The sequence below is a fragment of the Alosa pseudoharengus genome, unplaced genomic scaffold (assembly GCF_046254945.1).
Source record: "Alosa pseudoharengus isolate Yale_2024_CS ecotype anadromous, Long Island Sound unplaced genomic scaffold, YU_APseudo_1.1 YU_APseudo_1.1_scf_9, whole genome shotgun sequence".
Classification (NCBI taxonomy): domain Eukaryota; kingdom Metazoa; phylum Chordata; class Actinopteri; order Clupeiformes; family Clupeidae; genus Alosa; species Alosa pseudoharengus.
In genome coordinates, this window is record NW_027468881.1 from 10,170,967 (window position 1) to 10,314,499 (window position 143,533).

Consider the following 143,533-nt stretch of genomic DNA (forward strand, 5'->3'; position numbering starts at 1 on the left):
CACCTCACTGTGTTCACTGTGTGCTGAGTGTGTTTAACTAATTCACGGATTGGGATAAATGCAGAGACCAAATTTCCCTCACGGGATCAAAAGAGTATATATACTATACTTATACTGTCGTCTTATGGATACATGCAAGGATGCAAGGGCAGTATTTATAATACATGTATTTAAAATATGTATTTCAAATACAAAATGGTGTTTTGTCATTTGTATTTTATTGGGTTGAAGAAAATGGCTGTATATTTTGTATCAAAATATATGTGTATTTTTGTAGCTTAAAAATACTGCCAAATATTTTTGGTAAAACCAATACTTTTGGTGATGTAATTTGCCCAGACTTGGTCAGAATCAGACTGATCAGAATATTGAGATTCAGGAGATTTGATCCAAGATGAGTAACGTGTAGGTTGCTCACCAAGGGCGTAGGTTTTGTCTCAGTTTTGGTAGGGACACTTATTTTTTGGTAGAACTTTGGTAGAACTTTAGAACAACTTTGACTGTGATCAGGGATGGGCAAAAATACATCAACATGTATTTTAAAATAAAATATAAAATACCATAGTTTTAAGTGTAGGCCTATCAAAATAAACTACAAAATACAGTAGCCACACCATGTATCAAAATACTGGCTCATTGGAGGTAACATGATTTCTCTAAGAGTTTACCATCTGGTGCGACTGGATTCCTGCTCCTGATAGTCCCTGGACACTTTTAGCTCTTGTCTAAGCTCCATGTACACACTGTCTGTTCTACGGAGGGTTTCATTAGGGCAGTGAGTATCAGATTCTCTGTCATGGCTTTGTATGTCAACATTGACGCATGTCCACCCCACTCTAAATCAAGTCGTCTATGAATTATAATTACTTAGACTAGATGCTTTCCCAGGTGCTCAGTGCACGAGGTATAATGTGATAGCTTTCTCTGGTAAACTAGAGTCTGGTCTGACTGAGAACTCTTGTAAAGTGAGTCATGTCCTTTAAAGGAAACTTTTATTTTATTGTTAATAACAAGCCTTAATATCACCTTTGTATTATTCACATCAATGCTGATTATAAAGGCCTCAAGTAGGCTATATACACAGCAGTCTTAGAACTTACTACAGACTAGTTCAAACCCCTGGAATGGTGTTGTGTCAGTCTCTAGAGCGTGTGAAGGGTCTATGAACTGTTGCATAATATATATATATATATATATATATATATATATATATAAATTAACTTCCATGCCAAGACTGTTTTTGTTACTATGCTGACCTCTACTATCTCACAAGTCACATGGAGTTGGCAGCACTATCACAGTATGATCTTTTGATCTTCACAACTTGGCATCAAGTAATAATTACAAATAGGCTCAGTAAGGGTACTATAACTTCCTGTCCTTTCACTTTCAATCCATGCTATTACATTGTGTGCTGTTTTTTACACCAGGACACACCAATGTTTTACATCTGTACATAACAAAAATGTGTTGTACCCATCTGCAAGGTTTAGTAGAGCTTACCTAACCATTTTTATATAACATTGCCACCTTATTATCCTTTATCAAACACTAGATCTGAAATCATAAAACAAAATTACTTTCTGTTGCATGCTATTAGGCCTACAGTTTGTCTCAGGTGGACCACGAAAAGTTGGAAAATGGACTCCTGTCATAAATTCTCACTTGATCCTTGACAAAAGCAGTTCTTCAGGTAAACAAGTTATGGATGTGGTATAGCCCAGCTATCGCTGCTCAATGCTCCCAGATAGGCTATCTCTGTCATCTGCGTCTCAAATTCCCTTCCACCCACTTGACAAGCCCCCACTCCCAATAGGCTGCTCTGTACCTACTCAAATCATGTGACACCTCTCTAGATGCCTCTTCAGTGCATTGTCATGGTGTCACATTCAGACCTGACCAACTGGCTGTTCTGCCTCCTTTTTTTTTTTTAATATCCCTGTCATTCAAAACATGCTATGTCTATTTTAGAGACAGTAGCATGCTTTACTGGTGCTAATTTAAACAACATTCAATGGACTAAAGGAAATAAATATAAGCTACTTTGGTTGACTTAACACTTTAATTTTAATACATTTTCATAAAAAATCTTTTATTTTATTTTGTTTTCTAGGTAATGTCAGTGCAAATGTAATTAGGTTATTGCTATTTGATTTAGGCCTATCTTTACTCACTCAAAACAGCAAAATGGTAATTGTATTGATATTACCTGAAATACACAATTAATGAATTAATGTTTTTAAAATTGGAGATTATAATTGTGTAACCAAACTCTTCAAATACTATTCATGCACACAAGCTTTCTATTTGCTTCCCAGTAGTTTCACAGAAAGTGAGTGCTGGTCCACAGTGCTCATTTGGAAATTAATAGGCTGAACTTCAATCTGAATAGCACAGTTAAAGTGCACAACTGGGAGTCAAAATGGGATACACATGTAGTTTCAGCTGAAAATGTCTCAAGCAAAATAATTGCATATGACTGAGGCTATTAATATCTGTTTTTTTTAAGGCCTAAATATATTTAGGCATATTTTTGATGGCTTTAGGATGACAATTTTGTCCAAAGCAACTTACAATGACATAAAAACACATTATATTAAAGGGACACCAGGCAACGTTTCGTGTTAATTAATCATCATCGTAAGTCGGTATATGGTTAAATGACTCATTACGGGGTGAATGAAGGCTCTCTCGCCCGCCCCTACTGCCTGTAGGAAGAATATCCCACTTGCAAGTTCGGTGTATCCTACCCGCCGACCGAAGCAGGATCAGTTTACAGCACAGAGGCAGGCTAACGAAACGCTAGAGATTGTTGCAAACGTGTGTATAATGGCAGAGCCTGCGAAGAATTAAGCAGCGAAAACCCTTGACAGAAGACGCAAAGAAAAGGAAAAGAGCTTCAGACCGAGCGAGGGGGAGTTTCGTAGAGAAAAAGCATCAGGCTTGCCTGGTGTCCCTTTAACATCGATATAACATAGCCTAGGCCTACATTTATAAATTCCATGTAATCGGGATTGCATGCTATTGTCTGTATGGCCCATTAGACCAGGCTTATTCCATTGTTTGACCAATGTTTGCATTTGCCAATTATCAAGTTAAATTATAAATGTTTTATTTTATTGGTTTGCAGCATGAAGAAAACAGGATATTTTCGTAGCTTGCTGCCTATGCTATTTCAAATGCTGTTGATTGCTCGCTGGTACACAGAAACCTACGTCATGGACAACACCCCTGGCCAACCTCCCTGACGTCAATTTATTCATGAGCTTCAGCTCGTTTATCGATTCTGCGCAAGCTTGCGATCTGAGCAGATCAAGCCGGGTTGGAAAAGAGCAGCCTGGCTGTCAACTCGGCCTGAGAGACAAAAAATAGCATAATTTTCCTGTGCATATTTTGTCGCAAATTATAATGAAGATCTGAAAATGGCACAGAGGGACACATTTTTACATCTCTTTGCTGGGGGGTAAGTTAACTTCTTGTAGAAATGTATTTTCAACTTATCTTCGATGTAAGAGTAGGGTAAGTTAAGATAGCGTAGCCTACATTGTCACTTAGCGGTCTAACTTTCCGAACTAAACTAAAACCTAGTTCTAGATTTTCAACTGACGTTTAGCTGCTAGTTTGTTCACCGAGGCTCCAGCTCCTCGATGAGCTACAATGTGTAGACTTGACAACAATTTACAAGTAACGTGAACGTTTTGTTGGCTCTAGCTGCTTTTAGTTTTAAGTCTGTGTCTCGTCACCACTTTTCACAGTAGCAGCAAGATGCCGGTGACATTGAAATCGCAAAGTTATCCAGCTCTGCATTGTTTAATTTGGGGGGTAGCATCTAGCAAATATTGCGAACATCTAACACGAGGTTCTTAGTCTTGCGCGTGTTTTTACAAAAGTATGGATCAACTAACATCCCTTTGCAATTACCAATGCAATCTTAATTGTAGACAAATGTCTAAGTCCCTCTTCTATAATTAGCGCTATCCTGGCCAGGTTATTCAAGGACGTTAACGTAATTGCTATGCATTAGCAGGTTAGCTAGCATTAGCTGTAATGAATGCTAACGTAACGTCTGAACTAATTTCAGTGTCAAAACGTTAAGTTAATTCTTGCAGTGTAGTACACCACAACATTGCCCAATCCAATTTACTTATTTTACTGTTGTAGTTATGTCCCTTGCGGTAATGTAGTTGTGTCAGACGTAACGTTTACGTTAACGTTGCATACTTTCAGCTTGCCAAGCTAGGCAGGCCAATGTCAGTGTTAACGTTAACGTTAAATTAAATGTCAGGGTATTTAGGTGGCTAGTTGTAGTTACATAATTACCGTCTGTTGAGCTTATAATGGGAACGTTACCGCTGATGTTTATCTGTTTATACGTTGATTCATTGCAGTAACATCCATTATTATATGCTTCCCATGTTGCCATTACATAACATTGTAACGTTGTCGGAGCCTTGGTTAGCTAACACTATATGCTAGTAAAACTACAGTAGCAGCTAACTACTTCGTGTAAATTATTTTCAACAATTTGAAAATAATGTTATCATGTTCTGGCAAAATTACATGTGTCAAGATATCAGTGACAATTTGTGGCTTGCCACATAGCTTGTGGAATCGGTAACGGTACATCCTCAACCAGCGACCATTTTGTTCTAGACGGCCGCAATGACATGAAGATTCACGTGACGGCTTACGTAAACATCTGCTACACACGGTTGATAAATGGATATTAAGGATCTTTGACTTAAGCTTGCCACATAGGTTTTTTTAAATGAATATTGTTGTTATTATTTCAGATGTTAACCGGTTATATCTTTCTTATACTTAGACTACCCAATGCAACAATGTATTATGGCTGCATTCTCCTCCTTGCATACTTGCACCCCCCACACCCCCATCCCCCAAAATTAATATTTTGAGAATAAGGGTTGGAATCTCTGTAGGTTCACAACAGGACAAGCACGGGTTTCCCGTTTACCAACAAAACTAGATGCGCGCGCAGCCGTGAGGCAGAAGACGCTTGGTGGCCGTCCACAACGTTATAAACTTAAAGTCGGCTGCTGTAAGCTACAATCGGATTTTTTTGTATACCCTATGCAAACTTTGCCGTTCATTTGCATTATTAATATAACATTGTCATTTTTGGCGAAGACATGCATTCCGTTAGGGATATTGAACATATTTAACATTCTCTCAACCATCGTGATTTCGAATTGGTGCAGTTTTCAGCACAAAAACACATTTTATTCTTTTGCATTGCTCTATGCTGTTCTATGGTGCTTTCTGCCTCTTGGTTGCGCACGCATGTTTTCGTGACATTGCATAGAAATCCATGTATGTGCAGTGGGAAGGTTAGGTCATCTTTGATAGGGATGTTCAAGGTCACTTGCTGGCATATTTAAGGTCTGTAAATGGTATTTTGAATTCGGAATGAAGGGATTCGTTGGTCTAAACTTAATACTTTTGCTGAGGTATACATGATTTCTGTATAATTCTGTCAGAGTTTTCATAATTTATTATTAAGGACTGGATCTCTTGAGGTTATTTGGTGGTTGCCCTGCCCAAGTCTTGGCATAGGTTTAGTCCAGCTGTCTTTTGTCCTGTTCGTTTTTCATTTTCCATTTTTCATTTTTAACATCATATTGCTAAAGATGTCTGAGGATTTTTGCCATCAATTTTGCCATTAATGAATGCAGCTAGGCTAGTGTGACTGGTTTACAGTTTTCCTGTTTTAGCAGGATTGCTTCATCTTGTGCTGGACAATTGCTGAGGTCATGCAAGTCACTTGGCATGAATGCTGCAGCACAACGTCTTCCCATGAGTATTTGGCAGTGGTTCATCCTCATTTCCCTAACCACCTGAATCGGCATTTGCTATCCTTATTCACTCTTTCTGCATAACAGGTGGTTGTTGTGCAACCACTCCCTTGTCTGTTTCACACAGTCACCTAGTCTATGGACTACATGGGGACAGATCTTGTGAAACTGGGCAGTTAGTTGGTATAAAACATTTTTTTTGAAGCATGTACAAATGAGGAAGTCATTCTAGATGGAGAGTTCTGCTTGACTCTGTATTAGGATTGCCCTTCAGGTTGAATATTCAGCCAATTATGTTAAGCACCTCTCAGCCTGATTTGGGCTGCGACTTCATCCTCTGCTGGCATCACTGTTAGTGTATGCTGAGCTCAAAAATGTCATGTGTTCAGACACTGGGTTTGAAGGTGTTGTTGTTTTTTTTTGTCCAAAAAATGAATGAACTGCCTGGTACTTTGAATTACAAAATAGACCATGCTGTTTGTTTTCCTTTGGAAATTGGCTAAGCTGTTGTCTGTAAATCTCATTGATCTTTGTCTGTGTACGTCAGCTCTTGGACATTTGTAACACCACAGTTTACTCTCCTTGACATCTGTGATGCAACATTGCAGGTGAAAAGCTACTGAGCTGCCTAGGCCATGCATTAAACCACGTCAGTTTAATTGTCCTTAAACCATGTGGTTCTCGAAAAGGATTCAGTATTTCATGGAAATGGTTGTATCTGTTCTGATAGCAGCATAAACCGGTAGGCCAATTTGTTGTGTCAACACTGGTAGGCATGTTTTGTTATTGTTAAATAACAGGCCTTATTTATTGTTTTAATGCAGTGAGTGCATTTCAATTCTTGTCACAAACACCTCAGCCAGTGGCTGATCAAAAGAGTTGGCCTATTGATTCTGATAACATCAGGATTACTTACTACTGTTTACTAATGGATCCTGTGAATGCATAGCCATGGTGAGATCCTTTCCATCCATATCAGTGGGACATTTGATTTTGATTATCATAGATCATGTCCACAAAGCCATTAAGCCCAAATGTTTCATGCTAGTAGTATCACAATAGGCTAGAAGCATATCTAACACTAAGTATTGGCAGTAAATTGTATTGATTTTTTTGTGCAGGTGTGGCGGTACTGTTGGTGCCATCGTCACCTGCCCCTTGGAGGTGCTGAAGACGCGGCTGCAGTCCTCGGGCCTGTCGCTCAGGCCTGTCTTCCAAGTGCAGCTGGGTACAGTCAATGGAACAGGCGTCCTCCGGCCAGGTGCAGTCACGCCGAGCCTGCTACAGGTCTTACGGTAAGTACATGCAATGAGTGAGGGGAAGATGTAGTGGCGTTGCAGACTTGGCACAGTGCTTGAAAGGCTGAAGTCCTTATTATGTCTCTGAGTGCTGTTTACATCGCTAAACTTTGTTTTGCATCGGAGGTGTCTGATTCCAACTGCTTCCAAAGTCCATTTTAGATGCCATAGTGAATTGGAGCCAAAATAACATTACATTGATACCTGTAGTTGAAGCTGTGTTTCAAAATTTTGTTTAAGAAAGTGTATCAACATGGTTGTCCAATATCCAGGGTAGCATTAATCTCTTGCATTAAAAAGCAGAGATTAAGCCCTCCCTTTGGCAGTAAGAACCCCCTACACACACACACACACGTACAAGTGCATGGTGCAGGGAGACAGCTGACGCTTACAGAGATGTTCCCTCTCCCGTGGGAGACTGCGACAATGTTACATAAAGCCCCAGTAACGCTGCCGGAGGAACAAGGTTAGGGCCCCTGTCAGTGGAGGGTGCCTATTTTGGGCAGCACGCGGCTGAAGCACGCGATCAAGCAGATCAGTGCAAGGCGGATCATGTGAAGAAGGAAACTGCCGCCAGTGCCGCCCTCGCTACTCTCTGTGCTCTGATGTGACTCCTGCAGCAGCCTGGCACAGTGTCAGTTTTCGCCTGGGCCAGGCCAGAACAGGATGTCCCTGTGCTAACGTCTGCGCCCAAGGCAGTAGAATGAGATGAGTCCTGTATGTTGTGAAGATTTTTTTTTTCCCCCTTTGTGTTTTTTGTCAGTGGGAGGCTGAGAATGGCTGGTTCTGTGCACTTAAAGGTGAACTAAGCGATGTCATACCTTTTTAAGGCTAAAACATTTTTTGTCACTTACAGCAAACATCATCTCACCATCCGCTAGCTGCCTGTGTCCTGAATACACTGTAAACAATGCAATCTCTGTGGACAACCCAGGCTCCAAAAACGGCCACAAAACAACTTGGGCAAACGTTGCCCATAAAAACATAACAAACTGTTCCAGCAAATCACCGACGAGATGCGTGTTTATGAGAGTTTCGATTGCACGGGAGGGAGGGGGAGGAAGGAATGAGCTAGCTTTCTGTTTTGTTTGAACATCAACAGAAGTGATGTTACCCAGCATCGCTTAGAGCGCCTTTAATGTGTAAATGTTTTTGTCTCGAGTAGTCTGTCCCAGTGAGCCATTAGCCAATTCACTTCCTGTTTACACATCTCCACCTTGGTTATTTTGGACAGCTTTACTTATTGTAGAAGAGTATAACCTCTTTTTGTTGGTGCATCCAACTGTTTTAATTGCATAATTGGCCACTAGAGCCAGCTAGATGTTACCAGTGCATGGTTACTTTATCACTGACAGTAGTTAACATGCTGCCCAATGCATCCAACTGTCTCGTTAAAATGCTACGATTGTTTCCTATTGTCACTTCAAGCGGGCACATTTTGAATGTGTGGGAGATGATTGGCCTAAAGCTAAAATCTGCGTCACAGCTTTTGCTGTTTTGCAGACACCTTAGCATAACCACAAATGGGGTGCTTCGGTTACTTGGTATGCTTGACACATGTCATACCTCATCTCTGAAGTGTCAACTACAGTTTTCTTAGTCACTTGTTATTGTCTATTATTAATTGGTTAGGATATAGTGTTCTATTATGAGTAGGCTACCTCACAGTTGGATATTAAAAATAACATGTCCTGTGTCTAACAGGAAAATACTACACTAAATCAAATCCTTGGAGAGGTGTTTTTTCATAGTGTTTAATGGAGCGTCTCTCTCTCTCTCTCTCTCTCTCTCGCTCTCTCTCTCTCTCTCTCTCTCTCTCCCTCTCCCTCTCCCTCTCCCTCTCCCTCTCCCTCTCTCTCTCTCTCTCTCTCTCTCTCTCTCTCTCTCTCTCTCTCTCTCTCTCTCTCTCTCTCTCTCTCTCTCTCTCTCTCTCTCTCTCTCTCTCTCTCTCTCTCTCTCTCTCTCTCTCTCTCTCTCTCTCTCTCTCTCTCTCTCTCTCTCTCTCTCTCTCTCTCTCTCTCTCTCTCTCTCTCTCTCTCTCTCTCCTCTCTCTCTCTGCCTGCAGTAAGTGGAATGAAGGGCACTCCTGATGGGTAATAATTACAGGCTTGGCTGCGAGTAGCAGTCCAGAGAGCAGAGAGTTCATGGACTCAGTCCTCGGGCAGAGCAACTGGTTTCGTCCTGTCCGAAATAGCAGGCTGAGCGCTGGATGTTTGGGCCTGGGGGGGGGGGGGGGGGGGATCACCAGCAAGAAAGCAAAAAAGGACCTCAGCAGTTGGGAGAGTTGTCGCTGAACACAGGGAAAACTTACAGTAAAAAGGAAATGACGGCCTGTGGTTTCTAGTGGAACGGCAGAAGAGTGATGTTCCACAGGGAGGAAATGCTGGCACAGCCCTGTCAGTAGGGAATCTGTCTGATGGTTTGTGTGTCTGTGTTTTCCTGTGTTTAGGTCAATTCTTGAAAAAGAGGGACCAAGATCACTCTTCAGGGGACTAGGTCCAAACCTCGTTGGAGTTGCACCTTCAAGGTAACTACAAACACTCCTATTTATATGTGCTTTAAAAATATGAACCACATTTGACATATTCATGAAATGTGTACAGGCTATAAGTATCTTGTTGGCACTTGTCCTTTTGTTCTTTGGGGTCTTTTGAAATGGAATACCCAAGATAGTTGTTGGGAAAACCACGGCCCCATGATGTACTATGAACACCCATAGTGTGACTGCTCCACTATGTCAAACACGCCACGTGAGCAATAGGCACATTGCAAAAGCAGCCTGAGGAAACACACTGATGTCATATGGGTGACTTCCTACTTGAGAACACGGACCTACAAGTTCACCAACCACCCCCACCAAAACACTGTCAAAGAACAGTCATATTTTGTGAACCATTGAACTTCAGATTAGATAAAAATTGACAAGGCACAGTTGAGACTTTAACCCGGTCTCCTTTCAGAACACTTCAAATAACAATAAAGGAAGTTCCATGAAAAGAAAATGTTTGCCTTCTCGATCACAGTCACTGGTCAGCATGAGCCCTTCCAGTCGTTCAAGCAAACAGCCATTTCAGCAGAGTGGAATGAGGAAACGACCACAGCTGTGTCAGAGCAGAGCAGCAGTGTGGAGCTGCACTGTAACAAGGGCTCTTTTTGTGGCTGGTGCTTTTTTTTGGCCGTTTTATTGCTGTGTCCTTCAGCTTCCACGGCTGTTCAGAGAGACTGCATGGGCATATCTAGATCCAGCTGCTTATTCAGCTCATTCTGGTGATGGAACACCAGAAGGCTGTTCCAGAAGCACATCAAAAGGAGGGCAGCAGTGTGGAACAGACAGCTCTGGACACTGTATCCCTTGACCACAAGGACAATTGTGTAAACATGGCCGTGATTCAGAAAACGAACTAAACCCCCTAAATTGAATTAAACGGCCGAAGGCAAGGCAATGACCAACTGGTGTCTGGTTTTGGACGTCTCTTATTTGTCGTTATATCTTCTCTTTGTGGTTTATTTTCAGAGCTGTGTATTTTGCCGCCTATTCCAAGTCAAAAGAGACTTTCAATGGCATTTTTGTGCCTAACAGTGGAGTTGTACATATGTCCTCAGCAGGATTCGCAGGTGAGCGGCAACGTTGTGAATTATCTTGACCTTTTCTGTTTCCATCTCTAAACCTACATTTATAGCCAAAAATCACAAAAGCATTCAATTGTCCTCTTATTCTCTTCCCTCCCAAAACAGCTTTCATCACAAACACCCTGATGAACCCTCTTTGGATGGTCAAGACACGAATGCAGCTGGAGAAAAAGTAAGTAGACACCCATTGTGACATTCTCATTCAGACGTATACCTGAGCCTTTTCCTAGGAAGGAATCTTGTCTTCCCTCACTGCCGAAGCACTTGTCATGTTACAGTAAGTCAAGTCAAGTCAAGTTTATTTATATAGCGCATTTCATACACAGAGGTCATTCAATGTGCTTTACATATACAAAACCAAACAATAATAACAAATAAAAGCATAGAAGGGCAATATAGTCAAAGAATAGGTAAAAGGTAAAGATCATAATAAAAAGGAAACATAAAACAAGATAAAATCATTTAAAAATAAAGAATAATTAGTAAGCAAAACAAAGGCAAAAGTAGTAAAAAAAAGTAATAAAAGACAAAGTAGAATAATTATCAAGGCAGATTCAGAATTTGTTACTCGGCACAGTTAGCAGAAAGCATCTGAGAACAGTTTGGTCTTAAGTCTAGATTTAAAACTGGCTACAGTTGGGGCCTTTTTGATGTCATCCGAAAGTTGGTTCCACAGCTGAGCCGCATAGCAGCTAAAAGCTGCTTCACCATGTTTAGTTCTAACTGTAGGTTTTACTAGCAGGTTTTTCACCTGGGACCTGAGAGGACGAGAAGGTGTGTACTGCTGAAGCATGTCTGACAAGTATTTAGGTCCTGCTCCATTTACTGATTTATAAACAAGCAATAGTGCTTGTGTCATGTTACAGTAAGGGAAGAGAAAGCAAATATTTATCAACTGTTCCCTCTGGCTTCACACCTAAGTCTGTGCCTACGTGCAGATTAACCTCAACCCCTTCTAACCTCAACCAGTGTAACCCTACCCTTTGACGACGCCTGGCTTGTGCTAAACCTATTAGGACTGTCCCTCTCTTATACAACTTGCATCATCATTAGCATGTGATGAGTGCCGTTGCTATATAAATACCCACCTTGAAGCTGTCAAGAGCCTTGCCGGGCAATCTATATTTATTCAGCAAAGTGTAGAGGTCGTTAGGCCTGCATATCTGTGTTCAAATATATGGCTTCCTGTATAGTACCCTCCCTCTGTGTTCTAGAATAACCCCTCCACTAGCCATAAGCAGTAAAGGTATGACTAGAGGTTGGTTTAAACTTAATTTCCGAAAGAGGGCATGTCCGAACAAGTTTGACGCTGTTAAATAAAAAAATGTAGTGAAATTGTTCTTATTAAAACATTGCTGCCCTTTCCCCACAGAGCAAAAGGAGAGAGGAAGATGAACGCGCTGCAGTGCGCGCGCTACGTTTATCACACTGAGGGGGTGCGCGGCTTCTACCGGGGCCTGACGGCATCATACGCCGGCATCTCCGAGACCATGATCTGCTTCCTCATCTACGAGTCCCTGAAGAAGCACATGGCTGAGCAACGCATGACCGTTGCCAAGACCGAGGCCAACAAGGGAGTGTCGGACTTCCTGGGCCTCATGGCGGCAGCAGCCTTCGCCAAGGGCTGTGCCTCCTGCATAGCATATCCACACGGTACGCTTATGGTCTCAGGCCAAATGTCAACTCTGCTCCACTAGGATTCGTGCTCAACATGTTTAGTCAGCAGTGCTCCTGTCATTTCCTGTGGTCTTTTGGTTTTTTGAGTCTAGACTGTCCCATGGAGAAATTACCTGATGAAAGCACCACTCATTTGCACTCCATGGGTTTGGATGGAACTGTGTGTTAAATGAATAAATGTAAATTGACTTAAAAGACTGCAGCAGGAAATAGACTGCAGCAGGATATTCTCCAACATATTCAAATTCAGGTGTACTGCTTATAAAAGCAGATAATATATCAGTGAAATAAAACCAGCTTTAGTCACTGCCCATTTTAGAAAACAAAACTATTTTATGGTTTACTTTTTATGTTTTCCACCAAAAGATTCAACGATTATCCCTTTTTTTCTCCCCTGCCCTGCTCACAGAGGTCATCCGAACAAGACTACGTGAAGAGGGCAGCAAGTACAGGTACTTTTTCCAGACTGCACGTCTGGTGGCGGTGGAGGAGGGTTACGCTGCCTTTTACAGAGGACTCATTCCACAGCTCATCCGACAGATCCCCAACACGGCCATTACGCTGTCCACTTACGAGCTCATTGTCTACCTGCTAAAGGAGTCGTCCAACTGAGGGCCAATCTCCCATCCTACCCCTGCCCTTAACACCCCATGCCCCCAACCCCCTTTTCCCCACGGCCCCGGACCAGACAAGGGGAACAAGCCAGACACTGTAGACGTTGCAGATGAGGTGGCCTGAATGTACATCCTGTTGTAACAGGCTTTCTTTCTTTGCTTGCGTGGGATGTAGGCTTGAGTGGCTTCCCAAAGACTTTTACAGCCTTCTTTTTTTTGTATCATTATATTTTATTTTAATGGATGCATACGATCAGATGTTACTGGTGAGAGACTTTTGCATCTAGAAGGACTTTGCGAGAAATTAAGTTTGTAAAGACTGAATATGGTACATCAGAGTGTGAATGCTCCATGTGGATAATAAACTACTACATAGTTGTACAGAAAAAGAGGTAATAGGTTATCTGAAAATATGGAACTTTTAAGTTAACTAAATTATTGTTATATCATTATTGTTACCAGTTGCTGTCTCTTATTTCTGTCTCTGTTTGTCGTTCTATCAGTGGTAATGTCTGAGAATGTTTTGACCACTTTACCTGTGGACCTTTAGAATAGGATGCTTAAATAAGGGTCTCACTCTGCTTGCTATCAGACATGTACACACTCACCACATCATGTTGGAGTTGGTGGCTCCTACATAGATCAAGAGTTCAGCTAAACGATTAACTGGTTTCATTTCCTATAAGTTAATCAAGGTCATTTGTATATTTTGTTTGTGAGCAGCATCAATAGTTATTTTACAGAAAAAATCATATTTAACCAGTGGTTGAATAAAAACACATTGGTCAAACTTTCTTTTTTATTGCATTCGTGACCTGAGCTCTTGGCACCTGTGTTAACTTTTAATGTCCCCAGCCATCCTGCTCACAGCTCCATAATGAAGCCATTAGGGATTAACCGTGCAGTGTGGGGAGATTGGTGTGGTGGTGTACAGAGGAGGGTTTTATAGTTTACATATTGGCAGCAAACAGCCATAGTAAATAAGAACACAATGTTCCAACAACTAGTTACTCTTCCCTTGAATGCAACACAGATTCAACAACATTCGATGTATGGAATGCGGTTCATTCTGATGGGTTGCAAACGTTTTGCTTACATGTTTGCACTCTGTGCGGAGACCTGATATAACCTCAGGTTTGTCTTGAGTGTTTCAGTGCTAATCTTCCAAGCTGATTAAAACTCTCTTGTGCTCCACTCTAACAGCTATGCTGTGCTACTAGTGTCCTGATTCCGCAGGAGGTGATGAGCCTAATGCCTCTGTGTCTGGAAAGTTTCACCGTGACACAATGGAACACTGTCCACCGTGACACAAGTCCCTGTGTAGCAGAAACAGTTCAGGGAAAGGAAAATCGCAAAGAATCATGTGCAGCTGTGTGTGTCCACAATTACCCAGAGAAAAACTGGCAATGAAGACATAGATTTACATTAACATTTACTCATTTAGCTGACGCTTTTGTCCTAAGCGTCAAACAAAAAAGTGGAGATCAAGGTACAGTGTGAATAGGCGACAATATAACTACCTTGCAAGAAATAGAATGACTGTTCAGAGTTGAGTTTAGTTACAAGGGATGTAAATAAGGGATAGACAGGATAGAGGTGATGGTAAGTGTAAGTTCAGTGTTTTAGGTTGTTAGTGGTGATAGGAAAGGTAGAACTGTGTTTTCAAGCAGTTTTTGAAAATAAAGACATCCCTCAATCACACGTAGATGTGCAATGTAAAAACATCCAGAAACTGTTTCTAATTTTTTTGTTTTTAAGTTGAAAGTTGTGAACAATATAACTGTAGCAGTACATCTTAACACATGTAATGCCATTAGTACAAGATGAGCAAAGTGGGTTGGCAGGATCTGTTTTAGTTATATGCCAACCCATGCTTTAGATCTTGTTCTAATTAGGAGTACTTTCCAATTGATGTGCCTGATTCATTCTCATTAGTAGGTCAAGCTACTGGAGTCTTGACCAGGTATGAAGTCACACAGCCCTACACCTGTTTCTCAACACTAGATGGTACTGCAGTGATTGATGGTAAAAATTAGTTGTTTTTTTACAGTAGATCATATTTTTTTTTACCTCACTCTCATTTCACCTCAACAAATGTGGGTTGGCATCAACAGCCTGGAGGTTATACATGTGTAAGTATGCAGATTCCATTGCCTGTACAAAAATTAATGAAGTGAAATACAATGCTTGTCAATAAGCTCAATAACTTTACTCCACAGAAAAGCAGAGATTAAGAGAGGTTGGCTAAAGGTTTGGAATTGGTTACTCGCAGAATGTCCATTTTAAAACATAAGAGAGGGAGAGGGGAGGAGACTTGGCAGAGAATTTTTTTTTCTTTTCTCTCAAATTATCTGTTTTATCATTGGCTATTAACATGCAAACCAACCTACCTTACACATTATAACAAAAACAGCCTTATTGCAGTGGTGTGAGCACCTCACAGGTCAATCCATTTCCATTTAAAATGAGGCCAAAAACCAGACTCTCAAATCCCTTTTGTTATTGTGTCATCTGTCGGGGAGATTACCTTTGGTTCAGGAACATCCAGTGATCTATCTGTATTGTATCTTACTCTCAGCTTCAAAGAGATGGAGATCACTTTGCTTGTCAGATTGTGACTACAGGAAACTGTCACATTTAAGAAACATAATCTGTTATGCCAATAAGTTTATTTGCATCATAATGTACAACACACGTGTAAAGGCTTGTGTTTTTTTTTTTGCTTTCACCTTTAATATTCTGTCCTGCTTACTATGAATAATGCACTTTAATTGCACATTAACTACAATTATTCATAACACCACACTAGCAGTTAATGTTGTGAATGATATCAGCATTCCTGAGATGAGACATACATCACTTTCATCCATTTGTCTATTAAAAAACAGTACACACACACAACTATCCTGGATATTACACCGATGTAAAAAACTGTAGGCTTTACACGACACATTGATATGCTTGATTCAAAGTACTGAGAAACATTTTTTTGTCTACATGTCTACAATCATCAATCTTTTGGCCAGGTGGCTCTGTACTTACAAGTATATTACATCTATAAATGCACACTGATTCAGTGGCGTTTTTTGTTTTAAATTTGATGTTGAGTGGCAGTCTCATAAATCATCTGTCAAAGCAACTTCAGGCTACAAGTGAATGTTTGTGTAAAGTAATCTTAGGTTCAAGAAGAAGTACTGTAGGTACTAAGAGTACACCAGTATGGGGATAACTAAAGTCAAAACACCCAGATAAATAACAATGCATTTGTATCAACATTGGCCAAAGGTCAGTGGTTTGACCATCAAGAATGAGATTTAATTACCTGAGAAACAAAAAAGTCAGACATGTACCAGTACCTCAAATCCAAATGAAACAGCACTAAGGCGTTAGAAACAAACATCCAAACACAATACATTTCAGATCTGTGGTGGATGAATTTCAACCCGGAATTCTATTCTAAGCAGGTGTCTTCTGCCTCCACAGAAATGACCCGTGTGTGACCTCTACTGGGCAGAGGGACTGGCCCCAGGCTCTGGCTGATCCTCTACTTCTCTCTGTGGTTTGACAGAACTCTTACTGATTGACAGGAGGTCTCTTAGTTCCTTATTCTCAATCTGGTAGACAAAAGAAATCATAAAAGGGAAACTGTTACATTATGGCTCCTGCAATGAGTTAGCACTTGGCTTAGCCATTTTGGCACATAGGTGCCTCCATGACTTCGCATTTACCACAAGCAACTTAATATATGTAGATTTGATTTTTGATTTACTTTGAGAATACTACTAGACAAATGTTTTACCTCGAGCTGTGCGAGTCTTTCTTGCACAGAGCAGTAGTGCTGGTCATCCACATGGACAGCTTTTCTCATCACTTGGCCCATCTCGCATATCCGCTCCAGCTGGCCTTGCACCTCCTGAAGTTAAAATTATAATTACATGATTGAACTGATCGAAGTACCGTAATTTCCCACCCTGATTTTGCAAAATTTTGTCAGCTTAATACACAGGGGTGGGCTATACATGGGAATGTGTTTATTTTCTTTATTCTTCTTTATGATTTAATCTGATTCTAATTCATTGGGCTATTAGGCACTGTGGTTAATACACAGGTGCGGTTATGACATGGTTGAACTGAATTGGTTAAACAAGATGGAAGGAGCACAGACGGACCTTAGCATGGTGCTCATGAAGACTTAACACAGGTTTTGTATCAAGTTTTTTCTTCCCCATCATCAGTTGAAGCATTTGTTTGCGATATCGACCCATGATAAGTTCCAGTGCATACTGGTGTTCCTCCAAAGAAAGCCAAAGCTCTGTTGGAAATAGAGAGAAAAGCAAAAAAAAAGTTGCTGTAAAGAATAACCAGGAAACCAGGTACAGGAAAGAAAACACCCATGAAGATTTCCCAGCTTTCACACAAGGCTATGGCTGTACAATCAATCAAATTAATCGATTAACCAAATTAATTTTAATCAATTTTGAAAATGAATGATAGTTCCAGAATCACTGATAATCGTGATCTTGAACAAAATAATCATTACAATGATTTTTGCCATAATTAGGCAGCCCTACACAAGGCTACTGGTTAGTACAGGAACATGCTGGTTAATGAGAGAATTCGTAGAAAAACCGCAGCACACAAGCACAGTTCAGAAATAACCAGAACATTCTACCACAAAAAAGACATAAGCAGGATGCAAGAATCACATCGTACCTCTATTCTCCTGCTGCAGCTCTTTGATTTGAGTGTTTTCCTGAGCGAGAAGTACGTGTGGCTTGTATCTTGACAACTCCTGCAACTCGGAAGTCTCCTCTATGTACTGAAACAAGACCAAGACCACCAGTTCTGTACTCGTGCATTATCATCTGATAGCCAGTTGCAACCAAAATACCCATGACTGACACCAGTGTCATTTGCAACCTACTATCAATAGAAGTAGATTACACACAGTCTTTGTAAGCAAGAGTGGTGTGAAAATGGCAAGCTAGCGCTGCTTTGTTTACCTTCACCAGATACGAAAAGTGGTTTTCAAGCGTCAAAAAACAATACATCTATGCCATTAAAATAATACAACTATACCAAATAAATAATACAACTATGCCATTACATCATTACAGTTTTTTTCAGTCGCTAACAAGCGTTTGTCTAACCAGTTGACACATTTTCAAAACTCTAAACACAATTAGCACAGCATCGGTCTTTTGTGGCCATACCATTCACACATTTCATGTCGTTTTCACCCAATATGCAGTAAGTGAACACATTTCCACAATGCTTACATTTTCTTAACAAACAAGCTATACTTCCCAACAAAACTATGGATTGTTTTAGTAGTATTTACGAATGTTAACACACAACATCCCACAATGGCAAACACAATATTCCAAACCGTAGATACAGTATAAAAACCTCTGCTTCTGCTACCAAATGTTTTTTTATCCCAGGTGCATTTTATCCCAGGTGCAATACTTTTTCTGTTCTATCGTACTGTAAACAGTATTTCTACTGTACCTCCTGTAGTAAACAGTAAAGGGGAAAAAATGATTTGTTTTTCACTGGAATGCTTTTGAATGTGAACATTACATGTGGACATACAGTTCCCAACCAAGAAATTTAGTGTAAAAACGGTGGATTGCATGTTTTGCATGCAAATACCTGTAAAACTGAAACATAAAAGTCTATGCAGTTTTTGTAATGTCAACAATAGCCAGTATTTTGAAACCTGGTGTACTTTGATTGACTGCATGTACCTTGTGAAGTGAAAACAAGTGTTATTCTATGACAGAATAATTTCATTTTGTGTCTGATTTCCAGTGTTTTGGTAAAGTTAGTGTGTCCAGAGAAAGATGTGTTAGTATATGTTTAACAAAACGTGTTTTTGAGAAGAAAATTATCCATTTGGCCAATTGTGTTTTGTAGGTGTGAGTCTGTGTTAAGAGTTTAGAAAAAGTATCTGAAGTATGGTTAAGCGCTTGTTAGCGATTGAAAAAAACTGTAATACCATTCCTGATTGAAAGACAGAAGAGGTGTAAAAACAAATTCCTGATTGCTGAAAAAATCAAGATTTACAAGGCACCCTAGCATTTTTTCTAACAGCTTAAACATATATTAATGCAACTGACATTGATATATAATGTTTGACATGAGTTTAATGTAACCTTTGTGTCATAAATTAGGAATAATTTCATAAATAGCATGCTATGAGGATGAGTATTTAGTTGAGAATTGGTCTCTTTTGAAAATGTGACATAGGGAGTTGAGACTCTTCTTGCAGAAATATACAGTTGAAACCAGAAGTTTACATCTTTAGCATACACATGCTAAAGTTGACTAAAAAGAGGATTTTTGTCCATATTATTTATTTATGCTGGTCTCTAGACCTTATTCTTGCACTGTTGCACTAATGTTGGACTACTTTTTGCACCTTCACCATGACACTCACTCTCTTGAGCACCTTGCCATGCACACATAACTAAAGGACTATGGTTAGACTACTTTTTGCACCTTCACCATGGCACTCACTCCCTTGAGCACCTTACCAGTCCCGGCCCTGTCACTACAAGCGTCTTATGCTTGATCACCCTCAAGCACATTGGACTTTTTAAATTTAATTTATATAGTGTATTTAGTATTTAGTTTTGTTCGTTTTCTTATCTTCTACTGTCTTTATTGTACAGTGGAGTTTAGTTATATGTTTATACTTATACTTATGTTTACCATTTCTGCTGTAAGTGCATGTTGTGTGTGATGTCTGTATGCTACTGAGACCCTTGAATTTCCCCTTGGGGATCAATAAAGTATCTATCTATCTATCTATCTATCTATCTATCTAATAAAAAATCATCCTTGGGAAATTGATCTTAATGCCTTAATTAAAACAATGAGGAAAATCCAACCTTTAAGGACACAATTTCTTTGTGAATGAATAATGTATCCCAAATAAATGAATGTTCTTCCTTAAAATACAGGTGCTCATAAGTATACCCCTATGTTAAATTCCCATAGAGGCAGGCAGATTTTTTTTATTTTTAAAGGCCAGTTATTTCATGGATCCAGAATACTACGCATCCTGATAAAGTTCCCTTGGCCTTTGAAATTAAAATAGCCCCACATCATCACATACCCTTCACCTTATCTCACGATTGGCATGGGGTACTTTCCATAACAGCATCTCACAATGCAAATCAAACCAGCTAATAGGCTAACTGAAATAAAACCATGCCAATCTCTAGGTATGATGAAGGGTCACCATACAATCAAAGTGGCACAATTGAATGACAATTTTGGGAATTTTGACATATATTTTGATATATATTTGTATTTATATATTTTTTTTACCAGACATATTTGAAGTATTAATGTAGCCTATTGTTATTTCATATTATTTGCACCTGTATAAATTAATTTCTGCACATTTAATTTGATGCAGACTAAATAAATAAATAAATAAAATACATACATACATACATACATATATTTACCCGATAAAGCACTCTAGAAATGCTAACGCTATGAAAACTGTTGTAGCCTACTCTATGGGACTTATAGGATTTCAAGGAATAGGCTACCCCCATCTTTTACTGTCAACCCCCACCGGTTGGTGTGTACAAGAACATGAGAATCGTAGCTCATGCTTTGAATACTGCAGTTAGTTACAGAAAACCCCAGACCCGTTGTAAAAATGACTGTGAGAAGGAAGCGTTTACCTTATCTGGGAGTGTGTTACTGACTTCCTTCATGCTATGGACCCTTTGGCTAAGTGCTCCCGACTGCTCGATTAAACTCTCCGCCGCTGTGTCATGATCTTTCAGCCGCTCCAGTAGGGTACGAGCATCACCAAGTACCTTTTCTAATGTGCAGGCCATTTCTCTAATAACAAAGAAACCCTCTGGTGTAATTCGTTAACTATAAACTAAACGGATGTTAGCTAAACAACATTAGCATAGTTAACAATGACAACATAACAACTTTGTCAGTATGTTAGCCTGCCTAAATAACAAATATTCGATATGTAGCGATAACTGTTATCTGAAACAACTCGAAGAGCTGCTTTCTCAAGATTACATATTTTACATCCAAACTTGTTTTAAGGATTGTTTATTTGAAGAGAGCTGTCCAAGCTGACTTGCCTCCGCTACTTTATTTTGACGTCAAGGCGCATTCTGTTAACGCAACTTCCGACTTGCTCTTGACATGGTCCATTCAACAGACGGCTTTATAAACTCGATGCCTAGGAATGCAAAAATATACATATTCCCATTAAAATGCAAAGAGGCACTTTATTTTAGCAGCTATGATGGTTCATACTGAATATCCATATTTATTCTGTGTTTTCCTCATAATATATTCTACTAATACACTGTATATCTATATTATTATATTGTTACTGCTACTACATTGCACATATCTGTACATGTTGTTCATACATTGTTCATATCACATAGCCATATTTATTATTAACTGCTAATACACTGCACATATTTATATCTAATTTGTATTACTCTAAACCACCTTCTGTAAAACAACTACATATTACTGTCTACACTGCACTATATTTCTTGTCCTGCCTATGCACCACCTGTCTATACTTTGTAATTTGTATATCACATTGTACTTTTATGCTTTCTTGCACTTCTGGTTAGACGCAAACTGCATTTCGTTGGCTAATGGCACCTTACACCAAAAAAACGTTGACAAGATTTGGGAAAGATTCTTGAAAGATTGTAGCCTAGTCTTGTAACTAATGCCCCATATTCAAGCTTTACTCAAAATACTCTTTCAAGAATCTTTCCCCAAGCTTGTCAAAGTTGTTTGGTGTAAGGAGGCCATTACTTGAACTCTGCACAATGGCAATGAAGTTGAATCTAATCTAATTTAATCTAATTATATTGTAGACCTAACAATATCACCAGCAGTTTGTCAATGGGTCACCATGACAGACCATTTTATTTATAGACTTTGTTTTAGCTGTGGCAATTGTATGTCAGTCAATGGCCAGATTCAGTGCAATCAAAATTCAACCCACTGGGGAAAGATTGAGATTTTGCCAGGGCAGCCTGCCTTCAGGAGTTCCTCCACGCCTTCAGTGTCGCTCCCGCGCAGTTTTCTGTAACCACGCCCACCTATTGGACAAAACAACATGGAAGGCTGATGATAAAGTAACTTAACGTAACTATCCGCATGCAGTAGAGAAACGTTTCAAAGAATAAAAGTAAGTCGACTTCAAATATATAACAACAAACAAGCAAACACACACTTTTTTCCCACGTGGAGCACGTGAGTGCAATGCTTTGTATCTGACCACGAAACTGAGGTGTTTGGTGTGGACTGCCCCACTTGTTCTTAGCTAATTCAGGCTAAGTTAGCTAGCCGGGTAATGGTACTAATGTTATAATCCGAGATCATACAAATTTTTCATACTTCAATATTTTGTCGATTTCGTTGTTTAATTGTTATATTTTACATTCCCACAGCACAGTCATACATTTAAGTATCTAAACAGCTTAACGTGCACATAATGTCTGATTAGCTGTTAGCTGTTTGAGGAAGCTAACTCACTGGTCTCTGCTAGATGATATGTGTTGTTCAGGCTATGTTAGCCAGCTAAATCGGATACCATCCTGAACATGCAAGAGCAGATCAGTAGTGTCGATACGCTTTGGCCCCTGTCTGCCTTGTGGTCTTAGTTTAATTAACACTTTAAGAATAATTCATGACGTTGGTTCCAAAAGCGGGTCAAAATGCCGTAGTCTACAGATGCAGATACAGAAATAGGCCGCGGAATAGGCGAAAACCAGATTAATGTTCTTTTAATAGTATAGTATATATACTTTTTTGATCCCGTGAGGGAAATTTGGTCTCTGCATTTAACCCAATCGGTGAATTAGTGAAACACAAACAGCACACAGTGAACACAGTGAGGTAAAGCACACACTAATCCCAGCTCGGTGAGCTGCCTGCTTCAACGGCGGCGCTCGGGGAGCAGTGAGGGGTTAGGTGCCTTGCTCAAGGGCACTTCAGCCGCGGCCCACTGGTCCAGAGTGCTAAACAGTGGGCCACGGCTGCCCATATTATTATTATTATTATTATTATTAATAAAATAAATAAAGAAATAAAAAAACAACAGGTGATAAAAAAAATATAAAGGATGTAAACTTTGAATCGATTTGCCCTGTAAGTTCTTTTACATTTTTGCCCACCTCTTGCATGCATGCACATGACATTCAAGTTCATAATACGAAGTTTGATTGCATTAAAACATGAGCTTGAGTATTTACGTATATATCTTTGACTGTGTTATAGAAATAAAGCAAACCATGATCTTGATCAAATCAGGCTAGGTATGAATAAATCAACAAATGTCATAGTCTTGAATAATAGCTAAATTCCTCTGAGTTTATGGATTAGTAGATGGCTGTGGGTAATTTCAATTGTGTAGGCTTTCCTGTTGACAGTCTGAAATGGGAGAGTGAGAGAGATCTAGCATTCAAGCTTTATTTTTGCTTTCATTATTGTTTTAGTGTGTAGGTGACAAGTATCAGAATCAAGTATTAAGGCAGTTGAATGACACTTTATATTGCTAGGGTTGTTCTGCATGCATGTTGCATTAATTATTGCTTGGTGAAGAGCATAGCCTGTGTGTGCCATGGGAGAAATTGTGTAAGACTGATTGGGTCTGATCATTTGGCCAAGAATGCATTTCTGCTGTTTCATCTAATGCCTGTTATTAATATGAAATTATAGAATTCAAATAATCTCTAAAAATAACACAAACTCTGCTTAAAGGTGCTCTAAGCGATGCCACACGCTTTTTAGGCTAACATATTTTATGTCACTTACTGCAAACATCACCTAACCAACCGCTAGCAGTCTGTGCCCTGAATATACTGTAAAAAAAGCGATCTCTGTGGACAGCCCAGGCTCCAAAAACGGCAACAAAAACAACCTGGGCAAACCTAGTCCATAAAAACATAACAAACCGTTCCAGCAAATCACAGACGAGATGCGCGTTTAGGACAGTTTCAATTGCACGGGAGCAGCGAGGGAGGGAGGGGAAGGAAGTAGCGAGCTAGCTCTCTGTTTTGTTTGAAAGTCAACAGAAGTGACTTTACCCAGCATCACTTAGAACACCTTTAACAAATCCACACCACCGGGATAAATCTTTGAAATGCATTATCTCCTGTATTGCATTATGTTTGCAGATAGAGCCTTTTGCTGCAAATATTTATTTTTGCTGCAATTTTACTTTGGTCTAGGCTAAAGGGAATCACATTTTGTAAACATTGTTGTGTTGTTGTTACCATGTTTTAACTTTGTGTGCAAAGAAGTTGTAAATGTCACTTATTTAATCAGAGTTGCACAGCGTTACCAGAGTTTATTATCTCCTTGTTCTCTTCCCTCAGACAGAACTTGCTAGTTCTTACAGTTCTAATGACAGCTGTGTGAAAGGTATGCATATGATTGGTCAAAACCTCTTTCATACAAACAGTACGCACAAACATGCATTCACCTGATGTGTTGTTGTAAAGGAATTTACTGTAACTTTGTGGCAGCCTAGAATATGTGGATTTCTTTCTTTGTCTATAGCTTTCAGACTTGAACATGGAGGACGGTCAGGACGGGCCGAGTACAGAACGCACTAAGACCTGGGGTTTTCGGCGCACCACTATCGCCCGTCGGGAGTTCCTGGAAGAGGTTGGAGACCTTATGGAAGACTCCAAACCAGTGCCCTGTCGCCGTGGTGCTCGCCAGCCAAGGGGCAGGGGCAGGGGCCGGGCCAAGCAAGCCACTGAGACCACCCCAACACCGACGAGTAAGCGGGGCAGGGGGAGCAGGAAGAGTTCCCCTAATGCCTCTCTCGCGTCTGTCAGCGCTGAGACCACTACCGAGGCAAACAGTGAGGTTGCAGGCTTACATGCATCAGAAATGTCTGAAGCTGGAGCTGTAAAGACCGTGCCTCCTGAGAACCACCCTTTGAGTGAGGGGACAACAGACAGTGAGGAGATAAGTCTGCATGAGTACGCAGAGAGGCTTAAAAGACGCAAGCTGCTGGAGGACAAAAAGACTGCTGCTAAGGCAGAAGCAGAAGCAAAATCCAAAGCAAATGGTGCAAAAATGATAGAGGTTATACAGATTGAGACGTCAACAGAGGAGGAGGAGGAAGTAGCCATTAGACAAACAGGTAAGCCGTCAGCAAGGTCTTTGGTCAGTGCTGGATCGTTACACCCTGTCTGTTCAAACAACGAAGATGGTATGCTGGTCAAAAGGAGCCAGAAACCAGCCAGAGGTGTGCACAAATCTGCTTCCAAGTTTCCAGACACCGAGGATGAGGAGGGAGAGAGGAAGGAGAATGAAACGGAGGGACAAGGATCACCAGAAGAATGTGAGAGTGAGGACACTGACCCAGATGCTGTGTATTGCATCTGTCGACAGAAACATAACAAAAGGTATGTATGTACCTAACTTTTGAACCAATGATCTTCTGTGTTGGTTATGTATCAAGAATGTCACTCACTTCCAATATAATTGTCTGCCTACCATTATGATCATGCGATGGAAAAAAAGAACAAACTCTAGCTCAACTAATATATGGTACTAACAATAGCAAAGGCTGCAGTGTTTTGTAGTGCCTTTATCATTACACTATGAAGAAAAGATGGACTGGGAAGAGAGGCTATGAAGCCACAACCTGTTGTTGTCACTCAGTAAGGGTGACAGAAAACCAAAATAGTTGAAGGGTAAGCACAAATCAGGGCCTGTTTTAGAAGGCCTTTAACCTAGGGTCAGAGTTCAGGAAAATAGAAAGGAGGCCTAAGTATTACCTGTTTTGGTTATAGGCTCTAGATTGGAGTAAGACATGGGTGGACAATCCAAATTCTAAAATAATTTCACAAGAACTGGTAAAGTTTACATATGGGATCTACTGTATATAGGCAGTGACGCAACAAGTCAGGGTTGTTGCTTCATGAACCAATTTTCAGTCCGGATTGCAATAAAGCTACAAATCTTCAGTATTTCTCGCCTCATCAAGTTGTTCTGAGTTTGAATCAGTTAATTAGGTTTTTCAGTTTGCAAAGTAACACTCTTAAATGTTTAGTCTCTGTATCCACTGTGATCCTTTTGCCTCATTCATGAACTCATGGTGTGCGTTTAGGTTTATGATCTGCTGTGATCGCTGTGAAGAGTGGTTTCATGGTGACTGTGTTGGCATCTCGGAGAAGCGTGGGCGGCTCATGGAGATGAACAGGGAGGACTACATCTGCCCAACCTGTAGCCCCTGCGCAAGTCCTGTACCTGTCCAGACAGTGCAGACTGCCCTCTCTGCTACTGGGATGAGTTCTTCCTCTGAGAGTCTCATGTCATCTGCTTGTGAAGATAGACCCAGTGAAGATAAAGGCATCAAGGGAAAAATTAGAAAAGCTAGCAGCGAAGGAACAAAGAAGAAAATTAAATTATTCCATCCGGTAAAACTGTTACTATTCTCTTGGTGTTTCTTTTACAAATCACACCTGCTAGAGGTAAATGTGGGTAGTGAAATGTGAGAAAAGGGGAAACAAAATTGTTATGTCTTTCCTCAGTATCATGTTATGTTCTTAAAAACAGTGGTTGGAAATCATTTTTGAATGAATGTTTTTTCCATGGGTTAGATAATAACTAGATAAGTTTCCTAACAGGGAGTGACGAGTGCTGTTGTGGAGGAGGAACAGGTTCTCCCAAAATGCATTGGGCCAGGCTGCATTAAGAGTGCTCTACCTGACTCTGTGTACTGCGGCCATGAATGCATCCTCCGACATGCTGCGGTAACCATGAAGTCTCTTTCTGAGCAAAAAACACCCAAGCAGGAGCCTCTACCACCACAGGCTCACCCCACACCAAAAGCACTCAGTAAACCAACCATTCTCTCAGCACTAAAGGTAATCTATAGTCCTGTTGTTTAGGGTGACTGGGGTTACATCTTGTTTGTTAATTTTAGGAATATGATTAGCTTGTAGGTGGTTGCTTTTCTGAACCACTCTTTCAGTTATGACATGAAATGGACCACACGTTGTGGCTTTTGTGTTGATGACTGTCCATGCTTGCCTCCAGGCGCAGATGAAGCCTCTTCTCGGGAAGGTGGCCAGGAAGAGGTCATCTGGAGGACAGCAAAGAGAGGGGGAGGATCATGGTGCAGTTAAGGAGAAAGAGGCTGCTGTGCTGCCCAGCACCCAAACTGAGGCAGTGAGGGCACAGCAGGCTTCTGCCATAGACTCGTCAGTTTTTTACAAGTCCAGTACGTATCGCCAAATGGTTCCCAAACCACACACTTACAGATGCTTTCTGTCCGAATCACTTACATTTTATTTGACAGCTCTTAACTACATTTGTTTGATTTCATATGACAAATTCATTAAGTAGACACACAGCACTTAGAATTTACAACAAAGGTAAATGGCCTTCACATTTCTGGCAAGTAAGGTTATATATGAAAATATGCATCCACCCATAACAAAACACTGCATATAACCGAAGACAAAAACAGGTAAGTACTCCTCTGGCAGGCTACCTATTATACATTTTAACTCCTCAGGTAAGTATTTATTAAAGCTTGATAACGGACTGTCTTGTCAAGTACTCAGATACACAAACCACCAGCCTTGGCTTTGTGGCAATAAAATTATGTACATTTTGAATATGAAAAGGTCATCTATCCTCTGTTTGAAGCAGTGGATTGAGGGCATCTTTTATTTCTGTCATGCAGATTTTTACTAATATGAATGTGCATGATCAAATATGGCACATTATCATGGCTTTGAACTTTTGGTAAAAGGACACATTTGCCTCATATATATTTTATAAGGTTTGTTTGCTTTCAAATGTGATACACGTTTATCTTTCAAAATTCATAACAATAGGAGTTAAGAGTTACAAGTTTATCTTTCAGAATTCATGCCAATAAGTGATTATGAGTTAGTTCAACAACTGGCAAAATAGGAGCTGGCAAAACCCCTACAATATCAGTTCTGCATAGGCTAGCTATCTCCACACTCACACTTCCAAAGTGACAGCCATCTCTGTCAACCAGTTATTTTGTGCATTACACGTTAATGGGATGATATCCTAATGGGACAAATTTAGACTTAAGTGTCTTCTGACAGAATTTTACTGGATTCTGTCAAAACTGCAACATCAAAAGTTGCAATGAATGCCATCAATAATTATATGATTGGTTTGTTGACTTGCTCTCACAGATATATTGTGCCATATAATCGACATGACTATCCCATAAGTGCATAGTCAATTCATATGACGATATGAAATTAATAATAAAATATTAGTAGATAAAATCACAAAAATGCAACTACTTAACGCAGTTCCAAAATAACATTGAACTCTGACAATGTAACTAGCACATGCAAAAATTCTGGGTTCAATGTCAAAGTCTCACTAACTAACATGGAAAATGCAAAGTGGTAAGTCATTCCAAAACAAATGTCTGTAAAAACAGTACTTTAAGTCTGGCTATTCCACACTGAAGAAAGCTCAACCTGTGGTGCCTTAGGTGATAAAGTTCTTTGCCGTCACCTCGTCTTTTATTTTGACACATGTACACCCTCTTGTGCATCAGCCCTTGCATGATTTCTTCAACTGACAGTACTGTTCAGACAGAAGTCAGGAACATTTCAGAATCTGGAATCCTTTTGAAATGCTGACATTTAGAAGCTCATTGTAGAATAATTTCTATGTGATGTAATACTTTTGAAATTAGTCCACCACTATCATCTGTCTAGTATTTTATACATCAGCTATGATATACCACTGCCTCATTAGATACCATAGAGTAGGAATGTAAAAGAAATGTGGTCTTGAAACTTTAGGAACCTTTTACTAATGATGTTTTGGCACATCGGACAATGTAGCAGCTCAGTGCTATAATGCTCAATATTGAGCACAGTCAATACATCGGCATACCCATCACCAGAATCTAAGACTCGACTTTAGATATCAAAATAGGTCACATCTGATGAGGTGTGTGTGTTTTGTTTGTTTGTTTGTTTTGGGGGTCCTGGGTGCAGAAAACTAAGAAGTAGACTCCCAACCCTACCTCTGATTGGGTCTGACCCCAATCCTGGCTTACACCAAACCGATTCTCAATTGATAAGGTCTGGACACTCTGAAACTGAAATTGCACATTATGCTCATACTGTATACCTAAGTGGTGCCAACTGTCCTGTCCTATAAAGCCAGCCCCATTTTTAGCCTTTATCTGAAAAGATAGTGTAGAAATGTCAGGAAATGAGAGGGTTGGGAAATGAGTTTGGTAAATGACCTCGGGCTCAAACCTGGGTCCCTGTGCGTACTGATCGTGGTAGAGATGCCGACTCTACCCCTGTGCTACGACTCCCCTATTCTCACCTTTTTTACCTTTTTTACCTTTTACCTGTTTGCATCCCTGGTTACGGTTTTTAAGGTAACTGGCATCAAGTCTGCAGCTATCAGTATTTCTTTCCCTAGTTTTCCTTGCACACAATTTTGTCTGTACACTATGGAATGGTGTGTAATTCAATACCACACTGTCCCATGTGTGTCTCGGCCGTAACACAACTTTGGTCCGCATCTGATCATCTTTCAAGTTTGTTTTGCACTGAAACCTCAGTTTTCCCACACTGTGGACAACTGGACTTCATGCAGTTTGCCTCAAAGTTGATTCTCTTCCCCCAGTTGCATTGTGGATCTACACAAAATATCCTCATGATTTGATATAAATAGAATTTTGAGGGGAAATAACTGCAAAAAAATTGTAAAATGTAGGTAGTTTCACAAGAGCACATAGCAGTTGTGAGCACACATTTCACAACAGAGGGGGAAAAAAGTTTTTGTGGGGGGTAAATCAATCTGTTTTTGTATGGATGAACAGCAAAGCAGAAAAAGACAAACCCTTATCTGTGTCAGACATGGCAAGCAGTAATTGTGACTGACATGTGGAGGTACACTTACCTGACAACAGCTGACTGTGAAGAGAGGAATTTGCTGTCAATGTGGATGAAAATCCATTTCACCTTGCCCCTTATTTACATTATCCACACACCACTATTGTCAATAGTAGGCTATTTCAAAAACATCACTGACACTGAGTTGGATCGACTTCCGCTACATGGACATCATGTTTGGAAACCCAGTCGAGGCCTGGAACATTGCCTGATACAAAAGAGCTAACCTGTTGGACCCTTATGAAAAGAAAAGAAAAGGAATACTCTCAAGAATTACATACATATGCCATAAAGAAAATGGAGAAGCAAAATTGACTTAAAAGGGTTAGGGTTAGTTGTAGGTGTGAAGTATCAGGTTGACTGATACCATAAAGTGGAAGTGCCCACAAAACCCCCACAGGATCAAACAAGTGAGTGACTATGCACACAACTGATTTTCCCTGAAATGAACAGTCATTGTCAGTGGAGCCTGGCCTGCACGTGTGGAATGTCACCAGATGTCAGTGTGTCTCATGAGGACACCTTGGACAGTGATTTCTTCAGAAAGATGAGATGGTTTCCAAACAATTCATGCCAGAGAGAGAGCTTGTGCTTAGAATTCCATACACATGCCCCCCTCCACACACACACACACAAACAAGATGTATGTGTACACGCACTCACTTTGAGGAACTTTTTTGTGTTTTGTTAAACCAACATGCACCAGCACTGGTGTTACATTCATTGTTTTAATTACTTCTCCACAACTGCGGGAATGCCACTTCACAGATACAATTAAAGGGCCGCACAGAATTATTATTCGTGATTGCCACCTAGTGTCCAATGCTGGAACAACCAATTTTAGGAATGTGGAAATTTATAACATTTGCCAGCCAGGCTTATGTTCACTAATGGGTAAAGCACATATCAAATAGGTCATTTTTAGGTTACCTTTTTTGCATGTTATAGTCAGCAAATTCAGATGTGATCCCCATGTAAAACTTAACACATTTGTTGAATTATGTTAGTTTTTTTTTTTTTTTTTAATTTTGAAGATAGTCAGCAATATCATAGTTTACTCGTCATCACATTTTTGTATTGATTTTTACAGAAGTACTACCAAGCAAACATGCTTAATCCAAGCACATAGATGTGTACACGGCGGTTATTTTCTTATTTTGAAATCTCATGACACTTGGAGAAGTCCAAGGGTTGGTGAAAAGTAGACAGACAAGAATCTTTGTAAATACTGTGGCATGCCAGAATACCTGAATACCTGTGGGATTTAAATAGCTTTGCTCCCTGTTTCTATAGTCTGGTAACAGGCACTGGATCAACAAAATGTCACTATATAGCCATAACTAACATATTCAGAAACCTACCCATAAATCCCTTTCTGAGATGCATATCAAATGGTGACAGCAAACTATACACTTCTGTGCATTCATAATTTGTACTGTCTAATCTTCAGTATTTCTTTTCACTCTTGAACGCATCTATCTACTGTCTCTTGAATCAGCAAAATCTGGTGACAACACTTTACTGCGTATTTGGCTGCATAGTTAGATCAGTGAGAGCAGGGATGGATTACTGCACGGGCCCAAGGGGTCAGGGGGCCCTGAAGCCCAAGCCTTTGCATGGAATCATTGCCTCAATATCAACAAATCAGGATGTAGGCTATGAATCTAATTGGATTAAAGTATTGGCCATCCCCAAAATCCACCAGAATACAGGAAATCACATCATACAAATAAAAAAAAATTCTGCACATTTCGTTTGTTAATATGAGTGCTGTTCCTTAAAATTAAGAAATTAACTGTGAAGGCAGAGGTCATCTAGTAGCGAGCTAGCGCTCGGTTTTGTTTGAACGTCAACAGAAGTGACGTTACCCCGCCATCGCTGATACAACCCTTAAGCTTTAAGTGAATACTTTTGGAAGTATCGGTCTTGTAACAGGGTTTAAATGCAGTTGTTTACTCAATTTGAGAGAATATACAAGTCCATGTTCAATACTAAGCCCGTCGGGGTAGTCACTGCTTGTGTACAAAGCCGCATCAACCGTCCTCGGTCTGTCATTAAATAAATCCTGCCCCATTTTTAGCCTTATTTTCTCCCATTTTTTCATGAGCTGAAGCAAAATGTCAGCTTTCATATGTATACAAAAGGCTTATTTCTCAGTATTTTACATAAATGTCTTTAAATCTGTATTTGTCAGTGGCTGACATAATCCATCCACCCAACGTGTGTGACATCAAAAGATGCTGATGAAAAATCATGTGATTATTACACAGAAGTGCCTTGGCCCGGTCATGTGCGGTTTTATGACACAATGCAATGCCACACATGTCACACGTTTGGGGGGTGCGGGGCATGCAATTAGCATGCTGACTGCAGGAATGTCCACCTGGGCTGCTAGCTGTGAACAGAATGTAAAGGTGAAGTGCTCACTAATACGAATCTTCAGAAATGTAAGTGAAATAAGCCTTTTGGGTGTATGGAAGAAGTCCTTAATCGTTTATTTCAACTCATGAAAAATGGGAGCAGAAAATAATATGTTGCCTTAATATTTCTGTTGAGCAACATGTTTGGACAGGTACTTCTGATACAAAATTTAACTTTTTCCAATTTATTTTTTATTCATTAATGAATGCATTAATTACTTTTAAATATCACAAAGCAGTAAATCTGAATTTGGTGTTTTGTGGTGCCATGAGGTTTCCTTTTATTTTGTTTTCCAACAGATAAAAAAACAGCTCAGAATGTAGACAGTAAAACAGAAAGAGATGACCTTGGGAGATCCAAATCACCCTCAGAGGTGACGGTCAAACCAGGACACACCGCATCTCCACCTGCAAACCGGACCATACAGGCAGATTTCAATCTGCTGCCTCTGAATTCCAAACCAACAGTACAGTTGGCTTCAGACTCTGACTTGACCACGTCCAGACAACAACCTACGGCTGCACATAGCATCAGCAAGTCTCTACTGCCCAAAAATTCACCTGAACAGTCACCTCCCTCCACATCCTCCTCCCCTACATCTGTCCCAGTCACAGCATCCGGATCTCAGCAGGAACCTCAGGTCCCCCAAATGCCGTCAGAGCAAAAGCTGAAGCCTAACATCCAGATCAGGCTAAATATCCGCCGCTCCCTCACTGAGATTCTCTGGAAAAGGTAAGAGAACTCTGAAAACATATAAGATGCCCTATTCTTCACCTACCTATCTTTCAATGTTTCTATGACTCCTTAACATGGAAATAAAAAAACAATAACATCAGAGAAGAAATGTTGCCAACACATTCATACCGTTACATATGCATATACACTAGACAAGGTAATTTAAAGTTTGGAAAGTGCTTCATAGTTACTGAATGCATTTGATTCCATGACCTGGTTTGTTAATCAAACCCAATGAACATTGCAGCAATCATTAGAATCGTGTTACAATTTAACCTCCTTTATATTACTTTTATCAGGGTAAATGACAGTGATGATTTAGCATTGTCAGAAAGTGAAGTTGGGAATTTGGCCGTGAACATTGAGAAGGCGATATACAACATGTACCTTTCAACTGATGGTAAATACAAGAACAAGTACAGGTTGATCATGTTCAACCTGAAAGATCCCAAAAATAAGGTCAGTTTAGTACTGCTTTTGTTTATATTTTGTTTATGCTAAACAGTGAACTGTGTTGTATTATGTATGTAACTGGACCATAACAGGGAATGTAATATTTCAAAATGTATATTGTAGAATTCTAATGGTTGTTTAGGTGTAGACAAAGCGTTTCATTATCACTGATAAGACATTTATTTTAATTTTCAGGTGCTGTTCTATCAGGTGATCAAAGGAGAAATCTCACCATCAAAGCTAACCAGACTAAGTCAAGATGAGTTACAGGCCAGGGAACCATCATCTCCAAACGTCAGTGTACCGCCTGAGGTAAATTGCCATCCTTAGAGGAAAAAGTTTGTTTGGCTAGTGATGGCCTTGCCTTTGATTGCGATCTCTCACCATTTATTGCTAGGCTCACCAGAGCAGTCCTGAGATGAGGCAGATAAAGCAAGATGTGAAAGAGGAGTCGCCCCCTAGTGGTGTAACAGAGAAAACCACACAATTGTCTTCTGTAGCAGCATGCAAGTCAGAGGACTCACCACTGCCCTCCACACCCTCTGTGAGTGTATCTCTCTCTCTCTTTCTCTCTTATTCCTACTCTTTTGATCCAGTTACACTGTAAACACTGTGTATGTTTTCAGCAGTATTCTGGAATCAAGCTAAATCAACCAACCAAAATGCCGTCAGTTCCAGACTTCATCAGCAGTATGCTGAAGGATACAACATCAGAGCACAAAACCCATCTCTTTGATCTGAAGTGCAGGATATGCACAGGTAAGAAAATTACCCAAAAATCAAGAATACTCTAAATATTGCTGATTTTACAAACAACACACCTCTTCCATGTTTTTTATTGGCCATGTATAGGTCAGATATCAGCTGATGATATTGATGAGCCTGGAGCTAAGAGGCTGAAGAAATCTGAACCAGAGGAGAAGCAGGAGACATCACACAAGGAGAGGCCTCCTAAGATGAGCCGTGGCACAGAGAGAAGGACAGCACCCATCGTGCCACGTGTCAAATCGCCAGTTATGGAATCTCCAGCGTCCCCTGTGCCAGAGGACATTCCAGACGCTGGGGAGGAGTCGTCAGACTTCACCCCCATTGTTATACCTGAGGTGTCCATTGTGTCCATCACCAGACAGGATCCGCGCACTGCTGGATTCCGTCCTGCTGTTAAACCCAGCGTACACCAACCACCGATCGCTCCATCCCCACCCACCACACCTGTAATCAGTGCGCCCAAACCAGTCAAACCACCACTTCCTCCACCGCCACCTGTTGTCCCGAAATCTATCCTGATGAAACCCACTGGATCATCTGTCAGATTGTACTCTACCTCCCGGACACCCACAAGGTGTTTGCTCTCACACTGTCTTCATAACAAAAAAAATCTAAAAGTGTATAATTGCCAATTTACTGTATGGTCCCTTTGACTCTGTATACTTGCAAACAATGTTTATGATCTTCCTTGTTTACGTTTTTTAATCAGCGTGGTGTCTTCTCAACCTCCTCCGGACAAGGACACACGTCATTTTCTACTAAAGCAGGAGACTATATGGAAAGGATTTCTGAACATGCAAACAGTTGCTAAATTTGTCACAAAGGGTTACCTGGTTTCAGGATCCTCAAAATACCTGAATGAGGTTAGGCCACAATTCATTATTTCATTTGTTGATTTCGTTCATTTGAAGGTTTCTCTTTTTCTCACATAGAAAATTCAACATATACTGATATGGATAAATTGAAATTGATTAATACAATTTAGATTAATGAGATTACACAATATAGTTTTTACATTTTATGTCAGTATGTGTCTCTGTAGAAAGTATACATTATCAACAAAATGTCATGTCATTTAGGACATACCCGACACTATTCACATCGGGGGTCGGATATTGCCTCAAACAGTGTGGGAGTATGTGGAGAGAGTAAAGGCATCTCCCTCTAAAGTAAGTGCACCAATTTTTGCTCTCTAGCTGTTTTCATCAACACTTTCTGAACACTGTTGTAATACATTCTCTTCCCTTAATTTCAGGATTTGTGTTTGATCCGTTTCCAACCAGCGACGGATGAGGAGGAAGTGGCATATGTGTCTCTTTTTTCGTATTTCAACAGTCGCAGGCGTTTTGGTGTGGTTTCCAACCACTGCACGTACATCAAGGACTTCTACCTCATTCCTCTTGGAGCTCATGAATCTGTCCCCTCACTACTTCTGCCACTTGAGGGACCAGGTAGACACTGAATCTCCCAATTTAGGCTTTCAACCTTGTTATTGGTTTTCACTGTAATTGACAGAAGCTGTATTTAGTAACAGGCACATTTTTAAATTGCTGTTTCATTTTGTCTTTCACAGGTTTTGAGCAGAAGCGTCCAAATCTGCTGCTTGGCCTGGCTGTATGTCAGAAACCAAAGCCACCTGAGGCTTTGAAAGAAGAGGCTAATGAAACGAGAGTTAAAACACTGATTGCTTCAGAATCGTCTGATGGTGGTTTTCCTACTGCAAAATCAGCCATCACTAGTGCGAAACCGAATGACTGGCAACCCTATGATCCGGAGATCCCAATTAGCACAACGCCCCCTGGATCTCCAGACTCCTCCTCCTCAGGTTCTGTGTCATCTCCGTCTGATTTAGCCCATACTGTCCTGTCCATCATTAAAGCACCTACTGCTGCCAGTTCTAAACCAATAAGTAACTCAGATCCCTCTGTATCAGCTGACAAAAATCCCTTGCAAACCATTCTTAAAACTTTGTTTGGAAGGAAGGAGGAACCTTCTGCCAATGCAATGGACTCACCTAAACAAAGCTCCTCAGTAGACATCAAATCCCCAGCCCCAAATACTGCAGAGGTTGATCTGATTGTTCAAAAGTATGGACATATTTCCACAGATACACCAATAGAGAATATTGAGATAAGCAAAGATGATGATAGACCATATGATCCAGAAGAAGAGTATGAGCCAGAAGTTGAGTATGATCCAGAAGTTGAGTATGGGATGTTAAATCAGACCAGCACAATCCCAATGATGAAGAAGATAGATAATGATGATGATCGACCTTATGACCCAGAGGAGTATGATCCAGCAATGGGTTATGATAACCCCATAAGTCCAGTCAAAACATTTGAAGATAAAACTGTAGCACAGCAGCCCACAATCGAGGATGATGTTGCCTATGACCCAGAGGACAGCACTTTCTTTGAAGAGATGCAAGCTGACCTCGCTGGAAATTCAGTTGGAGCCAGTGGCACAGTAGTATCTGAACAGCAGAGAATGCTGCTGGAATTGAACAAGCAGATTGAGGAGCAAAAACGTCAGCTTGAGGAACAAGAAGAAGAATTGTCTCGGCAAAGAGCAGCAGCAGGGATGTCAATGGCTCACTTTTCTGTCTCAGATGCTTTACTTTCTCCTCCTAGAACTTCCTATCTGTCAAACTGTGATTTGTTACAACTTGCAGAAAAGCAGACCATAGATACTGTTGATAGGCCAGTTATTAATCAGAGGAGGGACCCACGGCAGAAAAGAGAATCTAGGTGTGTAGATAATAAGCCAGTGGAGAGTGAGCATGGTAGCAAAAATACCCCTTTAGGATCATCAAAGTCAGAAGACATTCAACCAGAGAAGCACCCATTAACGACTGATATACAGACAGCTAAACAAGGGACTCCAGTATCTACTGAGAACAAAACAAGCACAGAGAAAACAAAAACAAAAATGTCATCTACTGAGAAAGTAGATGAAATAGTTAGAGCTGGCAAACGTGGTGTTAAAGAGTTTACAAAGACAGATACACATACAAAAGCAAATAGTCTTAAAACAGAGACACGAGAGCAATCTGGTGATGCTCCTCGTCATTCACATAGGTCTGGCTGTAAATCACGCCGAAAATCCCCAAGAGATAGTAAAGATGTGTCACCAAGGAAAAGGCAACGTTCAAGTGATAGTCATGAAGTCAAGCCCTCCCAACCATCACCAGTCAGTATCAAACAAAGTGAAAATGACAAGCATCATGACCAAGAACAGTTTGAGCACAGAGGTTCGAACATTTCATTGAGTAAACAAACAAGTAGAGGGCAACCGAGATGGGAAGGACGAAGAGAATTTGGGACAATTTCAGACGTGGCACAAAGAGGTGCCAGCTTTTCTGCTCCAGAGGATAAGTTCAAGGAACGAGGTTCCGGTCAAAACACAAGACCAAGAGGACCCCCTTCAAGACAGTTCAGTGACCCCGATTGTCAAACACAGCACACTTTCGATAGACCATTTCACTCAAACCAGTATGATGGACCTCATCCACCAATGTATCACCCAGGACCAAGAGGACCATTTGGACAACCCCCTCAAGGACTGTTTGAAAACAGAGGCCCCAGACCTCCAGGATCTGGACCACCAGGGCCTCCTATCAGGCAGTTTAATGTCAGCCATGGTCCCAGGATGCCGAATGTTGATGCTCCATGGAGATCAAACAATAACAGCGACTTTAATGATTGTCACTCTTTTCATGATGATGACAAACCTGCTCCCCCACACATGTTCAGAGAAAATCATGGAGACTTTTCTTTCGGTGGTGCCCCCACTGAGCAACCTGAAATGCATAGGGGCGGAGATTTAGAATGGGGCAAGCAGAGAACACATTTTACTCCAAACAGATTTGACCAGCAGCATGGACGTAATACTCCAGAAAGGGTTGGGCCAGGGTTTTGCGGATCAGGCCCTAGTGACAACTACAGAAACAGAGAAATTATCAAGAATAGGAGTGCTTCTTTCCCTGGTCCCCCAGATATGTCTTTAGATCCAAGAGCACCTTTGCATCGTTTTCCAAAATCAGGTTCACCTCAACACAAACAAACCTTCGAAGAGCAAAGTCCTCATCATTTTGATCACCACAGCCCAAGAGACTGCCCCCCGTTTCCCAGACCAAGAGATCCCGCTTCAGGACCATTTTTAGGGAATAAAGGCCAACCAAGCTTGTGCTCGGACAAGCCAGATCGTCAGTCTGATGCACTGCCTCGACGACACTCTGGCCCTTTGCTACCGACCCCTCCAGGGGGTCCCACCGGACCATTTAATCCCACAATGCAACATCCTCCTCAAAGCCTAGAAAACCCTTGGCCACCACAAAACCCACCTGGAAGAACAGGTTTTGACAGAGAGACTTCTGGATCAGATAATGCAAAAAATCCCAGAGAGAATAAGGACCCCTCACCCTACCACTCACATGAAAACGCCAGAGATCGGTCAGAAGAGAGGAGGATGTCTGATGGCAGCTTGCCTAGACAGAGAGACAGGAGGCTGTGGCCTAGGGAGCAAGGCTGGAAAAGGTCTCTCTCTAGAGGGAGAGGGGTTGATAAGGGTAAAGGAGGAGAGTCAGGAGAGAGTGATGGTGAAACAAGGAGGCTAAAGGGTGGACAAGATCGAGATTACGCCAAGAGAGCGAGAATAAGAAACAGGCACCAGGACCGTGAAAGAGATTCTCACAGTAGTAGTCAAGAGGACAGGAACCAATCTTGTCATGAGAGAACAGGAAGGAGAGGACAAAACGATGGGGGGTTTAAAGGCTTTGGTAGAAAAGGGAGCAGAGGTAGAGAAAGAAATAGATAAAGATCTTGAGTTACAAAGACAGATCATGGGAGAAGCCAAGATATAACAAGAGCATTGTAGAAGTTAATGCTGTTTTGTCATACATTTAAATATCAGTTGATACCTCTTGAGTTCTTCACCTCTTGTGTACACATTTTATAACATTGATTCTTTAAAGATGCCTGTTTTGTGTCAGACAAGTTGCAATAATAATGCATTTGTGAAAAGAAATTAGCAGCACCAAACTATTGTGCAGTGAACAATATGCAAGATTAAAAATGAAACTGTTGCATACAGAATCAATGTACCTTTTATGTTGACCATTTATGTGTAATTTGCAGACTACTTTTGTTCTGTTCTTCATCTTTATAGTCAATTTTCAAACTAAGAAAAAGTACATGTTTTATTTGTACTTTCTATGAGGAAGTGTTATAAACCATACTGGTTTAATTTGGTTTGTTTAAAAGTGTTTTGTCTATTGGATATACTGTAGTTCATGTGGTTCATGAAAATAGTTTTATAGGGAGCCAAAACATTACTAGCTTTGAACATTATGCTTTACTTTGTGTCCTCTAGAAATCAGAGAACTCATTGCTGAAAAATAAAACATTTAATAAATGATTAATGGTCTTTCTCCACTGTCTTCTTATCTAGGCCGTTATTATTCCGCATACACTTACCTGAAGATGAAAAAAAAATAATAATATTTCTGACTGAAATTACACAATTAATATTAATTTGCCTGATAACATGGTGAACTCAAACTGATCTGCACATCCGTACATCTGTTTTCTTGCATTGTTTTCCAAATATGGTATCAAACTTGTAACTTTTTACTGCAAGATCCGGAACTCTGAAAGCAACATTCACGTCATCACCTCAATAAAGTTACTCCTTTCGCCTCAGCAAGAAGTGACAGTTGGGTTATTTTCATCAGATGGTATAATACTGACAAACACCTTGATTTTTTTTGCTGTTCGTGAATTTAATCACCTTGATTTATTTATTCCGTCCAAAAGTGTCTGCCAGGTAAGGCTTTCATGTAGGCATCACCGATTGGTTCTCAAGTGTCATTTTAATTTCTGTTTACAAACAGAGCCATCTTTGCTAAATTTAACTGAGGGGATTTGCAAAATGTGTTGCTGCTGGTCGTCATAGCTTTACCATTTGCTAATAATAGCTAGCTTGCTAACCATTAGTACAGTTGTATGTAAATTCTGGTTGTCCTGGTGTTTATACGGCTGTTTTTGTGTAAGTTAGTTAAATTAACGTTACAATGCATGTACGTATAGATTGGTTGATGTATTTAATGTTATTCAATAAGTAAGAATTCTCATAAGTCTGGTGACAAAACTCCAACTTGATGCTCGTGTTGACTCGACCTCAGCTGCTGGTTTTCCACTGAGGTTAGCTTTTGCGCGAGGCTCTTTGTGGAGCGGGAAAATTAATTTGAAGAGATAACGTTAATGTTTAACTTGCTCAGGTAGCAAGGGTCATAGAACAAAGATCAATTAGGACTATCGAAAAATGAAAAGTCTGTCAAAAACAGACTTGAGAGGATTGGTGACTAACTTAGATTGGGTAGTGCTAACATTCACTTATCTAAGTTGACGTTAACTGAAGTAGCTGCTATCTGCTAACAGTAATGTTAACCAGCTAAGATAACGTCAAGCTTTGGTTAACCTTAGATACTACTGTCCAAGTAAGTTATTTAACTTTGACGTTAATCTTATATCAGGGATAGCATTAATGTACTGTTAGCTGGCTAATGTTGACATTTTCATCTCTAATGATTAGCTAATGTTAATTTCACGTAAGTCAATGTCAAGATTCACAGATCCCTCAAGATCAAATCCCCCAGTTGCTACTAAAGTCGTTGATTGCAGCCTAACGTTAACGTTAGATTACAGTTAGCTAAATTAATGTCAGAAATGGGAACTGTCAGGTCAGGATCCCAATAATCCTAAATTAGTGTACTTAACTTTAGACCTGCAACGTTAACCAGTTGACCAATCGAAGTATTGTAACTAAAGCATTGTTCATATTTTTACAGGCTAGCTTTGATCAGTGGTTATGACGGACATATCTTGTCTTTCTCAAATTGACTTACGTTTTTCTATTGCCCCCCTTCGCAGAATGACCACATCTGTGGCTTGCAAAGCACTTCATGTATCACCTAGTGGCCAGTACTCCTCTGACCCTGTCAGTGTCATTGTCAGCCAAAATGGATGTGTTTCCAATGAGCAAGGCCAGGTTTTGAGCTCTGAATTCAGCCTCTTGGAAATGACAGAAGTGGAGTATACACACCTTCAGCACATCATTCAGTCTCACATAGAAGCACAAGCAGCTGAGCAGGAGGCATCTGGTGAGATCAGGACGAATTCAGCCATTTATAGTGAGGGCAGGGCTTCCAGTCATCATCACAGCGAGACTGATTACACAGCCAACTCTCCATCATCCAGCCCAGCAGTAATATCTCAGGCTAACACACAGCCATCATCTTCTGATGTACGATATACCATCTCAGGAATATCTCAAGAAGGAGGAATGGACATCCAAGAGATCAAAATGGTTTTGGTCAGTGATCCTGCCGATGATGTCAACACTGGAGAGAGGACACCAACCAGCTGTGGTGAAGTCCCAGGCTCTGTGCTAGCTAAAGTAAGATGTGCTATGGAGGCATCCAGAGACCATGTTGAGACGTGTGATCACAGAAGTGCCCCAGTGTTGGAGTCCAGACCTAATCCACCTGCGCGAGTCCGCCTGGAGAAGAGGTTCAATTGCAGTCCATGTGATGTTTCCAGACAGCAGGACTCAGCAGCTCTGAACACGTAAGTTGATTGATTGAATATCAGAATTCATCTTTAGTTACAAGTTTTCTTATTATTTGACATTGTGTCTTTCAAGGCTTTTGACAATGCTGCAGCATTCTACTGAAGCCACTGGAATAGCCATGCACTCACAGGCAGACAAGTGGATTAAATCAGACCGGAATCCCACCATTGAGTCTCCCTACCCATATGGAGGGAATTTTTTCAATGCGGTGGGAAACATCCGTGGTCAGGTAAAAAATAAAGGGGGGGGGGGGGGGTTGTTAAACGTATAAAGAAATAAATCTATAATTGATAAAGTTTGCTCATTCAACAGGGTCTTGGAGGCCTCCCACACATGCATGAGGGTAATAAGCACTCAGAGCTAATCATCCCCAAGAACTTCACCTTCAGCTATCGACATGAAAGAGGAACTGATGCCACAGCAAAGGCCCCATGCTTTGTCCGTACGGACGCCTCAGAGGCCCAACTTCCTGTCAAGCCTGAAAGTACGTCTCTACATAGCTGTGGTCTTTTCTTTGATAGCAACATTTGATTGTTAGCTGTGTTCTTAAAATGTCCTATTGTCATGTTTGCCATCATTTTGCATTCTTATCCATTAAATGTCAATTCAGATGGCACAGTGGGTAAGCCCTACACTCTGAAGCGGGCGAGGACCCGTGGTTCCCGTGCCCATGGCCCAGGTATCATCCAGCATGGTGCAGACCCCAGGGTTGTGGCTCCGGGCAAGCCTGGAAGGAGGACAGGTCCCCCCATGGAGAGCACTCAGCGCAGGGAGCGTCATAACAGCAAGGAGAGGGACCGCAGGTAACGTGGCACAAGTCATGGATGGGAATACCGTTTTAAACATACACTTAGTGCTGAAAAGATACATTGTCTTATACATACATGTGGAACACTTTACAGAAACATTAGTAAAACATTTATTTCCAAGCTTCATACCTGCCTGCCTTGTGTTTTTTTCAGTAAAACATATCTTTTCTCTGATCCATAGGAGACGGATCCGTGTCTGCTGTGATGAGCTCAATCTGCTGGTGCCATTTTGCTCCTCCGAGACGGACAAGGCCACCACCCTACAGTGGACCACTGCATTCCTCAAATACATCAGAGAGATCTATGGTGATTCACTTAAACAGGTATAGCATACCCCGCACAGTTAACATCACAAACTGCTCAGTTAAGAATTACTCTGTAGGATTTGGAAAAAGATTTGCTCCTTTGGGTAACTCATATTTTTTAAAAACTTGTGTTGTCCAAGGAAGTCTGCAAAAGACTTGAAAATCCTATCTTAACTGTTTGGTAACTGTGGTGACTTGGTGGACTTAGGATCTGATTTAAGAAAAAAGAACATTACAAAAGGACCATTCCTAAGTCCATTTCCTATCCTAACTTTAGATAAGAAACATGTATTACAGAAGCACCCTAACCTCCCAAAATGTTAAAGAAACGCTCGGATAGCCATTAAGCTGTCTTATCTCTCATCTCCACATAATAATGTTATAGCCTCCAAGGCTATATGTTTGCGAACTTGGTGGTAGACGCTAACATTTATCTGCTACTTAGCACACTTCTTTTTGGAGAAATGCGTATGGCTCTGGAGAAAAGTTGTGTTAATGGTTGCCAGGTAATAGGCATAAAAGTTAGGAGTAGGTTTTTTGAGTATTGAGTATTTAGGACGTCCTAACCTAAGATAAGATCGGATTCCTAAAGATAGTTAGGATTTGCTTCTGTAATACGAAATCAAGAAGAAAAAAACCTTATACTCTTCCTGTCTTAACCTAAGACTTTAGATAGTAAGTTTCTGTGATACGGCCCCAGAGTATCTTAAATATGAAACTTTCTACAACCGCATACTTTCTGACAGTAGTTCTAATTTCACTTAAGGCAAGTGTTTCAATTCTTAATAATAATAATAATAATAATAATAATGCATTCAGCATGTAGAAAATGAGTACAGTTAGTAGCTTCAGCTGACACAACAAAGCTCATGTCCATCTGTCACCCTTGGTCTCCCAGGACTTCCAGAGCACCTTCTGTGGTAAGACAGGACTGCGGATCAAGCCCAGTGCTACCACCACGGTCCTGCACCAGCTTATTGACACCGTGGCAGAGCACCACAGTGCACCCACACACGAATGACTGCCTCAAAATGCAGCAGCTGCAGTGTCTACCAACATGAAGTTACCTAACAATACTGGCCAATGATCTGTATAGACTACTTATCTGTCCCTAACTTGTCCCCCATTTGTATGTAATTTATTTGTCATTTATTTGTTGCCCAACAATCTATTCGTATGTGCTCTGTCACCATTGCTCTATCTTGTAACTAGTATCAAGTCTTAATTTCTTCTGGGCAGACTTAGAGGTATTGTGGCAATATTGTTTGTGGTTAAATGTGGTTTGTTATTTAAAATGCCTCCTTTCTAGTTTTATGCACTCCAAAAACCCTTGTACCGATGAAGTTCTGTATGGAAGGAGGAGACAGCTGTCATTTTTATGTCTGTACATGATTGTGAATAGTCTACAGGCTTCCATATTTTTTACTCAACTTTGTAAGTTTTTTTTTGTAGAAGAGAAGAAAATTCCTAAAAAGATCTATAGATGGCAGTATTTCTCCATAGAAATACATTTTTTCCCTTCCCTCTGTGATGGAGTAACACCTTCTGTGGCTAAAAAGAAACTGGCATCATTATTCACTGAAATCATATCTTTTATCCTAATTTATGAACCTGTATATATTGAATTCATTGATCTAATTTGTGAAATGCATCTTTTTAATAAGAATGCACATATTTGTTTAGAAAGCATTGATGCCTCCACTGTCTGTAAATAGTTTGAATGATGTGTTTGTATTTATATCCACAGGGATAAGCTCTCTTCTATTCAAGCAGTTGTTCCTTCTGTTTATTACTCAATGTTTCATACATGTTCATAAAATACATACATGTTATTTGCATTGTTGTGTTCACAACTGAAAATAAATCTCTTTTTAGTCATCTGTGCCAAAAACTATTTCTGTTGATGGATACAGTTCAGCCGATAGACTTGATTACTTGAGGAGAGTACTGTTTTACTGAAAAGTGGCTTTATTCAATATTTCTTACAACATGGTGCTATAGCGTCTTACTGTACATACAAGTCACCCACAAATAATAAATAGTATTTAAAATCATGTATATTTAATAGTTACAGCACCAGTACATAGTGGAGATGGTGAAAATTGCCAGAAAAAGTGAAAAAGCCCACGATTCGCCAATGACTTACAGTACTTACAGATTCTGAAGCGTCTGCAAAGACACTTGCTTGTTTTATTTTGGAACCATTTTGAAAGGGGGGTTGTTTGTTCCAACATGTTTCAAAGAAAACAAAAACACAACAATGACAACAACAAAAAAAAAACACTTTAGTTTTGTTTCATTAAAAAACTAAACTAACTCAATGAAAAATATGGTGGGTGCAGTAATATACAAAATATCTGAACACTTATTTCTTCATGTTTTTACACAAAGCAGGGCTCATTAATGTACGTGTTGTACATTGTCACTCTTATGTTTGACCAGTTTCTGTGTATTTGCCCATGCTTTGAGGTAAACTCTTCTGGTTGAAGTGAAAAAACCTTTGAAGCACGTGTTTACTTTCATAGCACCTTGGTGAAGAGTTAGTCTGCCAACAATCACAGCTATGAAGTTCCAAAGGAGCTTCAGATGGACGGGGCATAATAAGATGAAGGGAATAAAGTAATCTTTTTTCAGGTTTTGCTTTTTTTACACATACATATACACGGTGATGGGATTGGAATGGTTAGTAACCACTTCTCCATTTTGCAGAGTTGTCTTTTCTGTGTGGAGTAAACTTGTGCTGTCACTCAGAGCATAGCTGATGGACTCTCGCCCCGCTGATGTGATGGACTATCTTTTTTGTCCTATTCTTTGATGGTGTCTCCATTTCAAGTCTCACTTTTCCAGGCCTGTTCTTTCCAACTGCCATGATGTTTGCTCTTCCATGATCTTCTCCCTCTCTTTTTTAAAAAATACATTCTAAAAATAATTTCTCTCATCTCCTCTTTTATTGTTCCTGTTTGGCTAAAAAAAAGAAATCATAAAAAAATTTGCAGTGACCTCTTGTCTTTCTTCTCGATCTTGCTCACTCAGCTTTCTCCACTCCCAACGGGGGGATAGGCCGTCTTCAGGCTGGGGTGGGGTGAGGGAGGGATGAGGTCGAGTATTTGTCTAATGGTTCTTGGGATTGTGGCTCTTCCCGGCCACGGATGCCCCATGGCAGGCGGACGTGTCACAGATGCCGGATGGGCCCTGGTGTCCGGTGCGGCCCGTTCGGCCTGGTTCTCCTGGCTCTCCCGGGTCTCCAGGGGCGCCATCGCGGCCATCTTTAACAATTCCATTCACTCCTGGCAAACCTGAACACAAGGCACAAAGGATAAGTTCATAAATGCCCATCCAAAACAAATATTCGCTACATTGTATCTGGTGATTGCCATAGCAGGAGGGATAAGTTCATAAATACCCATCCAAAACAAAATACTCGCTACATTGCCTCAGGTGATTGCCACAGCAGTTAAACTGAACAGCTGCTGTGATAATGTATTAATTGCTGTCAAAGATCTGGTCCCTATAAACAATATTTTTCTATGATTTCTAGGTTAGGTAGCCTTTTACATTGGTGCTCATCATGCAAAGACACAGGCCATTGACAAACCTTCCTCTCCTTGGTCACCAGGTGGCCCATCAACTGCCTTGCCAATTGTTCCCTTGTCTCCTTGCTCTCCAAAATCACCTGTTGAATGTCACATAAGTCAAAGTTACCAAGCAATACTGACTAAGCCTGAAAATCACCACAACATGAATATTATGGATCCCAGGAATGTGTTTTGCTTTGATTGTTTAATTAGTATCAGTAGCATATAGCTACACTGAATACATGTGAGTTTTTTTGGTTAGTCTTTAGGCCTGTTTTGCTTTGGATCCATATTTTAGGTCACCTCTGGGGCCAGGGTCGCCCAGCTCTCCGGGAAGGCCTCTGTATCCTGGGGGTCCACGGGCTCCTGGGTGTCCTACAGATCCAACCTCTCCTGTTTTCCCTGGGAGGCCAGCTGGGCCGGGGCGGCCCACTGCTCCTGGAGCAAGTGGCCTCCTCAGGTTGGCAGCCAACTGCGCAATCTGATCTGAGAGAGAAAGAGAGCAGAACCAAACAATTAGTCGGTGTGAGGAGGTGAGCTGTTGTTTAAACAGACAGAGTTCTACAGCTGCTGGACAACAATGCAGGGTTCTCACCATCAATCATTGATCCACAGAGCTCTCTGATGTGCTGCTCACTAGCCAGCTTTCCCTGGAAGAGGAGGACATGAGGTAAAAGGAATGAGTTTGCTCTATAGTCTTAAAGAAGGAGTTTATGGCTATCTATCTTTCCTCCAAGTCTTGTCTATCTTCTTAAGACATAGTTAGAACTATGTGTGTGTGTGATTGGCAAGGGTATGGTTAATAATAAGAACAAGGTATCCATTTCTATAACCAATATTTTGACATACCTGGTAATTTTATAAAATTAACATGAATTGCGATAATTTCAGTTCTTCAGCTGCACAATGCAAACACCTACACAGTCAGCAGTGAGCAGATAAAAAAGATGGATTGACACAGAATGAAGCTGGTTGAGATTGGATAACTCACGGGCACGCCTGACTTTCCAGCAATGCCGGTCAGACCCTGCTCCCCCTGCAGTCCCATCAGGCCAGTCTTTCCTGGGGGTCCTCTGGCTCCCATCTCCCCCTGGGGTCCCGTCACGCCCTTCGGCCCCAGCTCACCACGCTTCCCAGACTGCCAATCAGACGGCACCACAACATCACAAACTACAAAATCCTCAGATCCCTCCTTCAGACCCACTCAAAGCAGACCAGAAGACAAGTGAATATGTGTGAAATATGAAATGTGACTCTTTTGGGGGTTCATTGTTCTTTTCCTGGACGTAATGTTATCTCGGACACATTGCCAAGCGTCAAAGCAGCAGCTGCTTTATTGGGCCCTCTCATACTGAAGCTCCACAGGAGAGTAACTTGTTTGGCAGTGTAGAAGAAGCGGGAAGCTTCTTCTACACAGGAAGCCCATGAGTGAGTCGCTCTGCGGCCCCTCGGCACAGGAGTGGGCGGCCGCGTGCAGCACTTCTCACAGAATAATTAGGTGAACAATAACAATGCGAGACAGAGCAAAGAAGCGAGCAAGACACATCAGAGAGCTCGCTGTAATTACACTAATTGAGCAGAAGGCTTCGCTGCCATGTTGCATGATTCCCCACATCCCCCCGTCCTCTCTTCTCTCTCGCTTCGTTCTCCTGACGAGCCCTGATGAAATTGTGTTAAGAAAGCTAAAGAAGCAATCCATTAGGATAATTTAATCCAGTTAAACCTGGAATGTGCCCTGGAATCTCAGTGAATGACTTCCCAAAGTAGGGTCTTGAAGAGAGAAGGCAAGAGACTGGGAGCTTGTTAAATATCCACACGTTTGAGGGTAATTTAATATTCCATTAAATAGGGCTGCTGTGTTTGCTGTAGGTGTACTGTGTACAAGGAGAGACCACATCGGTGTGTTTTTGAGACTGAGGTGCTTGACATGAAAAGTGTGTGTGTGTGACAGAGAGAGATATGTATGCGAGTGAAAAACTCACCTCTCCTTTTTGTCCAACCGGGCCAAATGGACCCTGAAATAGTGAGAAATTAAAGCTTTAGTGCACCATATGCTCTTGGGTTAGACCATTCATTGCCTTTAACTAATAACATTAGCCAAGTCTAAAATCCAAAATTTCAGTTGATGAGAGCAAACAAATGTCTAACTTACAGGCTCGCCATTTTCTCCCGGCAAACCATCACTTCCGGCCACACCCTGAAACAGGAAAACAGATTTCACAGAGTTCATACAAAGTCTGTGAATCCTTTAGACCAGAGGGTTGATGAACCATCCCTGGTTCATACAAACTAACTTCACAAAAAGTTTACTTTAAGGTCAGACAGAGGTCAATCACAAAACAAAAGAAATATATATAAAAACTCCTCACCATGTCTCCTTTAGGGCCAGATGCTCCAACAGGACCCTTTAGGTGTTAGAGAGAGGGAGAGAGAATAAATAGTGAACACATTTGAGCCAGACATGCGGCTGCTCCTGGTGGTGGTGGTCGGGCCGGTTGTGTGCCGTGTGTATGTAGAGAGGGGAGCACGGTGGCCCTGGAGCCCTGAAGCAGGCCGTATAAAGGTGGGCTTTGTTCGTGCCCCAGCTCCCTGAACAGGAGGAGGCTTTGTTGAGAGAAGGCTACCTCTCCTCCGAGCGCTTTATGAAAACACAACTCAGGGTACACGACTGGAGGGAGGGAGGGGAGGGGGAGGGGAAGGAAGATGAGGCGCTTGTCTTTTTATTTTGTGTCTATTGTGCACTCTCTATGTGTGATATGTTATCACTGCCATTGTGTCTTGGATCTCTGGTTGAGCTGCCATGTTTGTCTGAGTGTGGGTATATCTGGAGTAGTTATTTATGTGGTTGAATGTTATCTTTTTTCCCCATTCTGTTCTCTATATCAAGTATCAGACACTCAGTGCACGATTGCGAGGGTTTCGCTATAAGAAGACAGGCACATTTCCACAGCAATGTGTTTGATTTAAAAAAAATAAAATAAAAATTGGCACACAACCCGAATACCACGGAGCTCAGTGAAGACAAACATTTGTTGTGCAGCTCATATTCTACAAAATCTGAAGTACTACAGCATTTATAATATTCAGGATGCAGACATTACACACTGTATGGCTGTAGTGTTTCATTTTCCTGATTAAGATCAAGACTTCTTATCTGTTTGAGATTGTATTGTTGTCTTTGATTATTTTTACCTTTTTGTATGTGGGCAGGGAAAACTGTTTTTTTCTTATAGAATATTATAGAACAGTTTCCAAGACTATACTTCTAAACACACAGCTGTATGAAATCAAATGTATGTTGCTTCTAAAATGTGGCCGATTAAATATCTGATGATGATTTCACAAATGTCCTTTCACAGTCCTGTAAAGTGCTTTGGGAGGGAAGCTACAGTAATTGACTAGTAAGATGAGTGGAGACACATTAAAGGTTGGTTCTCAGCACAGTGGTTGATTGGCACAACAGTAATTAGTGCCTGTGTGGATAATGAATCTATTAGCATACCCACTGAATTGAACATCGTGAAATGTGTATACAAGTATACTTCTCTCTGACATGTCAGTGATACTAACACATGTGTCAGAACAATATGTCATCATTTTCATCGTTTTAATGTAACGCTTCTCTTCATTACAATTGATCATTTTCAAAACAAGTGCTATGGTCTTTAGACAGAATCTTGGATATTAGCAGGATATAAACACAATCAAAATGTGTCTATCTTATAATAAAAATCTATCAATTAGTGTGCCAGTTCACTGTTGATTCTTCACGTGTGAAGCATTTTTGGCTGTCTGGCTGGCCATGACATGGCTAGTTGTTGAGTATGAAGCATTCAAACCTACATTCTTACACTCATGATAACAAAACTGCTGTACTGCTGATGTACTGCTATAGTGCAATACATATACGTGTGTTTATGTGTGTGTATACATACATACATGCACATAAATATATATATATATATATATATATATATATATATGTATCATATATATTGTGTGACATATATATTTATACACTGCCATTCAAAAGTTTGGGGTCACTTAGAAATCCTTAGAAGTCCTTGTTTTCATCATTAATGTTGGAAATGACTGTTGCAGAAAGAATTGGCTGATCTTTATTGCAATATCTACATTGCCCATGAGCAGCAACCATTCATCCAATGTTCTAAAGGCACATTCTGTTTACTAATCATTTTAAAAGGCTAACTGAGAAAACATTGGAGAACCCTTTTGCAATTATGTAAGCACATAATGTAATTTGAAAACTGCTGCCCTGATTTAAAAAACAAACAAACAATGCAACTGATCTCAGCTGGTATTCTGTCTATAATGGAGTGAAATGGAAATTTCTAAGTGACCCCAAATTTTTGAACGGTAGTGTAAGTTATGATGACTCATCACAGATCCAGAACAGTTGGCAACTCACCCGCTCACCAAATCCTCCTCTGATTCCTGTTGGCCCTGGAAGGCCAGGGTCTCCAAGAGCTCCTTTAACACCCTGTGAATTAAATGTCATTTCAGAGAGTAATACAAAGAGAAAAAAACCTCAACTATATGAGGTTAGTGGAAGTTGGAGGCAGCTAGTTGGAGCTTTATGTTCCATCCAAGACGAAGAGGAATAAGTAATGTGACGAGTAAAGTCACAAGTAAGGTGATGTGTTAGGTCATGAGAAAGTGATGAGAAGTGACCATAGATGTAATAAGCTGCAGCCTTTATTCTGCTAGTGTGGTTTTATTGCATTGCAGTTTTATAATTTGAACACTACCACAAGAGGACACCTGACTTACCCACCAACACACGTCATAGTATTAGACAGTGTGGTGGGACGTGTCACAGCTGATTAACTACCTTGTAGTATTAAACAGGACGGTGGGGTGTGGCATGCTAGCTGATTGCCTTTACCTGGTAGCCGGATGGTGGTTATGTGTCACAGCTGATTGACTTTACCTGGTAGCCTTTTGATCCTTCAGGTCCTGCATTTCCCACCGGTCCAAGGCCACCCTGCAAGACAGATGAGGCGTATCTATGAGGTCTAATCATGGACGGACAGGAGAAGACATCAACCACTTTCCCTCATTAACTCACGCCACCCTTCCAGGCATCTGACTTTTCTCTCTCTGCTGCCAGCTAATTCTCTTTTCATCATTCCGGCTTTCACAAATGGGCTGGCAGGATGAAAGACAAATTATCAAAAGTGGCTCTTTGACTGTCTCCATGTGGATGTATCCTCACACCCAACAGCTTTGCTTAACCACTATAATTTACTGGTCCATGTGACGCGGCGAGTCTAATAAAAGAACAGCCTTTCGTATGCCAGGTGATTTTATTACCCAGCAAGGTCCGATCATCAGAATGTTGCATGTGGCATGGCTTAGTTACTTATGATAATGAAAGCCTAGTGCTGAAATGAGATAAGGGTGCATAGACTGATGGAAGACTTGCTCTGTCTGAAAAGGTCAACACGAGGCACCAGCGGCCTCGCTGCTGGTTCTTACTGTGCGAACAGCAGCCTCGGAAGTGTTTTATCTTCATCTGACTGCCTCCTCAGTTCTTTCCCTCTATGTGTATACACAAGTGTGCGTGTGTGTGTTGTGTGTGTGTGTGCGCGCACGCATGCATGCATGAATGTGCTAGGGGACAGCACTAAGCACTCCTAAGAATGTCATCATGTTCATGTGTTGCTAGGCAACAATTTAAGTTCTTACCCATCTTATGACTGATCACAAAGAGTAGTTTTTTATGAAGCTAATCAAGACTAATTGTCTCTCTGGATGGGCTGAGTTCCAATAGTCCTTTATTTATGGTGACACCAAACTAATCATAGATTAATCCTGTCTCATCTCGCAACAGCACACACTATTCTTTTGTCGGTTATGATGGTAGAGACAAAGAAGAATGATTAAGACTTGTAGATGAGTGCAAGTCACAGTAATTTTGTATTGAATTGAACATCTTTGATAAAAAAAAGGCTTGAAACTTAATTCAGACATGGGAAAATGTCAATGAACAGAAAAATAACTTTCACACACTCAAGCTTATCTTTAAACATAGACACACAGATCACCACTGAAACTCACGTCATCATTGTAGTGGTGGTGGGGAAAATCCTATTCATTATCGCAATATTTTATGCATGCAATTATATTGATACAGTAGCACAAAGTATTCCAATATTTAATTATATAATATAATTATCTATTTTACTTTCATTTGAGTCGGGTTTACTTCGGGTTTAGGTTTTTTGCACTACCCTCCTACTACGTTTTTGCACTTAAAGCAATACTCCAACATTTGGGAAAATACACTAATTTTCCACCTCCCCTCGAGTTAAACAATTGAGTTTTACCATCCAGCCGTTCTCTGAGTCTGACAGTAGCACTTTTAGCTCCAGCTCATTGAATCAGATTAGACCGTTAGCATCTCTCCTATAAGCTAACGGTCTAATCTGTATCAATGAGCTGGAGCTAAAAGTGTTACTGTCAGACTCAGAGAACAGCTGGATGAACTGGGGAAAGGTAAAAATCAATTGTTTAACTCAAGGGGAGGTGGAAAATGAGTGTAATTCTCCAAATGGTGGAATATTCCTTTAAGTGTAGAAGATAATATTGTTCACAGAATTAAATGTGACATTTGAAGTGAGTTGAACAGTCTTATTTTCCTTATTTGTTTGTAATGCCTTTGAATAATATGGGAGACATGAATTGCAATATATCGTGGAATCAAATCACAATACTTGTTGTATAGCAATATGTTAAGAATCGCAATAATATCGTATTGTGGCCCAAATATCGCAATAGTATTGGATAATCACATTTTTGCCAATTCCCACCCCTACATTGCAGCATTGCTGGAAATGTAATTTAAACATGAGAACATGAAACTTTTGCTATCATAAAGGAATGGAGAAAATCCATAGCTGAAAATGTTCATATTTTTTTTATATTTTTATTGTAGTGTTATTGTATATTGTATATTTTTAACAGTATTTGTGTATATTAAATATTTCTGACTCTTACTTTCCTTTCTGTTTTTATTCTTATATGTAAAGTGATTATTGTGTACTTTGAGAGCAAAGAGCAACCAGAGTCAAATTCCTTGTTTGTATACACAAACCTGGCCAATAAAGCTGATTCTGATTTAAGGATATTGTTACATTTGTGCAGCATTTTGAAAACAGGGTTATGGTCTCACCATAGATATAAGAAGTGTTCAGTTCAATTATGCACTTCCTGGCCTGCTAAATATTGAATCCTTGTTGACTTGTAACTGCTGTGTGCAGTAAGCTGCACAGTGCAAGCAAGGCACACTCTTACTCACACTGTGCAGCAGTATTTGCTGCCTATTGGATCTTTATTGTTGAATTATTTTTCTATGCTATTGTGAAAATCTAAGATAGAGTCACTTAAGTGATGCATGAGAAATGTTGAAAATTCATCATTCTCTGTGGAGAATGTATCATGTTCTTATGGTCGATCTTACTCTTTTTGCACTGTTTACACATTGACTAATGGTCAGACTTTCAGTTGAGTAGCCCAATTTCATCCAAGAGCATAATCCAATAGGTTTAAAATACTCAAGGGAGGCTTGAAGATCTCAGCCATATGATGACACATCATAAACGTGTCCGTAAATAACAATGGTAGAGTAGATAGGTGCCTTTATAGCACTGAATAATAATGGTAGATTAGATAGGTGCCTTTATAGCACTGAATTAAAAAGCAGAAAGCAGATACCCAAAGAACAAATTAACATTTTTAATAGACTCACTCTATATATATACAACTGCACTCAAAGATAACTGTGCTACTGCCATTTACTAAGTATAAGTATAACCTATATTTCTAAAAAAGACGCATAGGTTTTGACTCCTCTCTGGGCAGCCGTGGCCTACTGGTTAGCGATTCAGACTTGTAACTGGAGGGTTGCCGGTTCGAACCCTGACCAGTAGAAACAGCTGAAGTGCCCTTGAGCAAGGCACCTAACCCCTCACTGCTCCCTGAGGGCCACTGTAGCAGGCAGCTCACTGCGTCGGGATTAGTGTGTGCTTCACCTTACTGTGTGTTCACTGTGTGCTGAGTGTGTTTCACTAATTCACGGATTGGGATAAATGCAGAGACCAAATTTCCCTTACGGGATCAAAAGAGTATATATACTTGTACTATATACTCTACTGTATTTCTTTAGTCAGTGTGCCCACACCATACAACTCAAACTTGTATATGCCTATATGTGACCCCTAGCCCTGCCAGCCCAGACAAAAACAACCTGATGACCTCTCAGAATACTGTTTGCATTATACAATTTCATGACACTGATTACACTCTTGTGGAAACAGGGCACAAACTATTGTGCACACTTCAAAGGTTTAAAGAGAGCGGTTTATATTAGTGAAAGCTTCCTGGACTTCAAATTTCCATAATGACGCTATGGTGGCATGTTTTTGGAGCTGAAGCCTCAGGTTACTGTGGATGTTGTGGCTGAGTGTTTGGCTTCTGTGCATACTTACTGCCACACCTCTGGGTCCAGCCTCTCCCCTCTCTCCTGGAATTCCAATATCACCCTGTGGGAAAAATTAGCGTATCAATATACTAACAGATAGGAAACATGCTTGTGGCTAACTATGCTTGTGGCTTGGTGAATCATTGTTTCTGGCTAGTTTTATAATTCAGAGTTTAATGAATTACAGGCTTTTAGAAAGAGGGTACATTGCAAATCCAATTATGACAAGAGATCATTACAAATGAGCCATTCACAAATATTAAAACCCACACCGCCTACAGCATCAGATACATACAGGAATACCTGGCTCTCCAGAGGGTCCCGCTTCTCCCATCTCTCCAGAGTCCCCCTGCCACGAGTGAAAAGGATGGGGTTAGACACAGCAGCCACATCCGCATCTACACGACTCTAGTGATATTCTAGTCCCACAACCACTTATTTATTCTTCTCGCTATTAGGACATCTCCGTCAGATCCGTCTCCATGTTGCAGCAGTGTCAGTAGGCTAGTGTCAATGCTTTGCACATCATTTTTGTGGCCATATTGTGGTGTATAAAATGTGTTACATTTCACGTTAAGTTTTGGTCATATCTGATTGTGATGTTTCACTGGCACTGTGACAATATATCTTACTCTATAATGCTCCTGACTGAATTCTTACTTATCATTTACCTCAAACATGAATTTTCACTCACACTACTGTATATCATCTGAAGCAGCCGTCGGACAAAAGCATCTCTGAGCATGATGCCAATTGTCATTACATTGCCATGCTAATTGAATATATAATAGGCAATAGCATAAATTTGACTTTTATACAATTATTTCCAGCTTGTTATTTGCTAAGAAACATTCAAAGGTTTCTCTCAGTAAGAGCAAGATCACACATATTTTTAGTATTTTTCTATTAAGAATGGTTCTGTGGCGACTATCACAAATGTCATGGCTTCTCTGGTTTCTGTGCACTCATTGACAGTGATTATCCACACATGACCAAATAACATTGATCAAATGATCATAACTCACAACTCCTCCTTTGGCTCCCTTTGCTCCAGCCCTTCCTTGTAAACCCTGTAATATACAATGACAATACGTCACATACATACAAAAGACATACAGAGACATCCTTAAAGATGTCAACAGAAGAGATACATAGGATTTTTGTCCATGTCACATCAGTGTTTTCCACTGGAAAGAATACCTCTAACCATCAACCTTAAATTATTTGTTTTTTGGAGGGGGGTTGTGGTAAAAATACAGTTAGGTATACTTACAGGCAGGCCGTTGGGGCCTTTCTCACCAGGCACCCCAGGTCTTCCAGCATCTCCCTGGCAACGCACAGAAGAAGCACTGTGATTGTTATATCAACCAGACTCCACTGGGAAAGACAACAGAGGATTTGAACTGCATCTCCATCAAGGCGGAAAAATGCACAGCTTACCTTCTCTCCATCTAATCCCTGTGTGCCGTCCTTGCCGTCTCTGCCGGGAATGCCCTGTAGAAAGAGAAGGTGGGGGGAGGGGGGTTGAGCAAAGGAAAAGTCCTTATTCTCTGTGGACAGGAAATGGCGTACTGTTTGTTTGTTTGTATGTTTGCTTATGCTTTAAGTAACTGAAAGGTTTGGAGGTTCTTACAGGCTCCCCCTTGGGTCCTGCTGGCCCTGGGACTCCCTTAGGCCCGATTTTACCCTGAAAAGGGGAACAAGAAAAGGATGTTTGCAGGTTATGCTTAAACAAAATGAGATAAATGCAATTGGACTCAAATAACCCATTTCATATGCTTACAATCTCTCCTTTTGGTCCTTTGAAACCCTCTGGCCCTCTCTCACCGGCATCTCCCTGGAATCATCAAATGACAGACCCACTGCTTTTTATTGCTGAGAGTAAGCAAAACCTTCACAAAACTTGATGCAATGTTAATATTACCCACTGTGAGCCATTAATACCCATTGTGAGCCATTATGTTACTCTACGAAAAATAAAGAAAACAACCACAAATAGCAAACACAAGCAAACACTTACTGTTTTCCCGATGACTCCAGGAGGGCCAGGCTTGCCTCTGAAGCCAGGATATCCCTATGAAAAAAGCAAGGCACATACACAGTTCAACCCTAGCGTCAACATGACACATCCCGTTTAAAAGATACACTACAAGTTTGACCTTAACACTGACATTTACATTTACATTTTTAGCATAGCTATCATAGCATATATGGAAATATGGCGGTCAAACGCCATATTGGGGGGCAGCCGTGGCCTACTGGTTAGCGCTTCGGACTTGTAACCGGAGGGTTGCCGGTTCGAACCCCGACAAGTAGGCACGGCTGAAGTGCCCTTGAGCAAGGCACCTGCGCCGCTGTTGTTGCAGGCAGCTCACTGCACCGGGATTAGTGTGTGCTTCACCTCTCTGTGTGGTCACTGTGTGTTGAGTGTGTTTCACTAATTCACGGATTGGGATAAATGCAGAGACCAAAATTTCCCTCATGGGATCAAAAGAGTATATATACTTATACTTATACTTAAACGTTTAAAGAGATCACTGGAATGTTATATTGTGGCAAATTATGAGGAGCCATATTGTGGATCTGAACTCACCCTGTCTCCAACAGCCCCCACCGGGCCTTGCAGTCCCCTCAGACCTCTTGGACCCTGGAAAGACGTGAGATTTTGAGCTTTATCACAAAAAGCAAAACCATCATCACCATCCAATACCAACTCATGGCAAAAAGCCCACAGATTGATCCGTCTGGATTTTTCTGAGCAGAACACAGAGCCATTAAAAAGCCATGTCTGAAGATAATGATACAGGCCACCGAAAGTGTTCTCAACAGGCCTGCCCACGACGGTCCTGTCATTCCACTCACTGTGCGTAGGTGAGTGCATGGCGCATTGCATCTGAGCTTAGAACACCTGTGGATTGTGCCGTCTAGACAGGCTCTACAGAGAATAACAGCACTCTGGCTGAAGGGCAGCACTGGCATTTATTGTCATTGAAGAGCAAGAGGACAATGAAGGGAAGGAGAAAGTGTGAGAGAGAAGTAAAGAGAAGGAGAGAGAGGAGAGAGAAAGAGAGAGAGAAAAAAAAGAATACCTGGAGACCCACTGTGCCTGGAATACCTGGAGGACCAGGAGGGCCGGGATCACCCTGTGAGGAGAGAGGTGATGATGAGCATTGTTAAAAAGTGAATGGCGAGAAAGATCATGGTACTTTATGTGAAATCACATTAAAATGTGCCACAAAATCTTGACAAAGATGGAGGCATTGAATGAAATGAATGTGAGCATACATTTACTCTAAAATGTGAAGTCTGTATTACTTTGTGTAGATGAGATATTTACATGGTAAAATAATAAATCAATAAGGGTCCATTGTTTTGATATAGCACTATTGTATTCCGGTATACACATCGATATACACACAACCTATGATGTGCTAATGAACATTAGGCTATCTATGATTATGTGCCTTCCTCACCAAAAGCAATTTGTCTTAAAAGTGACCTGACTAGGACAAAAATTTTGAATAAAAATCATTCATCTCTTGGCAAATGGGGGTGTCCTCTATTTTGGAACAGAAGACAAATATTGTGTTTGAAAACAGCAAGGTTGTTGTTGATGAGTCCAGTGAGATTATGGAGTGAGTGTATCCAGAAAATATAGAGTCCAGCTCTAGGACACCTCTTTTTGGCTTGCCAGACCCTCGACACGCTTTCCCTTCCCCTTTCATTTGTCAAAGAGGGGGCATGGCACAGAGGTGTGCCTCTCTAAATGCTATATTCTCCTGAAATGACCAGCACACAACAGTGTGTGAGGAAGAGTGGTTATATCCTTTGTGTTCCACTGGAGGATGTCTAGGGAGACAAAGAGCTGTAGATACAACTGCTGTTCGGCGGTCACACCACGGGTCACATATAATTCCCACAAATTGAGAGGCAATATCCCGTGTGCCAAGTGAAAGATATTGCTGAGCTGAAATGTCTTTTGACTGGGTTCATGTGCTGTTTGCACAAACAGTCTGGACACTGCAGGCTGTGGGGGACTGTCCATAGATCCAGGGCTAGAGGAGTTTCTCATAAAGCTGAATAGTCCCTTAGGTCTCTCACATCCCCCTGGTGATTTCACTCATCTCCCAACCTCGGCAATCTCACCTTCTCCCCGTCTTTTCCAAGCTCTCCCTTGTCTCCCTTGTGACCGGTGTGGCCCTGTAGGAAGCAAACAGAAAGGTCACTTCATCCGACTGATAACAGTGGACTCATCACTGGTGTCTGTTTTGACAGTAATGAGGATGAGAGCGTATGAGAGTGGAGGTACCTTGAACCCTGGCATTCCAGGAGGACCAGATGGGCCAGGGGGACAAATAGCTGGGCACTGAGGAGAGGACAGAGAGGAGACGGTGGACAGAGGAGAGGAGGAAGAGATGAGAGGAGGAAGGGAGGAGAGTATGAACAGAGGAGAGGAGGAAGGCAAATTAAACAAACAATGCAAAATGAGGGTTCAGGTAATCTACATTTACATTTATTCATTTAGCAGACACTTTTTATCCAAAATTACTTAAAATAGTAGACTAATTAGGTTAATATATGGACTAGTATAGACTAATCTACTGTATTTTATCAATTTCTGTGTGTCCACGGTATACGTCATTCCCAGTGTGATGTGGAGCAACCAACTTATATAGCTTGAAGTTGAATCAGATATAATAATACAAAACAACTCACCAAAAGATCACCGCTACCATCGGGAAGAGCCCCTGGAAGACCCTGAAAACAAGATGTTACTAATTGAGGAATACTGAACAGTGCCTGTTTACCCCAAATTGCCTTTTAGGTCACATCAAACTGAGCATGGTTTACTTCATCTGGATTGAAATGATCTTTATCCACAAGATGGCAGTACCATAGTGGAGTCAGACATGTTTTTAATAACGCAGAAAAACTGGGATTAAGTCATCATAAAACCATTGTTAAAATAACAACACTCTATGTGTCTTCTGGAAATAGTGTACACTCATACATGTTGCTCAGTGCTGTGGTACCAGAAAAATGGCGTCTGCCTGAAACTTACTGGGGGTCCATCAAGCCCAGGTGGGCCAGCAAGTCCTGGCAGACCTTCGGGTCCCTAAAAGAAGACAAACAATAATGTCTTAAAATCTTATTTAACACACCACATGAGTGTGTGTGTATGTATGTATGTATGTATGTATGTATGTATGTATGTATGTGTGTGTGTGTGTGTGTGTGTGTGTGTGTGTGTGTGTGTGTGTGTGTGTGTGTGTTGCGCAACTGTGTATTAGCTATTGTCTAATTATATTGGTATGCCTAATATTGATAAATAATACCTTCTTGATGTTGCACGTTTTTTCTACACTTGCAATTTCAAAAATCATTGACAATGAAAATACTTTTATACTGCTTCACCACTCCTATAAACAAACAACAGGTATCAATAAATTGCCCTTATATGTGAAACATTAAACATTTACACATAATTATATTAAAATTAATTCCAATATGAATAATGAATGTACGCCTACGCTTCACAAGAGTAGAAGGGGGAATCACGCCAAATCAAACCTTTGAATTCCTCTCCTCTGCTTTTTGATGAAAGGGCTTCAAGTGAAATCCTGCTAAGCGCTTACTCAGGACCCCATTTAATCAGCCCTGACTCTCGGAGGGGGACTTTCCCTCCCTCACTTTACAACCATGACTGTATGCCAGTGCACTCATGGAATATTTAAGCTCCTGTGATTGTTCAGTGTCCATCTCTTATGGAGGAGGGATGACTGCTCTTCAATCAGGTAGCCGAAACCCCCCTTCTGCAACAGACACTTGCTTTGGGGTGTCACTACTAGTTTGGAGCACAGTATGAATGATGTACATACAGCTCACAATTAAACCAAAAACATCGTTTTGTAGTCAATTACATTATGGAATTAATTACACTTGTTATTCTTAACTAAGGTCACTGTTGGAAAATACAGTAAATAGGGTTTTGATGAGTTTGATTATAATGACAGTAGCTAACCTGGCTAGCAATTCACTTTCGACTTTTCAAGTGGTGTAACCAGTGGTAAAATTAACCTTGAGTCAGTATATTACACCCTTACTTAACAATTTCTGAGCTGCAGACAATATCTTTCTTGTAGTTGTTTAGTCATTTTAAAGAAAAAAAAAACATGTATGTGTTGTTTAAAACTGACATGATCAGCCCAGCTATTGGTTGTGTGCAACTCTGTCTGTCACTGTATAAAGCCCATCACATATCTAAAGAATGACTTAGCTGGTTTTTAGCTGAATGGAAACCAGTTTAAATGGGAGAGAACACCAGACAGCACAGAGCTGTTTAAGTCAAAACTCAGATACTTACTGCTGGCCCCTGAGGTCCTACTCCGCCTGGCAATCCATTAGCTCCTGGTGGCCCCTAAACATTTCAATTGAGACATGGAAACACACACACACACACACACACACACACACACACACACACACACACACACACACACACACACACACACACACACACACACACACACACACACACACACACACACACACACACACACACACACACACACACACACACACACACACACACACACACACACACACACGATCAAAGCCATCCCTGTTCACTCCATAATCTCACATTGTCTAACACAGCAATGCCATTCTGCTGCATTGAAGTGAGGAGTGCATACTCACTGGGGCTCCTGGTCTCCCCCTGCCCTACGGAAGACATGGAAAGGGTCATGAGAAAAGCATTAAAGGGAACATAAGCTAGACTTGCAAGAGTTTTATACAATAAACTTCATACGAAAGCATCAGTAACAGTGAATATTGATAGTGTTATGGTTGGATAGCAACCCCATGATCTTCTTTCTACCCTCAAGTGATATCATTATATACAGTGCTGAAAATGCATCTGAAAATGCATTAGGCATCTACAATAAGCATTCAAAGCAAAGCTGGTTACAGAACTGCTGTCGTAACATTGATGTGGTGTTACTCTGTGATAACAATGAATGCATCCATAATATTGAGTGTGTGCCCTGGAAAATGGACCAAAATGAAAAATTCATTGTGGAGAGAGACATTAGAGGAGCTCAACAGATACAGGTGGGAGTCAGGTCAGGTGGTCTTGATAGAGATGACCTAAACATCAACAACCTACATCCGCAATGTTTGGGGAAGTATTGCGCAGGGGATAACACTGCATTCAACAATTGACTGAAGGTCCAAACGAGCGGTTACTTACAGGTGGTCCAGCTGGTCCTGGAGGTCCGGCTTCCCCCTAAGAAAACAAAAAATACAAATAATCCGTTTAGAAAAATGTGCAGTACACAAGAGTGAGTAGAATTTGTCAAAGAATTTGCATCAAGTCAATTTCTTTGCATGAACCTCAATTTGGATTGAATTAGGATTTCAATGGTACGGAACCCTAGAGGGGTCATTGCAAAATATTTTTTGGTGAATATCCAGCAAACGTGCACTCATTTTACTAAATTGTGCGCACATTTTATTAAATTGTGCGCACGTTTTACTAAATAGTGTGCTCATTTTACTAAACTGTACTATCAATATATTAAATTGTGCACGTTTTACTAAATAGTGTGCTAATTTTTTTGTCTATGTCTTAATGTCTGTGCCTACAGGAACGCTGTGCTAGTACGCCTCTCTGTCCGGCATCTGGCTATTTTGTGTTGTGTGGTGTAAATTGTCTGTATTTTTAAATTCCTTTTGTGAAGCAACCTTGGGTGTCTTGAAAGGCGCTTTATAAATAAAATGTATTATTACAGTGCATGAAAATGCACTGTTCTGTTATCCGAAGTCTTCTTCTTCTTCTTCCCACCAAATTTCTGCATCTAATTCAGCTTTAACCGTTTAACGTAGAAACTTCGTTCAAACTTTGTAACATAGGTCTTGAAAAGGACACGTGGGGAATGTATTTTTCACTTTTGTAAACTTTATACTTTTTGAGATATTAATAAAAAACAAGCTTAAACATGGGCTGATGACATCACAATGGGCACTATCACAATTAACTTGATTTGCACCTGTATCAACTTCCAGCTGCTCACTACTAGGACCCATCAAAGGGCCAGTTAAACTGATTGCACCTGTATCAACTGCTTTCTGCTTAACTAGGCCAACTCTCTCTGTGTCTCTCCGTTCTACAAGGATATAAGGCACATTCCATCCAACTTTCTATCCATTCATCCTCTTCAAACCATTCACTTATCCACCCATTAAACTATCCACCAACATCCATTAAACAATCTGCCTATCAACATCCATTCAACTTTCTGTCTATCAACATCCATTACACTATCTAAATTCAACTTTTAAACTATATACTCTGTCTCAGGCTTTAAGCATACAATCTGGCTAAGACTACAGATTCTATTCCTATTTCCTCTGCCCACAACTGTTTCAAAATAAATGTCCTCACTACAATAATTCACTATTAAATAATTTAACTATTTAAACTACTCAACTATTTAACTGTTCATCCATTTCAACTGTCAGTTGTTATCAACTATGACTCCTGCCAACTGTTTCCAAATAAAAGTTTGTTTGGCATTTTATGTTAATATACAGTATGTTTATATTTTCATGCACTGGTAATTTCCTCGAAATTACATTTTCTAGTTATTATTATTATTATTTTACTAAATTGTGCTTTTGTAAAATAAGCGCACAATTTAGTAAATCATGCACACAATATACTAAATTGTGCGCACAATCTAGTAAAATAAGTGCACAATCTAGTAAAATGAGACCACAATTTAGTAAAATGGGCACATTCTCTCAATATGGAAAAATATCTTGCAATGACACCTCCTGGGCTCCATACAATGGCCATCCAAACCACACACAAATAACACAACAGTGTTTCCTTTAGTACACTGATCTTTTTGAGGCATCCCGAGTCATACACAGATTTGTGAATTTTTTCATTGGCTGGTGATGCACTGGTTTTGTGATTGCCCGTCCTTTCACTGGCTGCGCATTTGATGAAAATGACCCATGATGGTGCGTAATGCTGCAGTGACCTGACATGAACCATGAGAAGAAGCATACTGGGTCACCGCACACTGAACAGTGCTAAAATGCATGCAAATCCACTATAAAAAGCACATGTGTTAGACAGGGATATTACATGATCCACACAGTTAGAGTCCATATAGTCCACATTGAAGCATAGCAGAATATAAAGCCAAACGTGCAAATGTGTTCACGCTCAACACTGATAAACTTCAAGCTTAAAGACACCGACAGACTGAATGACTGAAACAGTGACTATTGTCTGACTATTTTGCAGTGTAACAGTGCAGTGTTGTAGTGCACTTTATGCAGTACAGTATTTCAAGGACAATTAATGAATTAATTCATTTTCAAGGACAATTAATATTACTATTGACTACAGTTGCTCTGTTGTATTTCAGAGGAATATACACCACCGATAGTAAAATGGCAAAAGTATACTATTGTGACTATTATATCAAACAATATGATAAATAATCATACATGATACATGAATAAGTTTGCAATCCTCTTACAAATGCATTAAAGTGCTTTTAGACCATTTGTCAGTCTGTATAATCAAAGCTGCCTTGCCTGAGTAACACTAGTTTTCAGCATTGATGAATACTGAAATAGCAATTTTACACTTTATTTGCTATGTAGCCTCTTTCAATTGAATGAGCTACAGTAGAATGGTTGTGATAAGAGGTGTATTTCAAAGGTGGCCCTAGTCCTGGCCTCCTCCCCACCCCCCAGACCCCCTACCCTGCTGTCAGCTGTGTTTGGAGTGGCTGTGTGGTGAGAGGAAGAAAGACCCTCTCAGGCACATAACACAGAAGTGCCACGGCAACCTCTGCCCCTGGAGTGTTAACTGAGGAATGAGCAAGCAGCAGGCACACACACAAACACAAACAACCCTGACACACAGACACAGACACACACACACACACACACACACACACAGACACACACACAGACACACACACAGACACACACCACACACACACACACACACACACACACACACACACACCACACACACACACACACACACACACTACAGCAGTAGTCATATAGCTTTACAAAATGTCAATGTTTTCTGTGTTTTCCCAGAACTCTTTTTTTGTTGTGTCTGCCTCTACCAAACTACTTTTCACTCTAACATCTGTGTCACAGGGTAGGCCTGGCCCTTAATACCCACCTTATAAGAGCCTGAATGTCAGCCAAGAGGTATCAAACTGATTCAGTTTAATTGTGCTAGGAGAATTTAATCCATCTAATTAAGAGAGCGTGTAAACACCCGTTCCCTAATCAGGCCCTCTCTAGGAGATTTTTAGCCCCTGTACGGTGTCTGTACCCTGCTGACCTGAAATTGGAACAGCAAAAATATCCACAATGTTCTGTTAATCTGTTGTTTGTTCTTCTGAGATATTACTGTATTTAACAAGTGAGGCGTTGAACTGGAATGGTTGTGAAAATCTAAAGCAAAGGGATTAGAATAATATCTGTCAACAAGGTAAAGGAATCCACCTGTTCCCTTATCCTCCCTTGCAGACAGATACATTATCATCTAAATCGCTTCCCTCATCTCATCCTCATGGGATAATATTTCCACACTCCTCATAAGCGATGCCTTGCCTTGGCTTCCACAGCTCAAGCTTAGCTTCATGCAGGGAAGCTTCAGCATTCCATACAAGATTATGGAGCGCTGTTTCCAGTGCAAGATCAATCCGACTAAAAAAGTCACACGCTTCCTCATTAAAAGCATTCCCATACAAAGAGCCCAGAGAAGCTCGACAAATCCAGCCTGACAGACTGGATGAAAAACACAACTGCCAGACAAAAAGCGTTCAACAATCCAGCCTTACTGTGCGACTCGAGGAGCAAACCTTCAGAGGACCTCCAAAAGATCCTCCATACAGACTACACTTAAGGGACACGAGGGAGAATTTGTGCTTCTGATGTTAATACAGACACATTTGCTCTTCTTATAAGTAGGCCAGTCATGGCCTACACTGGACTGGTTTATAAAGTTGTGATATGAGAAAGGGTAGGACCATGCAAATGGTGTGTGCGTGTGTGTATGTATGTAATTACTCATATATATGACATTAATGCCAAGAGGTGTGTGTGTGTGTGCGTGTGCGAGTGCGTGTGCGTGTCAAACAGCTTCCAGGCAGCAGATAGCAGAAAGACTGCATTTCAAGGCATCATAAACCACAGTGCTTCAAAAGTGGATCAATGATAGACGTAATGAGAATGAGAAACTTACTACTTCTCCAGGAGGTCCATCTATGCCAGCAGGGCCATCAGAACCGGTCAATCCCTGCAAACATTCAACAGAATGAGTTGGAACATTAGTACACTCACAGTATGCTCTACATATACGCCTATGGCAGAGCTAATCACATAAGGTACAACGAGATCACAACAGCTACTTGATACAGTAGTTACAGTGGGCATGTGACTGGTCTTGTGATTTCACTGTAAAATGACAGTTGTTGTGTGCACATATATGTGTGTGTGTGTGTGTGTGTGTGTGTGTGTGTGTGTGTGTGTGTGTGTGTTCCTTTCTTTCTAATTTCTTGGCTGATCCCCCTTTCTGTCATGCAGAGTTTGTCACATCATAATCTGTTTCTCACGATCACTTACATCCACTCCAGGCAGACCAGGCAGTCCGGGGCTTCCAGCTGTCCCTGGCTTTCCAGGTTGACCTTTAGGCCCCTTGGAGACAGTCCAGATTGAAAGGGCTCAATTAATATTATAATGGATATGCAATAAGATATTACACTTGCATTGTGTGTATATAATTACTGCATCAACTGGTCTGAATAGAAAAAAATAGATAGATGCTGTAGTTCTCTCTTCCACTAAAATGCAATACATGTTCTTCTTTGAAAAATGTCTTAAGAACAAAAAACTAAGCTGAGGATACTCACAGGCTTTCCAGCAAGCCCAGCTGGACCAGGTTTTCCCTGTTATCAGAATACAGAAGAAAAGACAGGTAGCTTTAAAACATGCCATCTGAGAATCTCAAGAGTACAGATCTCTTTCATCCTTTGATGTCTTGAAGTTTGTTATTTTTCTATGCTCTATCTTGAGAGCGTAAGTGCCTACTTTTCCTACTCTATATGCATCCCTCCCCGACAACTAGAGTGGCCTCAGACAAAAGGCCACCTGGTATCCTAAAAATCACCTCATGTATAAATGAAAACCAAATTAAATCCGGCCAGGATGATACAATAGGTACAATGCAAAGGAATTATATACATTCACTAACACACCTGTGTGGTATATTGCTAATAATGCACAGCCCTGAAGAGGGCTTGGACACACAAGGTGGAGGGGTTTGTGTTCTAAAGTTCTCTGAAAAAGGCAGGCTGTAGAAGAAAGCAAACAGTGCCACAGCCAACCTGCAGTGTTGAGCAGGGGCTGGGACAGGAGATGAGGGACGGGAGCGAGGAGAGGAGGAGAGGTAGGGAAGGTGGGGGTAGAAATTTAAGAAGGCCCCCGTTTGGCTTTCAGGACTGCATGAATGAGCCCTCTGTCAGTCCAGGCATTCACATTTGGGTGAAATGGTTTAAATTTGCTGGAGCAACACCAACTGTGTTTTCTTTATGGATTCCCCAGTAGGTCTCCAATTTTGGACACACTAGTCTTATTGAAAGAAGTAGAATATTTGGCGTTCTGCAACTCTGTAGTATGATACCCCTTTGACAAAAGCAAACAAGGATATGTGATAATCAGTTTAGCACTAGTTAACATAACTAAATTAACTGTAATTCTCACACCTCTTTGGATGTTTTGACTTTTTTTTCCCATCCTAAAACCAGTAATACAACTATAGTGATTCAATTCACCTCTTGCACCAATCAACAGTTAGTCTTTGATGAGGTTGCCATGGGGCCTCAGGTGGGGGTAGGGGTGGAGCATTCTAAGTTCTGAAAAAGGAGGAGCACTGGACTGGATAAAATTGGACCTACTGCAGTCCATTTGACCAGATCACCGACACCAGAGAAATAATTGTGTCTAATTGCCTGTAACTCTCTGCTTAGTAACTGGACATTTCAGATTAGAATTAATTTTCATTTGATGTTGGTGCTCAGCTTTTAATGTAATAAGCTAAACAAAAATAAATTACTTAATTAGTAACCAAGGATGTTGGCAACCATCTGATCAAGATAATCATTCTCTCTCTCTCTCTCTCTCTCTCTCTCAGGGGGTGTGGGTGCATTTAATACATTTCCTATCTAGTGCTGAGTGACTTCTGAGATGTTTCCACAGGGGGCATTACAGACAACGGCAGACTGTTCTAAAACTCGCTCCCCAACCCTGTAAAAGGCTCCCACTGGCCACTCACGTCTATGCCATCTTTCCCTGGGGCTCCTGGAGGCCCTGGGGGTCCTCCTGGCCCTCGAGGTCCAGGTGTCTGAAAAACAAAATATCAAAACATACAATTGAATGGCAAATTCTCATTTAAAAGAAATTTCATAATAATTGAAATTATTTATTATTAATAGCAGCTAAGACAGTTGATAGTTTTTCTTATTTCCAAAACAGTAAACTCCATGAGCACATTCTAAAATGTGTACAAAAATGTGCTGTTTGCCGAATTTAATGCTGTAGAATTGCCAAAATACATAAAATAACCAAAGCAGAGTCCACAGTGTATTGAAATCAATGATACACTAAATTGTTTATGTACAAATAACATGTTTGGTGACAGCACAGGTGTAAATATAAAGATACTTTCGACAGTTTTAAAAGGAAACCCCAAGCTGTGATGCCAAAGGTTGCCAAATTACGCACGCACCAAACGTACACAATTGTTGCTTAAAACGTTTTATACCATGAAGTCCTTTTTACTTGTTATGTATATGAACTTTGGAAAGGCTTAATGGAATTTTGTTAAAATTGGTATCGCTTTGGTGTTTCCCTGCACATTCCTGGCGGAAGGTTGAGGGAACAATAGTGTCATTGTAGGGAGGCCAAAAATCTCCTGCGCATAACATTCCTTAAATCCGTTTGCACTTTCACAAATCAAGAAAACACCAGAATAAAAACGAAATTAGCCTATGGCAAAGAAACATTACATTGAGATAAACCAAACGCACATAATTATCAACCATACTTTAGGAGTGCCATTACTATCAAACGTAATACTCGTTAAATAGGCAAATATGATCATTGATAATCCTCTTGAGGTCTCCGAAACTTTGAAGATGACACAGAGCAATGCATTATTAATTATTGCAACGTGCGCCTGTTAACAAGAACTCGAAATACGTGCGCTACTTCTGCGTAATTCGAAAAACCATGTCAGACATATCAATCAGCTATGCTCTATCTGTCGCTGAACAGTACTGTGGGCTCGAAAGGCCGTCACCCACCTGGGCCAGGGATGATGTCAAAAGCTGGCATAATAAAAGCAGTCCCAGAGCTGAGAACATAGCCATGGCTCCCGTCCTCCCCTCAGCTCCGATTTATGGTGAAAAAGTCGGCCCGTTCCCTGTCCTAGTCGCAGTCTGTCCCCCCCGGCTTTTTGTGACGGGACCGCTCCTTCTCTTCACGGCGTGCGGCTCCTGAATGAGATTCACGTTGATTCGAGATAAACCCGAGCCTCCAGCCGAAGGGGCTGAACTCAGTCGGGCACTACCTGGTCTATGGGAGAATGGGGGTGGGTGAGGATGGGGAAAGGAACTGAGGGGGAAAGTCAGGCGGAGGGTGTAGGACTGCACAGACCAGTGAAAAGTAGGACGCGCTCGAGGACAGGGGATGTTGGTCACAGCCGACTAACGAATAGGATGGGTGAAACCAGAGACGATTGGGAGTGCTGAAACTCTCAGAACCCCCAAATATATTAACGCATAAATGAATACATTAGCTCCAGAACTACCATTACAAAAGTCTGGCTGTTTACCTTGGATAGCAACTTGCCGCATTATAAACCAAAACACATAGCAGATGCAGGGGCTAAGGCATCACTTCCAAATGGCATACGCAGGGGCAGAACTGGACAATGAAAATATCGTCCTGTATCGATTAATGATCATCAATTAAAAGTTCACAGTATTTGTGAGTACCGTCACTACTCACAACACGAACAAATATCAACTGTTGGCACACTCTTTATTGTTTGTCGTAGAACATTTTTCCGATTTGGAAACAGGAGCTGTGCACAGGAATCCCCCATCCCCTAAACTCTTACTGGAGACACCGCACTTCACGTTATGCAGAAGCATCATTGTGACTTCATTCCTTTCAAGGTAAATCTATGAACTGCGTGGAAAACAACAAAAATACAACAATGGCAAAAGTTAAGAGAAGTTATTCATTCGTTCCTGAGAACGAGCTAAAGTCAGTGGGGATTTCACTTTGGCTAATGGCTATCAATATATTAACGTGACATTGAAAGTAAAAAAAAAAGTAATGCTGAGAACAATTATACAAAAGTATTTAATTAAATACCAACCCCACCTCCCCTTATTTTATAAGCAAAATGTTGAATCACAATGCAACAAGTTGTTCAATAATATATTTCTGATCTATAAAGCTTGAGGTGGTCTCTTTCAAAAGGATCAACTATATGTCAGCCTGCTAAAGAGCCCTGACTCCATCAATAACTCAAAAGATCCACTCTTGACTATAATTGATCCTTGATTGAGAGATCACCCCCTCACTCAATACTGTGTACTCTCAATACAATCAATGAGTCTGAATTTTGGCATGGCTGTCTCCATTTGTACAACCTCAGTACCAAAATCAATTTCAAATTGTGCAACTCTATTCAAACAAAACCATCAAAATACAATTCATTGTATTATCTTACAGAATTATCTACAGAGATGGGTTTAGTAAGATTAAGTTATCTTTACAGCAATTTCATTATACCTTTACAGACCAAAAGAACTCAATGCCAATTGGTTCCATGGTGAGACAAAGAAATGTTAAAACACATTGTGCTGAACTTGGCCTTCAGTATCTACACTTCCCTAAAATGGCATATTTCTTCACAGTTGACTGCCCAGGCATGGACAGACTCCTGTCCCTTTCTTTAGACTTGAACTGTTTGGAGGAAATGCATCATTAAGCACTACTGACTTGAAAGAAGTGCTTAGTGAGGGGTCACTGACTCTCCCATGGTGAGTCTACCACTAGTCCAAAACAGAAAACATGTCGTCTTGTACCACAGCCATCTTCATGGTATTAAGGTATGCACTGCCTTCCGATTTAAAGAGAACTTTTCCATAAAGTCCAAAGGTAGAATCAACAGAGGTCATCAAATACAGCAAGAAAAAAAACATAACATCCTGTAAATTTGGTGCATTATCCACAGCTTATTTTTTTAAACAGAAAAAAAAATGACAATGAAGTTCATCCATTGCTTGTGGAACATTAAGAAACAAAATACATTAACATGTAGCAGTTCAACTACAACGCAGTCTATTAATAAATAAGACCGGGAAAAAAACACTGCAGGCCTTCTCTTTAAATTCATGAGAATAGCAGTCCATCCAGGTAAACTCATAAGCATACAGTACATATGGAGTCCTCTGTTAGCCTCAGTAGCGCTCATGAGCTCTGCAGGTCAGCAGTCCCGCTCACCTCAACGTCCATCGGCTCCTCACTGTTCCGTACATCAGCTCCATTTGTTTGATGGTTGGCTTCTGGCTCCTTGTCAGATGTGTGCGTCGCAGGCGCAACACTCGCTATTGAGGTCGTTTCCCCATTGTCTGTTGCATCAGTTGTACTGCTAAAGTCTGTCCTGGGTTGCTTTTCAGCTCGTTCGTCCACAGTCCTCCCGACGCGTTTGGCAGGTGATGCCTCCCCTAAACACTGGGTGCCCTGGTTGGGCTGACCGTCTGCGGGCTCAGAGGGGCCTTTGCTCTGGTGGGGACTGCTTGGCGGTTCTTGTGTGACCCCATTGCCAGATGGCACTGTGTCGCTCTCCCTTTTCTTTTTCAGTGGCTTCTCAAGCTCAGGCTCTGACGCAGCCATCTCCTGAGAGTCGAGCTTGCTCTTGCTAGGCTCTTTGGGCGTCTCCTTCAGCTGACCGCTGTCTTTGAGTTTGCCGTCTTTGCTTTCCTTGTCCTTTGCAGGACTAGCATCAGAGGAGCCGGATTGCTCCATCTCGCCATTCTCGCTGTTGCTCTTCGTGCCATTGGGGAGAGGATTCCCCGACAATGACTTGTCAGGAACAGACTCGCCCAGAGACCCTTCCAAAGGCCTCTCTGCATCCACACTCATCGAATTGTCCTCTTCCATTTGACTCTGTGTGTCCGACGCGTTGTCCATCTGCTTCCCTTCCCTGCCCAGCTCTGTGTCCTTCACTTTGCCTCTCAAACGTCCTTCGTCTGCCACCGCACTCTCCCCATTTCCTGCAGCCAACTCTTGCCGCTTCTCAGACTTCTTCTTGAAGAGCTTCTGGACCTTTCTGGGACACCAAACAAACTTGTCTTTCGGCTCGTAATGCTGGTAGGCATAGCGAATGAGCCTCTTGCGCTCGCGCTTATCCCGGACAGCAAACACAAAGTAGTCGAGGACACTCCGCTTGACGCTGCTCAAGTTCTTCCTCACCAAAGTCTCCTCCAGGAAGAAGCGAACAAGATGGGGTTGGTAGTGCTCGAATCCCAGCTCTCCGAGGCTCTTCAGGATGCGGGTAATGCGCAAGTTGTTGTGCATATTCCTGGAGAATAAGAGAGATGGCTATTTTAATTATTGATACCAAAAGCATTTCAGTATATTCTCATCTAAAATGCACATCAGCAAGAAAATATCAGTGTGATTACTCCAGAGCAACAGAGAATAGATACACTTAATGAAGGGCAATTTTCCTACTGCAAGCCAACTTCATCCAGAGACTTGTGGTATTATGTCTATTAACAGGTACACAGGTATCTCTTTTGCAAATGGAAAGCCAACATATGTGCACTGATGTGTACAAAGATTTGTGGGTGGATCTTCCAAGCATACATTTGAAAGTCTCAACCTTCGCATCCACCAGTTAATTCATGTCTTTCAGTCAGCATAGTGCATGAAAATGAACCTTTGAGCAGGCAGAACTGATTAAAAACTGCCTGCAAACTTAAAAGTGGTGGATACACTCAGCCTCTACATCAGCTGGCCTTGGCACGCCGTACATGGTGCGACAGCAGTGCATCTGAAAGGATCTTGATTGCAGTGTCTTTTCACATATTAATAATAGCCTTGTCCTCCTACTCTTTATTGTGACAGTGTCGGAGTAGATGAGGACTAACCGCTCAAGGTTGGCAAATCTCTCTCTCCAGTTGTCAGCGCGTTTGACCTCCCCTGTATTCTTGTTTGTCAGCTGGATGCCGTAGAAGCCAAGCATGAGCTCGTACGACTCCACCAGCCTGGCCCTGGCTTCCTCACTCTCCCTGAACGCCTGCGGAAATCGCCACCAGGAGCGGGGGTGTGTGGAGTAGAAAAGTTATTTCACTCAAGCCCATATAAATCACACACAAATGCACTCACTTCCTTTCATTAATTTGCAATCCAATCAGATCATATATAATGTAGAAAGTATACAGTATAAACTGTAATAAGTAATAAGCATATGATATCCAAAAAGTCTTGATGTCTTTCAGGGGGGTAGTTTCATTCACCCACCTGTATTTCCTTCTTTGTGAGTTCTGACGCCATATAATTAACCCCTGGTTCACGCAACGGAAACAGCCTGAGAGGGGGGGAAAGCACAGATTATGTAGTTTAAAAAGAAGAGGAAAAGAAGAGCTACAATGTGACTACTCCTTATAATAATACAATAATTCAACAGTTTCCAACACTTTAAAAAGCTGCAGTTCATACAGGATATACTGAGGATAAAACCAATGCACTTTTCTTTTTCTCTGCACCAGTGTTTTCAGGTCAAGTCTTGTATATGTGTTAAAAGTTCCCATCTTAGCAGGAGACCCAGATGAACACTTCAGAAAAGGGCAGAGGTTAAACTGATCCAGCTAGCCATAACAAACTGACTCATTGTCTGTCTGGGCAAGGACAGAGGATTGATTATGGTGTGAGAATATCTAGAGCACCACTGGTTCTAGTGCCTCCACTGTGGCACATCTGAGTATGCACTAGCAACAATCCACACCTACCATGATAGTAAGTTCTCAAAGGTGACAAGAGACTAAACATAATGCTGGTCTTGACAGTGGGAAATTATACTTCTTGCCTTCAGTAAGACAGTATCCAGACACTGCAAAACTCATTTAGGCCTACAATATTTGCACTGGTAATTTTATATGTTCAAATTATGCATCCGAGGGCGTAAGGACTAAGGACACAGAGGACTTACCACTGAATATAGGAATGCACCCTTTCCAGTCTCTTGTAGTCCGTCCTCCATTCTTTATGAAACATTTCTATTGACACATCTGAAAAAAAATATCAGAGTAGCATTCACTCATCACTTTACCAACAGCTGACTCTATGAGAATGCAATACATCCTAAAACCAAAGCACCCACCGTCAGGAGAAGAGGGGATTTCATTTAGATAGAATTTCAAATTTGTCATCCTTTCTTCTGGGCATTCATCATCATTAATGTTCTAAGGAAGGAGAAACAAGTTGTAGTACATTAGTGGGGCGACAGACGTTTACATTCTATTGTTGACAGGTGGACAGAGACAATATACACAGTGATTTAAAGATGTGTGACTCACTGGATACCCATGTCGGTAGTTCTGCATATCTTTAGCTGCCCTCAGGTTTCTAGAGGAAGAATTAGACCACTGTAGTGGAGAAAACAATACATGAATACATAAATAATAAAGCTAGTTCTCAACATTTGTATTTCATAAAAAAAACGTTTAAAAAAACTGCATATGGTCATACATTTTGTCCAGGTTAAATCGTATGGCAAATCCAATGCCTGGCCAGCCCACAGTGGTTTGCATTTACAGGAAGTAAATTAAACTCCTCACTATTTGCCCATACCAATCATTCTCCTCTTAAAGTGCTACATTTCTCTTTTTGGCATGGCTTCTAGAGTCAAGGGGTAAAGGACATTCCATCACCATCCCACTTATAAGAAGGGGAAGCCCTGCAGTCTTCCTCTCTAACCCCACACTGATCAAGTAACAAGGCAGCTGACAGTTGTAGTAGAGCTGTCACAACAACTTACTGTAAAGTTTGACACTAGTACATGAGCACAGAGTCTAGGTAGTCCTAAATGGTGCTAGACGTTGCGCGTTGCGCATATAACATGACGTAGCCGATAAGAGCCCTTCCATCTATTCGTTCCCATTTTAAGCATCTGCATTGAGGCATGTGATTGACACAAGGTGTCAAAACGCTGTTACTAAAACATAGACTGGCGATGGTAATGCGGGATAAACATAATTAGATTCCAAACACTGGACGTGGAAATTATAAGATGTTAATTCAATTCCTGTTCGGATGTGTATGTAATGCATGTCTACTAGGTCACTAGCTAGCCAGCGCTTCGATTTACAGCCTTCAGATAGACGAACACCGTTATCATGACCTAAGAAGCCAGAGGAATTCCTCTTATTAAAAAAAATAGTCTTGAAACACTCAACGCATGGAACCCTGCATGATTTACAAAGTCTTTTCGTGCAGCTTTGCTTTCGGCTGATTGAACACTTCCGGTAACGAGTGCCACCAGCTCCCAGTGGCAATAGTGGCTAATTGCTAGTGTGCTAGCAGATCAGATGAAGACATGGCTAATTAACCAGTGCGTGATAACAAGTAATTTTATGATGAATTAAAGATGTCACACTGGTTTAGCAAAAATAAGATCCCGTGTAAATGCTGACTGACCAGACAATAACTAAAATGTTGCTATAGCGAGTTAGCATTTGGCTAGCTGACTAGCTTGCTAGCAAGCTAGTATCTGCAGCATATAACCAAGCCTCTCGGTTTGATAAACAATAATTCAACTGGCAAGGTGGTCCACACATTTGCGGTAATATTGGTTTGTGAAACATAACCTACATCTCCTAGAGCTAATGTTAAGAATACGCCAATGACCACAACAATTCATACAAATCTCCACAAGTTACCACCCACAGATCGTATCAATATGAAGATAAAATATCGAAAGACATACAAAGCCCGTCTTGGGTTTTTTAGTTTTGTCCTGGCTTGACCGCCGCGTTGTATTTTCTCCAAAGTCATCTCCATCGCTCTCAGTGTCCCAGGTCGAATCATACTCGCAAACCAAATCGTCCTCCATCACTGAGCGCAGTGTATGTATAAATTCAGGAAACTTGCTTATATGCGCAAAATCAACTTTTGCACGATCCACTCCTGGCTCTAAAAGCGAAAAATGACCACCCGGTCCTTCTGCAACAAATCCCCGAAAATTCCATAGCCGAATGGACAGAGTAGGCTAAAAGTGATGCAGGAGAGAACGTGGGCCCGGTGACAGTGGCTAATGCTTGCTAAATTAGCGCTAGCATGGCCAGAGTGGGTGCCCTCTTGTCACATGGTTCTTAAAGAGGATGTAAAATTGTTAATGCAACGTCTAGTCTGCCTGGCCTTCATAATAAGTAGGCAAAATCAGAATTAATTCATCAGGGGGTTTTCAATATCACATGCAAACTAGATGACCACAACGGTCGGGTCAATTCGCGCCTTATTATTGTGCACTTAAGGAATTTAAAAGATTAAATTGACCCCTTAGGCCTACATGACGTTATTTGTTGTCTGCCACTTGCACATCCACTAGAGATGAGCAGTCATCAGAGATTACTGCAAGTATGCCAATGACTACATGTTCTAGACTTTTGACAGGTAATTTCGTTACTATAACTTTTTCTTAGTAGGCTAGCCTATATTTTTGTTCACAGCCTAAGGGCTCTGATTTTGTGATCAGAGGCCAGGCACTTGTTCAAAAGGGTTGTTCTTAATCAGTCATGGGTGTATTTTGGACGTCCTTAAACCAATGAGAGTGACATCTGACAGCAAGCAACATCAACAAAGTGTCTATTTTAACAGTCATTTGGAATCTGCTTGCATTCAAGACCTAGGCCTACACAACACTCCACTAAACCTTGCTTTACTAAACCTGTATGTGACAGAGTAGGCCTATAATCTACATGCATCTGCACTCGCCTATTATTTGAACTCAAAGGCAACGACAGAACTGTTCTACACAGTTATTTGATTTAATTATTGACTGACTAGGGGTTACAATCGGAGGGAAAAAAGCCTGAAAAAAGCAACACTTAGGCCTACCCCAATGATGTCCGAATTACTGAATAAAAATCATAATGATATTTATTCTGCAGACGAGTAGGCCTATAGGACTTGTTGCTACTGCTTACATCTGGTGACAGCTTTATGACCCCTTTGTTTTAGACCAGGTTTTTCTTGGTCAGTGGCATAATATTTTTTAGAGGGTGTAATATAGTGATTTTTGGATCATGCACCAGACCACACCAATTTCTTTAACTGACACACCGGTAGGCGCAATGTTCAATTAAAGCTGAGCGCATGGCGAAAAATTCATCACTGAATGCAGCCAACAAATAGCCAACTTTAATGCAGCCAACTAAGCAGCAAATTAAAACTAAGCAGCAAATGGAAAATATGGCCACATGCACTTGGCCTGAACAGCGCCAATGGCTCTTGGCATCAGTGAAGTGAACTTCCACATAGTATAAATGCCAGTACCCTATACTTTGCAAGCTGCATCTTATATGCTGCTTAAAGGCAGTTTCAGTACCATGCAGTGTTCATTATGGTCAGTGAGCTCAAGAAGAAGAACATCAGAATTGAAATAGGCTTACTGTAGGTAATTAAATTAAATTGAATTTCATCTATATTGATCCATAAAATATGAAAGTTAACATGAACTTGAAGTTGAACATTGATCCTCGTACCTTGACACTTCCTGATGATTCTTCCTTGAACATTGATAACAAGAAACCCTATCCTGCGCTACTACAAAAAAGATAACTTTGTAGAACATTACGTTTTGTGTATAAGCCTGTGTTGGTCGTACTATAATTTCCTGGAGCTTGGCATGAATGCTGCAATTTTACTGAACCATCTGATATTTATGATATGATTGACTCATTTTGTTTCTGTATACTTTCTCTGTAGTTATTTAAAAGCTTTTAATTTATTCTGAAGTTATTAATTATTATTGTTATTAGTTATTACATATCTTTGCATCTTGTTAGTCAGACCCAATTGCATGCAACCATTATTGAGCCAGCTGTAATATTGTAACACAAATATAAATGTCATACCTCAGGGAAAACACTGATATTCAAAGATTTCACAGTTATTGATAGTTTATCTGTGCTCACATTCAAACTTTCATCTTCTTTCTTAGCAAAGATAGCTACTTCTACTATGGACACTCCCCATAAACCAGCCCCTCACCACAGGGAACAGAATATCACTCAAGGCATGATGCATGACGCTTACTCTGTCAAAACCTGGCTTTCAGCGCCTGAGTGACTGCGTAGCAAGCACTTTCAGCTGACAACACTCTCTGCTGATGATGGTATTCGGGCCTGCTATAAGGCACTGAGAAACAGGTTAACAAATGGATTTAGAAGATAGCACTTCAATGACCAAGGGCAGAAGTGGAGTTATCCAAAAAGAATATGGTGTGAGAATATAATTGGATTCCTCTCAGAACACAGGCATACATTCTGTCAATTGTGACATTAATTGGAGAAAGTATATCCACGTTTCATGTTACATGTGCTGGCTGAACCATGAAAGGCTATAAATAGCATCATTCACCATCAAGGGGACTGTGATGTTGAATGCCCCCCTGCTTTCAGTTTCTATTTTTAACTCTAGTTTCCGTGGAAACAGTGGGGTAAGGAGGAGGGGGCACCAGCCTTCCCTGTTTAGGAACTTATTTTACCATCACTGCAGCTGAGCTTCTTGGCAGAGTCTGTAACTTCATGAAGCTAGACTGCTTTAAGATGTCATTTTATGTTTATGTGATTAAATGACTGTCAACATCACTGTTACTCTGAGATGACTATATTTATAGCTATTGGAGGTGGAGGCATGTAAGGTATGTGATCCTTCCCTGTTTTAACTGTAGGTATGCTTTTCAACTAAAGGTATATTCCAATTTTGTAAAATAAAAAAAACTGTTCGATGCTATTATGATGTGTTATCTGGTCTAGTCAATATATTTATCACAGTACCTTAGGGAGAAATGTTTAAAAAAAAAAAATCTGATCTGTATTTAACATTTCACATAACATTAACCACATTTTTACATCTTATTGTCCACTTTTGTCAAGCGGTGTGGTTAAAGTTGTGCCAGTTGCTATAATGATTTAGTAGCCTAGATCCATTCTCTAAGCTACTGTAGTTTTACTTGGCCTACCAGGAGATTTGTACGCAAAGCCTACCTTGCAAATGCTAAGTAAAGCCTAGTAGTACATTTTAAATGCCTTTGCCTTTCTAAGGAGACATCACTTATCACTCTTCCATCTTTGACTCCTCTCACTGTTCTTCTCCAAATTCCTCTGCCCTCTACTCTGAACATGCACACTAAATGGAATAGCCTATCAAATAAAATACCTTGCTGCTTTCTCATGGTTTTGGGATGATCTTTCTTTCAACTTGACCCATTGTCATTGGAGCAAATAAGCTTCACGATTTGTTCCATCATTTACATATATTTAAAAAAAACAAATGCTGCCTAAAACAATGGTCTTCCGGCTTTGTATTACAAAATTCTCTCAAGATTCTCTTATGGTGGTTGTCTGTTTATGATGAGTATGTTATCCTGTTGCGATTGGGAGTGGAATTTCTCTCTCACCCTGTTTTCTCAAGGGGGCTTTGCAGGTTTACAGTCTGAGCCACTCTCCATTCCCTAGTTAGTCATAGACAACATGATACAACTCACTCCAGAGCCATGAGGGTGTGAAGGCCCTAGATACCATCCTGGTTTGACAGCCAATGATGTGTCAGTGTGAGGTTATGGGAGGAAGGCTGAGGGCTCCAAGAAGGCTTTTAACACCACTGCTATACCTGTCAAGAGTAATGGGCTTGAGGAGGACTATACTGCTCTTGAACACCAGGTCAGCGGACACACAAAACAAATGAAGGGTCCTACTCACCATTCTCCAATGAATATCACTTTCTGGATGTTGTCTTCAACAACTGCTACAAACACATTCAAGTACATGTACACAGTGCAGACTGTACACACTGCACCAAAGTATGAGCATGATATTTTTATGCTATAAATATGAAATTACTTATAAAGTAAGAACAACACACTGCATAATTATTGTGTTCTATATAGTTTTTACCTCAGGAAATACAGCAAAGTCTTCTGACCTATGCACTCCCTTATTTTTTAGAAATTTCTTTTGGGAAACTTTCAGAGTATACCATGGAGGTTGTGCACAACTGAATGATGAGATTACACCATAATCTGATTTGAGAACAAACTCAAAGTGCCTCTAAAGAGTTTGATTCCCCCCTGCCCTTGAGAGTGAAGATTAAACAGCCTCCTTTTCTTTCTTTCTTCTAAAGAAAAATGCTGCTTATGGAAGAAAATGAGAAAGGATGGGATGAGTAAGTCCAGCCTGAGATCGCAAAGAATAAAAGATGTTGGCAAAAATCAGAAAGTGGAAAACTGCTAGATGAATAAATGATAGCTTTAGCAAAATGCTGTGAGATAAATCAAAGGAGCTTCTGAACTGAAAAATGGGAAGAATATAAAGGATGATGTTTATTGGATCTGAATCATGGCAGACTCATATCATCCATATATATCATCATGAATGTATTCTAATGTGACCTTTCCTGATGTATCAGTGGTGCTATCAGTATTACTGTAATACATACATTTGCTATATTCAATCATATATATTAATGATCACCACTGATATGACACCAATCCCCAAATGTGCATTTGCACAATAAGATAACTGCTATAATAACTGATATATATAAAATATTTTCAGTCTCTGTTTATAGAGGCAAAGCAAGGTCAGCTTGATTATGGTGATATTTCACTATTTGAGGGCTGCACTCACTATAAAACAGACAAGTGTTTCAGGGGTAATATAGGTATTACCCCTGAACATGCTCAAAGTCAGTTATGCCTGGGAACAGAATAAATCCCAAAGCAACAAACTCAGAAATCGGTTCTCATGAATCTCATCGGTACCTGGACCATGTGCAAGTGACATTTATGTGATTTAGCATTATAAATCTCTGGTCCTTCATGGCAACCAGAGGGCTATTGGTTTAGTTGAACTGAAAGGAAACAAAGAGCATAACATGACTTACGTAGTATAGAACCCATGACGATGGCTGTGTAAATAGACACACAAACAAAACTAGGTGAAGTGAGTGTTATTTTAATGCCCCATGTAAGTAGCTTTGATGTGCTGGTGCAGTTGTCATGTTAAGGCTTCCAGAGACTGTGCAAATGTTCCACTTCAAAGACACTACAGGGGAGTGTAATTTTGTGTGTGTGTGTGTGTGTGTGTGTGTGTGTGTGTGTGTGTGTGTGTGTGTGTGTGTGTGTGTGTGTGTGTGTGTGTGTGTGTGTGTGTGTGTGTGTACTGTATGTGTGTGTGTGTGTGTGTGTGCGTGCGTGCGTGTGTACTGTATGTGTGTGTGTGTGTGTGTGTGTGTGTGTGTGTGTGTGTGTGTGTGTGTGTGTGTGGAGGGGGTTCTTTCTGGGGGGTTCTTTTTCTGGCAGTATGACAGCTGCTAAATTAAACTCCTTTACAAATCAGAGAAAAATGTGTTCCAAGTCCTCAGGACAAATATATGGCTATTTGAGAGAAATCTAAAATATTTATTACTTTTTGCGAATGTTATTCCAGTTATCTTCCATGGCAGCGACAACAGTTAGGACAGTGATGACCACAGTTTGTGTTACCTCTAAAACAGAGGCCAATGTGATGCAAAAAACTAGATTGGGAAAATGCAACATGTAAGACTACAGTTATGACTCTGCAGTTATATGACTCAGTAAACCAGTTCAGTTTTTTGTGTGGTCACAGAGGAAAAAATGCAGCTTGTCTGAGAAGCATTGTTGCTCCGTTCAATAAAGTGGAACTATAGAATTTTTGGGGTACACAGTATGTATTAATATACATCAGATTCTGCCTGATCACATCATCCCTTTGACACCCAGCGCTAAGGTGTAGTGTGACCGTGCTGTATGTGTCACACCAGAAAAATATGAGGTCAAGAGTTTATTCTGCATAAGACTCTGATGGGGCTAAAAATGCCATCTAATGGCAAAGGCAGCCCCATGGCTTATTGGTTTTAACGACACACGTCATAACAAATCAAAGTCAATATGCCCACACGCCGTCTCACCTCCCCCCACAGTCCCTCAGTCTGCCACAGCAGTGGACGTGTGTGTAAGATAGACAGATATGTTAGTAGAAGCTGATAATTACAGGACATGAGTCATAAGAGACATGTGCAAAAGCAGATGTTCTCTACTCTGTCTCTCTCTGTGTGTCTGTCTCCATAACCCCCTCTCTCTTTCTCTCTCTCTGTCTCTCTCTCTCTCTTTCTCTCTCTTGCTTTCTCTTTCTTTCTTTCTGGCGAGATGCTGCTATTGCCATCCTCCTCCACTCTACATTCTAATTTGGTTAGAATGCTCTGAGGGGGCTTAATTTTCAAAGCACTTTATTTTGCGTGAAATTTGCATTTCTATCCAAGGTTGATGGATCAGCTTTGCTCGGAGGAAAATAAAGCCGTGCTTCTCACCCTCCTCTGTGTGTCTGGTGCCAATGGACTCTTAGCTCTGGGGGGGGGGGGGGGGGGGGGGGGGGGGGGTCAGTGGGCATCCACTGAAAATACTGCAGAGTAATCCAAAATGAAAACATGAGATGTAATTGTTTCATTGTTTTAGACATAGCATAGCATAATTGTAATACTGATATGAATGTTTGTATTTGGTATGATTTTTAAATGTGGTATATCCTTTGAAGACATTTGCAGAAAGTCCTGCAGGGTGAAAACATCTAGATTGTGTTTACTTATAAATGACCAGCTACTGTATAGAGTGTATTCATCATCACTGTCTTTGCTGTTTTAAACTCAGAGAATGGCACTCGAAAGAGGCACTTGATTGGTTGTGATCCATATTTAATGATATGATGCACGGCAAGACTTTATGTGTCCTTGTCTGTGAGGCAAGCTTTATTAAAGTTTGAATAACTGCATCTGAGCTAAGCCTGATGACCATGAGGCATGATACAGAGCAGTGGAAGGAAGATTTATTAGACCCGCCGGGAGTGCAAAATGTTCTGTTCTACCTGTGGCCGGACACAATAACCTCTTCTTCTCCTGTTGCTCTTCCTCTACCTGGCTTCTCATTAAACAAACAGGCGCAGTTAGTCCATCGATTGCCTTTTGATCATTTACGGGGCACGAGTACAACCAGTCCAGGTTTGCGGCTGCTGGCAGGCCCCTCTGGTTTTGTGTCTGTTTGATGGAGCATCTCTGTTTTAATGACACTTTGATTCTTCCAGCCCCCACACAACCTCCCTCCCTGCACCCTCACTACTCTCTCTTCGGTGCTCCTGTTGGCCTGTGGACGGATGAGATCTTATTCACACTTGCTTACGGCTCCGTCTCTCCAGTTCACAGGCACACATGTGGATTGAGAGAGAGAGAGAGTGGGGGGGTTGATGGATGGCCATTACTGTGGCAGGTAGCGCCAGTTATCAGTCGAGATGTAATTGATTTAGTCGGCGCTGGTTTGGATCACGGCACAGGCCCAAGTGCTCATCATTAGGCACTTAAGCACGGAACATAAAAAGCCCAGGAGAGGATTAGGCGGTGCTCGAGAGCCATACTCATAAGGAGACAGGAGAACAATCCCAGATGCCATCTCCCTGGAAGAGCTGCTGAGGGATTAAAGCTGGTGACCATTTTTAAAAAACAATGTAACATGTCTATCGATAATAGTCTTACATTTGCTATTTTCACATCCATCTTAGCCAAAAATGCCTGCTGTGATATAAATTTAGCATTTTGTTTTTGCATGGTTGAGCAACACAGCTGATAGCTTCATAGCTTCGGTCTGATTACACTCTGTCCATCCAGCATCCAACTTATTAGTGACACTACAAAGAGATATTGCGGTTAACACTGGGTTCCTAAATAGTGTGTGTGTGTGTGTGTGTGTGTGTGTGTGTGTGTGTGTGTGTGTGTCTGTGTGTGTGTGTGTGTGTCTGTGTGTGTGTGTGTGTGAGTGACAGTGTGTTTGAGACAGTGTGTAACTAAAGCTGTGAGACCCAAATAAGAAGCTAAAACTGAAACTTGACATATGTCTTTCTGAATTTTAGCACAATCTATTTTTATTCTCACATACTTTTTCAGTATTTCTGTACCCTGTCTTTAAGTAGGATGATGAGGGTGTCCTTAAGTTCTAAAATAGCACTGCCAGTGGCTCTCAGTGCAGGTCGTCTGTCCTATATGGAAAACTAGTTCAAAATGATAATGTAACCATGGGAGCAAAGCTATGGAACAACCTTTCAAGCACCTTAAATATTACCTTGACGTTTCAGTATCTCAAAAAGTAGCAAGTGGAGAAAAAAATATCTCAATCAAAAGTATACCTGACCTCACTCATCTTTTCAATAACTTGGCTGTAAACTATTACTCACTTTCTGCACAAGATAGATGGTAGAAGGTATAGAGGATGCAACCACCTGTTTCATCCTCTCTCAATGCTGATTTGCGCTATTTTATAAATAGTGTTGGCATAGCCTGGCATAAAGGCATGCAAAACGTGTCACCTTGCAGATAAATGAGCCTTCTGTCACATTTTCATAGGTGAGCCAGATTAACATTTGAAGGCAATCCATGGCACCATGTACATTTAAAGAAAGGATTAATGGTAGGTTGCCACTGATGTGTGTTGAAGTCAGTAGGATGAGGTAGGCATGGAGATTTTTTGTGAGGTTTAAGAGGATTACAATTCCTACCTCTGAAAGACATTTTGAAGGGACATTTCTGGGACTTTGTCACCCACCATGTCAGCTGCACCATGCAAAATTATAGTAACAGTTCTCTTTCAATAATAAAGGAATGTGCTATGATATGGCCAAGTGAGGAACTGTTGCTCTGATAAAATATATTGTTTCATTTAAAACCTGAGAACTAAACTAAAACGTTCACCAGTCGTTAACCCCAGCTGGCCCATATGTGACCCTAAATATCCACGGAGAACAGAGTTACATAACTACTCAGTCGATCACGATACATAAAAAGGCTGAGTTACAGTAATGAGCTGCCACATGACTGCTTGCACTCAATACTGACGAACCCACCATGTGAGAATTATCAGCACCATGGCCAGCGACACATGAAAGGCGCGCAGCCGCCTTGAGCACACGGGTGCCCACTGGCTTTGCAGGCACCACCTGCAATGTCTGACATGTTTCTGTTTTAAAAACGAAGACAAGACGAGCTTGACTAACTAGAAATGCATATTTAACGGCATTTGACGCCATCCGAATAAATTGAGTGGCCAATGGAAAAGGTTGACAGGCGTCATGCCATGCTCGCCAAACAGTATTTATTACTTGTATTGTTAAATCAGCCTCGATTATCTAGTGTGTTATGTAGTGTAGCATTGCTGGGGAAATGATATGATATGTAAAAGGAAGAGTTAATAGAAGGAAGGGTCCAAAACTGGGGGTCCAAACAAGACCTTTGTTCAATAGGGGGGTGTTTTTCTAGCCCTACTAAGAAGCTGGTTTTTGTAGTAGAGTTAGATGTTTTTGCATAACACTACATAACCCTTCTCATTTGAACAATGATTCTGCTTATTATATTTCACAGGAGTAACAAAGAAGGATAATATCACTACTTTCTCGAATTTAAGTTTTGCTTTTCAAACATCGGATATTGGACCAGTCTGTGATAGGCTACTTCTTACACCACTACAAGGGAAAACTACATGGAGGAGTGGCGTAGTTCAGCGTGAGTACAACAAGTGTCATTGCACCATGATATCTGATTAAACGCAAATCATAACCACCCTTTCTGTTAGTTATCTCTAAACTCTGATATTTGTCTTTTTGTCTGATATTTTAGGCACCGAGAATCGCGTAAGAATGAATTCCGTTTTGCTGCTTATTTTCTGACATCACCTGTGTATTCTCTTCGGTCCACTGAGTGTAGTCACCGTGGCAGCTTGAACGCGTCAGGGGCAGTGATGCAGTGAATTGCACCACCTGTTTCGAGTAGAACTCCAACCTTTTTGTTTTAATTTGTTTCGTTCCTTCTCCCCGCATGCACTCCAAGCGTTCCTGAGCGCACGATGAAGAAGCAGAACGTTCGGACCCTGTCTTTGATCCTGTGCATGTTCTCTTACCTGCTCGTGGGGGCTGCGGTGTTCGACGCGCTGGAGTCCGAGTCGGAGAGCTCCAGAAAGCGTATCCTGGAACAAAAACGCAGCGAAATGAAGAGGAAGTATCGCTTTTCCGAGGATGACTACCGGGAGATCGAACGAGTGGTTCTGCAGGCTGAGCCTCACCGCGCCGGCAGACAGTGGAAATTTGCTGGATCCTTTTATTTTGCTATAACCGTGATCACAACCATAGGCAAGTTTGTCTTCTTTAAATGGTTATTTTAACTGAAGTAATGCAATTAACAGCAGTTCACAATCATAACATGTGTGGACAAGTATTGACTTCAGTTATTGACAATAAATATAAAGTACTTACTGTAAATTATTAGGATATGTTTTGTGCAATACAAGTATTATGCATGTTATAAATGGGAAAATGTGTTTCTATGTCCACAACAACTGTGATCATATTTATATGCTTGATCCCTCCTTCTACGATGTCTCACTGGCTTGTCTGATACATAATCCCTGGCTTTTGACATGTGCCCCCAGCCAAGCGCAAGAGCCGAACACATTGTTTCCTTGGTGATCCATCTCTCTGCAGGTTACGGCCACGCGGCCCCAGGCACTGATGCGGGGAAGGTCTTCTGCATGTTCTACGCCGTGCTGGGTATCCCTCTCACCCTTGTGATGTTCCAGAGCCTGGGCGAGCGCATGAACACCTTCGTGCGCTACCTGCTGAGCCGGCTCAAGCGGTGCCTAGGCATGCGCCGGACCGAGGTCTCCATGGAGAACATGGTGTTCGTGGGCTTCCTGTCGTGCCTGGGAACGCTGTGTTTCGGCGCAGCCGCCTTCTCCTACTTCGAGGGCTGGACCTTTTTCCACGCCTACTACTACTGCTTCATCACGCTGACCACCATTGGCTTCGGCGACTTCGTGGCGCTGCAGAAGAAGGGCGACCTGCAGGAGAAGACGCCCTACGTGGCCTTCAGCTTCACGTACATCCTGGTGGGGCTGACTGTCATCGGGGCCTTCCTCAATCTGGTGGTGCTGCGCTTCCTCACCATGAACACCGAGGACGAGCGCCGCGACGCCAGGGAGCGCGCCTCCCTCAAGAGGGGCCACCAGGGGGACATGTGTCCCCCCGCAAGGAGTGGAGGCGGCGGAGGTGACGGTGACGGTCGGGATGGACACGCTGCCCGCAGCCACAGTACCCTGTTCCTGCCAATGGAGGAGGGCACCAGCCGAATCAACCTCATCCCCTCTCCGGCTGAGGAGCAGAACGACACCGAGCATGTCCAGCGCCTCCACCTGTACCACCACCACCACCATCACACGCCATCGCGGCCACCTCCGCTGGCCCTCCCGAGGGCCCGGAGCCGCTCGGGCCAGGGCTCCCTCTGCTCCTGCCTGTGCTACAAGCTGGGGATATGCGACAGCCCCCTGCCCTCACCACACGAGCACACAGGGGGACACATCAACTCTGTCTACTACAACTCCATCTCCTACAGGATCCAGAGTGGGACCCCCAGCCCCAGGGACAACACGGGGCTCTCTTCCCCAGGTAGTACTCTCTCCCCGGTCCACAGCTTCAGGGAGTACCCCCGCTCACGCAGGAAGTCCGTATAGCTCACTGCATTAGTGTTGTTTATGTTTATGTGTATGTGTACATACTGTATATTTTACATACTGCACTGTACATATCACTATATTTTTAATATGTAGCAACAGAAACGGATGGAAATCTATGTACAGCTGAACACAAACAGCCAAATACTTTGCATCAAGCTGTATTCAGAATATTTGACAGTATTTCTTTTCTTCCAAAAGCCAAATGTATTCTTCCTTGCATACATGAAAATATGCATTTATGCTTTACTCTTTACTCTCAAATAGATGTCATGGACACAAAATACCCTTTTTTACCATATGCTAATCGACAGCACCCTGCTACAATAGAGAGATCAAACTCTAGTATTACAACCAAAAGAATAGCTTCTTCCATAGTGTTTCTATCTCTTTGGCACAAGCCCTAACAGGGGCTGACTGGGGAGAGTCTTCCTATTTGGGCTAAAAAGATGAGACATATCGCATCACCATGCTGCACACTCCTGTCAGAAATCTGTCCTTTCATATTTATGAGAGGACTCTATGAGAATATTGAAGTTAGGTCACTGGCATTAAATTAGCCATCCACTCCAAGCACTAATGAATAACTTATCTTGTCTTCTAATTTTTCATTGGTTGTGAAGTCTGCCCTGTCTCAGCACTGCATGTTATCGTGGTCTCTAGCACTGATCAGCGGGTCATATGCAGACATTCTCCCTCACTATGTATTAATGTGCACTATTCATTAATGTACTTTCAGAGATTGGTTTGTGACTGACCAAATGTTGCATGTGCTTGATGTTAGATTCCACACATGTGAGCACATCTTACGTTACTTAACATGTTCTCTGCAAATAGAAAACCTGCCAATCTTCAGAGCAGCCTTGCAGCTTGTAGCAGTTCGGAAACACAGATGCCATAGATGTCATGTGCTGTTTAAATGAAACACCTCTTGTAACGAGAGGCTGATCATATCGCAAAACTGTCCTCGGACGAATTAAAATAACAGCGGTGTCAGTAAACATCCGGACAAGAATAGAACGCTCTTGCTCAGCAGGGGAGAGATGCTTGTGCCTGTGCTCTCCTCAGATGATGCTGGCACGCTAAACCAGCTGGCACTGGGCATCCTGTGTGGCACTGTGTGGCACATCTGCCATGTTATCCGCACTAGCTGAGAAATGTTAATGAGAGAGGGGGCACTAACAACTCCCCGAGCTGCGCCAGTGACATTGAAGAGCCACAGAAGGAGCCTCAACCTGTGTTTCGAGTGTGTGTGTGTGTGTGTGTGTGTGTGTGTGTGTGTGTGTGTGTGTGTGTGGGAGAGGTGTGTTGGACTGAGCAGACAACTTCATAATGAGATGGCGTAGTGGAGGAGCACAATACCCCCAAGTATTGTGCCCCCAAGGGGAGTTAAAGGTTTGATGTGTCGTTTTTTGTGGTTAAAAAATGTAATATCTAGTGAGAGCAACCATAATGATGTCATTTGGAGAAGTTCAAATTTACCAATATTTTCCAGCATTCTTGGAGGATGCTTTATTTCCAGTATTTTCTTTTAAAAAAAATACATGTTTCAGACTTAAGATGTAGGATTCACAATGTACGGGGATATTGCCACTTGTTATTGGTCATAGAGAATTATAGTTTTGTTGTGTTTGCAGACACAACACAATGTATTGCTCCTTTAAACTCTTGGGCCACACTCTGACTTAGGGAATCAATAATGTTCCCTTTTGTTCTGTCAACATATAGGTTTATGTTTTGGAGATTAGTCACAGTGAGAGCATGTGTTTATGAGCACCACCACAACAAAATAAACCAAATGAATCACCAGTAATACTAATTTGGATCTTACAGTAACTCTAATAATTACCACTAATTCAAGTTCTTGATTTGCCAAAAAAGAACAAGTCTTTTTGTATGTTCAAGAGTGATATATTTTTTCCTCAACACCTCTAGATTTAGAAAAAGGGAAGACACAACCCCCCCCCCCCCCCCCTCTATGTGTGTGTGTTTGTGTGTGTGTGCGTGTGTCTCTGTGTGTGTGTGTGTGTGCGTGTGTGGGTTTACCTCTGTGTAGGTAAAAATAGAATACGTGATTGTACAATTATCACACCTGAATAAATCTTTCAGAGAAATTGTATTGTGCATGGCTCTAAATGAAACATTCCTGTCGGCAGATTGCATTGCATGGCTGGTTTGCTTCAGCAGAGTGACAACAAGTCAATGAGATTGGATGGTGCTCAGCATTCCATCTCTTCCTCTCCTCCATTTCTCTTCACTCTGTTTCTTCTCTCTCTCTCCTTCACATCATTCTCTCTTATCTCATACCATTCCCTTTTATGTACATAAATGCAAAAGATGTGTTATGGCTTTTCTTGCCACATACTAACCAGGAGATATTGACATAGGCACGGGACCCAGTTTTATATGAATATACCAGCACATGCTTGTTGTATTTTGAATAGTCCTCCCGTTTAAATCCTGAAAATTCCAGCTCATTTTAGAGAAGTACCTCTCCACACCATACGAGGCTTTTTATGGCAGCAATTTATTCTCTTACAGATGGAGGTTTTATGAACTTGACAGAGGGACAGTCTCCTTATTGACTTCTCATCGAGGATGTAACAAATCATATTGATTACACTATCTACAATAGCAATGAAGAGGCAGAGAAACTGGTGGGCGCAGAACGAGCATGGCCTCCCCTGAAATTCTGCTCCTGAAGTCTCAATGTTCAGAGGGGCAAATTTGAGGCTGGTGACACATTCATGCACTCTCTAGTCTATGTCTTCTGTGGAGTGCATCCATGGCACTTCACAATATCTATAGCAACAGGTGCTTCAAGTCAGACTGACCTCTCAGCATTTAGCTTTTCACACATGATATAGCCTAGCTAGCCCTAGAATATCAGCTTCTCCTGGGGCAGTCGGTCTTAGCCATCTGCTTTCCTTAATCACAATTTATGTACTTTACATACATAAATGGTAAGAATAACAAGGAACAGAATCTAAAATGGCAGTTTACAGTTGGTCTCCATCTGTTCATATCATAACACTGAACTGTTCTGTTTGAAGTGTAAACATGCTGTAGTCCTGCCATGTGACGGTTAAAAAATGAAAAGAAAAAGAAAAAAAACTCTTAACTGGGACTGCACATGCAGTAACTGCAGCTTGGTTTCCCTGGCAACAAAACTCCTAGGTTAACGGCACTAGGTTGTATGACATGCATGGTGTGTACGAGTGATCGAGAAGGTGTGTAAGATAAGCGCAACCATGCAGGAATGTGTGTTAAATAAAAAACAGATGGGTGTTGGAGAGATAATGATATATGTTTGCGCTGCTTGTGTGGTAATGCTGGTTATTATGTATGAGTGTATGATAGTGGTGTTGGCTCGTTCGAAGCGTCACGCCTTCAGCTCTTCTCAAAGGATTAATGCACAATGACAAATCCTCAGGCCCCCTCATGTGAGTGGGTGTTGATCCAGAGAATATCATAGTGAAGCAGAGCAGAGGAGCCTAAAGAGTAGCCAGATGAGTAGAGTGCACACACACACACACACACACACACACACACACACCTTATGTCTAGCATGAGATAAGAGCTCTCTCTAGTGGTGATTCACTCATCCCATGCCTCTCACTCTGCTGATGGGTCATTTTCAATTTAAACCAGAAGGAGGCAGTATTGTCCCACACACAAAGCTCTCCATTCTTACTAGTCTTGCCAAGACTGGCTTACTTGCTTAGGTGAAACTACTTTTCCAGCAAATTTAACATGTCTGAGGATTCAGCAGAAAGCCATCTATCAGCGAGCACCATTTCATTTATCAGTGAGAATGGCGAATCTCACAATCACCGTCTAAAAGCGGCGGGCCTTGATGCTGCCTGCTTTGCTTCCTGACTCTCGTCTTCCGTCACCGCCGCCTCGTGGTGGCGTGTTGTTGTGGCGTTTCATCATCCGCCGGGGTCAGACAAGGGCCCAGACTTCGAGCTCATCAATAAAGAAGTCTTCGGTCGACGACAGGAGATCATTATCAAACGTTTCGCACCTCTGGCTCCGTCCGCGGAGCAAGTCTCCGCAAAGCCAGAGACCAAAGCGACCCCTGGGAAAGACAAATGCAAAAACGTTATTCACAATGAGCCATTAATGGCATGGCGCTGAGCAGAGCCGTGGACAATATTTCACAGATTCTTTGAGACATCAGAACACAGTGTGACAGTGTCTGCCTCACCCTCCTCCACCAAATGCTAGAAACTCCTTGCCGCCCTTTATGAAGTAGGAGTTGGCATGTGTCCATCTGTAAACCTGGAAAAAGAAACATACTTTAGTCAAATGCTCCATCAGTTGTTAACTTTTAAGTTAAAAATAAAATTAAGTCAAAACAAAACGTGACATCCTCTAGAGCTGCCCCTTGGAGGAGACCTGACTTAACATTTCCACGTCATGGAACTATAATTAGAGAGAATCACCTGCAGGTACGGAGCAAAGGAGAAAAGGAAACCTTGGCCTGTGCCATAGAAGGAGGAGCTGACTTTGAGAGGAGACGTGCAAAAGGCACCAAACACCTGGGAAAGAAACACAGACACAGACACACACACACACACACACACACACACATACACACACACACACACACACACACACACACACACACAGGAGAGAGAGAGGGAGGGAGGGAGAGAGAGAGGGTTAGAAACACAATTTTCACACTACAGTACACTTGTACACTCAAAAAGTATGAACAACGATGTGTAATAAGGCCATAGCATAACCAATAAAATTACCTTTTACATATCATGAACATTTCATTATCCAAACATTACAGTTGACTATGAAGTGAATCTGTTGTCTGCTGTGTTACCTGTCCACGGTTGTCTCTGATGAAGATCAGCATGCAGCAGTCCCACTTCCCCATGTTCCTGTACAGTGTACCAAGACTTCGGCCGTGTCTGTTAGTACTGTAGACTAGTGACCACTTGCACACCGTCAGAGCCACAGGAAGGTGTCTGGAGATCTGACACAAGTCACACAGAAACAACAGCCATGATTATTCAGATAATAGCAATGTTAACTTTCAAAGCATGGCATCCGTTGCATGGCGTTCACCTTAATATAACAGCTTCGAGGTCATTTTGATGGTGAACTAATGTGTAATAGGGAGAATCATGTGCCTTTCACAGCCGTACCCTTCCCGTCTACGAAGAACCAGCCTTGCAACTTTGCTCTTCTGTGACTCGGAGAATCACAACTTTACAGCAGTTGCGTGTGTAATAGCCTATTATTTGAATGAAATCATGTACTTTTACCTTCTCAGTCGATATGGCTCTTCGGAGATTATCTTTGCCGGTTTGTAAACAAATCCACATGTACTGTGTCCCGGGGGAAGGGTGTGAGCCACCAGTGATATTTACGACAGTTGTGTGAAATACAAATTCTCTGCAACTGTGGGGGAAGCCCAGTAGCAACTCTCCTTCCCCCAAAACTGCACTGGATAGCTTTAAAGTTCAAAAACATCCAGATTCCAATTCCATTTTTCAATTGTTTTCATTTAAAATGATTTCCCTCTCATTTAGCTATTGCCTTCAGTGGTCTCACCACAACCAGAAAGTCAACATCCAAAGAGCCACTTGCATTCTGAACTAAGTTCCATGGCTGTTCAGGATCAGCACAACCCTGCCTGGTGGGCCAATGCCTGATGTCTCAAGGTTTTTGTAATGGCAGTACCTGCTGGATGTGATCAATGCGGAATAGCTTGCTCTGGTCGGCCACTGTGATCTCAAAGGAGGTGGCCCTGTTCTGGCCTGGCTGGTGGGCGGAGTCCCAGGGGGAGCTGGCGCTCTCCAGAGAGCCCTGCAGCCTCTCCATGTCGTCCAGCTCCAGGATGTGGAAGTCCTCGTCGCCATCGTCATCGTTGTCCCCTCGGACCAACCTGTAGGACGGGGCCTTGACCTCTCGGAAGAGTTTGACCTGAGAAACAAGGCAGGGGGTGGGGGCTTGATGAGTTGAAGACCCTAGCAGAGTGCAACGATTACTCAAAATCACAGCATTTCTATTTCATCTCCACCCTCCAGAATCTCACTCTCTCCTGCGGTGGCAGAGCAATTAACCTGTTGCCACAGGTTGGACAAACACTGGAAGATGACTACTCCCTCGTTCCTCTCTCTCTCTCTCTCTCTCTCTCTATGTCTGTCTGTCTCTCTGTTTTGATTTTCTCTCCTCCTCCTGTGCCACTGGAGGTGTGTGTACCAGGAAATGGGATAGGCCCTAAAACCTTTCTGCTAATACCTTTGATTTGCCTGTGAGGTCTCTACTGCAGCGGGGACCCAGTAATGGGTTTGTGTGAGAGTCTGTTCCCTTTTATGGTCCAGTAGTAAAGAGAAAACACACATCCATCACCCCTGAGAGACATGTTTGTAACTCTCTGAGGCGGGGGGCAAAGCGAGGGGGGGGGGGGCATGGATTGTGAGAGGGTAAATTTCAGAGATCCTGAAGCGGATATAGCCATAAGAGATAAATCCCTCCTTCAGTGAACACTCACAGCTTTGAATGTGCAGGCTGTGTGCTTTGTGGGCCCCTTGGGGAACTGCTTGCAAATGGCCTCCAGTATGGATCGGCGGTGAAGCTTTGTTTTTCACTTATATGAACTGATCTCTCTCTCTCTCCACCTCTCTCCCCGGTCCCCTCACACACCGTTCTATTGGGGCACATTAGGGCCTCCTCAGCCCAAGCGTATAATCCATACCATGAATCACGTCTGTAAAAATGGCTGCTTGAGGATAAGTGAGAAGTGTATAAGTGGGAGGGAAGGGTTTAAGGGTTGGCGAGACGCCACCAACCCAACCCCCCAAACACACACACACACACATACACACACCTCCCACCCAAAACACACACCTTACTCTCCCAGGCTGCAAACACCACCATACTGAGCAAATTTACACAAACTGCGCTGCCCATTTGCCATGCAGACAGAGTGGAGTGGTGGGGGGCTGTTATGGATGGACAGAGACAGACGCTCCAGCCCATCACACAGTCAGCAATCCAGCTCATTTAGAGCCACAATATGTCTCTCTTGGCAGCAGACGGGAGGCTGACATGGCGAGGTGGATGCTTGCCAATGAACTTGCATTGCCTCTATTCTTTCTCCTAGTGCGTGAGAGAGAGAGAGAGAGAGAGAAAGGTGAGGTGGTCTACAGAGAGTTATCAGATGGTTTGTGCTCTTTAAATGGCCTAATGAACAACCCATTATAAAACAGAAACAGAACCCCCTCCCCCCAACACATGCGCACACATGACATGGCCGCTATGAGAATGAAAACTTCGTTTTAATAGTTGTTCAAAAATTGTTTCCATAGATAAACCTGGGTCGGCAGCAACATTGTGTGTAACAGCCATTGTAAGGCATGGGAAAAAATATTACTAAGCAAAAGACTTGACAAGACATTAGTCATCCTTTGTTAGACTGGCACCATGAGTAATGGGCAATCGTTTTTTGCATGATACTTACACAATCTGAATTCACGACTGCATTGTTATGAGTTTAATTACCCCACTTTCATTATTTCTCCTGGTTTGTACACTTTTAAAATAACTAACTACTCAAGAGAAGAACATTAACAAAACCTAAGCGCCCCCCTTCCCTCCCAGAGTCCCCACAGTGCTCCTATAGCCCAAACCAAATCCCTTAATCCTGTTCACACACTCTGGTTCATTAGATGATCAAAGCAGCTAATGTGATCAAGCAATCAAGTAGCATTCATATCTATTAATCTAATCATGCTTCTTGGTGTCACCTTAATCTGAACGAGAGAGACAACCATCTTGGAAGGAGTTCTAACAATCTGATCTAATGCATTGCTTTGAAGTAGGCCTTTTGAAGTAACTTCTGTTTCACAAGTTGAGTACTCGCAGGTTCAAGAAGACCAAACATTACTCCGGCTATTATCTGTTTTAGTAGATAAAACGGCCACTTACTTCACTAGAATCACCACTATCACTAACTCACCACTATCACACACTCCTCCACACAAAAACCTAAGCAAGCATAAGATAAAGACAGTCAACTGTGAAACAAATGAAAATCAGCAATTAGGCCGTCTCCGTATCAAGGCCCAACAATCTACAAGTTTGGCTGCAGCTTTGAATCTCCTCTCTATGCCAAGCAGGGGATCAGTGTCACTAGCATTTTATCCTCTATTAATCTGATCATTCGTGGTGTTAAAGCGGGGCTTAATTTAAGTCTGTTTCTGCCATCTGTTCTTATCTGGTAAATAAGGGACAAATAGAAAAGAAAATGGAACAGGGTTTCAACAGGAGCCCCAGAGGCCAACTCCACATGCTGGGGATTTACCAGGCTCTGCACTGTTGTCTTTGTAAATTACAGGAACGGGTCGGTGTGTACATGTATGCAATAAAGACCGGGAGCAAACATAGACACCTCTATTTTCTCTCCACAGTGCTGTGGGCAAAGTTCAATGCAAATATGCACACATACAAGCAAACACATACACACACACACATACACAAACACACACACACACACACACACAGGCAAACACACAGACAGAAAAAGGGGAAAGAGCGAGAACTAATCTCATCACTGAACTAAGACACAATATCTACATCTTATATTTCAGTATCTACTACTGATATCTTCTATTATCCTATTTATTGTAACATCCTAACCACAATGACTTTGACTAGAACCATAGCTGTAGTAAAGTATCATCATGATTTAGGAATTATTTTTCTTAAGAAGGATTTACAGCTTGGAATGGTGTGGGTTTAGTCTTAAACCATTTAAAGCATTTTTAAACTAAAACCTTGTAGTAGAAAAACCTTGAGGCAGGCCTGTAAAGTTGATACACTTACCAGGGATTGTGAGCAGAAAGATTTCAGCATCTCTGAATGGTTGAGCAGGTCTGATCTCGAACTGTGGCTATGTGTATGGGAACTTGACCTCTGTTAGCGTACGAGTCCAAATGTCAGACTGTCTGCTGCCCCTTTATGAGACGCAGCCCTCTACCTGCAGAAGACCTGGAAGGTGGACACACCCTCTCGGCCTCACATTTTTTCTTCTCAGTCATCGTCCTCAGCATTCTGTGTGGAATATTCCAGATTGAGGGTCAACACTCATCAAAGGACTTTTTGAAGAGTTTGCTGTCCCCTAGGGGGCAGCAGTCAGGGCTGATTTAACACCCAGTTCAAAACTGAGACAAACTATATGATGGAGCCCTGCTACTGTGCCGCCTAACTAATCTGATTGGTGCAAGCCCGGGACTCGGGGTCATAGCCATGGCGACAGGAATTGATGCACTGAGCCGAACCTCTCCCGCAATCCACACAGCTAACCGCAGACAAATGGCCCCCTGCTGCCGTGTGGCGGCGTTCCAGGGCCCCGCTTTTGCCGGGGCAATGTACTCATGTTCCTGGCATAAATCTCTCCGCCGTGGCATCGGGTGGAGGGAGGAGAGGGGCGGGAAGAGGGCCGTAGGAAAAGTGCAGAAATACATCAGCTCCGTTCCTCCATGCAACCGTCCGTCATGCGGCGGGTCATCAGGCTTTGCTAATACAGGAGGCTGGGGGGGGGGGCTGCTGGCGACAGACTGTCGGTATGAACGCTGCGCGTTCTCTCTCTCTCTCTCCCGTCCCTCTCTCCCCTGTCTCGCTCCCTGCTGCCCGGCAATGGAGGTGAGCTTAATGGACACAGCTGTCTGGCCGAGGTGACACATGGGTCTCGGGTGTGTGAGGTGGGGTGGGAAGGCGAGAGGGATCAAGCAAAAATGCCTGTCTGCTCAACACCCACCCGGGCCATTTGGTGCAATTTGGTGTCTGTTGTGCATGTTTGTGATTGTTGTGTGTGTGTGTGTATGTGTGTGTGTACTTTAAAAGGGTATGTTGGTGTGTGCGATTGCGTATGTGAGTGATTGGACTGTTGGGGTTTGTGTGGGTGCGCACAGGGCCACAGTGGGCTTTGGGAGGTGGCTGCACACTCTGCTAACCCTTTGTGCTCTATTACGGCGTGTTGCTCCATGTGCTGGTGTATTGATCGGGCAGATTTACAGGGACGTGTCAAGTTATGGAAGGGGAGAATGGCAGCCTCTCTCTCTATCTGTCTCTTGGTCCAGGGTCATGTCTTTTAGTAGTCCCTTTGCTCAATCATTGGTTCTTGGAGAATCTTTTTTGACATCTTCAGCAATACAATGCAAAGCCTCTGCAGTATACTGCATGTGCCGATATGTCAACATTTGTGTCTAGTGTGTGTGTGTGTGTGTGTCCGTGTGTGTGTAAAGCCAAGCTTAACCAACACAACTGATGCATGGCTCCACTTCCCAATCTCCTGATTACGTGGCAATGGTACTTATTGATATACTTATCAAATATATAACTAATCCATTGTCATTGATTTGCAGCAATTAGGTATGGTCACAAAGGGCAAAAGTTGACATGAAACACTTTTGACCTTTATAAATCGGTTAATGTACCCTACTTATCACTGCATACCCTGCAACCTCTGTAAATAAAGATCCTTCTGGGTTTGAAGACCAGGTGTATCTATGGGACTGACAATGGGAGGCGGGGCTTGGGATCGGTCAATTGTTATCGAACTATCAGACAGCTGACAAATCAATGTATGCTTGCCAAAGACAGCAATGATTGCAAGTGTGTGTTTACTGATATAGATTATTTTATCAGCCTTTCCTCAGAGAACCACTCTGATGTGTCTGATGCAATGATAAGTGTCAGTATGAAGAAGACATTACTGAGACAAAACCTTTAACCTTCTCTTTTGTGAAATGTTCCCAAACACTTTTATCTGCCTTATATGAAGTGATTTCCCTTACGAAAAATAGTGTGTAATACTTCTATGATGTGCTGTAATACTTCTATAATATACCCTCTATAGCAGGGGTGTCAAACTCATTACTCATAGAGGGCCACATCATTGAATTTATAGGTTACTGAGGGCCACATAATCGGTGAACATGTGCATGGTGCAACCATGAAATCTGTTTTGCAGTATGGTTTATTCAAAATTGGTGTGAAATAATGGTCCTAACCACTTTAAAACAGTGTGGCTGAAATAAAAAACAAACATAGCATAAATGTTAGCCAACAGTAAAATTTTCAAATACAACTTCTAGGCCTATTAGTTAACAACTGATCAATATTCATTCATGGACTGACATTGATGAGAATAAACTGCAATAATGTGCATAACAATGTCCATAACACTTGTTTGTGCTTACCACTAAAAGAAACTGTGGCTAAGAAAGGTACTGTGTGTGTGTGTGTGTGTGTGTGTGTGTGTGTGTGTGTGTGTGTGTGTGTGTGAGAGAGAGAGAGCTACGCACACCCATCCAACCCCACATCCGCAAAAAAATTAATGCGTGGACAGGCTTGGAATTTCACCATTCTGGGGGCAAGGCCTAGCCTGGCTAGCGCCACCACTTAATGAGACGTGCCTTAGCAGCTTGAATCAAATCGCGCGCAAGGCAGCATGGGAACACCCAGGCTTGGCAAGGCCACTTGGCCTTCAGTTGGGCATATTTGGTGGGGGGCACAAAGGCCACATGTCAGGGCACCAAGGCCAAAGTTGTAGTAGGCTATAAAAATGATCAAAGTTTTATTTAGCCTATTCACTGCAGTAGACCTGCATCACTGTATGAAACATTACAAAAACATGAAACATGACATATTACATAGAACTGTAAATCATCTGATCATCTAATATTTACAGATATCTAGGCTATATATAACATTTTATATTTGGCCTGTTATAAAATCATGTATTGAACAATTTAACCACAGCTCAGCTTTAAGAAACTCAAATAGCCTAAATGCATGCTTAGCATTTTGTGATCATTAGGCTAAGGCTACTTTCACAAACTCAGTCAGCTGTCCTCTGATTTACCAATATCTAGGCGATATTTGTAACATTTATTTTGTATTTGGCCCGTTATGAAATCATGTGGAACAATTTAAACACATTGTAAAACTTAAAGCCCACATTTGGAGACATCCATGCATGTCTAAATTTACTGCAAATTCAAAACTGGATTACTCTGGAACGGCTAACTGTACAGGGGACTGCTTTACACCTTTGTGTTCGGTAAGGTCTGCTGTTTATTCTGATATATGGTTTGTCGTGTGTTAAAAGAAGGGTTCGTGAAGTATTCCACCGAGATGAATGGGTTGGGAGATCATGGGACGCAAAACCTTCAGTAGAATGTATGATTAAATTGAACAGAGCCGGACAGTAACGGAGTACATTTACTTGAGTACAGTACTTGAGTACAATTTTGAGGGATCTGTACTTTACTCGAGTATCATTTTTGGGGAGTACTCATGACTTTACTCAAGTATATTTGAGAGTCAAATATTGTACTCTTTACTCCACTACATTTCTATCCATAACCGTGAGTACCCGTTACTACTAAAAAAAAAGGAAAAAAGAAGAATCTCGGAAACCCTCAATTTGTTGTTTCCCTCTCAAACGTGATTGGATTGTGCAGGCGCCACTGATTGGGACAGCCTATCAGCAATCACCTTCAGCTTTCCGCAAAGGTCAACTACATGGTCAGATTTAGATAAGAGACGAAACCATGGACGAAACAATGGATGGAGACGCAGCAGGTCCATCCCGGAAATGTGCCAACCTGTGGCCCCACCTCGCCAGACTATTTCAATTTGCTGAACAAGTTAATGATAGTTTTCGCTTCAAGTGTTTCAATTACAAAATAGTATTTTGTATTTGAAATACGTATTTTAAATACATGTATTATAAATACTGTCCATCTTTGGCAACATGGTAAAAAGATGAAAATGACACGATTTTACTTTCAATTCCTTTTACATTCTCCACATTAACATTTTTCATAACTCCATGTAGGACGTTTCTGTACATAAATGTAAGCACTGTGGCAGTAGTAATGCAATATTTAGAAAATGTACTCTTGATACTCAAGTACTTTTAAAAACAAGTACTTCAGTACTTTTACTTAAGTAGACATCTGACTGTTGTACTTTTACTTGTACTTGAGTAAAATTTAGCAAGGGGTATCTGTACTTTTACTCAAGTAATGAAGCTATGTACTCTGTCCGCCTCTGAAATTGAATTATATTATTTACTTTTCTCGCGAACCGTTCAACTCAGCAATTATCGGGTAACATCGTTTAAAAGCTGAGAAAAAGCTCTTTCATGAGATACTTGTGATGTCTGTGTGATGAATAGGCTACTTTGCGAGTAGTTCAACTGAGATGAATGGGTGAATTTGGACGCACTTTCTTTCTTGCGCTGTCACTTTCTCCACTGCGTAAAAGACTAAATTAATTTGCGCTGTGAATGCTAAGATTATTTTGACAGGCCACAGGTTAAATAAAAATCGCTATTAGTAGGATGCAAAGCAGAATATTGAAAGAAGGGGGGCACCAAGGCCACCGTGGCCTGTAAACCTCTGATTTTCAAAGGGGCCTCACGGCCAACGCAAGAGGCAACGTGGCCGCCGTGAAATTCCTACCCTGTGCGTGGACAATATTTGTCTGTTTCCCGGTTTTAGGTCCGTGCGTTGCAAAAAAGTAGCCTACATAGCATAACCATATCCACTTACAATAATACAACAACAACGTCTGCGATGACCTATTCATTTGGACAAATTGATACAGCCCTATAGCTAAAGTTACCTTTAGTTTTGTTCTAGCGTACCGTGACGTCTGGTTTTAAACAGCTGTAATAACTGTAACATGCAGTCTAACGTTCTGACAAGCACACATATTGCCTACCTTGTTCCCATCTGGAATAACTCCTCTAGCTTTGCTGCCTCCACCCTTTCTGTTTTCGTTGTTTAAACTTATGATATCCATGATGAGTAGCCTATTGAGTTAGTGAATTAGCTCAACAGTGTGTGCTGATAACTATATATAGATAGCCGAGTAAAAGAAAACAACAAGTAGTTGCGTGCCTGCGTGCGTATTCTGTCTCCTGCTCAAACAAAATGTGTGCGCGTTAATTTTGATAACGTGTTCACTAACTTTACGTGATAGAAAATTGAAAATAGCCTGATGGCTAGGCAAGCACGCCTGTTTTGAACAATATGCTACGGGATATGCCCTAGACCATACATGGGCAACATACGGCCCGCGGGCCACATCCGGCCCGTGGGCTTTCCCTGACCGGCCCGCGTAAGGTCCGTGAAAGAACAATAGTCAAGAGCCTAGCATAGAGATAATGCACGCAAATCAATATCGTTGCTTTTATTTTGAAAGCGACTGCTATTTGTACGCCCATACATTTGTGCGTGGACGCATACGATGTAAACACCCTCACTGATGTGCTGGTGAATAGAATGTATGCTTCTGCGTCGACACAATGCAGTTGCCTTTAAGTCGGCGTAAACCTTTCAAAGTTTTGTGTCTCTTAAGTCTGCGTCGCTCACCACCGCAAAGGTTGTCAGAACGAACTCCTGCTGTTTGTTGGCGATACGAAGTGTTAATTTCAAAACGTTACTGGCAGATAGATAGTTTACATTCGGATAACCCCGTCATTGTAACCAAAATATGTCTGAGTTTATTTGCAAAGCTTATGTTAGAGAACTAGTATGATGCTACCCACAGGTTGCTTGAAGCAGCCGGCTCAACACACAGTTTTGTGCATAAAGTTAAAGCAAAAACATAGCCTACATTTTTAAAATAGTTTTCTTTGTGCATGTTGATTAACTAATGACAGCATACTATTGTCTGCTCCACATTTTCATAGTCTAATTCTGCATAGAGTTAATGTAATGATGGTAATGATTTAATGATGAAATGTTGCTGAGTGTTGATGAAATGGTGGCACAGGCCTATGGTTGTACTGACTCCTTCACATTTTCATGGCCTAGCCTAATTATATAGATATTGTAGTACTTTTTTATATCAGTCTTTGAAAACTGAAAAAAATCTCCCTCACATTTTCATCTGTTCTTACGAGTAGTAAACAAAACCATATGATTTACTTAATGTTATACAAGAACAGAATAGAATTGGACAGAATTAAGTTCAGACTTGAGTTCGGTATTTTGGGTCCGGCCCTCCTCAACAGTCCCAGTTTGTCATGTGGCCCCTTGGGGAAATTAGTTGCCCACCCCTGCCCTAGACAGGTTGACACAAAAAAACAGGGACTGACGTGCGGGCCGTTTAAAATCATCGTGCGGGCCGTACATGGCCCGCCGGCCGTATGTTTGACACCCCTGCGGGTCTATAGTGTTCATATAGTACAGTCTTTATATTGGTATTCCTATAACATTACTAACATTTTGTCTCAAAATATTATACGATTCCTGTTATTCTTTTTTTAGGGTTAGAGTAGTGTGATAGCATTTGAAGGCTTCTGCGTATATCACATACTTTTAAAGGGAGTAAGACTCCATGTGTAACTGTGTTGGCCAGGTAGTAGTACATTCATACTACCGCATGTATGTGTGATTAGCTATCGGCTTTAGTAACAATGATAGGTAGCCTAATATACTGGGACACCACACACAATCAGCAAACTGTCTGTTAACTGTCTGTTGACAAAGGAGATTTAACACAGGTTTTGGATTAGGGTTAATTTAGGGTCATATTGTAGCTTTAGTTAATTCTCAAGTCGTTGTTTGAACTTGTTAAGTCATCCACTGATGTTTGTTTGTTTATTTGTTGATTGTTGAACTGTTGAACCTTTTTGCAAGTATCCCTTCCCCCATTTGTGGACCTGCAGAAACAATCAAACATGAGAACACAGCACCATGTTTGGGTTGGCACCTTTTTCCAGGATAATCAAAAGCAGCTGCAGGACAAAAACAAATGGGTTGCATGATCACACTCTACAATGCTTAGGCTATCTGCATATCTCACTAGCATTATTGTTGATTAGAGAAGAGTCTTTTAATACAGGTACCCCAGTTTAAAAAGAGCCCAATTTGACACAACTTCGCTAGCCTGCAATTAATGGTGCCATAAACTTGTTTTAACTGAAATTGCACAAAGCTAAATATTGCAATTCCAATTATTATTAAATTGTAGTACCAAAATCTAACTTGTGGTATCTGCCGCCATGTACTGTTGCCATAATACAGACTATGTATCTTAGAATCTTGACTGCTGGTTTTTCATCATGTTGATACTCTATGCCCATATTGTCCCTATCTGCAAAACAAACAAAACAGAAAACAGAACAGAAAACAGATGCACTTTATCAGTTTGCTTTATTCCAAATTCTAATTGCACAAATGTATGTGCTCAAAATGAGAAAATATGCAAAACCACCATGTTTTCCACTAACAAGGAAATGAGACCAGTCTAGCGATGTAACATACAGAAACATAACTAGAATATTGTAGCGATCTCACCCTCAGACAAGATTCACCTATGGCCAGGACGGCCATTTATTGGAACAGGAAGACTCAGACGCTCACAGACAACTACATAGGGCAACACAGGGGTAGTCTCAGCCGCACATGCTACACACAATAAGGGTTTACCACACACATCAACACGAGGATAAACACATGAGGTACAACTAAAGAGACTAACACGCTAACAAATACACAACATGGTAAACGTAACTACAACTATTATAAACAACATTACACATTCTAGCATTCACTCGCACTGCATTCTGGGAGACATTCAACGTTAGACATGTACATCCACCGACACTACATAACCCCCTCCCGAGCCATTGTCGTCCCCGGCAATGACAGCTCAGCTCACCGCTCACGGCTGCGTCGGTGTCAGTCCCAGTGCTTAGTCCAAGTGACCGGAAAGCCTCCGGCTGCACGATAACCCCCCCCGACTGGAAGGGCTCTCGGCTGCCTCTGTCACGTCAGTTCTCCCCCGAACAAGCACCAGAACCGGCCAGATGTGGGTCGTGGTGTCGCTTGGGCCCTCGGTTTCCCGCCGTGCAGCTGCGCTACCTCAAACAGCAGCAAACAGTCCCACTGCAAGCCGAACCCCCGGATACGCTGGAACCCCTGGACGTTCGGTAGCCCCTTCTGGCTACTGTGACAGCTCGTGGCCGTTGCCACCTGTCCACAGTGTGCCGATCTCCAGGCGGTCAGCAGTCCACGTCGAGGTCCCTCCTCGCGCTGCCCTCTTGTAGAACTTTTGTCGGCTGTCTCACGAGCACAACGATGCTCCACTGTGGCGGGAAATGAGACCCCGACCCTCCCAGCAGGCTCGGGACACACAGAAACTCACACACAAAACATGAAAAACATTGCGCAGACTTGCGTCAACCGGAACGTGCGCACTTCAAACTTCAAACAGTCCACAAAACGATAGCTCCCAAGGCTCTACAGGTCGACGTTACCCTCTTGGTCACTAGCTGGAGCACCGCAAGCTCCCGAACTAGCAGCTATGACTCCATCACACTCTCGACCGGCAGCTGACGCTCTGGAAGTTCTTCCGTAGCTGGCGGTGTAAACCCGGCCGCTGTGGTCGTGTTCCAAGGTCGTCAGAGAGTTCGCGCTCTCTATGGATGAGATCCTCGGATGACGGCAGCATCGACATCGGCTTCGAGCCGGGAACTCCTCAGCCGGGGCCGCTTCCTCCAGCGTTGGCAGCTCTCGTCGGCTGTGCAGGGTTGGTCCCGCTGGTCGCCTGCACAGGTCCCGCGCCGGGCCGGAAGGTCCTCCATCCTCCACAGTGGCGAGCTCAGCAAGCTGGCTAGTCCTTAAAAGGACCATTGGAACATCTGCTGAGGTTCGCCGCCATCTTGCTGGTCTGGTCTTCGGCCTTCTTCTCCATCTTGATCTGGCGTAGATCTTCGCACCCCGGGAGGGGCCCATCCCACTTCTGACACCAATGTAGCGATCTCACCCTCAGACAAGATTCACCTTTGGCCAGGACGGCCATTTATTGGAACAGGAAGACTCAGACGCTCACAGACAACTACATAGGGCAACACAGGGGTAGTCTCAGCCGCACATGCTACACACAATAAGGGTTTACCACACACATCAACACGAGGATAAACACATGAGGTACAACTAAAGAGACTAACACGCTAACAAATACACAACATGGTAAACGTAACTACAACTATTATAAACGACATTACACATTCTAGCATTCACTCGCACTGCATTCTGGGAGACACTCATTCAACGTTAGACATGTACATCCACCGACGCTACAATATACTCATTGAACCTCCTCATTTAAAAATATACTTCATGTTTGCTGATGCTTCCTGAAAGCAGAGGCGCCGCTAGGGTTGTATTCCATAGTACGCACCATGGCCCAGGACGCTAACCTCCCCCCCCCCAAAAAAAAAAACTGGTGCATGGCTACCCTACACATAGAGGTGTTTTGAGCTTTTTAAAAATTTCTGGGATGAGGGAGATTTCCACCCCGGAATTTTTTTTACAAATTCTGGCTGCTAAACACACCATTTTAACGCAATTTGGGTGGGACAGAAATACCTTTACAGAGCAAGCAGCTCTGGCCATATCGGCCATATGGATTTGCTTACACTGCTATTTGGTTGTCCCAAACTTTGAGATGATCCATACCCGAACTACGATGTTCCAAACAGAGTGACTGTAGGATGCAATCCCTAATCTCACTGCCTTCATCATAACTGCTAAGAACAGTGCGCCTTTTACTGTTAAACACTAGCCCGGTTGAAACCAGACCCTTCTCAGTCGTAACTGAGAGTGGGTCTGGGGAAGGTTCATTCACAGCCCATTTCCAAAGGGCGTTCCCAAACGGACGCCGATCAAAATGCCTCGGACGTATGGCAAGCCAATTGAGCATTTATTCAGATATCTTGATATCAGGCATAATTGTCATGTACATGCAAGCCATTTCTGTCCACTAGTTAACTAGTGAGCCATTTCTGTGTGAACTAGTTAACTAGTGACAGCCAAAATGCTCACTAGTTAACTAGTAAGGCCCAAATTCTCTCTAGTTAACTAGTTCATGTGTTTCATATCTTACTAGTTAACTAGTAATGCTCAGCATGTTCACTAGTTAACTAGTGGACACTGAAATGTGCACTAGTTAACTAGTTTAAAGACTTCTATATTTTACTAGTCAACTAGTAAGGTACAAAAATGTTTACTAGCTGACTACTGAATGTCAAATTCCCACTTGTTAACTTCTATGTAATTTGGCCAGCCGCTTGGGCATTTATTCTGATATCTTGATATCAGGCCAACATGCAAGCCATTTTTGTCAACTAGTTAACTAGTGAGCCATGTTTGTGCACACTAGTTAACTAGTGCCCACTAGTTAACTAGTGAACACATATTAGCTTCACTAGTTAACTAGTGAGAGCCAGAAATGTCCACTAGTTAACTAGTAAAGGCCAAAATGCATACCAGTCAGCTAGTTGAAGGCTTTTGGGTCTCACTAGTTAACTAGTGACAGCCAAAAATGTGCACATGTTTACTAGTGAAGGCAAAACTCCTCACTAGTTAACTAGTTGGAGTAGGTCAATGTCACTAGTTAACTAGTGAACCATAAATGGCTTACTAGCTAGCTAGGTGATGGCAGCAGGCTCACTAGTTAACTAGTTGATGCATCCTTTGTCCAAACTAGTTAACTAGTGAGGTCATAAATGTATACTAGTAAACTAGTTGAGCCTAAATTCACACTAGTCAGCTAGTGGCGCAGAATTAAAATTAGGAGGCGGAGAACTCTGAAAATTGAGGCTTTCTATTGGCTCCCTATGTCCAAATAGAACATGACAACCAATCACAGCGCAGAATTTCACAACATCCCACCCACAACATTTGCATGTGGCACACAAGTTAACATGCTGGCCAAAGGAACTTTAACTAGTAAACTAGTGGCTTCAACGTGACACTTACATGTAAACTAGTGAAGGCAGAACTGCTCACTAGTTAACTAGTTAAGACACAAATGCCCACTAGTTAACTAGTGTGGTCTAAAAAGTGTCACTAGTTTACTAGTGTGCACCAAAACACCCACTAGTGAACTAGTGATGGCAATTTCCATTCGACTAGTTAACTAGTGAGGTGCAAAAAGTGTCACTAGTTTACTAGTGTGCTCCAAAACGCCCACTAGTTAACTAGTGAAGGCCATTTCAGCCCCACTAGTTAACTAGTGAGATGCCAAAATGGTCACTTGTTAACATGTAAAGGCAAAAATACCCTCTAGTTTACTAGTGAGGGTGTTGTGGGCCTTACTAGTTAACTAGTGGCATGTATATTTTGTTCACTAGTTAACTAGTTACACCTAAAAAGAGAAACAAGCTGACCGTTTTTGTCCACTAGTTAACTAGTGGAACAATTGAAGTCTCACTAGTTTGCATGTGTGGCAGTGAAGCAGCTCACTAGTTAACTAGTGCCTGAAACAACTATTATGCAAATTCTAATGAGAGGGAGGGTGGGTAGAAGACTCCTATTGGGTATTATGTAAGAATCCCACCCAGTCTAAATGTAAATTTACTGTTCATAGCCTCGCGCTCAGGTCCTGATGGGTGCCCCTAGTGGCTAAAGTGACACACTGCTCTGCAACGGTACTTCAGTATAGATAGTAAAGCAGAGCCTGCAGTATGCAGTATCTCATATTCTGTCAAAATGGTTTTTAATAATAACAGGGAAACTAAGTGAGCTCTTAGTGATCCACACCAAAGATTCAAGGGGTCAATTTTAATATTATTCTTTGTTTATTGTTGCTAGGCAACCACAGACATAAATGTATCCATTCAGTCACGCTTTTCTGATTAAAAACTGAAAAACAAAAGATTGTACACATTAACTGCACATGGTTTCAAAAGTAATTAAAAGCTCAAAGATCAAGAAAAAAAACTTCATGCACTTCTAAGGAATTTATCCCTGGTCTCCCACATGATTAGATGTCCTGCTGCTTAACCACTTGAGCTAGTCTTGCCACATCAGCAATGCTATCATCAATGTTCATGTTACTGAAACGTTTTGTTGCTAGGCAACCATATACAAATGCCTCCAGTTTTATCACGATTTTCAGACTAATAACTGAAAAACTAAAGATTGTAGACATTAACTGAACGAAGATTACAGCAATACACCACAACTTTGTCACTAAACATGTTATCAAAACATATTTTTATGCTCAAACGATCTTAGTTTATAAAAGTTTGGTCTTAGAACAGCCTGGACGAAGTCAGCCATGTTTTCTAGGTTTCTGAGTCCTAAATGGACCAATCAAAATCCTTGTTCCGCCTTCTTCATTTGCATGCAAGTGCGACATTGCGCACTAGTTAACTAGTGGCCAATGTTACGTCCCACTAGTTAACTAGTTGCACAAAATGCTAGCCGTTTGTGTATTTATTCAAATTCCACTAGTTTACTAGTGTGAGGGGCATTTTTCTCCTGCTAGTTCATTATGGACAGTGTTTTGTCCTCACTAGCTAACATGTAAGGCTCAAAATGCCCTCTATAAGCTAGTGAAAGGCATTATAATGCAGATATGCTCACTAGCATGTCCTGTTCCATTACTAGTGAACTAGTGAGGCCAAACATGTCAACTAGTTAACTAGTGAAGGCCAAATTGTCACTAGTTAACTAGTAAGAGTACCTTTTGCATTACTAGTGAACTAGATAGCTCCAAAAACAGCCACTAGTGTGTGTCTTGTGCGCAGTAGTTAACTAGTGAGCTGCTTCACTGCCACACATGCAAACTAGTGAGACTTCACTTGTTCCACTAGATAACTAGTGGACAAAAACGGTCAGCTTGTTTGTGTTTTTAGGTGTAACTAGTTAACTAGTGAACAAAATATGCATGCCACTAGTTAACTAGTAAGGCCCACAACACTCTCACTCGTAAACTAGTGGGTATTTTGGCCTTTACATGTTAACAAGTGACCATTTTGGCATCTCACTAGTTAACTAGTGGGCTGAAATGGCCTTCACTAGTTAACTAGTGGGCATTTTGGGGCACACTAGTAAACTAGTGACACTTTTTGCACCTTACTAGTTAACTAGTCGAATGGAAATTGCCATCACTAGTTGACTAGTGGGTGTTTTGGTGCACACTAGTAAACTAGTGACACTTTTTAGACCTCGCTAGTTAACTAGTGGGCATTTGTGTCTTCACTAGCTAACTAGTGAGCAGTTCTGTGTCAGGGTTGTGCAGGATGACTCAAATGCAAGACTCCACCAGGCAGAGTCACGGACAAAAACAATTTATTTTTACACAAACTAAACAATTAAAGGCTTACTTAAAACTGGGCTTTGGACAAATGATGCATCAATAGTTAACTAGTAAGCCTACTGCCATCACCTAGCTAGCTAGTAAGCCATTTATGGTTCACTAGTTAACTAGTGACATTGAACTACTGCAACTAGTTAACTAGTGATGTGTTTTGCCTTCACTAGTAAACATGTGAACATTTTTGGCTGTCACTAGTTAACTAGTGAGACCCAAAAGCCTTCAACTAGCTGACTGGTATGCATTTTGGCCTTTACTAGTTAACTAGTAGACATTTCTGGCTCTCACTAGTTAACTAGTGAAGCTAAAATGTGTTAACTTTTTAACTAGTGAAGCTAAAATGTGTTAACTAAAATGTGTTAACTTTTGGCTCCCACTAGTTAACTAGTGTGCATATTTTGGCCCTCACTAGTTAACTAGTTCACACAAACATGGCTCACTAGTTAACTAGTTGACAAAAATGGCTTACATGTACATGATAATTATGCCTGATATCAAGATATCAGAATAAATGCTCAATCGGCTTGCCATACGGACGCAATAGGAGAGGCCAAAAACCAATCAGAGCAATGAAAGAGACAGAGTGACGGAAACACACATTTGCAACACTGTCTGGTTGTAGGGAGAAGCAGGAAGAATTTACCACTTTTTAATTAAATGTAGGCTAATTTACAAAGACATCGTGCCACACTGAAAGCTAATACTTTGTCACTATTACATCTGCCCTCTGTCAAACACAATTGTATTTTCAGCTCTGAACAAAACTGTTCACGTTCAAACGAGCATTTTGTTTAATTCGTCCTTTCTGGCTGACTGGGACATTTTTTTAAAAACCGCGGCTTCTTCAACAGGGTGCGCTATCGTCATCGTGAAAACCTCATTAAATAATATATAAGGGTCTTAAAAGCCATGTCTCCTTCTAGCCACAGCGTTTTTGTTTCAAACATAGGCCTAATCTAAGCGTGCTCAGATGACGTGATAGATCAGGCGCTGTTGGTCACCTGTCCATCATCGTAAAGCTTGATTTGATTGGTCTGCCCGATCTAGGGCGAGCATAGTTGGTCCTCAATGGAGCAATGCCAGACCGAACTTCCCGACCTCAAATGTTGTGGGCGGGACTAAGTTCGGACTGGCACCCAGGCTATGAAGGTATAGCATTCTGATGAAACCTTAAGAAGCTGCTATCATCATCACTATCCTGGGAGTTAGGGTACAAGAAGAAAAAAAACAACTAAAAGAATGATGAAAAGCTATACTGTATATGTATATACTGTATACTCTATATATGTGTGGAGAGAAGCAACACACAGGCAACAGTGAAAGGGTGTGTGCATATGTTTGACATCAGCATCTGCCAAAAAGGAACACATCGAATAGCGGGGGGATGATTCTGAAGGAGATGAGGAGACCGCGGTGACACCGTTTGGTGTGGCACCACAGATGTGCTTCATTACCCATGGAGCTGGAGGGGTGGGGGGCGACATGACATGATGGCAACTTATTTATGCCTCCCCGAGGCCCTCACACTCAAGCTGAACTTTTGCCAGGGTGAAAATTATGTGTTTATCGTTTTATTTGGAAAAGAAGGTGAATACATAAAAAGTAATTATTTGGTAGTATAATTGAATTTCATGTAGCAAGCAAGCAGTACGCCACAATAATATCGGTAATATGGATATAATTGAGCTGAAAATGTTTCTTCCTTCCAGGGGCGGACTGGGACCAAAAATCGGCCCTGGCATATTTGGCCCAAGCGGCCCTCAAATCACTCGGGCACGCCTAATTAAATACAAAATCTTTGTATTACCCTTAAATACACTGTCATGGAGCACTGAAAGTGATGTAGGCCTCATTGGCTATCACTCTGACTGATCAGAGGTAGCCATGGAGCACACGATCTCCATTTTCAAGTAGGCTATACAAGCAATTATTAAAGAGTTTCTGCTTGAATTCAAAGTATCATTTCAAATTATCCAATAGGCTACATTAAAACTATACAATGCTCAATTGACAGCAGCACCAAAAAATTACTGAAGCCTATGTGTAAAGAGTTAAATTACCCAGATTGTCGTAGACATTAATGTAATTTATACCAGTTATCACTGTAGGACAACTGAAACAACACAAAATAAACAGGGCTGTTGCTGGAAATATTTTATTCCTGTATATACTGCCTACTGTACCTACATTGCTGGTACATTTTGGAACAGTATAGTTACAAGCATTTTGGAACAGTATAGAATATTATATAGGTTATAGTTGACTTGTGCATGACGTTTTGTAGCCTACATTTCTGTCAGTCTACAGTCTTTTAGCCCATCTTTACTATGATAACCCTTCCAAGATAGAAACCTTATCTACTTTGAGAGACCAACCACCACTCATGCAATCAATGTTGAATTTTGGCCATCTGACGGAAACTGATTCAACTGAATCAGTTAACGTCGATTTGACACTCTTTTGCTGTCCAGGTTTGCAAATCATTAATTTAGAAAATTTAAGTTGCGCTATTTGTTATTATAATCACAGCACAACCTTATGTTATCATTACCATCATTACATTATCGCAATTAATAAGTCATCATAATCATCATCGTCAGGCGTCAGCATGGCATACATAGCCTACCTGCTCCACCACTGAGTTCTTATCATGTAGCCTCAACTAGGCTCGCTCGCGCTCTCCACCACCTGCACTGTCCCTCTGCTCTGTAAGCTTGCTTACATCCTCGTTCAAACTCAACGAACTTCAACATGTTGCTGACATATGCTAGCCTACTTGCAACATTGTATTTTTGAAGCTTCTACATTGGTGTTAATTTTGCACAATTGTCACTAGGCCTACCGGCAACCGCCGCAATTTCGTGTAGGCAACTTCGATTAACTGATGTGACGTGAGCTGTTATTGGATCACTCTAGTGTCAATATGAAAATGTAACCAATGGGCCGCTGATTGTCCTTCCTGTGGGCCGATCGTTGGGCAAAATAATTATATAGCCTATTCTATCAGCCCAAAAGGTGCGTCGGCCCACCGGGAAAATGCCCGGTATGCCAGATGGCCAGTCCGCCCATGCTTCCTTCAAAGAAAGCTTTACAGAAGCTTAGCACTTCGGACCTGTAACCGGAGGTTTGCCAGTTCGAACCCCGACCAGTAGGCACGGCTGAAGTGCCCTTGAGCAAGGCACCTAACCTCTCAATGCTCCCCGAGCGCCGCTGTTGATGCAGGCAGCTCACTGCGCCGGGATTAGTGTGTGCTTCACCTCACTGTGTGTACACTGTGCTGTGTGTGTTTCACTAATTCACGGATTGGGATAAATGCACAGACCAAATTTACCTCACGGGATCAAAAGAGTATATATACTTATACTTGACAAAAGGTCAAACAGAAATTACTGTTATTTTATTTTGTGGCTGTTGGTTCTTTTCCAAGCCTTGACTCCAGGGATAAAGACTGCCAGATTTTGTGCAAGAGTCCTCCCCAGGTCTATGACTGACTACGAAGGCAGGAATTGATAGGCCATACACTTTTATTCACATTCCTCTTCAACCAACCCATACACACTCAATGGTACTTCATACTATTGAATATAGAGCTCTCAGTCTGTAAAAAGCCTCACCACAGCATGTGGTTGTATGAAGAGGAAGCCATAACACCATTGTAATTTTCCACAGAAGATAAGATATGCGGCTTTTATTTCAATTTCCACGGTGGAATGGCATCATAGATAAAGCTACTGTGTCCCTAAGGTAAATTTTTCCATGAAAAAATCACAGGCTACAGACGGAAGTTGCTTCCACTGACGGAAGTTGCTTCCAAGGGTTCAACGAGTGATTAGTTCTTTTCACCGATGTTTTAATAGGCATACACATTCAGAGGGCCCATGATAATGTGCGATAAAAATAATGTTTTTACAGCTGAGAGTGCATTCCTACCTGGGACAGTAGTGAGATAAAAATCCTCATCTGATTGTTTCACTTTCCTCAAGGGCTCACAAGCCAACCTGCTACCCATCACCAGAATCAGTTCCCATCTGGTGATAAGCCAATTGTTCCCACCACTTTATTAGACCTATGCCAGAGTAACCTCAAATTACAGTTCATTACAGGGGCCTGGTGAAGCTTTATTGGTAAAATAAGGAGTTTGTTATTGTCCAGTCAGACCATTGTGTTTATCTTCACAGAAAATCTGACAGGAACCCAGACTGTGGATATCAGAGGTCATCCAATCATGGCTAATGTGCTAAGATTACCTTTTTACTTTTATGGGAGGACCTTGAAGTGAATAGTGCAGGCAAAACAGACTTGATTTAGCATTGTTAATCTGTAATGGACAGCAGCTTAACATCTGAGTAAGAGGCTATCAAACTATTTTTTTATCATCTTCATGTACAGTATATTCTTTTCAAACATCCTTTTAATTATGCATGTGAGATGCATCCCTCATTCACTTGCAAGGTTGAAAATATTTTTTGACGTTCAGTTGCTCCCATTAGCCTACTCTCTGTCTGTAATATGCACCGCAGTTGTGAGGGTTTACAGGTAATTAGATATCATTGAACAGTTTTAGGGTCTGTGATGTGAGAGTAATTGGTTCTGACGACTGTACTTGTTGTTGCAATGTTTGTACAGGCGCAAAGGGAAGAGATGGCTAATTAAAGTTTGACAGAGGGTACGCAGTACGTGCTGTGCTCTATAGGTGGCAGTGATGTACTTTCTGGCTTGTGTTTGCGGGCAACTCCCGAGCAGCTCGCAATCAGTGCATTCTGTGACAGCATGGTGCAGGGACTCGGTCAGATAGGGAATAGAGTACAGAATGCAGCTAACAGTTGTAGATGGGGGTAGATTTCAGCTTTTAAAAAAGGCAAGAAGTGAAAGAAATACACCCCAGCTCTGGAGCTCTGAGCCCGCATTGCATGCTCTCACTTTATTTATTTCATCCCTCTGCTGCTTATATATGCAGACCTCCCCCCTTCCGTCTCTCCACCACATTTTCCTCATCTTCTTTTCTCGTCTTCCATCTCTCACGCAGACTGAAGCTGCTCATTCATGTAGAACCAGAAACAGATAATGGCTTGGAGATTGTTTCTTAAGTAAGCCTTGCCTTTCAAAGCAAAAACATCAAAAGAAAACCTGGTAATTAAAGCACACACAGACCCTACAGACACATGTTGTGGTTTGGTCCCGGAGCAAATGGTTAAGCAATAATTGGATTGAGCCATTACTGCTCAGTTTATCTAAAGGTAAGCGCATTTCTACTCTGTGGACAACAGTGTGACGGCTGCAGTTGCACTAACCATTTACAACTGACTGATCTGCTTGAGCTAATCAATAATTGCAGTTCCTCTGAGGTTGAGTGACTTTGATACATTGGACACATTATTAGGCCTACCACAGCACAGGAAGACTGGATAGGTTACCAGCAGAGCCGGACAGTAACGGAGTACATTTACTTGAGTACAGTACTTAAGTACAATTTTGAGGGATCTGTACTTTACTCGAGTATCATTTTTGGGGAGTACTCATGACTTTACTCAAGTACATTTGAGAGGCAAATATTGTACTCTTTACTCCACTACATTTCTATCCATAACCGTGAGTATCCGTTACTACTTCTAAAAAAAAGGAAAAAAAAAAAAATCTCGGAAACCCTCAATTTGTTGTTTCCCTCTCAAACGTGATTGGATTGTGCAGGCAACACTGATTGGGACAGCCTATCAGCAATCACCTTTAGCTTTCCGCCAAAGTCAACTCCATGGTCAGATTTAGATAAGAGATGAAACCATGGACGAAACAATGGATGAAGACGCAGCAGGTCCACCCCGGGAATGTGCCAACCTGTGGCCTCACCTCGCCAGACTATTTCAATTTTATTGGGACCATGTGGGATGTTTCTGTACATAAATGTAAGCCATGGGACCATGTAGGATGTTTCTGTACATAAATGTAAGCACTGTGGCAGTAGTAATGCAATATTTAGAAAATGTAGGCTACTCTTGTACTCTTAATACTCAAGTACATTTAAAAACAAGTGCTTAAGTACTTTTACTTAAGTAGACATCTGACTGTTGTACCTTTACTTGTACTTGAGTAAAATTTAGTAAAGGGTATCTGTACTTTTACTCAAGTAATAAAGCTGTGTACTCTGTCCGCCTCTGGTTACCAGGACTGGCAGCTTGAGTTGTTAAAGGATCATTCGGTGCTGCAATAACCATCACCAGTTTGGGAATTTTCATAATAATAAGCCCAGGCTATGCATTGACAAAGCAGATGACATTTAAACTAAGCCATCTTTCAAATGAGAAAAACTGCTTCCAGCACATTTCCATGCTTGCTCTTGGATGATGGCTTTGTATCCATCATTATGAGTGGCACATGAGAGTGGGAATGCACTCCATTATAGACCATGGAATTCATTCATTACAAGAGGTCCGTAATGACACCCCCTGGTGAAAAGTGAGAGATTTACAGAATTTCAAGTCATTGCTCATACATTTCATTCATGTGGATACCAATATGGATTAATTTGCTGCATCAAGGGTGGATTGCATGTTCATGAAACTACCCCATCCTAGTGATTTTTGGCATGACGAAATAAAACACATATAACTGGAGGCACTAAGCCAGGGGTTCCAAACCTTTTTTGGCAGGTGACCCTATTTTTATGTCACAAAATGTTGGTGACCCCAATCATTCACATGTTGTGAGAGAGCGCAACTCATTTCTGCTGTAACATCCAGACGAAAGCGGTACTTTGATTTTCCCCAAATGTCCTTGCGCTCCTGGTTGTTTTGCTAATTTGTTTCAAACATTGATCAAGCATAATTCTGTCAATCAAATGGGCTGTCTAACATTATTTTTACTCGGCTAGATTGTAAAAAAGGATCAACTACCGGTTTTAATACCGGTAAATATATTTTAATTTATGTTTATTTTTATGTAATGTACTGGTCAATTGTAAGATCCCTGTATCTCAGCCGACCCCATTTGAATTTCAGGCGATCCCACAAGGGGTCCCGACCCCAAGGTTGGGAAACGATGCACTAAGCAATTAGTCTAAACTTATACTCCCATAATGTGGTACTAATCAAAGTCAAAGTCATGTAGGTCATTTTTTCACCTATACTTAATTAAAAGGCAACAATCTATTTTCAAAAGCACCTTTGTTTGCACTGAAATGACCAACAGCCTACTCCATGTGACTTATGGGGGAAGTAATTAGTGATCATGGAGGAGTGTAGCCATGTGAAAAAAACGAAAGGGTTACTCAGTGGGTTAATTGCAAGTCCATGTGTCCTTTAAATCAGTTGACTTTCCTTTCCTTTGTGTTCAGCACTTTCTTAATCCTTTTCTTTTGCTTTTGCCAAATATTGTTTCCCATCACAAAAGGGTCAGTTAATTGAATGGTAATTAACAAAATGCTTGGCTCATAATATTTTTTCTCTAATCTGCATTAATTCCAGAATGTTTCGTCAGTTTGTTGGTGAAATATGGCTACATGCGGGATAATATGATTGAACAGAAGGCAATAGTTCAAAATGTGTGCATTGAAGCAGAAAACTTACTGGAATAATTAAAATCCAAAATGCCTCATTGCTGTCTAAAGCTTATTCATGAGTGACTGTATTGATACTGAAGTGAATATCAAATATAATAGTTTACAAAAAGTCCCCCGAGAGTTTCTTTTTCCAGTCATCAGGCTTTGCTTTACATATATTCATCAAGGTGGACAGACACAAGAGAGAATTACAAATGTGTTTTTGTCTTCATTTGTAAGTGGTTGAAAGACACTTCACAGCATGCTACATAGTCCTCATACATTTTTACAGCCTTTAAATTGGCAGCAATTGGCAGCAATTCACACCTTTGTCAAGTACACTAATCAAGCATAGAGGAGAAAAGTGTTAAATGTTCCATCAGCCATTTACATATATTAAAAACATTTGAAGAACAAATCAAGCCAATTTTGTTAAATCAGACTTAAAGGAACACGCCACCCAATGTCAGTAGTAATATATGTTCTTACCTTAACTTTCACGAGTTGAGTCATACCTCTCCCGTGTCAGTACGTGCACTCAAACGCTCTGGTGCGCGGCGCGAATGTGTTAGCATGTTGCTATGCTAGCGGGCTCAGACGTAGCCATAGAGAGAGGAAGATAGCAGCAATCAAAAACATCCACGTTTTCCCTACTTAAATACAGTTGCACGAGTAGTTGATAAAAATGTGTAAGGTCACACAACATGAAACTTGCCGATTTTCCAAGCGAATAAACAGGAGAACTACAAGTGGCGCAATAGCACTTGGGAGTAGGCCTGCTTCGACCTAGCGTAGTAATATTAATTAACACCTAATTGTAGATCCTATCCACCACAGAGTTTAGAATCCATGCTTGATCGACCCCTCAGCCTCCCCCTCCCCTCTGAGCGAGAGAGAGAGGCCCACACACATTATTTCAACCGTAACTGCATAACAAAACTCATCATCCATTCGCACCAAAGTTTTAGCCTACAATTTTATCATTCATAACCTAGGCAGTCTCATCTAGGATATAGCACAGGTTGAAGTAAACGTCAAGTTGGTTCTATTTACGGAGGTGAATGTGTGTGTGTGTCTGTAAACATCTCGTAGATGAGACTGCCTGGGTTATTTTGTTTCGATATTATATATAAAACACATAGTAATTGTAGCCTACCATTCAGGGAATAGGCATTTAAAAGAGAGACAGATTATGGAGTGATATGACTCAGAAATGACATCGGGCGATGGCAGTGCGAGATGTTCAGAACGTAAGAGCTAAAACTTCTACAAGCTCAAAAAAAAAACATCAAATAAAACATCCACAGCGGAAAAAAGAAGGTAAGAAAAATAGTCCGAAAACTTAGATGTGTAAGGCAAGCAAGCAAGTTTGGCGGTTGTTACTAAAAATGTGAACATGCACGTTGCACTGTTGTGCGGTGGACTTTCGGAATGAATGGAGTCGGCGTTTCTTTAATATCGAGGCGCCATAGTTTGTCCGATCAGCCTGCTGGTATAAAATGAATTGCGCTGTCTGTCTGAAAAAGACACGCTCTCTTCCCATGCAGTCAAAATGAATTAGAGTCTTCAGAACAGGCTTGTCATAGTGTCACCCTAACATGACAGTGCGTAAAGTAGCCTATAATGTGAATGACAATGGCAAAAAATAAAGTATAATAGGCATTAATTAGTAGGCTAAATAGCAGCATGTTGAAATTATGTGCCAAATTGAGTTTATGTGAGTTTGCTGCTGATATTCTGGGGATAGGCTACAACATAGCCAATGTAGGACTTTAGCCTTTTAATATATTGGCTGCATTGGATCAGTCTTTCTAGAATAGGCAGGAGCTTTCCAGCTTCACGTCAGCAGCGCTGCATCACCCATATACATTAAAACAACCATCGGATGGCGTGCGGGTGCGGTTTTGAAAATTGGTCAAAAAACTTTGGTGCGGATGGATGATAAGTTTTGCTATGCAGTTACGGTTGAAACTAGATGTACCGCAGAGCGGTACAAAATATGACTGCCGCCCAGTCCAGCACATTTTTTCCACAAAAATAAATCACGCTGAAAGGCCTATATGATTCTAACTGTCTCACTAAATTGCATTGTCCACACGTACTCAATTCTCACTGATATCTGCTAGACAACAAGTACCAAAACATGATTAGTTCATAGATTTCACATGTAAAATTCATTTTATACAACCCCACCTCCATCTTGCCTGTTCATAATTCTGAGAAATTCTTGAATTGTGTGCATGTGTGCATGTTCATGTTTATGTTGTGTGTGTGTGTGTGCACATGTGTGTACATGAAATGGGTTAACATGACCCCTGGAGGCAAACATACGGAAAAAAATGGTCATCCTAGTCCCTACAGTTCTCAAGATATTCACAGAGAACTGTGTCTGCCCTACCCTTCTTTCGGGGGTCCAGTCCAGCGGGGGGGCTACAGATCAAAACGAAAAACGACAGTTCCATGCTATCCATGTGGGGTTACATGCCCACCAAGTTTTGTGTACCCCGGTCTTTCAGTGTCCCGGGAATCATTGTTGGTGTACGTCACTAAATGTACACATAAATTATTTTATTGTAAGGCCCCCTCATGAACGAAAGTACACAAAACTTGGCATGCATTCGGAGGGTGTCATAATGATCCTACACTTTTAATTTCGTGCAGTTTTGACCTTGTCAGCCAGAGATATTGTGATGAAAACACCTAATTTTTTGCTTTTTAATTTTTAACTAGGTGGCGCTATACATGAAATAAGTGGTAATGGGATGGGTTGACATGCCCCGTTAAGACCAACATACATAAAAAAGGTGGACCTCCTAGGCCCTACGGTTCTCGAGATATTCACAGAAAACTGTCTCCGGCCACCTACAGGCCAGTTGGTGTATAGTAACATAAATTAATTTATTGTGTGGCCCCCCATCAACGGAATTCCACAAAATTTGGCGTGCATACAGAGGGTGTCATAATGATCATACACTTCCAATTTCGTGCAGTTTTGACTATGTTAGGTCACAGATACCTTCAATTACAACACCTCATTTTTACTTTTTTGTGTTTAACTAGGTGGCGCTATACATGAAATGAGTGGTTATGGAATGGGTTGACATGGCCCCTTGAGATCAACATACAAAAAAAAAATGGTCCTCCTAAACCATACATGGGCAACATACGGCCCGCGGGCCACATCCGGCCCGTGGGCTTTCCCTGACCGGCCCGCGTAAGGTCCGTGAAAGAACAATAGTCAAGAGCCTAGCATAGAGATAATGCACGCAAATCAATATCGTTGCTTTTATTTTGAAAGCGACTGCTATTTGTACGCCCATACATTTGTGCGTGGACGCATACGATGTAAACACCCTCACTGATGTGCTGGTGAATAGAATTTATGCTTCTGCGTCGACACAATGCAGTTGCCTTTAAGTCGGCGTAAACCTTTCAAAGTTTTGTGTCTCTTAAGTCTGCGTCGCTCACCACCGCAAAGGTTGTCAGAACGAACTCCTGCTGTTTGTTGGCGATACGAAGTGTTAATTTCAAAACGTTACTGGCAGATAGATAGTTTACATTCGGATAACCCCGTCATTGTAACCAAAATATGTCTGAGTTTATTTGCAAAGCTTATGTTAGAGAACTAGTATGATGCTACCCACAGGTTGCTTGAAGCAGCCGGCTCAACACACAGTTTTGTGCATAAAGTTAAAGCAAAAACATAGCCTACATTTTTAAAATAGTTTCTTTGTGCATGTTGATTAACTAATGACAGCATACTATTGTCTGCTCCACATTTTCATAGTCTAATTCTGCATAGAGTTAATTTAATGATGGTAATGATTTAATGATGAAATATTGCTGAGTGTTGATGAAATGGTGGCACAGGCCACAGACTCCTTCACATTTTCATGGCCTAGCCTAATTATATAGATATTGTAGTACTTTGTCTTTGAAAACTGAAAAAAAATGTCAATGTCAAAAAATAATTTTCGAGAATGAGGATTAAATACTGGACATAGATGAAATAGCCTATTGCTGTTTTTCCTTTATCTCCCTCACATTTTCATCTGTTCTTACGAGTAGTAAACAAAACCACATGATTTACTTAATGTTATACAAGAACAGAATAGAATTGGACAGAATTAAGTTCAGACTTGAGTTTGGTATTTTGGGTCCGGCCCTCCTCAACAGTCCCAGTTTGTCATGTGGCCCCTTGGGGAAATTAGTTGCCCACCCCTGTCCTAAACCCTACGGTTCTCGAGATATTCACAGAAACCTGTGTCTGCCCTACCCTCCTTTCGGGGGGTCCAGTCCAGCGGGGGGCTACAGATCAAAACGAAAAACGATGGTTCCATGCTATCCATGTGGGGTTACATGCCAACCAAGTTTCGTGTACCCCGGTCTTTCAGTGTCCCGGGACTCATTGACGGAAATTTGGGCATGCGAAAAAGAAAAAAAAAAAAAAAAAAAAAAAATCTGACTAAACCTATATGACCGCCACTTCGCTGCGCGGCGGTCATAATAATAGCCCATCCGCGCATCTCTACTGTGTGGGCCTCTCTCTAGCTCAGAGGGGAGGGGGAGGCTGAGGGGTCGATCAATTCTAAACTCTGTGGTGGATAGGATCTACAATTAGGTGTAAATTAATATTACTACGCTAGGTCGAAGTACTCCCAAGTGCTATTGCGCCACACATTGTAGTTCTCCTGTTTATTCGCTTGGAAAATCGGCAAGTTTCATGTTGAGTGACCTTACACATTTTTATGCACTCCGTTTGCAAACTGGCAAAAAAAAACTCACTGAAAAAGAAGGGTTCACTGGCCTGTTCTTCTTCTTCAGTGAGGTTTTTTATCAGTTTGCAAACAGAGTGCATTAGCATCACCATCTGCTGGACTGAGGTGTAATGGCAAGTGTACCCTTTAGCCTCGTTCTGGCCGCCGGGTGAATAAGGCGAATTATCCCCAGAGTACTGGTTATCCACACCTGTAATCACACCCAAACACATAAAAACAGCTAAGACCTGTGCTGTCTGTCGGTCCTTGTCGCCATTACCAAAGACTCGGATTGGTGCTCTTGGCTGCCACACCAGTACTCTCTGCCCTTGCTCCTGGACATTCTTACTCCTTCAGTTAAGTCTGTATCCTCTGTGCTTTTGAACCCAAGTGAAATACTCCTTTTATGCTGTTTCTGGATCTTCTGTGTTTTGATGCTTCTCATTTATCCTATTCATTTGGATTGATCTTCTGTGAGTTTGACTTGGACTCTAATTATGAAATCTCATTCCCCTGTGTGAAGTCTGAAATTAAAACTGTGATAGGGAGAACGCATCCTGCTGAACTAAGTCTATGTGTATCCTGAGTAGTAGGACTCAAATAGATGGCATAAATAGTGCTTGAATTATAGGCCTTAGACTCATGTCCCCCACAGAGGACGAAAATGAATTGCTGGGTCTTAGGAGGATATGAAGTAAAAACTAGCATAGGATGCCTTTATCTTACCATCTTAGATTGGAAATGTAACTGTAACCTTAGATAGATGGGAAAACAAATTAGGTTTGCAGCTGAGGCAATGGGCGTGTCAGTGCTCTAAATATGCCGCAAAGCATGCAATGCATATTGCACTGACAGGCTGTTCCAGAGGATCACCATGGGCACCAGTCATACTTGGAGAATCTGGACACACCGTTGTCTACTCCCTGGGCTGCCTTACAAGGGACTGGTTGTATGCATGCACCTATGAGAGTCTTTGAACTGTCATAATATAAACAACAACACATCAACCTGTAGTTAAGAAGGGAAATAATGCAGGATAACTCTTAACCACTATATCACAAACAAATAACTCATAATTCTACCATGCTGCTTTTTATTGTTTTACTTAGTGCAAGTTAGAGATGTTAACAAGCATAGCTGGGCTATCAATTTACATTTTACAAATCTTACCACTTTACATTTAGAGATATTCATGAATTGACAATAATACAATGTTTGTAATCAAGCTACAAGCTGGTTAAGAAAGTAAGACAATTGTGAGATTTGATTGGTTGAGAAAAAATAATATTTATAAAGGCAAACTGCATACAAAGTGGCAAAATAAAATCCTTTTAGTTTTTTACTCTTGCAAAATGTATTATGGCACTGACATTGCACTGTGTCTCTGTGTCTCTTTATAGTAACATCTCGGAGTAAAGAGGCACATTTGGGACCTGTCTTTTTACAGGCTATAGTTATTTCCTGCACGCCTTAGTGAGAGTCGTCCATGTGAAATTACAGTATGAACTTGACAGGCAGCACCCTCGAGTTCACCCCTGAGCGTTTAGTCGACAAACAGCCTAGCCACTCCAGCCAACTATTGTTGTCAGAGACTCCATATTTGGCTGCGGCGTCTGATGAGGACATTGTGCAAAAAAGCACGCATCACACACCTGCCACCCTTCAAAGGTGGCAACAAACTTTCTTTGTAAGTACCCCCCAAGTTTTCTTTTTTTACTTTTTATTTTTTTGGTGAGCACGCAGCACATTTGTCACCGCCTGTCATGCATGTGTTTGGGGTGGGATAGGGAAGGGTGTGTGATTGCACTGATGTGGCTCGACGGCTGACAGGGACACGTGGCGGATGTCTGGGATGAAAGCGCAGGCTCGGTGACAGCGTGGCAGCCCGGGGTGGCGCAGTTGATTGCGTTAGCGTTTAATCCCTCTGGCTCCTCCCAACTTAACAGGCGTTTTGTTTTCGTACAGTGCAGCTTGCTCCTGTCTCAGTCATCACAGACCCCCAATATGAGAGACAATAACCATGGAGTGGGAAAAATGGAAGGAATGCTAAAAAGACGCTCCCTTCCCCCCCCTTAGTAGTACGAGCATTTTCAGATTGTGAATGTTGCTACACTTATGTCTTGGATAATGATCTGTGTGTGTGTGTGTGTGTTTGTTTGTGTGTGTGTGTTTACGTGCATGTGTGAGAGAGAGAGAGAGAGTAAAGATAAGACAAATGTTGAATAGAATGATTGTAAATCTACGGGTTCTACCACAACCCACCTGTGTGCCTGAATGTGAGTGAATGTATTCTTCCCTGTGTTCATATATTCACCTACTCATGATGCTTGAAAGGCACCATATGGGGCATCTTCTGTATTAGTGTTACAATCTAAATGGGAATCTACTGGAGCTGAAATTCTGATGTAGCCTAACTCACTGAACCACTCTCGCTCAGTAATGGGTCGTCTGCCGGCGACATGCCACGATTTTCCTGGGAGCGCTCAGACAGAAAAGGCATTGTTGCCAGGCAGCTCAACTGTCACATCCTCCATTTTCTCCATTCCTCTGTCTCTCTCTCTCTCTCTCTTTCTCTCTCTCTCTTGTTCTTTCTCTCTTTACAGCTGTGATGTAAGGTTCATTTACGTTTTCCCTCTCCATCCCATTTTTCAAATGCCACATTTGCACATGCACAGCACACTCTGGAACGTAAGAGTGTATTCGTCTGCAGTGCTGGGCAAAGGTGTAGTTTCTCCCGGACTGAGAAACTTGGCAGTAGAGGATACTAGAAGACACGGCGGGCACAAAAGGTGGCAGGGAGGAAAATAGTAGGAACTCAGGCCAATTTAGGGGTCAGGGCAAAGTGTAAAGATTTTAAACTCTGTTCTGTTCACTGATATTGTATTGTGCTTCACTGTTGCATAGGTCGTGCCCCTAAACTGACCTTGTAGTCTGATAGTCTTGCACTGTATCTTAACAATAGGCCGGTGTGGTGTGGTGTGGTGTTTGAATTGTAATAACAAACTGAGAGTGTACTGAAAATGTTTACAAGAGGAAGGTTAAAGAGTTTGACCTACAAGAGAGGAAAATGTTTCCTCTATTTATTAATTCATTTTTTCCCACAAATTGAATTTAGCTTCTGATTCAGGGCTGATATGTGTTTTGAAGCATTTTGAATGATTCATCAGCTGGTATCTCATTTCATTCTAGCCTCTGTTGTTTTTTGTCACCACTTATATTTACATTGTCTAGCTCTCTTGAGTACTTCGCTGATTGTGAAGCTAATAAGCACAGCAGGCCTATTCATTTCATGGACATATTCATAGCACAACTTTATCATGGAAGTAATTCAGTTTGTTTTATCGTATACAGTCGAGAATATATAGTAAGAGCAGTAAACTTAAGAAAACACAGTATTGGATGCACTGCTCGTGAATGTCTGTTTTTTAACCATCAACCCGTCTTCTCCACCCGTCTTCACATTCTCTGTATAGTTCCACCTCCGAATCCTTCGTCTTCCTCACGGGAGTCAAATCTCTGAATGCTTTTATTAAGGCTAATAAAAAGAGGAAACGGCCTGTCTGTCGGAGCACTGTCACAGGCGAGGTGCCCCAGACTTCTCTTCCCATTATTATCCCTGTCCCTGTCTGTGGTTCAGGGTGGCCTCTGTGAGCTTGGGCCTTTGTCTCCTCCTCCGACTCAAACTTTCCCCTCCACTGGGAGAGAGCGGAGGAAATAAAGAGAAGAAAAAATAAAGGCTCCTTTTGTTGGAGAGACGGTACGTACCGTGCTCGGAGGAAAAAAAGAGTCATATATTAAGAAAGTCCATTTTCAAAAGTGCTGCCACGCAAGAATTTGAATAGGGAAAAGATAAACCTTTAGCGGAGAGATAAAATTCATTAAAACCAAACCATTTCAAACTAGATAATATGTGGCCTTGCTTTCCTGTTTCTGGGGGAAGGGGATGGAGAATGGACCGAGGGTACAAAAGGAAAATATGCAGTTTTTTGGATGTTTAAAATATTCATGATGCATTTTGTATCAGCTGGTCTTGTGCATTTGCATTAGGCTTATTGTAAACAATGAGTGATGCACTCTGTACTCAGCAAAAGGTTGCCCCTACCGTTCGATTTAGCTGAAACTGCCATGCAATTCAGGAGATATGTTTAAAAACGGTGCATATGTGCATGGAAGTGCCCAAACAAATGACATCTGGACGTGGCTGACTTTGTTATAGAAACAGAATATTGAGCACATGTCAATCACTAGAGAAGTCTAGACAGTTGGGAGTGGGATGCATGCATATCACTTCATTTCAGTTTTAATTTGTCTGAGTTTTTCTGAAGATATGCATATGATTCCTGGCCTCACAAACTACTGGAGCAGTGGATTCAAAGGAAGTGAAGGATCAATAGGGATTTAAAGATATCAGCACCTGAACATTTCTTGGCTTTTGGCATTAACAGGAAACGGAACAGAAACAGAAAATAATTACAAAAACATAATGCATGAAATAATATAGCAAAACGTCGGAAGATAGCAGGATGTAGAAAGTGTAGAATATTTGTGTAAAATACTGCAAAATTATGGCCTTGAAAATATTTGGAAATTGTTTCCTTTAGAGCACTGAGATTCAATGGGGAAAGATATTTCAGGTTCACAAAAAAAGATGTCATCATAAAGAGAGCGATTGTGGTAGTTGTCTTTGACATTCCTTCCCTGGCTATCAAAACATGTTCACAGTTTTTATTTATGTCATAATGCACCCTCGTATCTCAAAGCCAATGGTTTTTTTGGTCTAGAAGGCTGACACAGAAGAGGCCAAATAAATATTTATTGTGCAGAACATCACAAGAAAGTTTTGTGTGTGTAGGCACTGTGCGTTCCTGCACTTACAAGGAAGTATGAGTGGGCACTTGCATGTCTTCAGTAAGATTGTCTCATTTTGTTTATAATTATGTAACATTCTCAAGCATAAAAACAAACAAACTGATCATCAATGTTGTTCTTTATTCATCGAAGTTTACAAGTTGAATGTGAGCTTTTGAATCCATAATTCACAGTTTGCTTAAACGATGCTAATTAGTGAATTTAGGCTAAGGACAGTTAATGGTCTCTAGAAATGTTGACAGAGAGCTGTTAAGACCAAGCACTCTTGTATAAACCATGGATAATATCCACACATATTGAAAATTAGCATAACATCTGTGACTGTAATGGTTGCCTAAGTGCTTATGCTCATGTATCAGGTTATTTGCTTTGTTAAAGCTTTTCATTTTCAAGTGGACCATCACTTTTACAGTTGGCTGTGCAAATTTTTGGACAGATTAGTTGACGCCTCAGCCATGTTTGAAACTATTTAATTGCAGCAGCTCTCAGTGAATCGCTTCATTTAGAGAGAGACTGGCTAATTTAATGGGTCGTAGAATCCATTTTAGGAAATGGTGCTGAGCGATAAAATTATGGGAAGGCATCATCTGACATGGAAAAAAAATGGGTTTCGTGAGTCCGCTCAACATTTGGCGAGCGCTGGAATGAGGTGTGCTCATAAACACACATTTATGTCCAATTATTTGTTGTGATATTTAGCGGTGTTTCCTTGCTCATCTGGCTGCACCTGTGTAGAATTTTTTACATTTGCATCCTGAAAAGTTGCATCTATGTGGTGAACACAAGCATGCATCCTATAGGTTAAATTCTGCTGTCTGTAATGAGCTCCTTTTAATTTGTTTTACATAGAAAGATACAACCAAGTTACCAGTTAGTGTTGTGAGTATTATGTTTCTCTCTACCAATAAGTGTGAAGACCTCTTTTCAGGTGAATGGAAGCATGTGCTGACTGCTTTATAATGACCTCTGTTGTTTGTCATTAAATCGGACAAAATTCCATCCTAAGACATGTCATGATTTTTGTCAGTATAAAGATCTTCTATTCCAAAGACTAAACGTTTTTGCTCTATAAAATCTAGTTCCTGGACTGAATGCCTTGGCTATGAACAATGTGGTGGTAGCAAATCAAATCAAATATACCACTTCTTTAAGAAAGCTTGTGTGTGTGATCAAGAGATATCATCATTATAAAAGATCAACATGATCATCCGTGATATAATTAAAACAGTGTGAGAATGAACTGAATTTATTTATTTACCTGTCATGGGACTTTTCCTAGCATGGAAATAATTACAATCACAACCTTTCATCTGGTAACTTAGTATTCTCCTAAAATTAAGTTTGTTGACATTCTCATGGGAAACATTCAGATGGCTCTGGTTTTTCATGTGTTATGTTATACAGAATGTCATAGCAAACGGATTGCTGTGCCGCGAGCCAATATAGATCAGCATCATAGAGATGACCACCTCTCCCCCTATACCTTCAGTGCCTGGGCAGCAGAATGTAAAGTATACTCACTCTCTCTCTCTCTTATTGTTTTACCATTGTTGCTGGTAAAACAATAATAAACACAAAAAGGTCAATAACAATAAAGTATTCTGAAAGACATCACATATTTTGTAATGAAAAGTCTAGAATTCTTACAGCTCAAAGTGAATACAAAGTGTCATACAGCCACACAGTACTTCATCCAACAAATACAAAAGATGAAAATAATGATTAATTTGTTAACAAATGATAACTTTTGAAGTTTAATAGTCTTTTCTGAAACGAACTTACCACTATGTTTAGTCCTTTATTTGTTTCACAGTTTTGCTGTTTGATGAGTTTAAGGGTGTGGCACCTAATCTTAAATCTTATTTCATGAAATGTAACACCTGACTGAAGAAAATTCCCACACTACATTTTAAAATGTTGCAAGCTGCTAATAACAAGACATGCAGAAATCAGCAGGTGTATTTTACATGCAGGCTGAACAACCCAAATTTTCCCTCTATGTGTAATTGTTTGCAGCTTTCCATTAATCGGATGAAGCTGGATTGAGTCTAATTATCATTCTGCAGTCTGAACAGAAAACATTGTGCTTTTGCTTTCACCATGCTTGAGCAGGCTGTTTTTCCTTTGCCTGGCATACTCAACATGAATCATAAATATGACTTGCTATACGTGACGTGTTTGTCTATGAGTGCTGTGCCCGCAAATGTTATCTCAAAAATGCTATATCATGTGATTATGTTTGAGAAGAGAGAGAGAGAGTGTGAGAGTGTGCGTGTGTGCATATGTGTATGTACAGAGAAGGGGGAACGTTTCAAGGTAAACAAATCAAATATCCTGGAAATGAAAGTAAATGGAGACGAGGAGGCCTTGATGTTCTTCAGTACCTCAGTGGCAATGGTCAGATTCATTGCCTGTCCACCCTCTCCTCTGCTGTGGAGAGATGCTATATTAGTGGAGGCAGTCCACAGCATTGGTAGTCCACAGCATTTGCATTCCACTACCATGCTTTGACCATGACTACAATTTTGCCTCCATCTACACCTGCAGCACCCTCCTCATTTACTGACAAAAGAAATCCTCATAAAGAAATACATATTTTTACAAAAACAAACATCATGATTTCATTAAGTTATAACACTAAAGTCACACAGAGGTCAAACACCCTTCTCATTCTTCAGCATGGGAAAGAAAAGGGAATACACAGATCAAATAAGGGGAAAGTGTATTGACCTCAGTAAGTCAGGAAATAACAAACAGGTACTTTATTGTCATTGTGCAGAGTACAAGTACAACAGACCCGACGGCAGACACAAATTTACGGACGGGCATTACATTTTTCCAAGGGGGCCACAAATTGATCACTGATGCGGGACCTTAAATTGATCACGGTAGTTTAAGATAAAACTAGATGTTTGGGGCAACCTATTGTTGTAAAATGGTGCAGCTCCTTCAAGAGGGCCCCGTGCGCAGGGATGGGGAGAGAAAGCGAAAGGGGATATGTGTGTTAGAACTGAGATGTGTATGGAGAAAGAAGCCGTTGAGACTGAAGCGAGTCATATTCAAAATAATGCATAAAATAAATCAGCAGATAAAACTGAAATAATTCATTTGCTAACCACTTTCAGAGGGAAAGGGAGTTAGCCCCGAAGTTACGGATAACTTTGGCCCTGGAGCAGTAACATGACGCTCCCCTATGTTCTGTAGAAAAAACAGTAAAGGTTAACGCTATCAAACAAACCCAGAAACTAAGCCTACTTCTACTACGATATGAGACATAGCCTGTGAGCCGATAAGCCATATTTGTCATCGGATGACAGGGGTTAGTGCAGTGAAGTGAAGTGAAGTAGGCTAGCCTAAACTGCGCCATTAAAACCTCCTCTCCATAAAGGTGATAAGCGATTAAGGCTTAGCTAATGTTTCTGATTGATAAGCTATGGAATAATACAGATTTTACAAGTTTTATTTGCTACTTGTTATATTGACAAACCTTTAATATAGGCCTACATTAAATGCCTACATTAAATTAGTGTTCAAAATCAGGCACAGGCGGGCACAGATGACTTCCAGGATGGGCCCGGCCCCCCAAAGCCCCCCCATGATGCCGGGACTGAAGTACAAAGACAACGAAATGCAGTTTGTGTCTAACCAGAAGTGCAAAAAAGCAGAGAAGGGCAATGTGATATACAAAGTATAGACAGTTGGTGCATAGACAGGACAAGATATATAGTGCAGTGTAGACAGTACTATATAACTGGTTTACAGAAAGTGGTTTACAGTAATATAAATGAAATGTAAATATGTGCAGTGTATTAGCAACCTTATAAGGGCAGAATAAATATGGCTATGTAGTATGAACAATGTATGAACAACATAAATATGTGCATTGTAGTAGCAGTAACATTATAAGAGTGGTAAGAATAATATAGATATGCAGTGTATTAACAGAATGTAGGAATTATAATAAAGCTTCTTGAATCTTGAATCTTTTGAAAAGCCTGACTCACACAGGTATGTCGATGAGAATAGCAGGAGAGTTGTTCAGGCTACATCAGAGAGCTGGAGGTATTCAAGCATCAATGTAACCCAGAAGGACGCAAGAGGACAGGTGGTAAAAAGATGCTTCAGCCTGCTGTCACTCTTCAGCTCAATAAGCTGTTCCTACATTTGCAATGACATATAGTTTCCTGTGAAGACAAGTCCCAACCCCACGAAAATGAGCGGTAGTCCTCCTTGAAATATGAAGCCAATGCTTCTTCAGTGCAGACAGGTGATCTGCAGCTGACTGGAGGAGGGAAGAGAAATCACTTCCGCTTGCGTCAGTGATGAAATCTGCAAGGCCTGCAGGTTTTTAGCACTGATGTGGTTGTGCCAGAGGACAAGTTTTTGGACAAAAGCCTCCACTCAAGACATTGGTTCCGTCTGTTAAATATTGTCCAAATATGACAAGGAAGCTAGTCACAGAGAGTCATGGAGGTGTTTGGTCAGTTTTCTTTCAATCACAACAATTTCACCTCTTCTCACTGCTCATGCATATTTCTTTGCTGTAATTGCCTCAGGATGGATCATGCCGTGAGTCCATCTTGCAAGCCGAGCTACCTGCAGGAGATGTACCACTAAGACCCGCTCATGTCCTGTGATTGACCGCGCCCCATCAATCCAAATGCCTGCACAAGACACCATTGTTCACAAACAAGTCAAACGGGTTACAAAATTGCTCTTCTAGTAGTACAGGTTTCAAGAGGATGATAAAAACAGAACATCCTCTTCAATCGCCCCTGGTCTCTGACAAACCATTCATAAGAATCTGTGCCTGCCCAGCAACATCAGTAGACTCATCCAACTGTAATGCATAGTAAGGACACTGTCTCACATTCTGTACCAATTGCCTCCTAACGTCATTTGCCTGATGATGGTTGTTGTGTTCCTACCAAAGCCTGAGCCTACGCTCTTGCTGGCTCACTTTGTCTGTTCTGGTTCATCCCAAAGAGGATAAAGAAGATGACACATTGAAATCACAAAAGCGTTCAAAGGTCGAAGGTGAGGACCAGCAAGCTGCCTGACAAATGTCATGTAAGGGCACTCCATGGAGAGCCCATGAGGTAGCAATACCCCATGTAGAGTGTGCAACCGCAGTTATTGGCAATGGGAGACCAGAGAGCTGATAAGCTTGTCAGTTTCAACGACCCAGTGTGACAATCTCTATTTAGAGAGGGCCTTACCTTTCTGCCCTGCACCATATCAGACAAAAAGCTGATCCGTTACACAAAAAACTCTGTGTACATTCAACATGGAGGGCCCACACTGGGCACATGATTAATTTACTTTTGGACTGTTTGATTATATTGCTAAATGTTGGGACTGATGGGCACTGAAATCTGGAAGATATTTGATGGTTCACTGTTAAGTTTCATGCAGTTGAAAAAGTGTCAGGATTTCCACTGCTGTTTATTGCGAGGCAGCCCTTCATTGAATAGGGGTTGTGCTGTAATGGAAACCTTTTTGCGTAGCCAAGTAGCCTAAATTGAGTTATTGTTTAATTATGCATGATTTAGTATTTTTTTAAAAATAAAATTTGTAGGCTGGAATGCCTTGAGTCGCAACAATTGTGTTTAAATGTAGGCTTCAGCCTCTGGCAATTAGCTCGAAAGGGGTGGCAAGAGAATGAGCTTGAGAACGTGTGTTGGAGACCCATGGTAGGATAACGACTTTTCTTTGCCAACCGTAGGCTATTAATCCAACCAACATAATACAATACAATACAACATATGATAAAATATTAAGAAGAGCTTATTTCATTGACTTAAATCGAACAATGTCTTCTAGTGGACTGATGGCAATTGTTGGTATGGTAGGCAATTGTTACCCCGTCTTGTATATGGGAACCTGCCTTTATTTGTCCTGCTATAAATAGAATCAATCCCGGGCATAATTTGAGGATTTATGGTAGCCTAGTGCTCAACTCCTCCTGCTCAACATGACGTTAGCTGTTATGTTTATGATAACAAACTCAACTAGCCTACTTATTAGGGGTGTGAATCTCTCATGTAAAAGACGATACGATCTAGATCTAGATACATGGGCACGATTTGATACAAGAAAAGATACCTGTTTATAAAAAACGATTCAGTACGATTCGATGCGATGCGATTCGATGCAATTCGATGCAGTTCAAGAATGGAAAGCATTCTGAAAGATTTTTTATAATTTGCTCAAGGTGCACATTCATTTTATATTATCAATTATCATGGTCATGGTTGTCAATTAGGCAACAAAATGTGTGAATATGATAATCTAAACTGAGGTTTGTTTCATATACTGTATTGAAATGAAAAAAGAATAGTCTACATTTCAGTCAAGCACAGCAGCCAAATACAACATAAAAATAATTTTTTATAGACTTTACAGATTTTATAGAGTTATATCTGATTGTTTTCATGGAGCTGTAGCCTTGTTGAGGTAAGACAATACCGAAATAAAATAAATCAGTGCTTAAGACACTCTTGGCCTTTTCTCATATAGGCCTAGCCTACCCTACAAGAATAAAATAGGCCTACAAATCAATGAACTCTCTGGGCTTATTTTGTTCCAACAGTAGACCTAATGCAGAAACCTAAAATGCCACAAGTCTGAGTGAATATGAACAAAATCACTGGCCAATAATTTATGCATCGTTTTAGCAGCAAGGGCCAAATTATTATTTAACATTAAGGAAATCCTTTCATCAAAGGTAAGGCTACTCTACAGACTATCGTTGCTGTTTAGGAAAGCTATAAGTGCTTAATTTCGCGCTGGATTTCGAAAAACAAAAGCCGACCGAGTGCAAGTTGTCACATGGTTAAGTTGCAATAGATGTATGGGTAATGAGGTCATTTGATAACTTTGGGCAATGAATGTAACCAAAAACAAACTGAATTACCCACAATTCCGTGCCACGTATAGTTTCAAAACTGGAAGTGGGATGAACGCGCTGCTTGGAACGTAAATGAGTCTGAGCGAGCAGAAAAGGTTGTGCACTGATTCATAACAAGTAAATGTTATAACGACCGGTTCATTTCAGTTTTTTTCCGATACGGGGCTTCACGTATCGATGTAGCCGTATCTTACACGTTAAAAACGGATACCGATACGTATCGGTTAATCTTTACACCCCTACTACTTATCAACTCGTTTTCACTAGCCTAACTATAAAATACAAGTCTATCAACGTTTTTGTTCTAAGACATTTATTTCAAACATAATTTCAAGACACAAATTGGATACTTCAGTTACCTTGGTGCATAAATGCCAGAGAGTAGGCTACCACACCCTGATGGGCCTAGCGTTCTTATGCGTTCAGTGTGGGGTATAAACAAGCTGAGAATTTAGCGGTGTCACGTCTGCCTGTCACAGACGTGGGGAGCTCTTTGAAGCTTGGGATAATGTGATACAGTCACTACAGTAAGAGTATTTTATTTTACTTCTTATGTATTTTTTTTTTCAATTTTATAAATGCTTTGTTTAAATGCTGTTGGAACAAATAGTTGATTATAAAGGCAACTTTCTGTTGCAATTTTCTGTGTGTTCTGGGCCCAGTTTCCCGATAACGACGGAGACAAGCTCTTACGAGGGTTTTCTACGATTCATCTTACGATCGTTCGTTTGGTTTTTCCGACTGTTTCCCGAACATGCTCGTAGCGTGAACGCACGTGCACTGCTCTTAAGATGCTCTTAAGGGGAGCTGTCCACGTTAATAGTTCTGAAATATCCTCTGATTTGACAGTGATGTCAGGTGACTGCACGTCACAGCTATAGGCCTACCATTTAAACTTCGGATCTACACATTAATTCACATCAATACGAAAATAGAAACACTTTGACATCTGCATAAGCATCCCAAATATAGGGCTCGAATTATCTTTTTGTCTTTAAGGGGGTCTCTCTATCTCATAAAAAGTTGGCACAACAAGGCGATACAATGAAATAGCCTAGGCGCAAGTGGCGCTATTGTGCAGTACAGTATGCGCACGGTAGGCCTAGGCTTTACCTTGACACACGAACACAACAGACATAGATTTTTCATAGAAATTGATTACTTTTAATTAATTTCAACATATTATTGATTATAATAGTCCATATCTCATTTCAATTTCACAATACTGTAACGTTTAATGCCCACGACACCAACGTTGTTCAATGGCAGCTTTATTGGCTTGAGAACGTTGGTGTTGTGTGCATTAAACGTTACATTGGTGTCAGAGGCGACTTTCGGACATGGCCTCCACTCAGCGAGAGAAGCTGGGAGCGGGAGACCTCACCACTGGGTGGAGGCCCACGCAAGAGGATCCAGAGAGAGCCCTTGTAAGGGCTACTAAAAAGCTCGGGGCCTTCTATCGCTACTGCCGACGGAGGAGAGGAGCTATCGTCTGGAGCTGCCTGCGGCCATGGGAGAAGTTCTTGCCGGAAGAGGGGCCTGAAGAAGCGTTCGCGGAGAAGACGACGCTGACCTGGGCGCTGACTCCACGGCGAGCCGCGACGCGTGAGCAGAGCCGAGGGAGTGCGGCGAGGAAGAGGTTCCTAGATGATGGACGGTTGGCGGAGCCGCTGAGGGCAGCGAACTCACGACGGTGGGGCAGCTTCGACGGAAAGGCCCTCTGAACTTTAAAAACTTTTGGGTGCGTGTGAGAGGCACCGTGCTGTGTGGGCGCCCGTTCTAGTTGGCCTTTTGAAAAAAAGTTTGTGTGTGGAGTTCGATAGCACAACCATCTCGGGGGTCGTGCCTTCGCCGAGGCCGCGAAGGAGTGGAACGGGCCGGGAACAGAGCAGTATGGCTCTGCGAGATGGCAACACGAGGAGGGACGCCGAAGACGGTAGCTGCAGCAGGAGAGCTCAGCGCGGTCCGGTTGCTGTGGAGTCGGTGCCTGTCTGTCCTGGTCGGCGACTCGACGGAGCGGAGTGGCGTTGGCGCAGCTTCATCTGGCCCCCCTCGAACCCCGGTGCTTGGTACAGTGTCGACGGTTGTAAGGCCACCTAGGGCCCCGTCTGGAGAGGAGGAGTGCTGTGGTGACACGCCACGGAAAGTGCAGCCTGAGGGTGGCTGCTGAGAGGGAGCTGGTGACGAGCGGGGTCGGCCACGTGGCTGCTAGCACGCCCGAACTGGATTGCTAGCAGCGTGGCGCCCCGTTGAGTGAGCTCCTGCGGCGTGTGCACCCCACGTGAGTTGGCGGTACTGTCGCACTGAACTGAGTGGCGGGCGACGCGCGCCGACGTTAGCATGTGGCTACCTCGTGGGCATTGCCGAGGACGGCAATGGCTTGTTGGGGGAGCTGTGTAATGTCGGCGCAAAAGACAGTGTTAGCGTTCTCCCGCGCAGGGGATCCTGGGATACGAGAGCGAACATTTGGGGGGTTTATGTCGTTATTCTCCTTAGTTTTAAGTGTAAAGTTAGCGTCTTTATTGTAACATGTTCCCCTTTTAGTTCTCCCTCGTGTGTGACCCTTTTTGTGTGGGGGGCTGCGTCCTCCCCTGTATGTGTAGTGTGTGTGCGTGCTTGACCTGCCCGGTTTGCATTGTGTCTTGGTCTGTGTCCTAGCTCTCGTTCCCAGCTAATAAACCTTTTGATTGGACAACTGTGCGTTGCTATCAAATCGTTACAATACAAAGAAATAGACTAAACGATTTAGTCTGTGCCATTCTCAATTTCACAACGTAACTCATTTAAACCAGACCACCGTCTCAGATAGGCTATCCTTAGTGTCAAACACAATAATGCATGTAGTGTAACTTATACACAGGGGAAAAAGCACTAACTGGCAGAAATGAATAAAGCCAGCCAAACTATGTTCTAGTAGGCTAATGTGTTGAACCGTGGAAAATTCGACGAACAATTTTGGAGTTTGCACTGAGATATTGTCGGGTAGCCATTGAGTATTCCGACATCAGAGATTGCTAAGTGTTTCAAAATAGCTGGGAACTTTCCGGAGCTCTGAATGGCAGAGGATAGCTAGATCATCAGACAACATAATCATTGTAGGCTGCATTATGGGCCATAGCTTATGGCTTTGTCAATCAACATAGAATAGGTGAAGCGCAAGTTCAACTGCAAACAGGACTTTTCAGCACGTATCAAACCACGTAGGCTAGCCCAATGAACGCCTATGCAAATAGACAAAACACTCACATCAAAGCAGGGTGACTTCTTCAGATTTGCGAGTGCTGTCAAATCGATACGGTTTGCTCATATAGTCTAGTGGTGTGGTGGTGAAGTGTCATGCTGCGTTCAAGAGCGTAGTGTAGGTCTACGTCCCATAGTAGCCTATATTTTAATTTAACGTCTTTAATGGTAAGACATCGCACAGGGATGGATAATGAGCGGTAGTTTAAGATTAAATTACAATGCCAGACACCCTCAGGTTTTTGACTTTGTTGCTTTCATGGGAGCCAGTCCTCACTCTATGGGAGCTCGGCTCGCTCTGGCTCCCACGTAATTCGAGCCCTGCCCAAGTAGGTTATATACCACACAGAGACATAAATAATTGTAATTATTTTAAGATTACATTGTTGCAACATGCAATAATTTTTCTCGGTGTCACTTAAGAACACGTTTGAATTCAATTCAATTCAATTTATTGTGCTTATAGAGCGCCAAAACATAACACATGTATCATGGCGCTTTACAGAATGTAGGCAATCAGAGAAAGAAGGAAAGAAAGGAAGAAAAGGAAAGCAAGAGAGAGGCCCATGGGTAACAGGGGCGAGGAAAAACTCCCTAGAATTGGAGATATATATAGGAAGAAACCTCGAGCAGATCCACGACTCAGGGGCCTGACCCATCTGCCTAGGGTCAGTACATGACAGTAAGGTCTGTATACATGACAAATGCATATGATAGTCGGGTGTAGAGAATAAGACATGGTGTTAAGCACTTGAGCTGAAAGTTACAAGAGGTGGGATGATTACGTATCCGTTATGGTAATTCGTTATTCCTGATTTAGTGACAGAAAGTTCAATAGTCCAGCGTTGGGATTGTCCAGGGGAAGGGAGTTTTCGAGGGGCATGTGGTGGGTTGGCGGATGGGCCAGTAATCCGGGCAGAGTTGTCATAGGCTGGTGGTGGGTCGCTAGGCTGTACGGGCCAGGAGTCCAGATAGGGGGCAGTAATAGGGCAGTCGAGGATGGGACTTCAGGTGAGATGGGTGAGAGGAGGGCCAACACACGGATGGTTGATGACTGGTGATGATATACCTCACAAGTGAGGTACAGTAAGGGGGAAGAAAGAGAGATGTAGAGTGGGTTAGTATTACTGAAAATCAAAATGGTTAATGTCAATAAGTAATCAGTAGTACTATATATTGTTACAGTATACCATGGTGGGAATAGGCAAGAGAGGGAGAGTTGAGAGAGAGAGAGAGAGAATGGGGGAGAGGAGAGGGGGGGGGGTTGTACGGCGTGACACATGAAAAGTCCATGACAGCACTATGCTATAGCAGCATAACTAAGGCATGGTGAGGGGTAGTCAACACCAGCGCAGGTATGGTCAGTGACCACCATCACACGTGCGACTGGGGTGCCAGTCACACGAGGACTCAGCAGGGTGGTCCATTCCAAAAAACCCTGAGGTGGGTGAATTTCCACGCACCATACCTAACTATGGGAGGCAGTAAAGAGGTATGTTTTAAGTCTAGACTTAAAAATAGGGAGGGTGTCTGCTAGTCGAATTGAGGTAGGAAGATTATTCCAGAGGAGGGGTGCGCGATAGCTGAAAGCTCTGCCTCCTACTGTAGTTTTTGAGATTCTTGGAATTACAAGAAGGCCAGTATTCTGTGATCGTAGCGGTCTGGGTGGGTTATATGGAACTAGGAGATCTTTAATATATTCTGGTGCCTGGCCATTAATGGCTTTGTATGTTAGAAGTAATATTTTGAAGTCAATGCGACTTCTAACAGGCAGCCAGTGTAGAGATGCCAGGATAGGGGAAATATGTTCATATTTTTTAGTTCTAGTGAGTGTGCGAGCAGCTGCATTTTGTATAAGCTGTAAGCTCTTTAGACAAGTGTTATTGCAGCCAGCGTATAGAGCATTGCAATAATCAATCCTTGAGGTGACAAAAGCATGGATTAATTTCTCAGCGTCTGGTAGGGATAAAGACTTCCTTATCTTTGAAATGTTCCTTAAATGATAGAATGAAACTTTGGTAATCTGTTTTATGTGATTACTTAGTGATAGGTCTTGTAATCTGTTTTATGTGATTACTTAGTGATAGGTCAATTGTAACTCCTAGATTTTTAACACATGTGGATGAGGATAGTCGGAGATCAGTAAATGTAGCCTGTGATGAGGATAGGATATCCCTCATCTTTTTAGGACCTAAAACCATGACTTCTGTTTTATCGGAGTTCAAAAGCAGGAAATTGTTTGTCATCCATGTCTTTATGTCTCGTATACATGTGTCAAGTTTGGTTAACGGAGTCAATTCGTCAGGTTTTATGGAAAGGTATAGTTGTGTATCGTCTGCATAAGAATGAAATTTAATGCCATGTTTCCTAATTTCTTAGCCTAGAGGAAGCATATAGAGAGAAAATAACAGGGGCCCTAGTACTGAGCCTTGAGGCACCCCATATTTTACCATAGTCTGGGTAGATGGTTCATTGTGAACCTGTACAAATTGTCTGCGGTTGGAAAGGTATGATCTAAACCAAGCGAGTGCTGAGTCTTTAATGCCTATCGAATGTTCAAGCCTGTGGAGTAGTATGTTGTGGTCTATGGTGTCAAAGGCAGCACTGAGGTCCAGGAGGACCAATATTGATATATGTCCATTATCGGCAGCGATGAGGAGGTCATTAAAAACTTTAACTAAGGCTGATTCAGTACTGTGGTGAGCTCTGAAACCAGACTGATATAATTCTTGGATTTTATTCATATGCAAGAAGGTACCAATTTGTTTCGACACTATTTTTTCTAGTATTTTTGACAAAAAAGGGAGATTAGATATAGGCCTATAGTTGGCCAGGTTGTTAGGGTCAAGGGTAGGCTTTTTGAGGGATGGCTTAATGACAGATAACTTAAACGACTGTGGTACATGGCCTGATAGCAGTGAGTTATTTATAATCTGGAGCAAAGCATTATCCAACAAAGGAAGAGCAGTCTTCAGAAGATGAGTAGGAATAGGATCTAGTAGACTAGTTGTAGATTTTGATGAAGAGATTGTGGAAGTGAGGTCTAATATGTCAATAGGTGTAAATGAATTCAACGTTGTTCGTCTCATCTGTGATTCAATTATGTTTTCGCTACCGTTCAGCAATGGAGTATAAATATTTGGTGAGACTGACTGGATATTAATCTTATCTCTAATTGTTTCAATTTTGTCATTGAAAAAGTAATTAGATGGTGGTCAGTTAAGGTCGGGTGTTGTGGCAAGATTGTTAACTGCTCTATGTTTATGCCGTATGATAAGACTAGATCAATAGTCATTACTGTTTAGGCAAATAGGGATAGATTCGGTTACTTCGGTGTGGTTCTTCGTCAGGCGGGAGATTGTGGTAAAGAGAAATTTTGTATTGTTTTTGTTTTCTTCGATCAGCGAGGAGTAGTAAGTTGACTTGGCTTCGTTGAGTGCTTTTTTGTAGGTGATAAGGCTATCTTTCCATGCTTGGCGAAAAACTTCCAATTTAGTGGTACGCCATTTTTGTTCAAGTTTACGCGCTGTTCGTTTGAGTGTTTTTGTCTGTGTGGTATACCATGGAGCACGCCTTACTTGTTTTCTCATTCTCTTTTTGAGTGGTGCTACTGAATCAAGGGTTGAGCGTAATGAGTTCATCACATTATCAGTTAACAAGTCGACCTCGGCAGGATTAAGGAATGGGCCTTCTGATAGGCCTACCACATGAGTCCGGAATGGGGCAAGTGTAAGCGAAATTTTTTCTAGAAAGTCTGCATTAGTTTTTTCAGATAAGCCGCGGCTGTAGTATTCAGCTAAATTGGGTACTGCATGTTGTAATGTCATTGTAAAAGTAATTAGATGGTGGTCAGTTAAGGTCGGGTGTTGTGGCAAGATTGTTAACTGCTCTATGTTTATGCCGTATGATAAGACTAGATCAATAGTATGGTTATGTCGGTGCGTGGGCGAATTAACATTTTGGCAGAACCCGACATGGTCAATTAGGGATTGAAATGCAATTGTGAGACAATCGTGCACATTATCCATATGAATATTAAAATCACCCAATATAAGTATTTTTTCTGTTTGGATAGTTAAAGTAGAAAGGAAATCAGAAAATTCCTCTAAGAAATCAGTGTAGGGGCCAGGGGGTCTGTACAATGTGACCACAGTTACAGGCTGATCAGTTTTCCAGTCTGGCGGTAAAAAATTGAGGACTAGAACTTCAAAAGATTTAAACTTGTGTGTGAGCTTGGGAGATGTGAGAAGACTAGATAGATAGATTGTAGCTACTCCACCTCCCCTGCCAGTGTGGCGTGGTACATGATAATTCAAATGGGAGGGAGGTGTAGACTCATTTAATGGAAGGTATTCATCTGGTTTAAGCCAGGTTTCAGTAAGACACATAACATCTATATGATTGTCAGTAATAATTTCATTAACCAAGGCGGTTTTACTTGACAGTGATCGAATATTAAGTAAAGCAAGTGTAAGTTGCGTTTTTGGAGGAATTTGCTTCACCGAAGAAGTTTTTATCGTAATAAGATTGCTACGAATAATTCCCCTAGTGGGTCGAGTAAGAGTTGACAGTCTTGGTACAGACACGCTCTCTATTTGGCCTTGTGTACCCTGTATACCTGGGTGACTGTTAGGACGGCAGAGATCTGTGTAAGACCTTATCTCTGCTTCCTGGATCTCTGGTTCGTCAGGAACTAGCCTCAGTTAAGTGACGGTCTATGTTCCTTGAAAGGAGGGCAGTACCCTCCCATGTGGGATGGATACCGTCTCTTTTCAACAGTCCAGGTTTCCCCCAGAAGGAGCTAAAGTTATCTATGAAGCCCACATTGTTATTGGCACACCACTTTGACAGCCATCGGTTGAGGTCCGAAATTCTGCTGAGCATTTCATCACCTCTTTTAATGGGTATGGGTCCAGAGAAAGTTACAGAGTCAGACATCTGTTGCGCGAACCTGCACACGGAGATAAAGTTTTGTATGGTGATCTCCGATTGACGCAATCGGACGTCATTAGTGCCAGTGTGGATAACTATTTTCGAGTATTTACGATTAGCTTTAGCCAGCACTTTCAAATTTGATTCGATGTCGTTAGCTCTGTATGGAGTAAAACTTGTGCCACCTTAAACTGAATTTGAATATGTTGTATTTGCATTTGAATTGCTGAATTTGAACAATTGTATTGGAAAAACGAATTTGAATAGTATATGTTGAAACTGAATTCATTATATTGTAACTGAATCTCAGGCAACTTGAAATTGAATATAATATTTTGAAATTGAACTCATTTGCTCTGATACATAAATTATCCTGACTGAAAATTTCGCTCTTGGAACTTTCACATTCAGTTCTCAAAATTCAGTTTCAAAACGTGAAATTCAATTTCAGTCTACCGAGACAAAAACAGCTGGTAGCTCAGGAAAAGCAATCGAGTGCAGAGCTATTGTGATCGCGTGACTAGTGCCGAGCGCGAAGCAGAGCATAGTGTGGGCACTTGGTTTGCACGGTTATTAGATCTGCACGCACGATTCATAAAACACATTCTGATTGTAGGCCTACTGTCTCACCTACCGTTTATGTAATTTTAAACAAATAAAACATTTGTTGCAGTATTATTTCAAACTTCTAGCTTGTCAATCCTTGAAATACAGAACAGCCTAGGCTACCCAGCCATCAAACATCGATGTAGCCTAGGCCTACTTACCCACCGTTTTTGTAATTTTAAACAAATAAAAATGTTTTTGCAGTATTACATCTAAAACTTCTAGCCTGTCAATCCTTGAAGTACAGAACTACCCAGCTAGCCATCAAACATCGATGTATGGTCTTACCTACCGTTTTTGTAATTTTAAATAGGCTAAAACATTTTTTACAGTATTACATTTCAAACTTCCAGCCTGTCAGT

The 143,533-nt window shown here is 41.5% G+C and overlaps 8 protein-coding genes across 11 annotated transcripts; 4 read left to right on the top strand and 4 right to left on the bottom strand.

The window, feature by feature from the left end:
• Nucleotides 1–3,280: 3,280 nt before the first annotated feature.
• slc25a33 (solute carrier family 25 member 33) lies at nt 3,281–13,826 on the top strand. The gene is made up of 7 exons (XM_076275905.1): nt 3,281–3,463; nt 6,935–7,108; nt 9,561–9,638; nt 10,626–10,726; nt 10,847–10,913; nt 12,114–12,394; nt 12,828–13,826. The coding sequence occupies exons 1-7, from the start codon at nt 3,423–3,425 to the stop codon at nt 13,028–13,030; spliced, it is 945 nt and encodes a 314-aa protein (XP_076132020.1). The 5' UTR covers nt 3,281–3,422; the 3' UTR covers nt 13,031–13,826.
• A 1,856-nt stretch (nt 13,827–15,682) lies between these two features.
• On the bottom strand, nt 15,683–21,181 carry sike1 (suppressor of IKBKE 1). The gene is made up of 5 exons (XM_076276349.1): nt 20,739–21,181; nt 17,746–17,851; nt 17,202–17,344; nt 16,832–16,945; nt 15,683–16,646 (listed from the first exon to the last, which is right to left on the bottom strand). Exons 1-5 carry the CDS (start codon nt 20,895–20,897, stop codon nt 16,536–16,538), a joined length of 633 nt encoding a protein of 210 aa, XP_076132464.1. The 5' UTR covers nt 20,898–21,181; the 3' UTR covers nt 15,683–16,535.
• A 977-nt stretch (nt 21,182–22,158) lies between these two features.
• On the top strand, nt 22,159–39,794 carry LOC143115429 (death-inducer obliterator 1). 3 transcript variants are annotated; one of them, XM_076277456.1, is made up of 16 exons: nt 22,159–22,243; nt 24,435–24,480; nt 24,619–25,478; nt 26,186–26,495; nt 26,706–26,945; nt 27,118–27,301; nt 32,720–33,152; nt 33,455–33,614; nt 33,804–33,920; nt 34,006–34,152; nt 34,235–34,367; nt 34,461–34,950; nt 35,086–35,239; nt 35,456–35,545; nt 35,632–35,827; nt 35,950–39,794. In XM_076277456.1, exons 3-16 carry the CDS (start codon nt 24,634–24,636, stop codon nt 39,192–39,194), a joined length of 6,744 nt encoding a protein of 2,247 aa, XP_076133571.1. In that variant the 5' UTR covers nt 22,159–22,243; nt 24,435–24,480; nt 24,619–24,633; the 3' UTR covers nt 39,195–39,794. The 3 variants fall into 3 exon arrangements, with proteins under 3 accessions (XP_076133571.1, XP_076133573.1, XP_076133572.1); XM_076277458.1 differs by having other exon boundaries at nt 34,238–34,367; XM_076277457.1 differs by lacking the exon at nt 24,435–24,480 and having other exon boundaries at nt 22,180–22,243.
• Nucleotides 39,795–41,309: 1,515 nt separating this feature from the next.
• On the top strand, nt 41,310–44,143 carry LOC143114964 (uncharacterized). Its single transcript, XM_076276807.1, has 5 exons — nt 41,310–42,004; nt 42,305–42,492; nt 42,688–42,811; nt 42,999–43,140; nt 44,021–44,143. The coding sequence occupies exons 1-5, from the start codon at nt 41,310–41,312 to the stop codon at nt 44,141–44,143; spliced, it is 1,272 nt and encodes a 423-aa protein (XP_076132922.1).
• An 880-nt stretch (nt 44,144–45,023) lies between these two features.
• Nucleotides 45,024–70,151, bottom strand: col9a3 (collagen, type IX, alpha 3). Its single transcript, XM_076275790.1, has 32 exons — nt 69,612–70,151; nt 68,582–68,650; nt 67,161–67,196; nt 66,874–66,945; nt 66,494–66,547; nt 62,453–62,488; nt 61,900–61,923; nt 61,565–61,618; nt 60,263–60,316; nt 59,917–59,958; nt 59,510–59,566; nt 59,347–59,400; nt 58,290–58,343; nt 57,794–57,847; nt 57,221–57,274; nt 56,984–57,037; nt 56,834–56,887; nt 56,641–56,694; nt 56,474–56,527; nt 56,226–56,270; nt 55,496–55,549; nt 55,208–55,261; nt 51,649–51,702; nt 51,127–51,198; nt 49,067–49,102; nt 48,850–48,894; nt 48,680–48,712; nt 47,689–47,835; nt 47,293–47,347; nt 47,001–47,183; nt 46,718–46,795; nt 45,024–46,418 (listed from the first exon to the last, which is right to left on the bottom strand). Exons 1-32 carry the CDS (start codon nt 69,675–69,677, stop codon nt 46,234–46,236), a joined length of 2,037 nt encoding a protein of 678 aa, XP_076131905.1. The 5' UTR covers nt 69,678–70,151; the 3' UTR covers nt 45,024–46,233.
• Nucleotides 70,152–70,333: 182 nt separating this feature from the next.
• ogfr (opioid growth factor receptor) lies at nt 70,334–76,643 on the bottom strand. The gene is made up of 7 exons (XM_076276399.1): nt 76,316–76,643; nt 74,907–74,975; nt 74,711–74,792; nt 74,540–74,618; nt 73,852–73,918; nt 73,479–73,627; nt 70,334–72,907 (listed from the first exon to the last, which is right to left on the bottom strand). The coding sequence occupies exons 1-7, from the start codon at nt 76,439–76,441 to the stop codon at nt 71,794–71,796; spliced, it is 1,686 nt and encodes a 561-aa protein (XP_076132514.1). The 5' UTR covers nt 76,442–76,643; the 3' UTR covers nt 70,334–71,793.
• Nucleotides 76,644–86,500: 9,857 nt separating this feature from the next.
• Nucleotides 86,501–88,168, top strand: kcnk15 (potassium channel, subfamily K, member 15). The gene is made up of 2 exons (XM_076276490.1): nt 86,501–86,792; nt 87,144–88,168. Exons 1-2 carry the CDS (start codon nt 86,510–86,512, stop codon nt 88,166–88,168), a joined length of 1,308 nt encoding a protein of 435 aa, XP_076132605.1. The 5' UTR covers nt 86,501–86,509.
• Nucleotides 88,169–90,170: 2,002 nt separating this feature from the next.
• Nucleotides 90,171–97,249, bottom strand: LOC143114210 (TLD domain-containing protein 2-like). Of its 2 annotated transcripts, XM_076275712.1 has the most exons (7): nt 97,019–97,249; nt 95,042–95,293; nt 93,872–94,114; nt 93,009–93,161; nt 92,617–92,712; nt 92,379–92,452; nt 90,171–92,249 (listed from the first exon to the last, which is right to left on the bottom strand). In XM_076275712.1, exons 2-7 carry the CDS (start codon nt 95,195–95,197, stop codon nt 92,114–92,116), a joined length of 858 nt encoding a protein of 285 aa, XP_076131827.1. In that variant the 5' UTR covers nt 95,198–95,293; nt 97,019–97,249; the 3' UTR covers nt 90,171–92,113. The 2 variants fall into 2 exon arrangements, with proteins under 2 accessions (XP_076131827.1, XP_076131828.1); XM_076275713.1 differs by lacking the exon at nt 95,042–95,293 and having other exon boundaries at nt 90,172–92,249.
• Between the last annotated feature and the right edge of the window lie 46,284 nt (nt 97,250–143,533).

Bases quoted from the DNA above. Each gene is read 5' to 3' on its own strand.
- slc25a33 (XM_076275905.1), top strand. From the start codon at position 3,423: ATGGCACAGAGGGACACATTTTTACATCTCTTTGCTGGGGG. The intron at 7,109-9,560 runs GTAAGTACATGC...TCCTGTGTTTAG, and splicing joins AGCCTGCTACAGGTCTTACG to GTCAATTCTTGAAAAAGAGG. The intron at 10,727-10,846 runs GTGAGCGGCAAC...CTCCCAAAACAG, and splicing joins GTCCTCAGCAGGATTCGCAG to CTTTCATCACAAACACCCTG.
- sike1 (XM_076276349.1), bottom strand. From the start codon at position 20,897: ATGGCCTGCACATTAGAAAAGGTACTTGGTGATGCTCGTACCCTACTG. The intron at 17,852-20,738 runs GTAAACGCTTCC...GTCTTGTTTCAG, and splicing joins GTAACACACTCCCAGATAAG to TACATAGAGGAGACTTCCGA. The intron at 16,647-16,831 runs GTAAAACATTTG...TTTGTCTACCAG, and splicing joins AAAGACTCGCACAGCTCGAG to ATTGAGAATAAGGAACTAAG.
- LOC143115429 (XM_076277456.1), top strand. From the start codon at position 24,634: ATGGAGGACGGTCAGGACGGGCCGAGTACAGAACGCACTAAGACCTGG. The intron at 25,479-26,185 runs GTATGTATGTAC...GTGTGCGTTTAG, and splicing joins CGACAGAAACATAACAAAAG to GTTTATGATCTGCTGTGATC. The intron at 35,240-35,455 runs GTTAGGCCACAA...CATGTCATTTAG, and splicing joins CCTCAAAATACCTGAATGAG to GACATACCCGACACTATTCA.
- LOC143114964 (XM_076276807.1), top strand. From the start codon at position 41,310: ATGACCACATCTGTGGCTTGCAAAGCACTTCATGTATCACCTAGTGGC. The intron at 42,005-42,304 runs GTAAGTTGATTG...TAATTGATAAAG, and splicing joins GACTCAGCAGCTCTGAACAC to TTTGCTCATTCAACAGGGTC. The intron at 42,812-42,998 runs GTAACGTGGCAC...TCTGATCCATAG, and splicing joins AGCAAGGAGAGGGACCGCAG to GAGACGGATCCGTGTCTGCT.
- col9a3 (XM_076275790.1), bottom strand. From the start codon at position 69,677: ATGGCTATGTTCTCAGCTCTGGGACTGCTTTTATTATGCCAGCTTTTG. The intron at 61,619-61,899 runs GTGAGTATGCAC...TGAAATGTTTAG, and splicing joins GGGGGAGACCAGGAGCCCCA to GGGCCACCAGGAGCTAATGG. The intron at 56,888-56,983 runs GTAAGCATATGA...TCCCCTTTTCAG, and splicing joins AAGGACCAAAAGGAGAGATT to GGTAAAATCGGGCCTAAGGG.
- ogfr (XM_076276399.1), bottom strand. From the start codon at position 76,441: ATGGAGGACGATTTGGTTTGCGAGTATGATTCGACCTGGGACACTGAG. The intron at 74,976-76,315 runs GTATGTCTTTCG...TCTCCACTACAG, and splicing joins AAAAACCCAAGACGGGCTTT to TGGTCTAATTCTTCCTCTAG. The intron at 72,908-73,478 runs GTTAGTCCTCAT...CTTATTCTCCAG, and splicing joins AGATTTGCCAACCTTGAGCG to GAATATGCACAACAACTTGC.
- kcnk15 (XM_076276490.1), top strand. From the start codon at position 86,510: ATGAAGAAGCAGAACGTTCGGACCCTGTCTTTGATCCTGTGCATGTTC. The intron at 86,793-87,143 runs GCAAGTTTGTCT...ATCTCTCTGCAG, and splicing joins AACCGTGATCACAACCATAG to GTTACGGCCACGCGGCCCCA.
- LOC143114210 (XM_076275712.1), bottom strand. From the start codon at position 95,197: ATGAGCTGGATTGCTGACTGTGTGATGGGCTGGAGCGTCTGTCTCTGT. The intron at 93,162-93,871 runs GTACTGCCATTA...GACTTGTGTCAG, and splicing joins GCATTGATCACATCCAGCAG to ATCTCCAGACACCTTCCTGT. The intron at 92,453-92,616 runs GTGATTCTCTCT...TTCTTTTTCCAG, and splicing joins CCTTTGCTCCGTACCTGCAG to GTTTACAGATGGACACATGC.